General features: G+C 40.9%; 2 protein-coding genes across 2 annotated transcripts; both read left to right on the top strand.

The window, feature by feature from the left end:
- Window positions 1-7,974: 7,974 nt before the first annotated feature.
- Window positions 7,975-96,066, top strand: LOC110077906 (uncharacterized; the record flags this gene model as incomplete). Its single annotated transcript, XM_020791487.3, has 3 exons — window positions 7,975-8,488; window positions 18,829-19,014; window positions 91,550-96,066. Coding segments are annotated over 2 exons (624 nt in total), but the record flags the coding sequence as incomplete, so codon positions are not given.
- On the top strand, window positions 91,684-95,916 carry LOC110077907 (melatonin receptor type 1A). Its single transcript, XM_073001351.2, has one exon. It carries the CDS (start codon window positions 91,684-91,686, stop codon window positions 92,416-92,418), a length of 735 nt encoding a protein of 244 aa, XP_072857452.1. The 3' UTR covers window positions 92,419-95,916.
- Window positions 96,067-126,014: the final 29,948 nt, after the last annotated feature.

Raw genomic sequence — 126,014 nt, 5'->3', positions numbered from 1 at the left:
CTGAAGACAAATACAATCTGTCCCCTGTCCAGCTCCCTGATTTTGCTGGTTTCGGGACTGCCTCTTTGCCTCGGCCTGCTGGACAAGAGTCTCTTCAAATTGGAAGAGGCCATGATGCACCGCCTGCCTCCAGGCTGAACGCTCAGATGTCAAGGTTTCCCATCTTTTGAGGTCCATTCCTAAGTCCTTCAGATCCCACTTGAGGAAATCCTTGTATTGCAGCTGTGGTCTCCTTCTGGGGCAATTTCCCTGCACTAATTCTCCATACAAGAGATGTTTTGGAATCTGACCATCAGCCATTCTCAAGACATGCCCAAGCCAACATAGTCATCACTGTTTCAGTAACATATACATGCTAAAAATTCCAGCTTGTTCTAGGACTACTTTATTTGGAACTTTGTCCTGCCAGGTGATACCAAAAATGTGTCGGAGACAACGCATATGGAACGTGTTCAGCTTCTTCTCCTGCCGTGCACAAAGGGTCCAGGACTCACTGCAGTACAGGAGTGTGCTCAGGACACTGGCTCTATGGACCTGGATCTTGGTACATACCACCAGCTTCTTATTAAGCCATACTCTCTTTTTGAGTCTAGAGAACATGGTAGCTGCTTTGCCAATGCATTTATCCAGCTCGACATCTAGGGAGAGAGTGTCAGAGATTGTTGAGCCAAGGTAAACAAAGTCATGAAGAACCTCTAATTCTTGCGTGAAGATGATAATAGAGGGAGGTGAGTCCACGCCCTGGCCTATGACTTGTGTTTTCTTCAGGCTGATTGTTAATCCAAAGTCTTGGTAGGCTTTGCTAAAACGATTAATGTGTTGTTGGAGGTCTTGAGCAGAGTGGGCAACAATGGCTGCATCATCGGCGAAGAGGAAGTCCCACATGCATTTCAGCTGGACTTTGGTCCTTGCTGTCAATCTAGAGAGATTAAAAAGCTTTCCATTTGATCTAGTCCAGAGATAGACACTTTCTGTTGCAATTTCAAAGGTGTGCTTCAGCATGACAGCAAAAATAAATAAATAAATAAATAAAATTAAAAAAAATCCCAAAAAGGGTCAGCGCGATGACACAGCCCTGTTTCACTCCGCTTCAAATGTCAAAGGGATCTGATGTTGAGCCATCAAAAACTACAGTGCCCTTCATTTTGGGAAGGATTTTAAAAAGGCCATCCCTGCTAAGAAAATCAAAGGCCTTTGTGAGATCCATGAAGGCCACAAAGAGTGGCTGTTGTTATTCCCTACATTTCTCCTGCAACTGTCTGAGGGAGAATACCATGTCAGTGGTGGATCTATTAGCTCGAAATCCACACTGCAATTCCGGATAGACTCTGTCTGCAAATACTGTACCTGGAGTCTCTTCAGCACAACACGGGCAAGAAGCTTCCCTACAACGGTGAAAAGAGAGATGCAACAGTAGTTATTGGAGTCGCCCCTGTCTGCTTTCTTCTTATACAATGTGATGATGTTTGCATACTTCATGTCCTGTTGTACTCCACCTTCCCTCCAGCAAAGACAAAAGACTTAATACAGCTTGGTGGTGATGATCTCTTTACAGCACTTCAACAGGGATGTTATCCTTCCCAGGTGCCTTGCCGGAGGAGAGGGAATCCAAGGCCACTTTTATTTCTGCTAAAGTTGGTTCGCTGTCCAACTTTTCTAAGACAGGCAGGCACTCAATGTTATTTAATGACTCTTTGATTACTACATTCTCTCTGGAATACAGCTCAGAGTAGTGCTGCACCCAGTGTTCCATCTGCTGTGCTCGGTCCTGGATGATCATGCCTGTAGCAGACTTCAAGGGAGCAGATTTCTTCTGTATTGGACCTAAAGTCTGTTTTGACAGGAGTTCGGTTATTATGGGCACAAGTTTGGAAAAATGAAAATCCGCCAAATGATGATATAATTTAAAAAATATTAGAAAGAGCAGAAATGGATAGATTAACTAAGAGGCTAAAGGGACAAGAAGAATCATATTTTTATTTAAGCTGGAATTTATTTTATAATTGGTGGAAAGTAAAATCCCGCAGTAAAGGAACAGAAAATGAATAAAAAGTGGGATGTCATGAATAGGATCTCATCAGAATAATTATTCCAATATACAAGATTTCTTCTATGTTAACCCTTAGGCTTTCCCCCCTCTTTTGTGCATTTAGATTATCTTTGTTTATTGTTCAACCATTAGAGATTCTTACACTTTATGTTTACTGTTTAAATGTGCATTGTGCTCTATATCTATGTTTTTAAATCTGTTGGAAAATTTAAAAAAATAAACAAAGAACATGAAAAAATTACTCCCATGCCCACTAGAGGGAACAAGGAGACATTTTGATCCTCCCTCGATAAAAAGAAAAAAAACCCCTCATTTCTAAAAAAATTGATTGAGTTTTATGGAGTCAAACGGCTGTTGGGAGGCTTTTTTTGTCCCTGGGGGAACATGTGACCCTGAGACTGCACATTACTCATCTCCATTTTCCTATTCTATTTCATGTGTTATTGTGGGACAAAGGATATATACATGAAGAGAACTGCAGTCCTTGACTTCCAGTCTTATTCCCCCCCCCTCCTTTTGCTCCCAATATTCTCTACAAAGTAAGATTACATTATATCAGTGATGGGAAGTTTGAACTAAACTACAACACCCAGATTCCCTACCTACTACGTTGGCTGGAGCATAGGGAACACAGGAAGTTGCTGCATACTACCCCATCTGGTTCAGTATTTGCCATTGGCCTAGCTTAGTCTTCTCAACAGTGGCTGAAATCCTATTGGGGTACCTTTATGCCGTGCAAATAGAATGACATCCTCAGCCTGCCATTGGATTGAATACTTTCCCCTTCAGGGTTCTGGGGCTCCCTTGTGTCCTGGGGAAGCCTCTGGGAGCTTTGGGATGTTGAGGAGGGGGAAAGGAAGCTTTTAATATGACGCACTTACCTGTCTTCACTTGGAGAGATCAGTGACTGAACCTGGGACTTCTGCCAACAAAGTGGATGCTGCATCACTGAGCTAAAGTTCTTCTCAATTTTAGAATATTTTGGCAGCAGCAATTTTTCTTTAAAAAAAAAACTTTTCCTGTCTCTGTATTAGATATGGTTAATTTGGAGAAAATAAAGGAAAAGTTTTACTAGCCAGATTGTGTTGTCGTTATTTGCAAGTCTTCTCCTGCAGGTTAGATATGGCAGGAGGGCACAAGTTAAAAGTTCTACTGGCATTTGCTGTGGGTTGCATAATTTGCCACAGCTAATTGTAGCTAATAGACACGGTGCCAGGTACATTTCTGGTAAACAACCAATTGACGTGCAATTGAGAAGTGCCTTGGCATCACAGCAATTTGCTGCAATTAGCCATAGCAAGTTACATAAGCCTTATGTGAACAGGAAGATTCTGGGCACAGAACACAAAATGATCTTCCTAGAACATGGCAAACTGTTTTCATCTCTAGTTGTTTAGGATCTAGTTCTGTCATTCTGAAAGAGACGTGCCATTCAGATAATTGCTTCTAATAGTAAACACACGCAGCTTTGCCACAGCAAAGAAGTGACCAGTGCCTCTCCCTGAATCCACACAGTGGCAGTTTTGGTAGGTAGAAGTAGGGGACCCATTCTCGGAACAGGGGGTATAGTCCCTGTTACAAACAGCTATGATGTCACCTGTCCTTCAAGGTTTAGGCTGGAGTGTTAACATCCAATGGTGGTCGGAAGGCGGGACATCAGGGGGAGGAGCTGGGATATATAGGGGTGTGAATGTGTGTGAGGGGCAGATCAGGATCTGTGAGTGTTGAGATGAGATAATGATCAGATTGTGTGGAGATATGAGTCTGTGTGAGCTAGAGCCTTTCTTTATGTGATTACCTGATTTATTTGTTATACCAATCTTAATGTACCAATCAATAAACTTTAGTTATTTTGTTTGAAATCCATTCCGGCCTGAAGATACTTATTGCAGGGGATGGATGGTGGCAGACTACCAGAAGAGTAACAGTGGAGTGACGTAGCAACCTTCCTTGGTGAGGTAGAAGGAGGCCGTTACAGTCCCTACTCCCAAACCATACCTGAAGCTGGGAACTCATCCTACTTCCCAGTACAACTGTTTCATCTTCCTCTATAGCATACAACAACATGAGTGCCTTCAACTTATGAAAAACACAGAGGCAAACACGCTGACTAATAAATAAAGCCCTGAGTCCATTTTCCATGACACAGTAATACCTTTAGTAGGCTAGCCCACACATAAAAACAATGTTATTTAAGATGGCAAGGGGCAGGGCAGAAAGGGAAAGAGACTGCCAACATACTCAATCTTAAAGTTATTAGTGTTTTTATTTAAATGCCGTTCTTTTCTTTAAAGATACCCAAAGGACTCCAAAGACACCGCAACTCAGGTAGAATGGTAACATCAGTCCTGAAATCTAGTCTTTCTAATATCCCTGCTTGAAGAAGTTACCTTTTTGGACCACCATTTTGGTTGTGGGATTCTAACAATTAAAGCTCAAATAACATTAACATTTCCACTCTTCCCTTCCCTCATAATATTTTTGCCCCATTATGAATAGCTAACCCCTTTACTATTTCTATTGTGCCACCTTGCTGGGTAGGTGGGGCTCATCAGCCTTGGAAGGCAGCCCATCTAGGAGAAGGAAAACTCAGATTTCAAACCTTCACTGCCTTGTGGCTATATCCACTGATAGAAAAGGCTTCAGAAGTTAACCTCGAGGCAAAATCCAGAGCCGGAGTCCCAGAGGCAGTTTGTGTCATTCTGGCAACTCCTGCAACATCGCTGGAACCAGTTGTATTGACTTTTGCCTTTCCATTGGATTACTTCAGTGACGTGGAGGGGCAATTTGCTCTGTGGGTAACAGCCTATCCTCCATATTATTTTACCCAGGCTTCGTGCTCTGGAGAGGACACTCCAGCTTCGCATACAGCATTGAAACAACACGGGAAGTAGCAATTACCATTTCAGTGTAGAAGGGATTGTCACTCTCAAATTGGCCTTCTCAGCCACACTAGATGCTGTTCCGCTTCCTCCATACAAAGCATGTTACCAGTCTCTCAAGACTAAAGGATGCCTACAATGAATTATGAATGTGCCACTTTTGACAGCTGATGTGCATCTTGAATGACCCCCAATTTCTATGGATTGCACTGCTCCCCCTCCATGCTGGGGAGGTGGTGGTACTATGCTAGATGGCTGCACCCTCCAATAATTAATTAAAAAGAGAGTATAGTGACACCCTAAAAACTAACAAGTTTTATTTGACATAGGTTTTTATGGACTTTTTACCACCCCATCAGATGTACCTAATGAAACCCATTAGCTTTTATGGCACCACATGGCTATTGGTTTTGCTCATACATACTAATACAGCTATCCGCTCCTTCAGGACTATTTTCCTTGAATGCTGAGCCAGAGGAAGGAGTTCTGTGTAAATCAAAAGCTCTTCTACTGTCTTTGGAATATTAGATTCAACCTAACTTCATGGATTAGGTTGGTTTTGCTCACTGTAGCCAATACTGCTATTTTGTAGCATTTCTAATAGTGGTGCACATGTCTATTAATCTCCCCCTAGTGGTCACATCTCAATGGAGGGGCTTCAGTTAGAGACCTTGCATAGCAATCATTTGTTCTGAGGTCTAGAGACACGTTTTTCATGTAGCATATGATGTGGTTCTTGAGAATATCATAATTTTGAAGGGGAAAAAAAGCTTTCAGCCCTGGATCAATCCAAATAAATAGGCACATGACTGAAAGTTTCTTTCTCTGTTTTAATTGTGAAAAGGTTGTTTTAAAATAGCTGTCCTTTATCAAAGTGATGTACTCATCTCACAGATAATTCCATCTCAGTGCAGTGATACACTAGAAACCCTTCAATTTCTTTCTGGTCCTACATTCCTATGAATCTGTGATGAATACAAATAATAGAAAACTTTCCTTCTAGCATAGGGCACGTGTTGGAACACTGGATGCTATTTTTAGCCCAGCTCTGTCTCTCTTTTTTTGAAGGAATGGTGTGCCAATGCTATAACAAATACGAAGCTTCTGCATCTTCTTAGACCTTTCTTCTTTTAATGTCAATCACCTCCTGGGTTTTCTGTTTGTTTGCTCTGCAGCTTGTTAAATCTATCTTCAGTTCATAATTATCTAATTTCCTTCCCTCTTTTATAATAAAAATGATAGTTTTAATTCTTTAGGCTCAAGAGCTTCAAAATGATATAATCACAAAAGTGGCAGGGACCTCACTGCTCAATCCAGAGCATTTTATATCATTTGAAAAATAGCAGAGTTTTTTTTTCCTAAATTGGTTTAAATGAACAAATATTCTCCTCTTTCAACTACTGTTGTACAACTTGGGAGGTTTAAGACCCGTTTTTATATTTTTCTAAGACAAATCTCAAATGGGGTGTGTGTATGTGTGTTTGTGTGTGTGTGTGTGAGAGAGAGAGAGAGAAACTAACTTCACTGCCTATTACATATCAGCTGTTTGAACAAAGAGTATTTGAACAAGGTAAATAGGTTTTCCATGTGAAATGTTGCAACATTTAACAACACACACTTTTGAAGAATCACAGCTGGCATTCCCCTTCAGCAGGGGAAAATGTTTCTCTCTATGCTGTTCTAATGTTGATAGCCCCTATGCCAATCATTATAGGAAGCCAAAGAAAAGTATCAACTAACTGAGAGCAAGCCAATCCCATGCACAAGATCACCCCTGCTCCATCTCCGACAGGTCTTCTGTGCGGGACCCCTCCTCAGTTCCCCCGTCTCCAGCAGCTGCTTTATGTGTTTACCAGACAGACCCTCTGCCACCAGGTTGGATCAAAGAGATGTCCTTCCCTGGTGGGAGATGCGAATTTGCAGAACAGAGATGGAACAACCCAAGTGTGTTCTAATAACGATTTCATCACCATTAGGGAAAATAACCGGGGACGGGGAGACTCTGAGTTTACTTTTTTTTCCCCATGCCAAAAATAACGTTTGCAAAAACTAGACAGTCTTTTCGTGGCATCTTTCTTGCTGTCCTCCTCTCTCTCTCTCCCCCTCCTGCCCCTCCCCTCGTCTGTGAGGCAGCTGCACGTGCCGCACTGGGGGAATTCGGGTCCTGAGGTGCCTTAGCCCCCCCCCCCAACGCTGAGCAAATAAGTATGCGAGAATCTTTTTATAGCCCACTTTCTGATCAGAAGCAAGATGAGATCCTTCTTGCTCTGATTCCAACCAGCCCTTGTTCCAATCAAAGCTCCGTCTAGAGTTTACAGTATTTAGAAGTCATCCTCTTGTTAAGCATGATTAAAAGCAAACAGACCGGCTCTCTTCTCTCTTCCCCTTTCGTTTGCTTGCGTTCTCTTCTTTTCCCGGTTCCGCATAACGCTAACGAACAGATCGGAATGGGAAGTTACTTTTCATTTTAAAAAAAAAGAAAAGTAAAGAAATAATAACTATCGCCGCTTCCACCAGGCAAGTAATGGGGAAAGGGCTAGAATACGGTTGCTCGACAACCTGCCGTCGCCAAATCCGTGAATGAACCTGGCCGCCTTTTTCGCTTTTTTTTTTTCAATGAACGAAAGAATGAATGAACGGCCAAGTGAATGGGGAGAAAAAGCGTGGAAAAAAAATGAATGGGGCTCGCGCGAGAGGCAGACACGCGCTCACGCTTACAACTCCGGGGGTGAATGGAGGCTCTGGTTCCGGCCAAGGCCTGGTGGCGGCGCTGTTGCTATGCCGGCCGTCACGGCGGCAGCTGGAATCCCCTCGCCGCGCACGTGTCCGGGGAGGGGGAGGCCAGGCGCCGACGCTAGATGTCACCTGGAGGCAACAGTGGCGGCTGTGGGGAGGGGAGGGGGTGGAAGGGGGGTGCTGCTGTTTGGGGAGTGGGGTGGCTTTATGTGAATGGCGGCGGCAGCTGTAGCAGCGGGGCGGGCGGGCGGCGAGGAGAGCAAAGGAGGAGGAAGAGGCGGAGGGGGGGGCATGCTATAAAAGTAACTCGCCCTGGCACATGCACACTTAGGCGAAAACTTCCCGGTCCGGGCAAGGGGGGGACGGAGAGCGCTCGTCGATAGCCGAGGGTGCACGGAGGGGACCGGCGTCAGCAGTCACAGGAGCAGTCAGTCCGTGGGCATCGCTGCCGAGCCCGGGGCGCGCGGGCAAAGCTTCCCCGGCAGTCCGGACTCCGCCGCCGCGCTCGTTTTTTGCGCGCGAAGTCGACGCTCCGGGCGGCTTGGCCGCTGGCACACTCCCTCACCCAACTTTGCCCCGGGATGGCAGCAAAGTAAGCGCTCCTCCGGCGGCGGCGGCACCAGCACCACCCCCACCATGCGGGCCAACGGGAGTGGGCCGCGCAACGGCTCGGAGCCGCAGGACCAGCTCACCTTGGACCGCCCCGCTTGGGTGGCCACCACCTTGGCCGCCGTGCTCATCTTCACCATCGTGGTAGATATCCTGGGCAACTTGCTGGTCATCCTGTCCGTGTACAGGAACAAGAAGCTGAGGAACGCTGGTGAGAATCGGCAGGCGGAGGAAGGAGCGGCGGAACGGGTGGGGGACAAAGCCACAATGTAAAGCCTCCCTCCTCCCCGGAAAAAAAAATTAATAATAAGCCTCACCTGACACGGACCTGGGAAGGGGGCTCGGGGGAAGCTGAGAGGGAGAACGGGGTTGTGGGGACGCCGGAGGAACGGTATTTGCACGAGATGACAACCCCCCCCCCCTTTCCCGCCTCTCAGGCGCCGCACTGGAGGCGAGATTCTCCCTCCCCTTGGACGGATGGACGTGTGCCCCACCCCCACCCCGGTCCCTTCCCGCGTCTTCGCCCCGGGCGGCTCGCGCGCCGCAGTCGGGGTAAGGGTGACTTGGCCGCGGCCAGCCCCCGAGGTGCGGCGCGCGCCTTCGTGGTTTTTTCCCAGGCTCAAGTCGAATTGTGCGGGGCAAGGGGCGAGTAGGATTCTGGGAAAGCCGAGCAGGTGAACAAGCGCGAGCGGGGCGGGGGGAGAGGCAAGGGAGAGAGAGAGAGAGAGAGAGAGCGCGCGCGCAAGGGAGCCGCGTTGGCACTGGAGACGGAGCGGGGGCTGAAGCGCTCCTGGCGCGCGAAGAGCGGACGCGCCAAGCCTTCCGAGCCCTTGCCTTCCCGCGCTTCCTCCTCGCCTTGCGTGAGCCTTAGAACTTTGAATGGCGCCCCAGTCATTAAGGGTCGCTCTCTCTCGCGCGCGCGCGCGCGCTCTCGCTCTCTGTGCCCGGGGCTCATCGCGAGGCACCAACTCCAGGTTGTGACAGACGCCAAGAGCTGCACTGGTTTCACCTCAGATCAGTGATCACAAACCGACGTGTATATTTTTAGCAACTGCTGTTTAAACCTCCGGCTCGGGAGTCGAAATGGGTTCTGGCGCAAGACATGCAAAGCAGGGATGATGATGGCGGCGGTGGTTTTTCAAGGAAGTCCAGGGAGAGGCGGGGGTGGTGGTGGTGGTGGTCGAGGGGTTAGGATGGTGCCACTCGGGACCTGTGCGAAGTCTCTGGTCGCCTGACGGGGACGCGCTCGAAAACCAGCCTGTGATTTGGTTTGTGTCATGAGATGATATTGAATGATCAATACAGTGTGTGAAGATCGGTGTAATTAAAGGATGGGTATGATATGACTGTGTCAACTCCAGGAGTTTTACGGTGTTTGTGGAAAGAAGGTTTGAGTGCCTTGAAGAATTCAATACAGACAGCTTTCGTCCCTATCTTCGGTGATTCCTACAGTAGTTGTAGTAAAGATTGCGACCCTCTGAGAGCTAAATAAATTTCAGGCATTGTGGGGTTATTTGGGGTATGTTTGTGTTTTGGATAGGATAAGCTCAGTGCTGGTCTATTGAGGAAATCTGCTTTAGTTTATGTATTATTGATTTGACAGGCAGGGAACCTCTTCTTCCGAGTCATTCTGCTTTTATCATGTCAGACCAGCTGGTGCGCACGTGTACTAAATCTATGCACTCAACCTCCCCCCCCTTTTAAACTTTCATTGAAAAAAATCAACCAGCACCAGCGCCAGACACACACACACACACACACTCACACACAGAGCAAACACGTGCAAGGGAATTACGTCAGCAAAGCAGACACAAATTTGCTTCCACGTTTTCCCACCCCCTTCCAGTGCTGGGAAGCTCTGGTTCGTGCGCTTAATGAAACGGCTTGCAGGATTTTCTTGCAACCAGATCATGGGATGTTACTTTCATTATGCTTGTGCTGTTTGCAAAAAATCTGGTAAGGAAAGAGATCCTGAGGAATATGCATAGAGGGCTTGTATTTGCATGCCATTGCAGTGGTGGCCATGGGCTAGGGTAGGATGTAGTAATGGTTTGAGAATCTGTAGTCTAATAATAATCATGAAATTTTGTCTTTTTATTTATTTATTGGATTTCTATCCCACCCATCTAGACCAAAGGTCTACTCTGGGCGGTTTTAATAAAAGAAGTGTCCTTGTATTATTTAAAGTGCCTCTATACTGCAGTATGTTGTAGTTGGGTTTTTTTCAGTTGGGACAATGTATTTGAAGGCAGATATGTGCAAAGGTACAAGTCTAATTAACAATATCGTGGGACAAACACCAATGGAGGATTTGGTTACCTAAACAAATCAAATACGTAATTCATTTTAAAAGCTAGGGATGCTATGTGCATCATCCGAAATCCTGTTGCTTAACACAGGAAGTCATGACTAGAGTAGGCCTATTGAACAGTAGAATTTGCAGAGAGGTGACTCACCAAACTCCTGCTGCTTCGGTGTGGGAAGCCACACTATTCTAGTTACTGTGGTGAGCAACAGGATTTCAGCCATTGGCTTTAATTCATAGAAGGGAATTTTGCACTTTTCTCCTCCCTAGTGAAGCCTGTTGTACACCACAGAAGACGGGGTTGCTGGCAAGTGTAGCAGGGAATCTATTCCACTGGTGAATGCCATTCTAGTAGTGGATGCATGTCATGAATACAGCTTGCTGTTTTCTTCCCTGTTTCAGATAACATCACACTAATTGTATGTGGATTGGCATGTGTGGGACAATGTTTGGTGTTTCGTGGCACCTGTGTACACAGAGAAACTGGTTGGTTACAGCTTCCTGGGATATATAAGCCCCATAAAATGCAGCAACGTCTCGTACCTGTGGGATCATTATCATGATTTCCTCTATGGAAATGCTTTCTTTCTAGGATGACTCTAAGATATGAAATTGCCTTGTGTGTGAAATGGATGCACAAAAATTGTAGTGCTGTATTTACTTGTATTCCTGAGGACAGAGATAATTGTTTACTGCTTTTAATGGACCACTGCATTTTTCTGGACACACCAAATCCAGCTTCCCCCATGCTGGAGGGTGGGTGCTTTGCAAGTAGAATATGCCAGTTTCCATGTCTAGGAATTTCAGCTGAAGTGCTGGAGGTCGTAGTTTTGGTGGAGTCACTGTCAGTCTGGGGGAATGTCTGGCAACAGTGTTAATACATTGATGAGCCACTACTCCCAGTATACAGTACTTCACCACTGGTTATTTTGGCAAAGGCTCATGGGAATTGGAATCCAATAACATTTGAATGTGTACAGGGCCTTCAAGCCTAGAGTAAAGAGTAGTGGGCTAGATGTACTCATGGTGTGACGGGTTACCCACCCAGCTCCGACAGAGTGCAAATTACTCGATACATCTTTATCTAATCTGTTTCAGTTCTGGGAAGAAAAATGCAAGGGGTCCTGGGTTGAGATCCTGTTGAACAATGGCAGAATAAAAAGCTACTCCAGCATAGTCATAAAAGATCCAAGGAAGATAGAGGAGGGCACAAGTTATGAGAGGTAGCCGAAGCAGGAAGAGGTTGTTACAACATTTCAGAGCCAGCTGGGAGTTTCCATCACACTCCCAGGCCAATCAGAGATCATCTCAGTTTGCAGGGTGGAATTATGCTTCACCCTCAGGCAAGCAAAAGAGAACCTCTTGTGCAAGGATTCACTGTATGCCTCCTTGCGCAAACTTCAGAAAAGCACAACTACTTTTGCAACCAACGTTGCATGAAGATACTGGGCCCTGGCCATGGTGTATGGCAGGGGTGAGCAATTAATTTCTATAGGGGGGCACATGAAAAATCTGAACTGTGTTCGGGGGCCGAACCAACTTTACTTAAAAATAAAATGAAACAGTGATGTTATGGTTGTTTTTAATTTAAACTTGTTAATCCTCACAAATACTAAAGAGGTTTTTTGCAGTATGTTAAAGATAAGCAACTGATCAACTTTAGACAAAAAGCTATACATGGTTTTGATGTTCAACTTGTTCAGTGAAAGAAATCCAGTCTGTCTTGGGCTTGAACAAGTGCTTGAACACTGGACTGGAGCGACAACCGGCGGGCTGGACAGGAATGGCTCACGGGCCGTATGTGGCCCTCGGGCCGCACTTTGCCCAGGTCTGGTGTATGGGCAGAATGAGTGTGAGTGAATGATTCTTTGAACTTGCTTTTCTAGAATGAACCAGGCTCATCTGAATGTGGTAAGGAAGTTGTCCTGACTTGGAGGGCAGTGAAATTGGACAAAGGCCGGGAAATTAAATTCTCCTACCTGTTGTAATGCATATGGGGTGCAGGGTACTGCCAGAGAAGAACAGTACAGTCACGTTTTCTCCCACATAAGAGACATCAAAAACACTGTGTACTGTATGTGTAAAGGCATGTGTATTGCTTGGGTCTGCTGACTGGGAAGCTGGGATTAACTGCAGCTCTCGGCTCTCAGTACATATTTACTCTATGTACTGAATGCACTGATTTCCTTTTGTGACACATAGATCATGTATTTCCAGTGTCTTTCTGATTAGGAGCCTTAACTGAGATGTGTGAGAGAAAAAGGGGCATGCCATAGCCGTGGGAGATGACCAGCCTAGTGTTGAAAAAAAAAGCCTGCCCATCCCCACTTTTAGAACTACAGTATGACTTTATCTAGGCTATTCTTACCAGACTTTATGGACATTCTCTCCTGGTTCTTGCCTTTTCACTGTAGCAACCTAGGAAGCAGATAAACTGTATTAAGAGAATCATCATATATAATTAGGAAAGACAGAATTATGATTTTGAAAAATAGCTTTGTAGACTGTGAAAACGTTACTACTATAATTAGAAAACAGCACCATTGTATGAATGTCTGCTCAGAAGTGACATCTGTAAGATTTAGCACTCCCAGGTAAAGGCATAGATTGAACTGAAGACTAGGTGAGCAGAAAAGGTCTGGTTCCCATATCTGTCTTTCTCTCAATCAGGCAGTCAGTCTGAAATAATTGCCTCTTTAGGTAAGTATATTCTAGCAACATGACAAAAATTCCTAGGTTAATTAAGTTTTCTAAAATAATAAAACTGTGTTCTTTTATTAAAACACTATTACTTTGTAGCTTATTGAAGAAATGGGAAACATTTAAAATACAGATCCCCTTTGTTCTAATGAATGTGAGATTTGCTTCTTATTGAAGTGTCGAAGTAGGCTATAACTCTCATAAACTCTGGTTTCACAGGCTCAATATTGATGCATATGTGAAACTAATTGTAGAAGCTGTCATGATGATGTGATGTGACACCAGTTGCACACAACCAGCACCATGTTAAATCACCACAACAACATCCACGGTCAGGATTCCATGCATTTGAATATTGAACAGTATATTGGCTAAGCTCTTCAGTTATATTTATATATATCATGCCTTTGTTCCTGAGAAAATATCGCTCAAGAAGGCAACAATAGAATTGCCAGTAAAATTGTGTGACGTAGAAAGATACATAGGATTCAATAGTAGCATCTTGTATGTGTGAAAGAAAGGGTGAGAGTGAGCACAAGGAGTTTCATATGGATTTGTTGCTTCTTATGCCTTTACATATCATAATTGTGTATATTACATATATATCCTTTTTATTTGTAATATGTTAATTATAAAGGCAATATGACTATTTGCAGAGTCAAAATGGAATCTTGCATATTAACGTGGTCATATGCTGGCATTTCGATTGTGAAAATCTTGGGCACCGACTGGAAGTCCCACCTGGATAAGGTCAGGGAGGAACCGAAGAGACCTTCTGATGACAATGTTTTCTCCAGGAAGATCACTTTTGCTTCTCTACAAAGAAAACAGTTAAAGGCAACTTGGATGTGGTGGTGGTTTGGGGATTCTTTTGGTGTCTTCCTGTTCTGTCTGTCTCATTACAAAATGGTTGAAGAAAATCTCACAGTGACGATCTGGACTTACTGTATAAAGAGAAAGAGAAAGATGAATGGTAGGAAAGGCCATAAAAGGACCTTGACAAGAACTGATCTCTCCTGCCAGTCAGGACATTAGGAAGAGCCCATTTGCTCAAAAGAGGAGTCAGTGTCCCAAAGGAATTTTGTCCAAGCAAGCAAGCAAACAAGCAAGCAAGCAAGGCGTGTTTGATATAAAGGGCTCCTTCCTAGTCACAGACATGGCTTCAGTAGATGTTCTTCTAGACACAGAAGCTGATGATGCAACTGGTAGGACCCTCTTTTATTTAATATACTTGACTGTAATAAGTTTCATCTGATCTATTTTAGGACTTAATGGACTTCTGGTGAAAAGTTGAGTCTCTGGTGTCAGCAACTGTGACTCAAATTATACTTGTTTACGCCAGCACCCTGAACTTTATGCATATAGAATGCACTGATGGGCTGCCCCATGCCTTTGCATGCCTTTAAGCAGATTTACACATACTAGAGAAACACACACATGGACACAGCGATCTGCTGTGTTGGTTTTGTGTGTGTGTGTGTGTGTGTTTTAGGGGATGGGGCAGCTCTCAGTGGCAGGAAATGTTGGGTACAATTGAAAATGTGCATTTCGAAAAGAAAGATTGATCAGGGTGAATGACTCTAACTTTGTCCTATTTGCCTGTTAGGTTAACTTTTCTACAAGTTGCAGAGGATACATAGAAGGCATAAGGATTTTGATGCATTAATAATTCAGGACATTAAAAAAAACCACTTGATTCACCAGCATTGATCATTGGGTTAGAGCAGAGGCAGGCACAGTATAGCCCTTTAGATGTTATTAAACCACACCTCCAATCAGTGCTAGCCAGCACGTGAAAGCTGGTATTTGCAATCCAGTGATATCAGTATTGGCCATCCCCAAATTAGAGATATCATGAATTTCACCCAGGATGATTCAGTATTACAGAACATTGTAAGTCAATACGCCATAATTATTTCTTATGGCAGAAAACTTTCCTTTGGTTGAAGCAGGGGATTTTTGTTTCCAGTCATTGCCCTTTTTAAATGCTTTTAATTATTATTGTTATAACTGTTCTTGTTTGGGAAAATCTGCCTATAGAAAGGAAGGAAGGCCAAAGCTTTCATCCTTGGCTGTCTGGAAGTATATCACCTCTCCTGATATTATGTCCCTTTGGACCCACCAACACGAATAGATGCTACTGTTAACCATAGCTGGAAACAGATACGATCAAGTGATGATCATCCCTTGAAGCACTCATCAAGTAGTTTTGGATATGTAGGGATATGATGACCACACAAAAGGGAACATGTGTCTCTTTTCTTACACACACCACAAAATACTTCCAAGTGGAAAATTATGTGTGCTCAATATATATGTGTTAAAGTATGACTGATTAACATATGCCTGTTTCTCTGAGCAGATATTTTTCTGCCAGACATGGTGAAATAGACATTTGCACATTTGTTGCATATTACAGAGTGCATGTGCTTGTAACTCGGAAATGAAATTGGGAGTGGTAGGATATTGCCTTGTGTGGTAACCTTGCATACCTTTATGTGCTATTTGTGGTACAGGAATAAGTCTGAAGTTGAGGCCAAGATATTACACCTCTCTTGTAGGTTGTGTTGGTGAGCAGTTTGGTTGGTTGGGTCCAGGTCAGGGAGAGGCTAAAGGAAAGAAGAAAGAAGAGTGTCTGTGTGATAGGGAACTTTGCTTCTTCACCACCAGAGGAAAAAACACTGTTCTTCCAAAATGTCTGTCATTCAAGGGGGTACAGGCAAACACCCATAATTCAGTATGTTCTAATTTGACTTGTTTTGTTGTTTTTCTGTTTCAAGTTTAGAACTTTTTTCTTCTTTTTTGGAGACTGCTGTTCAGAGAACAGGCCTTTTCTGGACTTTCCAGAAACAAAACCTCAGATTGAAGAATGATGATGCTTTGGAAAAGTTATGTTTTTGGAGTACAGTTCTTCAGCATTCCCAGCCAGTGTGGGCACTGGGGAATTCTGGGGGTTGTAGTCTAAAAAAGTTAACTTCTCTAAGCTTTTAAAAGATGTTAGAGAAGATAGCGCACAGGGCCCATCAAATTGAACAGGTGGATAATTATGCCTTATGGCCTGTCAGGGGCTTGTTGGATTTGCTATCCTGGTTTCCTGAGACTGCAAAATTGGGGATGTGGTCAAGAACCTCGAAGACCACGAGTGCTCAAGGACTTGGCAGACTTCACTTGTGGGATTGTGTTCATCTTGGTGGGTCACAAACTCCCCATCGCTTTATTAGGAATATCCCACGTGTATTATTCTTGGAAATTAAGCATTAGGGGTTTGTGAAAATGAAAAAAGTGGCCATGGATGATAGTATAAATATACTGTCTTACTACTTTTTTGATTACTAATTCATCCTTATGCCTTCATTGTTATTCATGCAAAGAAAGGGATGCATCAAGAACAAAGGAATGGAGCAGTTGTAAATTCCATTATATGGATGAGTTATTCAATTACAAGCTTAGAACACCCACACATATGTATCTGTCCCACTAGTTACCAGATGTGCACTCTGCACATCCAAAAATTTCTGGTTTGGGTGGACATGAGTTAATTATTTAGAATTTTATTGCAGTGGATGTGATTGGTGCTTTCAGTCATCATTTCTCTCTTGCTACTCTCTTTTTTCTTTCTGTGTGTCCTGTTTCACAGAGATTGTGAATGGTTACCAGGCAAGGTTGACTTGTGGTTCAGGGAGAGGATCTCTCCCCAGAATTTTGGAAGGAGGCATCTCCTTTCTCAATTCATGACTTACCTGTTCTGTCATGACTTCTTCAGTTGTCTACTGCATCATCTGCAGAACACACCAATCTGGGCAAATCCTTTCTTTTATGTACCTAGATTCCACTCCCCCATCATGCTTTCCATAGTTCAAGTATGTATTTTGAAATTTACAGAGAAATTGGATCAATGTACAACAAACTCAACTACTGTATATATAAAATGAAAAACTATTTTTTTTAAAAAAATTATTTCAACTAAAGTTTTATTTTTTAAAAAAATAGTTTATATGGCCTCACAAATTACAGTATAATTCTTGTTGTCGGGTTGGAACCACAGAAAACCACAACAACTAATAATATAGAGCTATTTCAGTACGAGTTCCCAGTGCATTGTAGTGGATAGAGTGATAGACTGGGACCCTGGTGAACAGGGTTTGAATCCCCACTTAACCATAGAAACAGACTGGGAGAATGGAACTGGTAAAACCACTCAAATATCTCACTTACCTTGAAAACCCCGTTAGGATCACTATAAATTGGTTTCAACTTGACAGCACATAACAACAATATTTCAGTATTATTTTATCCAGTGTTGTCAGCATGATCAGAGTGGAGTGCATAGACCCACTACTGCCATTATTTTGTTCATATGAGCAATGATGAGTTTGAAGAAGAGAGGTTTCTGCTTCATGCAGAGCTTACACAGACACAAGAACATTTCCTCAGGATTTCAGCCATTCTTCATGTGGGAGCAAAGAGATGATGGAGTGAGTAGGGCTAGGAACTTCAGTGTTTTTTTTATGAAGTTGAGTGAAACTGAAGAGGTCTAGTGTTATGTAACTTCTTCATTTCAGTTCCCTTAGAATTTTTTAAACTAAATAAATATATTGGACCTTGGGATACATAATCCATTTTTCACAACAACTGACCAGAATTGCTTTTAAAAACCCCAATAAAAACAGGAGCTTCCAAAGTACAGAATTAAATCTGTGCCCTGGTTCATGTACATCAGACATAATACTAAGCATATTGAAATCTGATTAAGTTGAGATAAAGCTGATCAAGACTGATTCTTTATCCAGAGGCCAGTCCTCGAATTGCAAACCATGGTTTACTTCACTCCAAAGAAACCAGAGTTTTGTGTGCATCCAGTCTTTACAAGCAACAGATACAGCACTCTAAAGCAAAATTTACCTAAGCAACGTGATCAGTAAGATCATATATTACAGGTTTTCTGGATGGAATCATTTCAGAGTGAAGTGGCAGGCCTCTTATTTGAATGGCCTCATATTTAATATGTTTTATCTCCTTGATAAGAAGTTTTAGGTGGTAGGGCATTCAGCTTTTCAGTCTGCCAGTTAAAATCTATACCATGTTGGTCCAGCAACAGTTGATAGTGAAGCTTGGCTTTCACTTAATTCTAATGAACTGGCAGACTCATTAAATAAATACGTAAAAATCTATATATGTTTCCAAATTAAATGTTATAGTCAAGCAGTTAAAATACTCTTGATCCTCTGGCCTTGCAGAATTGGACCTTCTTTTCTTCAAATACAAGTATGGTGTTTTGGGTAGCCACATATGTCTCCTGGTTGATAAGTAGTTTCCCTCACCCCTTTGTACTGCTATTTGTTCATAGACAAATACCAGATGCAGGGGATGAACTCTCTTGAGATAATCAAACTGCCACTCACCCTTGTTGTTCTTGATGTTCTATTTTTAAAATTGAATTACATTTCCCATAGAGTACTTTGGCTAATTTTTATGATATAATTTTTATATATTTTTTTCTTGTTGTCTTGAATTTTGGAGTAAGAAGGTCCTTGTCCTTATTCCAGATGTCTTTAGAACTACTTCTGGCTATTGTGGGGAAAATGGAGTTCTGAAGAATTATCCGGATCATTACAAGCAGGATTCTTCCTGTAGAAGACCACCTACTAACACGTGAACTCAAGATGAGAATGGAAGCGGATGACAATGAACATTTGTATTTCAGGCTTGTCTAACATCTGGTAGCTTAACTGGTAAGCGTATTGTGTGTGTTGTGGGGGCCCTTTATCTGAGACTGCAATCCTATACCTGTTTTCTTGGGAATAAGCCCCAGTGAATTCAGTGGGAATTATTTCTTAGCAGACTTGTATAGGATTGTGATGTGAGTTGTTAAATTTTCTCTGAGGATGGATAAAACAGAATAAAAATGTATTTTCTAAAATGTATCTGCTGTTCATTCCAAAATATGAAATTTCTTGGTAGTTCATTGTAAGTAATATGTTATCACAAAAAGAATTAAATTTGTAGCTATCATTTTCAAAATTGGAATAAGGGTGCATCCCTTGCTTCTCTCATTGCCTTGGATTTTGAACTGATAGCTGGATGAAGTACCGTACTTGCCATCTGTTGGTTTCTCCCTGCTTCTCTCCCATTGCCATTATTCCCTTTTTATGAGGTCCACTTCTGTAATCTTTTAACGCCTTGCCATGTTCTCTTTCTGAATTTTTGTGACATTGAGCAATGACAACCATGGAACTTTCTTTTGCTTTTCTTCTCATGAGCGCAACTATATCAATAGTATATTACAGTGGTGCCTTGCTTAACGAGCGCACCGTACAACGAAGAATCCGTATAGTGATCCCTTTTTGGGGATCGCTATACGGAGCTGCCCCAATCGCCGCACTCGCTTTGCGATGATTGGGGCGTCCGGCGGCCATTTTGGAGCCGTCAATCAGCTGATCGGCGGCTCCAAAATGGCTGCCGGATGACCCGAAATGGCCCCCGTCAGTGTTTTCGCGCCCTCCCCTTGCTTACCGAGGTCGCGAAAATGCTGCGGGGGGCCATTTCGGGTCATCCGGCGGCCATTTTGGAGCCGCCGATCAGCTGATTGGCGGCTCCAAAATGGCCGCCGGACCGCGAAAACATCGCTGGAGGGGTAAGTTTGGGCGCCTATTGGAACGCATTAAACTAAGTTTAATGCGTTCCAATAGGCTTTTCCTGCCCCGTACAGCGATGTTTTCGCATAGCGAAGGTTAATCCGGAACGGATTAACCTCGCTATATGGGGCACCACTTTACTAGAATTAAATTTTCCAGTTGGGAGAAGGAAGATCAATAGACACTTCTTTTGGCAGTATCTATCGGCAGTACCTTTTGGCAACTACTGTTTTTTGTTGACCTAGTTTTCCCCTTTATATTATTGATTTATTGTCAATGCTAATCAAAGCATTAAATTTAATATTCCACTCTGAAGTAATGTGTGCTAGCATGTTTTCAGGAAAAGGGAATTGATTCAGTTTTCAATCATTAGACAGTGATATATTTATATGATTTTTAAAAAACACAGTACATAAACACATGGTGCGACATGGTCCTACATAGCAAAACTTGGAAGTAAGTCCAGCTTAGTTCAGTGGGGCTTGCTCCTCAATATGTATAGGACTGCAGTCTCAGGCTGAAGTTCTGTACCCACGTACCCTGGGAATACACCCTATTGAATTCAGAATAATTTATTTCAGAGCTGATGGATGTAGAACTGTGCTTTTGGTCCATATATGCTATGTTGAAATTAAGAACTCCTTTTATAATGCTTTAGACTTTTGTAAAATAGAGACAGCTTACTCATTACCAAAAGGGGAGGTGTAACATCCCCTGCAAAAAGGGCAGAAGAGGATGCATGTTAACAAAAAATATATTTTAATTTGAATCAAGCAAATTGTAAAAGAAATTCTTGTTCTCCCTTGTGCTTCTTTGGCTTTAAAATGGCATTCAGATGGAATACTTACAGTGGAAGTTTGTGGACCAGCACAGGGTCTATGGACACCTTTCCTGCCTCAGTCACAAGTAATCCTGGCTACCACATAAAAGCACCTTGAAACAAATTGCAGTCTTCTAATAGACCAGTGGTTCCCAACCTTGGGTAACTTAGGTGTTCTTGGAGTGCAATTCCCAGAACCTTTCACCACGAGCTGTACTGGCCAGGATTTCTGGGAATTACAGTCCAAGAACACCTGCCTTACCCAAGGCTGGGAACCACTGTTATAGATCTTTAAATAGAATATTGTCTTCTGTAAAAAAGAACATAAGGCCATTCTGTGTGAAAGACAACTGTAGAAGGAAGTTGGCAAAGCAACTTTGATGAATATTGCACTGATGGGTTCAGTGTGAAATGCCTGATACATCAGTCCCTTGGACTTTATAGAGCAGAGGGTGTTCTCTGTCTTTGGTGATTAGACTGGGACCTGCCAGAGACAATACCTTTTCCATTTTGGCATCCAAATCCCTTGTGCCTTCCCCCCCCCCCATATATATAACATATGCACTGTTTTTCTGTATCTGTAATATCCTTTAACACTATTTGAGTCCTCTTTATATGTTTTTGCTGGTATTTTATTCTTTTCTTTCATCTGGACTTTTAATGCACCTGCCCTTTTTACAATGTTTTACCATATTGATTTGTAGTTCTATATTCTCGTTTTGTTTTGTTTTGTAAGTTTAATTTTAAGTCACCTTGAGGGTGACTTGGTAATAACATTGGATGCAAATAACACAAACAAATAAGTAAGCAAATCATATGGGTTCAGGAAGAAAAATGGTCATTTTGTAATTTAATGTAATTCTGCATGTTTGTGCAAAACATATGGCATTCTGTGTAGCATGTTTTGATTCAAGAGTTCACACTTTGCACAGGTGGTTGCAATTCAGTAAAATGTAGCCACAATTCAGTCCTCCTGAAAGGAGGGAGAGTTGTTAGAATTATATCCCAATCTTTTTGTCTCACTGAGAGTTCATAGTTAATCTGTCATGCCCATGTTTTCCTCCTGCTTTGTTCCTTTCCTCTTCTTTTATGATGTCCTCATACAAGTTCTCTCTTATTTCCTTCTTCCCATGTCTGGCTGCATCATTCCTCTCCTAATGTGTCCTTTGAAATTCTTCTGTGGTAGAACCTAATAAGAGAACCATCCAGCAAGGGCAAGGCAGGAGGAACCCCATGGGGGAGGCACAACCAGCTCCACTGGGTTCAGATCAGCGAGGCAGAAGATGGCTTGGTAACGATGACAGCTCCAGAGCTGACATAATTCCTCTGCACACTTGGGGTGTGTCGGGGAATGGGAGGGTGTGAGAGTCAGTCCATCCAATACTTTCTTCAACATGTCCTGGCACATTCCCTTTCTTCAGTTATCACTGTAAGAGCATTGACAGAAGGAAGGTAAAGATTTCCATTAGGGAATATTCTTCTTTTTTCGTTTTTGGACTCCAACTTCTGGAATTCTCCAAGAATTCCCCAGGCAGAATTCTGGATGTTTCAGTCCACAGACTCACACCTACAGACATTTACATTTTGCTCTTTTAGACTAAGGCCCACCTCATAGGCTGTGTGTGGGTATTGTAGAAAAAAAAGGGAAGCTGCTGTGATGCTTCCTGGGAGTTGTTGTGCTTTGGAAGATGCCATTTTAGAGCCTGAAAGGAAACACCACAGCAGTAAGTTGGGCCCTGGTCCAAGTGAGGGACATGTAGGTATTTGTAGGTGTCTGTAAGTATGGGTCTGTTCCAAGAATTCTGTCTGGGGAAATCCTGGTGATTTTTGGGAGCTGAAGTCCACCCGCTTGCCCCCAAAAACAAGGAAAAATCTAAAGAAAAAACAAATGGCCCATTATATATTAGTGATAAAAGAGTCCTGGACATGATTTGCGTAGCTACCACAACCATGCTCAACAGTGGTCATATTGGCTGGGGATTTTGTAATTCAGAAAAGTACTGTAACTTTCTCCATCAGGCTTGGCTTATGAAGTTCAATTTGAAAGTTTACACAGTTAAGTACACGCTCTTTCACATTCTCAAGCATAACAGAACTTCTTTCATCTGAAAATCATAGCTGTGAATCCTATATCACTGCAACCTTATGTAAAGAGCATTGAAGCTCATGTAAACTTCTGATTATAGAAATGTTTTATATATCCCAAGGCCCTGGATGATATTTGAATAAATAAGAGGTTTTCAGTATTTAATTAGCAAAATTCTTTTAGCCAGTTTTGTAACAGTCTGAGAATTTGTTGTCGTTTCCCTTATTCCAGAACAATGCATGCTTTACTTAATTTGCTTTTCACAACTGAGAGTGTGAAATAAAGTTTTTGGTTTATTTTTGGCATAACAACTTGCTTGGAACATTTCTGAATATGAATACTAAGTGTATTACTGATGCTCCTTTCAGATATTAAAGATAATCATCACAAAGGTAGAAAAACATTCATGCTGACTCTATTTCTCTGGACCCGTCCTGGTTGGATTATATGCAGAGTTACTGGAAAACTATGAAAATTGGTATTACAGCCCTGTAGCTTCAGTTATGTGGTGAATCTAAATTAGGAAAACAACTAAGAGTGATCTCATGAAGATGACCCAACTAACTTAGGATGGGATAGTTTGGTCTTTCATATCATTCTGTTAAGTGGTAAGAAAGATTTTGCCATGTCATGTGCAGCTCTGTGGTTGCATGTGTGATAATACCCACTCTTCTTTTCATCTATTTATGTCCACTTTTGTCTCAAGTATAATTGAGGGTCAGTTTAAAGAAGAAATTAATGTATCATAGGAATTAGGGTGTTAAAACAGGAGCTGAGAGCTCCAGGTTCGTCTCCAAATAACCATGAACCTCATCGGGTGATTTTAGGCTAGTTGCTTTCTCTTAGTCTAGCCTACTTTACAAACACCATCCTGAGGTGTTAGGAAAAGACCTGAGATACAAATGTAACTGGGAGACACATGCATATAGATAATAATAATTTCTATAACCAGATCATATGGCCACAGCCCTAATGGATGTATGATGTTGTCATGGGAATGCCTATTTGATCTAGGTAGCCTATGGATATTACTGAAGACATATAGGAGTCTGATTGTACAGTGGTTAAAACCATGCTCACAACCTGGGGTTCAATCCCAGGTAGCCGGCTCAAGACTGATTCAGCCTTCTATCCTTCCGAGGTCAGTAAAATGAATACCCAGCTCACTGGGGTCAATGTGTAGCCTGCATAATCAACTTGTGAACTGCCCAAGAGTGCTTTAAGCGCTATGTGGTGGTATGTAAGCAGCACACTTTGCTTTTTTGCTTTAGAAGTGATTAAATTGTTTTTATTTGGTGCAAGACAAACCATGAAGATATGTGAAAATTTATTCTGAAACAATGTCCTTGCTTAGCAGATCAAACAATAAAGAAGGATTGTCTGAGATTGCAGTATTATATAAAGTTTACCAGCATGACACTCTGCAGCGCCCATGATTTGCTGTGAACAATGGCTTTTCTGGTCTAACATGCTGGAAGGCACCAAGTTGTGGAAGGCTACTTCAAAGGAAGCAGCCAACTTAGGTGGCCCTTGTCTATTGGCCCTTGCCTTTTCCCCATCTCTTGGTAAGAGAGGATTGTTTTAAGCTCAGTTTTCATATGCCTTTATGCTGTGAATTTAGATGATGGGAATTGTGGTCAGACACATCTAGGTGAAACCAGCTTTGTGTATTTGTGTTTGAAAGGATGCTTATTTAAGATACATAGTGGAATTGGGGAGCTCCTAGAGAGGCATATAAAAACATGTCTGTCAACATAATGTAATTAATTCACAATGCAGTGGCCATGCAGATGACACAGGCATTCAATCATATTGTAGTGATGGAGAGAGGGGGCTAGTTAATAGTGTACTTATAGGGACAGACGATGTCAGACAGGGCTTCACCCTTTCCCTAGTTCTTATGAGTCCTTTCTTAAGCAGAAAGAACCACTTAGATAGAGTGATTGTGCTGAGAACTATCTGTCTTGAGTTTTTGAAACATTGGTATGGCTGGCTGGGTACCTCATGCTAACAAGCAGAGAACTTTAATTTTGTTTTTTTTAGGTATTGTAGCCAAGTATCTTACTCACTATCACTTCAGTTTCTTGCAGGCCCAGTAGTCTTTTTAATTTTCTGATTAAGAACTGCCAAACAGATATGCTCTCCACATGTCTTAGCAAAGAGATCAATTTTTTCCCTTGCTGAGAGATGTTCAGCGTAGCTAATCAATACCATCACTTTTGTTAGTAAAAAATGTCAACTGCATTGGGATGTTAGATTAGCAAGATTAAAACCTCATTATAGAAAATTGTGTGAAAAGACCAGGGAATATATTGATATGCAAAGTTAACATAGGATGACATGACTATCATTCCCCCCACCTCGTTATAATGTGCTTATCTCAAGAAGGCAATGATGAATTATTTTATTTATTTATTTTGCTCAGCATTCCCCAGTTTTTGCAATCAGTTGAAGACTTTTATTTCCCATTTTTGTGTAACATCTGAGTCAGTAAAATCAAGGGGCATTATTTTCTTCAAGCTGACAGACAGCGTCCTAAAGTTCATGTGCTACCTGCTGTAATTCTCTACCTTATCAGTCCTTTTGATATTTATTCTCACTTTTGCAAATTAAGTTGAATGTGTCAAGCAATTCAGAATGTCCTTGCATGTCCAAAGAAGATGATGAGATCAATCCTAATATCAACTGGAACAATGCTTGATTAAGTCAACAAAAAACTACTTATCTCTAGAAATAGAACTGGAATACTTTTCATCATTTGCAGTATTTCTACTGTTTTGATAAAGGGACGCTGATTTCTTCCACCAACCAGCACAATTTCTTACTAGTCGTTTAGTCATGTCCGACTCTTCATGACCCCATGGACTAGAGCACACCAGGCCTTCCTGTCTTCCACTGCCTCCCAGAGCTGGGTCAAATTCATTGTGGTAGCTTCAATGACACAGTCGAACCATCTCATCCTCTGTTGTCCCATTCTCTTCCTGCCTTCACACTTTCCCAACATCAGGGGCTTTTCCAGAGAGTCTTCTCATGAGATGGCCAAAGTATTGGAGCCTCAGCTTCAGGATCTGTCCTTCCAGTGAGCACTCAGGGTTGATTTCCTTTAGAATTGGATAGGCTTGTTCTCCTTGCAGTCCAGGGGACTCTCAAGAACCTCCTCCAGCACTACAATTCAAAAGCATCAGTTCTTTGGCAGTCAGCTTTCTTTATGGTCCAGCTCTCACTTCCATACATTACTACAGGAAAAACCATAGCTTTGACTATTCGTACTTTTGTTGGCAAGGTGATGTCTCTGCTTTTTAAGATGCTGTCGAGGTTTGTCATCGCTTTCCTCCCAAGAAGCAGGCATCTTTTAATTTTGTGGCTGCTGTCCCCATCTGCACATATAAATAGACTACAAGTAGAGAACACATGAAGCCAATGTGATCTAGTAAATAGAGTAATGGGCTCAGGAGACCTGGGTTCATTCCTTTAGAACATACCAAAGCGCCCAAAAAACCCACAACAACCACTCCATAAATACCTCACTTACTTTGAAAACCTTTTTAGGGTTGCTGTAAATCCATTCTCACTTGATGGCAGGTAACATTAACAGAGAATTAATAAACAAAATATACAGACCTATTTTCCTGAGTAGATTATTTAGCCCTTAACACTGCTAAATAGTTACTCGGAAAACAGGAATACTTCCCTACTCTCAGTACATATTTATTGGTAGGTAGTCTTTACGATTGGGTGAACCAGAGGCAGGTCTTCCTGATTAACTGACATGTGCACAAATGTGCACTATTAGAAAAGACTCACACAGCTTTGTTTTCTTTCCTTCACCACAGTGTTTATTTCAGCTTGCAACACACAATTTTAAGCAACATCTTTCAGAAAAAGTCATTTTTAGAAAGAAGTCACTTTAGTGGGCAGAAAGGCCAGGATCTTCAGTCAAATTGCTTGTGCAATGGACTCTATCAGAAGTATCTTGACATTTTCACTACTTGTGCAAGGAAGTATCCATTACTGCCTTGCAGAAGGCAAAATGTACTTAAATTGATGATCTTTGCATATGCAGCAGTAAGCAGAAAGATCTTGTGTTACATTTCATCAGGGCTTTCCACTCTGCCAGTGCTGGAATAGGATTCCACACACAGTTTTCAGCATCTTCAGCTTGGTGAGCCAGTGTTTTTTTTCCTCACTGGTTCTATAGCTGTCCCCTACATCAGCTTTCTTCAGGCTGTTGCCTTCCCTTCACCTCCCATAATCCACAGTTAGACAGGTGTTGGTGCCTCTGCAGGTACCCGGTTTATAATACTTAAGGCTGCTGTAGAAAAAGCTCAGATGTGTGTTAAACATTTTCAGATTTCTAGTGTGAATAACCCACCTTATTTTTTTTATGTTGAATGCATCTTCTGGTAAGAGGGCCTAGCTGAATATTCTCTCTGCATAGTTGAGCCCAGGGTCAATCTAACCACAAGTTCACTGCTAGAAAAATCATAAGACTGTAACATTCATCAAAATACTCAGTGAGATCAAAGGTACAGCCAAGTGTCTGAATCGTGTGCATGAGCCACATAGATAGTCTCAGTAATTGCAAAGATCAAATGTTTTAATTCAGACAAGAAATCAAGCTGTTGTTTCATGGACTGTGTTTCTATTTCTGTTTATTTCTGTGATCGTACATTTTGTTCTGGTTTCTGGTTTACTTGGAATATTAACACAGACAATATCTTTTGAGTATTTTCATGTGTCCCCCCTGCATACTTAATAGAATTGTGTTTGTGACACTAGTAGAGTTTTATAAATCTGTTAACCTGACTTGAAGGTTCATTCAATGCAGCTGTATTATTCAGTACAATGATGTTGATAATTTCAGGAATGCTGTGGTTAACAATGAGGGATTTAGATGATTCTAGTTCATGATGTGATTACATTTGCAAATTGTTTTACTGATTAATACATTTAAAGAACACATGGTAATGATTTTGTAACAGCAACTACCCCAGAAATCCTAAATATAGCTTCTTTTTTTGTTATTGCTGTCCAAATGTTTACCCCTCCCCCTGGAACGGTATTAAATAAAACTATTGTACGTGTATTCTACTTTAGAGTGTGAGATATTCTTTAATCTGCCTCTGTAAGTACCAATGGCTATGGATGATTTTTGAGATGATCAAATTTGCATATTTTGACTATGAGCAATATGAGTCTTAAAACAGCTTGGCATAGACCAGAGGAAAACCCCTGCATTTTTTTAAAGCTTATGCTTCAAAGAAAGGTACTGGAGGTTTCTTAATGTGCTCTCCATCACAGAATGTGGTCTGGGGGCTTAGACCAGCGGTTCTGCCCTGCCTGTGAAACATGCTACTCTGGGTCTTTAATAATTCTTCTGTCAATGGGAGTACTGACAGAAATTTCCACCAAATCAGTTTTTTGCAAGTGGAACTGGGCCATGGACATGCTGCAGTGGCTTCTTTGGCTAATGGATATGGCCAGATTGGTCTTCTCCATGGCTTTCAGTTGTTACTGAAACGTAGGAAAGGAACCTCCTAATGTCCCTTGGTTTTTGGACTTAATGGCAGAAGCCAGAATATATTGGCCTTTTTTGTTTCTAGTCCTAGGGCAACTACACATAATTTTGGGCAAGGTAGATTTTATTTAAATCAATTTGATTTTTGGACATGTCAGTGCAGACAACATTCAGTGGAGCATGTCAGAATCTAAGAATAACAGCCGTTGAGCCAAACATTCTGTACCAAGTTTTTAAATCAAGGGTAATCATTCTGCATCAGTCACTTCTGAAATGATATGCCATGTAAACCAGTGAGAGATGGTAATGCAAAACTATAATTATGAACTGCCAAGTTTCTATGATTTTTTTTTTTTTTTTTTTTTTTGGCGCTGGTGAGTGATGTCCAGCTGTAGGAAACAATATTGAGGCTTGAATATTGAGATTTTCTCAAACTCACATTCTGATATTTTGCAGAGCTGTTGCTACCAGAATGTTTTCTGAGACTGGGAGAACCCCTATTTTTTTGGTATCAAGAGAACTTCATAATCTGCCAGTGAAGCCGTGATTTGATTTGCTATACATACACAAACACACACACACACATACCATGATCTGTGTTGGACAGTTGTGAGAAAGTGGGAGGTCGAGGTTAAAGTTCCCCATTAATTACAGACATGCTAGTGGCTGAATCATCTCAAGGGTTTCTCAGGCTCATCTGTATAATCTGCAATAATCAAATGTTATCTAAATGAACATGCTGCAGTTCTCCAATAATCTTTTTTTCTGGCTAAGGCTGGTCTCATTATTACGTACACAGTGTCAGCAGATGCTTTGGGGACAGCAATGGCAGTCTGCTGACATTTCCTCCTAAATGCCCTGGTTTTTCCCTCTGTTGAGGACAGTGCAATAATATGTCATATTTGACACAATTTTGACAACCAGCCCTGTGTTCCTTGTGCAAGCCTGCTGTGATAATACTGGTCCTGCAGTTGGATTCAAAACAAATCCAGCTGCTGTGTTCTGTACATGGAAGGGAAATGAGTGCCATCTTGCCCTTCATGAAAATGTACTTGAGTGGTCCTGGTGGTTCAAAAGTGCATTGGAACAAAGGCTTGTCCAAATGTCTGATCATGCTCTGAACAGAATTGTATGTGAGACGTTGTCATTGTCGACCATTTGTCATCACAAATTGCAATTTAGCATGCCGTTTCACAGTCCACTGCAGAACGTTTTCTGGTGGCATGGCTTCAATGATCCTGATAAAAAAAGAGAGAAAAAGAATAATTTGAGTCCAGTGGTTCAATTTCCATTTACTATGTGTCACCATCATTCCCAGTACTAGGCAATGCTTGTTGGGATACAGTAGGTGGGTTCCTTTTAGATCAGTGGAGAGGAAGAAAAGCAAGGATTAGTTCTCAATGCAACATGATCTTTTTATTTGAAGTGAAACACAATGATTATGCCATTGAGTGGTTACATATGGAGTGTAACTTGAATATAAACCTGTATGAAACAAGCATAAAAAATAATCCAACGTGTCCCCTGAAAACAGCCATGAACTTAACATACATCTTTCTCTAGTAACCTGATTTCTGCCTTGGGTAAAGAAAGGAGGAGTGTTTAACATTTGCGTGTTTCTATAGGCCTCAGATACTGAAAAAGAATTGATCTTGTTGGAGAGTGAGCACACGGTGGTACAGGAATAATATTAATTTTTAGATTCAGTCCTTTGAAACTTGGAATGATTACCTGATCATATTACTACTTTTTTCTAAATGTTTCATGTCTATACGTCTAAGAAAATAAGAAGCCTTGCGTTTATTACAGAAGTACATTTGTGATTTAAAAAAGTGAAAGAAGTTCTGCTTCTAGCCATGCCTTCCCCTTTCATCGCTAGAGAACAAAGGCAAGATGTCTCCTCCTTGGAGAGAAGAGAGGGGCATGAGAAGGAAGGGAGTAATGTCAGCAATCCTAAAGATTAGCAATCTAAGACTGAAGAACCAAAGCATGTAAAGAATATTCTAGGAAACCTGAGGAAATCTTCCCTTCACTCTTCCCGATGCAAAGACAGGCATCTTTTCTAGTGTATGCAGAGCAGCATCCAATTATTTCCAATAAACCTGAACGGATTATGAGGGGGGAATATCCCAGCCCTGCCACTGTCTGTGGGGAGAGCAGTAATCAGGAGAGTCTCGTTTACTGATTGGAGACCCTGGATTCTAACTTGAGCAGAGCACCTCCAAATGCACAGGAATTCCTCCTCTTTGGACAGTCACCCTCCACATATGGAGAATGTCAGTAGTGGGAGTGGGGAGGTACAGACTTAGAGCTTTTTGCCGTCTCACACATTTAGATTACCCTTCCCCCTTTTTTTCGAATGCCAGAATAGGTAATATACATCTTAATCTTGGCATTATAGCCCGGTTAACTTAAAGAGCTGCAGAAAGCAAGACTGCCCTTTTCCCAAGACTGTGAGGCAGGGCATGGTGTGGTATAAGACTGAGCCATTTAAGGGAGTTGCAGTAATGCAGTGAGGATAGGAAGGACGGATGTGAAAGAGTAACAAGTGAAAGAAGGACAATGATGGAAAAAGGAGAGTGAAGACTTGGAAACACAAGAGCATAGCAGGCAGTGGCGGACTGTAATTAGCACTGATCTTGGTTGCCTGAGTAAAGTTTCAAGGGGACACCAAACCATGGTTTCTATGAGTCTGTGTTCCAGGCTATCAGGTCTGTGAACCAATAAAGAACCAGAGATACATTGCAACATTTCTTTGTAGGTGCCAGTTTTAAAATATCTATTTTATTACAGCTTTAATTAAAGCCAACTGTTCTCTCATATAGCTCATGCACTTTCAGTGTTGCCCCAGTTCTCCTTGACAGGAGAAATGGATGTCTAAAACCCCACTCTTTTATAAAACTTTAAGCAGGCTAATTGCATGAATAGTGTCATGTTTTGTTTGGCTCTTTTTTCCCATTAGCTCCCACTCTCTGCTTCTTCACCGCATAAAGTGTACCACGGCATAGGAATAATATTAGATAGGAGATCAGTAGAGCACTTTGTGAAAGGGCCATCTCTTTGACACAGACAACACATAAAAATGGCAGTATGAGCAACAATTCAGTTTCCCTGCATTGCTGCTAATAGATTTATAAAAAGAACACCTGCATGTTCAAAATTATGTTGCTCAATATTCCGAGGAGGGAGGAAAGAACAGTGCTAGAGAGGTTAGGAAACTAAAAAGACTTTGGGCCAACTACATGACCCAAGTGCCATATTCTCATGGTTGGAATAGAGGTCTGACCCATTCATTTACAATATGTGGACAAAATGTGATTCAAAGGGCGAAATGTGACATGAGAGAGTAAACATTCCCCTTCCTCTGACACACTTAGCTGCACTTTAGACCCAAGAATTTATTATTGTACCTGAAGAGTGATTGAAAGAAAAAATACCTAATCATCACATTGCAATAAGAAGAGTTAAAATCTTTTGCAGCCTAGGTAAAGGTAAAGGTTCCCCTTGACAATTTTTGTCCAGTTGTGTTCGACTCAGGAGCGGTGCTCATCCCCGTTTCCAAGCCATAGACCCAACGTTTTGTCCGAAGACAATCTTCCGTGGTCACATGGCCAGTGCAACTTAGACATGGAACGCTGTTACCTTCCCACCACCTACTGGCTGATTAAATTGGCCCTTTGGCCCTATTTTGTTTGTAAAAGGAGCAGAGCCAATGTTCTAAAGCACTGATCTGTTGCTGTACCTGTGTTTTGGGCATGTGTATCACTTGTGAATGAACCCAAAGAGTAAACTGTATTGAACCCCATAGGTGCCAATGTGAATCGTCATCCCCTGTGTCATATATTGTTCATGAACTATAAGAAAAGTGCCTCTGTCTATTAATCCATAATGTGCATCTGTAGTTTTATACTAAATTGAACCATTTGGAAAGATTGTTTGTATTCTGTGAGAAAGGAAGCCCAGATTATTATAAATATGACTTCTATATTGTGCTTAGGTGTCAGGGCAGAAAAATAACCAAATTCATTGTCCTTTTCTCCCTTTGTGTTCCTCAGGCAATTACTTCTCCATATACAGTAGTGCAGTGTACTACACATACTGTACTGTATAATAATGTGTGACTGCAGTGAGAAAAAGGAAAGACCTTCAAAATGAGAATGGAGAGTTTCACGCATATTCACCTCAGTTGACTCTTAAATCAAATTGCTTTGAAGTGTAGGCCATCCAGTCCTCCCCTTCCTCACCAGGGATAATTAGTCATTTGCTTTCTTCTCTTCATTTCTAATAAGTGTTACACTTAAGAATTACAGTAATGACTGCAAAGGAATTAGAGGAAGGATTGTATTTTCTTTGGACAAAAGGCTAGATGAGGGAAAATATTATGGTCATAAACTGACAAACCAGTTTGAGTTTCTATTCAATATGGTGAATGAGGGGGTAGGAAATGAGGGGGTGCTTTGCTTCTTGCTTTCTTTTAGCTTATGGATTCAGGCTTCAAGGAAAAATATACTAATATAGCTAAATTGTTTTACTGTCGTTACTATTACAAATGTGCTATTTGTTGCTCAGAGAATTTCATTTACCAACTAAGATATCCTGGAATACTTGTTTCAGACTCCAACTTTCATCCACCAGCCACCATTCCCATTCCTCAACAGCTTGCAACTGTAGCCTAAAGAATTACCGTTAAGAAGAATGAATGCAATTGCATGGTGAAGCCATAACTAAGCAGTGGTAGGATGATGTTCTGAGAACCTGAACATCATCCTGCCTCTGCTCAGTTATACAAAACCTCAGAATGGTGTTGGGTTCTGTTTCCTTCAAAGTAACTTTCTAGCTCTGTCAGCTAGAGTTTTTCTCTCCTTTTTAGATCTGGAAGCCTGGTTGAATGTTGTTTCATTGTTCGCTTCGGCAGTTTGTTTCACATCACCTACCATAGCATGAGCTCCATTTTTCAGTATCAAGCTCTGCTCAAATTACTATCAATATAAGTACAAAATGAGAAGAAATATGCTTTCTTACGGCTAATTCCAATTGTTATTCTCAGCTACATTAAACCCATAAAATCAGTGGGTATTTGTTGGGATAACTAACTGGATTTAGCCCACATTTCTTTCACTATAATTTCTTCTCTCAGGTGGTGATAACATTGTTAAATAAGACAGAAGATGCTCCTGGATTGGGACAGTCAGATTCTCGCTGTTTTCCATTGGCAATACAATATACAAGTCAATGCAAATTAATGGGGGGTCCTCTCCCCACCATCCAAATTTAACTCCTCCACCATTAGGGCTTCTACTTATTTTAGTGAATCCATTTATGTTGGTTCAGGCAGTGTAATAACTTGAGCCAATGTGGAGAGGTTTGTACAGTGGGGTCTTGACTTAAGAACGGCTTGAGTTAAGAACATTTTGACTTAAGAACCACTCTCATAGGAAAATATTGACTTGACTTAAGTACTTAGATTTGAGTTAAGAACTGAAAAAAGCCCACGTGGAAGGCGGGGAAAGTGCAAAAAGTGAACTTTCAGTTAACTGTTGGCCAGTGAAAAGGGTGCCTGTCTGCTTCCTCACTCCTCCCAGCGTTTAGAGAGTGGATTGGGAGACAGTCTTCGGACTGCCTGGTACTGTACTGCCTGGACTGTATTTTCCCTGCCTTCCCTGAACCTTTCTTGACCCAAGAAAAAAAGAAACAAAATATCCACCTCTAGTGGTTGAAGGCAGAATAGCAGCTTCCCATTAGTTTCTATGGACGGAAAAGAGCAGATACAGATTAAATGGTTTTCAATGCATTCCTATGGGAAATGCAGATTTGACTTGAGAACTTTTTGACTTGAGAACCGCCTTCCAATACGGATTAAGTTCTCAAGTCAAGACCCCACTGTAGCAGTTCTGTTGCAAGTCATTCCACATGGCTACAGCAGCAGTGAAAGAAGCAGGGCAGTGAGAAAACTGGCTATCATTTGAATCCTCTCCCCCTCCCCTCCTTCCTTCCTTGGTGCCAATGCACTAGAGCACTAAGATGTTAGCAGGAGAAAAAGAGCAAGGTATCAGCAGAAAAAGAGGAGGAAATTCTCAATTAGCCTCTTTTGCAGCTTGTAAGCTAGCTCTGCTGTAGCCATGCCTAACACAAATCTGGTCAGCTAAAGTGAATTAATCTAGGGAAAACACACCTTCCTGTATGCTATTTCGCAGCAGATCTATTTGCATATTTCACACTGTGTAGTTACATTATAACAACTTATTAATTAATCCTCCTTTCCTTCCAGTCCAAAGTAACAATATTAGATAGAAGCATTGATTCCTAAGTAGTGGCAAATATTTTATCAAATTTTCTAGAATTGTGCATTCTCCAGGCGAGATGCTACTGCTGGATAATTAGATTGATTATATTCATATCTACCATTTGAGCATAGTTACTGATCAAAATAGGAATGGCTATATGTACACTTCTCTACGTTCACTAAAAAAAGTTCAAGATTATATCTTTCTGTGTCCTGTGTTCATGAAGAGATAGAAAAGAAATGGCCAAAGCTACTGGGCAACATTTTATTATTCTATAATTGGTTAGAACAAATAAGCATTTGGGTAATTTGCCTGCTTAATAAAGCAGAGCTAGGTTTAACTAATATTTCTTACAGCTGTCATTCAGTAAAACAAACACAGCAGCCTATCTTGACTAAATGGAGTGTGTGTGTGTGTGTGTGTGTGTGTGTGTCTTTCATAATTTAATAACCTGCTTTTCAGCCTGAATGCTCCCAAGATATGTGATTTCAGAATAGCACATATATAATAATATACAATTCACATAAAGTCTATTCAGGTTCTACCTATTAGGATAGATTAATTGTGATAGAGGGCAGCTGACCCTTTGGGGGTAGTGCAAATGTCTAGAGTAAACTATCACATCAATTCAGATGAATTTCCCACTTTCAGTAGCTCTATTACATTGAGATCAAGCCTTTTTATAAATACTTAACCCATCCATTATTAAATGTTACCTGAATGAGATGAATGGAAGGAGTAGAATATGATGGCATCAACACGTTAATGGTCCAAAATTGATAGATACCCAGAATCGGCTACATTATGTAGATGCTTAACCAGAGAGGGGACAAAATAAGGGTCCTGCAGTATAGTGTAACCTAATTGCTATGGAGCAGAGTAATAGTTCTTCGGCGCTATGTTCTGGAAATATTCATTCAAGAAGGATTGGAACCACCAGGCCACAGTATATCAAGACTCCATCCTGGATATTCGGTCCGGAAGTGTAGCATGAGTGATGGCATTGAAAATTATGGAGAGGTCTAGAAGAGTTATATGGTTCACATTCGCTCTACTTTTTGTCGCCGGAGTCATCCAGTAGGACACCCAAGGCCATTCCTGTACCAAATGCAGATAAGAAACCATAAGTATAAATGGTTATCCTAATACAGAAGGAAGCTGTCTTTTAGGTCAACTGGCAAGGACTGGTCTCTTGGCTGCCCCTCCTTTTTTGACAATCCATTCAATCCATCCTAATTCTTAGGGATAAAGATACTGTAACCTGAGCACTGGCTCCCATCTAGTGCTGCTTTAAATAAAATCCACATTGAAATGATACATAAAAAAACCCTTGATTTCTAAAATGACAGAGTAGATTTAATTTTCTGAAGAATTCATTTACTTCTTGTTTTTTAGCTGTTGTAAATTTTAATCCTTGATTTCCCATCTAAATCTATTTAGAACCATAGATTTTGATGGCCTCACTGTCTTCAGATGACAATAATTAAAAACTTCTCAAAATGCAGATACATTAAATAAAATTCCCTTGTGCATTTGAAATGTGAAGGGGGGAGGGGCTAAAGTACAAAGGAGACTGAAATCTAAGGAATATAGAAAATGCATTCTTTAGAACCTTTTCTACTAGACAACAGCATGATTATAATTCTGTGTTGTTGCATTCAAGATAAAGAAAAAGAAGTTAACATATTGCTGCTCAAATATCGTGTAAGATGGCTTTGGTAAATCAGGAATTTTGTGCTGCCAAATACACTTCCCCAAGGTCGCCTTTTTATTTTTGTCAAGAGAGATTCTCTCTAAATATATTTCTGAAGATGGAGTGTCATTTTTTATACCGTCCTTTAACTACTAGTCAGAATCCATATTTTCTCCACTGTCAAGGGAAATAGTACTCAATATTTAGGAAAAAAACATGAATACAACAAGGTCAGTGCCATGTTAGCTATTTACATTTGAACAAGGGAAATAACACAGCACTGTTCATTTGCAACAATATCAGTGGAATTAAAAGAAAAACCAAAGAGCGAGTAGAAAATGACACTCAGAAAGTAAATTAATCAAACAAATGTGATCTACAATAGTCACTAAATGGATATTTTTAGCATTTTCATTGATATTGATAATTGTCTTTAAATCATAGTTGCAATGTATTTTGTACAGCTGTTCAGTTATGCAAAAAAACTCATATATTCTCCTTACTCATATACATCTGTATATAGATTTTTTTTAATGATGTGTGTGTTTCGACATAACAATGCTTAAATGAATGACATCCCTAGATTACTATGGAAATAATATAGTTTTAGCTGGCAGGGATGAATTAGCCCATATCTGTTATGTGAAATCTTGCTGATAGAAGGTGAACTTGCGCGACAGATTCTGGACATGTTCTGATGTTGACATTGTAAAATAATAGCCTAAATCCTGTGTCATAGTGTAGTAGATTACACTAGAGGGGGCCCACTGAATCACTGGGAATTTGGAGGGCTAATTGCTAAAGAAGTTCCATTGATTCAATTTGGCCTGCTGTAACTGCATCTTACTATGCTAAAGTAAGCACAGTAAGTTACCAAAAACCCTTTGATTCAGTGGACCTGCTCTAATGTGATATACTATACTGGTGGTTCCCTAATGTGGTTCCCCCAGATGTTCTTGGATTACAACTTCCAGAAATCCTGGCTAGCACAGCTAATGTTGAAGGCTTCTGGGAGTTCTAGTCCAAGAATATCTGGGGAGCCAATGTTGGAAACCATTGTACTATACTACGCAACAGGTTTTTGGCCAGTGCTATTTTAATTCTTGTTTTTTCAGACATTCAGAATATAAGCAAACCAGTGATGACCATGTCAGTATGGCATTCCTTTAAGGAAGTCTGAAGTATAGCTTGGCAGCACAATCCTATACATATCTATTCAGATTCAGTGGAAATGTCTCTTAGGAAAGTGTGTCTAGAACTGCAATCTCTGTGGAACATCTAGTACTCTTTTGAGAAGGCACTGACCAGGTCTGTGGTCACTTACCTACTGTTGCTGATTATTATTATCAATGCCATAATGATTGCCTAATTTTGATTACTGTAATATGGCCTTAATTGCTATAATGTATTTGTAAGGTTCCCCTTGACATTTAGTCCAGTCGTGTCCAACTCCAGGGCATGGTTCTCATCCCCGTTTCCAAGCCATAGAGCGAGCATTTTGTCCGAAGACAGTTTCCATGATCATGTGGCCAGTGCGACTAGACACGGAACGCCGTTACTTTCCCACCATGGTGGTACCTATTTATCTGCTTGCATTTACATGCTTTCGAATTGCTAGGTTGGCAGGAGGTGGGACAAAGCAAAGCAAAAGCAAAGTGTGCTGCTTATATACCGCCTCATAGTGCTTCAAGCACTCTCTGGGTGGTTTACAAGTTAATTATGCAGGCTACACATTGCCCCCCCCAGCGAGCTGGGTACTCATTTTACTGACCTTGGAAGGATAGAAGGGTGAGTTAAGCTTGAGCCGGCTACCTGGCATTGAACCCCAGGTCGTGAGCACAGTTTTAGTTGCAGTACAGCAGTTTAACCACTGTGCCACGAGTCTCTTCTCGTGGCACAGTGGTTAAACTGCTGTACTGGTGTACTGACAAGCGATGGGAGCTCACTCCGTCACGTGGATTATGACTGCCGGTCTTCTGATCTTTCAGCACAGAGGCTTCTGAGGTTTAATCTGCAGCACCACCACGTCCCTTTAATGTATTTGTAGTGTCCTTGAAAACTGTCGAGCCCACCTAGCTGGTTCACAATGAAGCAGGCTAAAAACCCATCTGGGCTGTTTGAAAGGAATATATCGTACAAGCTTCCCGAGTACCTTATTTCTGATCCACATATTCAGTAAATTAAGTGATGGAATCTTGTGTGATGGTAGTATAGATTCCATTCCTATGATTGATGGGTGTTGTTAGCTGGTCTTTTGTGTGTAGTGATCATTGGTCCTTGTGGCTGGGTAGAGTTCGTTGACCTTTTGCACTCCGTATTTTTCAGTGCTGGGAGCCAAGTTTTGTTGAATTTCAAACTTTCTTCTTTTTTGTTGAAGTTCTGCTGGTGTTTGTGGATTTCAATGGCTTCCCTGTGCAGGGAAAACACTGGTAGACTGGGCAAATCAGAACTGTGAAGCTCAGTTTCTAAGCACTGAACTTAACCATCTGAATTGGGCCCTACAGGCAAATGGCTATTTCAAGAATGAAATCACAAGAGCCATTAAACCATGAAAACAACACCAAACTGAGGAAGAAAAACAGCCACCCACAAATAAAGTATTTCTGCCATACATCAAAGGGGCCACGGACTGCATGGAGAAACTTTTGAAAAAACACAGCCTACAAACAGTATACAAGCCCACCACAAAAATACAAATGTTATGGTCAGCAAAGGACAGAAGGGAACCCCTCACTGCTGCAGGAGTATACTGGATACCTTGCAGGTACATATTGGCCAGGTATATATTGGAACCACAAAACGAAGCATCCACACCAGAATCAAAGAACATGAGAGACACTACAGACTAAAGCAACCAGAAAAATCAGCGGTAGCTGAACATGCCCTAAAACAAGCTGGACATGAAATTCTATTTTAGAATACTGAAATACTGGACAACACCGGCAATCATTACGTCAGACTGCACAGGGAAGCCATTAAAATTCACAAACATCAGCAGAACTTCAACAAAAAAGAAGAAAGTTTGAAACTCAACAAAACTTGGCTCCCAGCTCTGAAAAATACAGTGTGCAAAAGGTCAACGAACTCTACCCAGCCACAAGGACCAGTGATCACTGCACACAAAAGACCAGCTAACAACACCCATCAATCACAGTGACAGATCATCTCTCCCCCTTATCACAACAATACACCCATAACAAAAACACACTGATCACCATAATCACCTAATCTCCTGAAAAGGACAAAAGCTGATCCCACAGCTATAAATACTCAACTATCCAGCAAACTGCAACAGAGCACAGAGTTCTGACTCCTGTCCCTTGTAGATGCCGGCCACAGAGACTGGTGAAACATTAGGAAGAACCTTCAGAACATGGCCAAAGAGCCTGAAAAACCCACAACAACCTTTAATTAGTACTGTTTGTACTTTTCTTTGTAACACTTGATTTTGCTATGTGGATAGGATAGATCTTGGCTAACAAAACTTCTAGATGAATCTACTTTCATCTTCGGTCATCTGGTTTGTCCCTGAGGTTGTCTTTGGCAGCTGAACTCTGAGCAATGGCTGTGATACATGGCTTTGTAGTGGTATTAGGAAGAGGAAGAACAGGAGGAGTCTTCTTAAATAACCTTTTTCCGTGTGATCACTATCTTTGGCGGACCTGATACTATAACTACTTTTCAAAATGAAAATCAGTAATCTTACATTATTAATCTATTATTAGTTATTAGCAATATCTGTTCTACCATTCCTCCAGTGAGCTCAAGGCAGTCAACATGGTTTCCTTTACCACCATTTTATCCTTTCAGCAATGCTGTGATGTATGTCAAGCTCAGCAAAAGTGATTGGCCCAATTCACCAAGACAGGTTCATGGTTCACTGGGCACTAGAACCTCTGTCTCCTGAGTCTCAGTCCATTTCTTTAACCAGTACACTGAGCTTATCAAGGCAATTAGAATCATGGGAGACAAGGAAGATGTGCTTGGTTCCTCCGCTCCTGAGGTCAGCATCCTCATCACCTTCCAGATGTTGGAAGGTGACCATCTCCTCTGGGGTATCTATGCTACTTGTGCAGACTCTCCACATAACTGAGAAACCCAGAAGCCCATGGAGGGCAACAAGGACAGTGATGCAGGGAAGTAGTGTCCTTTTCCGCTCATCATGTGGGGAATTTTGAATGGCTAAATTGGGCTATCATGCTTTGCTCAAGATACTGCCTCTGGTAATGTCATAGCACACTGTGCTATGCATCACTGCAATGACTTCCTTTCCTTAGGCCTAGTCTTGTAATTTGATCTTAACATTAAATGGCAGTTGGATATGTTTATAAAGAAATATGTTGCAAAGTTAATTCTCTTCACCATCATTAGTGGTAGACAGATAACAACCAATTTCATTATGTTATTATTTATTTATTGTTTTATTTATTTACTGTGTTATTATTTATTGTGTTATCACAATAGCAAGATTTTATTGTGTTGAGCAATATGACAGATATCCAGTGGTGACTCAGAAATTGGATTATGAATTTTGTGTTTGTCTGCCTGAGTTGGGAGTACCAGAAAGTTTACTCTGTTCAGTATTGCATAGGACATACTCTTAGGTTTCTTGTATGCTGAGATGCCTATTTGTAAAAGAATCAGGATCTAAAGAACACTCAACATCATATCATTGTGTATCTGCCCACCTGTGATATCAGGGGAGGTGATTCTACATTTACTTTGGGTACACTCTGTATTATTAAGGAGGAGAGCCTTCTTGTTAAGCTTTCTCATCTGTTTCACTTCAACTGTGGAATAACCCTCCCCACAGATGTACAGCTGGTGTCAATATGACAATTTTTAGTGCCAGCTCAAACAAGGCATTTTAGTTGCTCCGTTCAATCTATTTTGTTTCATCTGTTTTCTGTTCTGACAACATGTTTTAGAGTTTCTGATGTAATGATCTTATACTGTTTTAATACTTTCACTCTGCCCTGGTGTAAGGGTGAAGGGTAGTTTCAAAATACTTCAATGTATAAATAAGGAATAGTTATAGTATTTTTTTTGTTTGTTCAGTCGTTTAGTCGTGTCCGACTCTTCGTGACCCCATGGACCAGAGCACGCCAGGCCCTCCTATCTTCCACCGCCTCCCGGAGTTGTGTCAAATTCATGTTGGTTGCTTCGATGACACTGTCCAACCGTCTCATCCTCTGTTGCCCCCTTCTCCTCTTGCCTTCACACTTTCCCAGCATCAAAGTCTTTTCCAAGGAGTCTTCTCTTCTCATGAGATGGCCAAAGTACTGGAGCCTCAGCTTCAGAATCTGTCCTTCCAATGAGCACTCAGGGTTGATTTCCTTTAGAATTGATAGGTTTGTTCTCTTTGCAGTCCAGGGAACTCTCAAGTTATAGTATAGTATAGTATAAAGTACAGACAGATACTGGCTCATTCAAATATTTTAATCTTTTACAAGTGGATGAAGTTTTCTTCAGTCCCTGGATGATTGTCAAACTTTGTTTTAACAAGTTAGTTAATTTATATGGAGTTGTGCAAAGTATGAGGAAATATACAATTTGGCTTGAGGCACTAATTAAGACCAAGTGTCGGAAAAAGGATTTCTGCCTGTATCTATATCAAGTTAGTTTTTGCTAACATCCAGCTTATATTGTTGAGTTCAGTGGGAGACATTTGAATACTGTAATAGATGAAACCGAGGGCAGGCGTCTTGTATCTGTAATAGTGGCTTAGAAGAAGAACTTTCAGCAACTGCAGCCTTTAATACAAACTTCCACATAGTTTTTAAAGGTACATGAACACTGTCTTATTTTTTCATCTTTAAGCACCATTTTGTTCTATACAGCCCATGATGGCAGGACTAGGTCTAATAGGTTTATGCTATGGGAGGACAGATTTTAGTTGAACATTAGAAGGACGTCTTATTGGTAAAAACAGATAAACAGTGGAATCAGTTACCTGTCCTCTGAAGATGCGAGCCACAGAGACTGGTGAAACGTTAGGAAGAACAACTTTCAGAACACAGCCAAAGAGCCCGAAAAACCCACAACAACCATTAGATCCCGGCCGTGAAAGCCTTTGCGAATACAGTTACATGTAGGTTAGGGAGTGAGCTGGAAACCTTGAAGCAGTTTAATAAACCCCTATTGGAGGTCCTCCAGTTTAGTTTGGAGATGCTCTTGTTCTATATCTTTGATCATGTGGGTACTGGGCTATAAGAACGCTTCCTTCTCTATGATTCTAAGTATGTAATTGCAACTTCCCTGTTAAAATCAATATGAATTTCATTTCATTTTGGCCAGCTTGTGGCCACTCTTCTTTCTTCAAAGGGTTAAACACTGCATTTCTGCTGAAGAGATTTAATAGTCTAAGAACAAAAGAACTTTATTGGCAAAAATCCTATTAAGGTTTTACACCAGCATGGCACAATTGTTGTAAATCCTGTTGACAAACTGCTGCAAGTTAGCGTAGACACTTGCTGTTGCGCACTGCGTTACATGACACTGTGTGCAACAGCAAACCTAAGCTAACGTCTTTACTTGCAGCAATTCACCCATGAGATTTAAAGCAATTATGTTATGCCAACAGGAGTAAGGAATACAATTTTGGCCATTGTTTTTTAAGACTTCACCTCAGACACTCTTCTGCTTTGCTTGTTTGAGTGGTGTAGCAACAGTTCATTGCTTTGTGATCTTTTAATATTGCTATTGTACGTAAAATATGCAACATGTTGACATAAAACACCAGATTCAGATATAAATTCAGATATAATCACACTCAAATGCTGGGCCTATAGGTCACAAGAATCAAAATGGTTAGCAATATCTGCACCCAGCAATCTTGGTATGCACATTGATATAATGTTATCGTTCTGTTTTGAGTACTGTTAAGTATGTTCATCAAATTGCCTGCATACAGACTTTTTCATTGTTTAGAGAATCTGGTCTTTTGACTGACATCTGCACCAAAACTACCGAAAGGTTTCCTTTTTACAAAGCAATACAGCAGGTGATGAATATTCATTTAACTTTTTTTTAAAAAAAGGCAGGCAGCCCACCTGAAGGATGATGAGGAAGAAGCCAGATGGCCAAGTCAGTGTTTTGATTCACTCTACTGTGTTTGTATAATTCATCTTGCAAACTGGAGTCAGGATGAATTCTCACACCTCAGCTTGAGAATGTGGTGTGGTTGTCTGCTTTGTACCCTGTTTCCCCAAAAATAAGACAGGGTCTTATATCATTTTTTGCTCCAAAAACGCATTAGGGCTTATTTTCAGAGGATGTGTTTTTTTTTCATATATAACAATGTATATTTATTCAGTCATGTCATCTTCTGGTTGCTGCACAATGGTGGAGGACGGGGCTTCACTTAAATGGAGCTTATTTTTCGGGTGGGGCTTATATTACGAGCATCCTGAAAAACCATACTAGGGCTTATTTTCAGGTTAGGTCTTATTTTAGGGGAAACAGGGTATGTCTTCATATTTTTTTTGCCAATTTAGAGACAAAGAGGGTCTAAATCTCTTGGTATTCAAGGTGGGATTATACTGACAGCATCATGGTACAGTTCAATATTACACTTTCCATTTTGTAGAAGTTCCTTGCATTAAATCTAGAGTAAATTTTTCTCTTGTATCTATAATAATATTGCTACTTTTTTCCTTTCATTTTCTAGATTTACAAATAAATGGCACCAGAACATCATATTTCATTAATTTACACTGGTTTACATTAAATGTGTACTCTTCAGTGAAAAGTGCATCCCAATGAGAGACAGTTAATTCACCAAGGTATGGGAGGAGTGCCTCATCCTAAAATTTGGGGGGGATTTTTCCCATTCCTTGGCCACAAGCTGTCTATGATATCAACATGTCAGAAAAGACAACAGCATTTTAAAAAAATGTTTGATAAGCAAGATATTCATAATATTGAAAGGTAACTGCGAGATCTGTATTTTTGAAGGACTGGAGGCATGCCATCACAGCTGAACATTATTTCAGAATATTCACCTCCCTTGTCCTACTAACATGGATAACACATTTTTCATTAACAGATTCATCAGCTGACAGTATGTTTATCTGTGATTGTTCTGCCATTTTTCTTCCACTGGTCACTTCACTAGCCACTTTTATCAGCAACTTGTATTGTCAAATTTATACTTGGGGAAAAACAGGATAATTTTTTACTTTACAACGGAAGTTGATTTGAGTGGTGTTCAAATTTTCTGTTCTTGGCTTAGATATCCATCTGTGTATCCTAGCTATACATTGGATTTTAGTTATGTTTGGAATAGACTGTGGAATTCTATAGCAGTAGGGCTCTTACTTTATTTTAATTTTTTGAAGATATGTCTATATCATTATTAAATCAAACATTCAGAACAGGCATGTGATATTTAATTAACACATCCTCATTTTAATTATGGATTTTTGCAACAAACACCCGCACAATATGTGCAGCCCTGCTGGTATATTTATCTTCAGACCGGATTTTGAAGGGATTCCCACTGAGTGTCTCAATCTGTTCTTTCTCTTTGGTGTACTTTTTCACCCTATATGACTGAAATTAACAACAGCCTGCCAAACTCTTCCTGAGCGTTTCCAAATTTTCTTTATTTAAATGATGGATTTGTCTTATTTAACAGTTGTAATAATAGGGTTTCAAGTAATAATGGCACAGATACCTGGAGTTTCAGTTTCCACTGTTGAATGCTTCATCATTCTCTTTGTTCAGATCTAAGCTTTAGAATGAGGTGTCTTTGGGGAAATAGCATGGCTTTGTGTTCTGATGAAGATTTGCATTCCCTGCAAAATGGCAGAATTTCTACTGCCACGCACGTTGTGGCAGTACCTTCTCACCTCCTACTCCCCTCCAGCTGCAGTGGTAGTGCTGTCCCATCATTACCAAAGGCTGGGAGGGTTGTGTGTACTACTGTCAAATGGGGTCCTCATGAGCAAAACACTGTGAGCCAAATGATCTGGAAAATGGCCTGTGTTTTGGCACAGTTGATCCCCTAGGTCAGCCTGCATGCAGGGCCCAGTTTTGAGGAAGTAGCTAGTTCTGGAGAGGTACACCGAGCAACAGTGGCTCTTCAAAATGTCACAGCCCTTCCAGGATGTGAGGAGTGGCACATTTGCCATTCCTGGCAATCCACCACCTGAGGCAACAGCCTAATTCTGTGTAGTGGAATGACTGGGATAGTAGAACTGATGGTGTGGCATTCGCCCTCGTGCAATTTGCCTGTCCCTCCAAACACAGAGCACACAAAGGCAAACTACTATTCCTTTTTACCGCTGCTGCCACCAGTTGATCACTAAATCAACATTAGAATGAGGTGTCTTTGGGGAAATATCATGGCTTTGTGTTCTGATGAAGATTTGCATTCCCTGCAAAATGGCAGAATTTCTACTGCCACGCACGTTGTGGCAGTACCTTCTCACCTCCTACTCCCCTCCAGCTGCAGTGGTAGTGCTGTCCCATCATTACCAAAGGCTGGGAGGGTTGTGTGTACTACTGTCAAATGGGGTCCTCATGAGCAAAACACTGTGAGCCAAATGATCTGGAAAATGGCCTGTGTTTTGGCACAGTTGATCCCCTAGGTCAGCCTGCATGCAGGGCCCAGTTTTGAGGAAGTAGCTAGTTCTGGAGAGGTACACCGAGCAACAGTGGCTCTTCAAAATGTCACAGCCCTTCCAGGATGTGAGGAGTGGCACATTTGCCATTCCTGGCAATCCACCACCTGAGGCAACAGCCTAATTCTGTGTAGTGGAATGACTGGGATAGTAGAACTGATGGTGTGGCATTCGCCCTCGTGCAATTTGCCTGTCCCTCCAAACACAGAGCACACAAAGGCAAACTACTATTCCTTTTTACCGCTGCTGCCACCAGTTGATCACTAAATCAACATTAATTATGGAAGGATGAAGATGCAGGTCCAAACTTCATTGTCTTTTTAAATACAGTGGTGCCTCGCTTGACGACGTTAATTTGTTCCAGTGAAATCGCCATAGAGCAAAAACATCGTCAAACGAAATTTAAAAAACCCATTGAAATGCATTGAAAATTATTCAATGCATTCCAATGGGCTGAATACCTGTTTGTCCAGCGAAGATCCTCCATACGGCAGCCATTTTTTGGTGCCTGTAAAGCGAGGAATCCATCCTAGAAAACAGCGGGGGGGGGGGCATTTTCTTCAACCGGTGGCCATTTTGAAACCCGACAATCAGCTGTTTGCTGATCGTCGTAAAGTGAAAATCAGTTCCCGAAGCAGGGAACTGATCATCGCACAGCGAAAAAAACCCATTTAAACATTGTTTTGCGATTGCAAAAGCAGTCGCAAAAATGTCAACGTAAAGCAGATTCGTCGTAGAGCGGGGTAATTGTCCAGCGGAGCACAACTGTAAAACGTTTTAATTGATTACAGATATTATTATTAATCATAAGTAACTTCTATTATCCTCAATCACAACCTTCTATTTGTTATTACAGTTCTTATTCTCTTTTCACTCTAATCACCTCAGATCTCCCAAAATTCCACACTCTTGTCTCCTTCTCCACTCTCTCCCTCTCTCTCCCTCTTACTGACCCTCACTATATGACTCCGCCTCTTTATTACATATCTCTTGGCTCAGCAACATTAGCCTGAAACATGAATATTCATAACTACTTAACATAATAGGGGTGAATGCTACAGATGGCTTTTGGATGTATCCTGAGGATGGTAAGGGAAGGCGGGGAGTAAAAGTTCAGTGCCTGCCATTGAGAGGGAAAAACTACAGGCGAGTTAGCAATGCTGGGAAAGATTTCTCACTGAAATCTCGGACAGTTGGAGGCAATCAATGTCAACAAAACATTTTTCTGACATGATATAATGTCAGTCAAATGAATGCCTAAGTTCAAAGTGACTTTGGTTTACCTGCTAAAATGTATGCTTTATTACTTTAGATGTTAACAGGACTGGTTGTTTGGCAAAGCCAGAAGGTTAAAAGCAACAGTAGCAATATGGCTAAAAAGTGGCAAGATAAGTGAGATTTTTTACTTTGACAATAGAGACAGCCAAAGTGCATTGCAGATATGGCAGTCAGCTTTAATCCTCCAGCGCAGGAACTCTGATGTAGCACATGACTGTGGCTATAATGAAAGCAGGATTGATGCTTAACAACTAGTGCATGGTTGTACTTCTGCACTTGCAGTTTTGTGGATTGGGATACATTAATATATATCTGTATGTAGCCACACACACACACACACACACAAATGTCCACCTTATCCAGCTTCTATTTTACAGTCACTGAACAGCTGACACTATTATTTTTGCACCATTCAACCTGTCAGATTGCATTAACTTACTGTCTATTAAGAACTCCCTCTACAACCTATTGCTTGTTAATTCATCTACAGAAAACTCTATGGAACTTCCCTTTAAACAAATAAACACTCACTGACTCATTCACTTTAGGCAAAGTACTTGATTTATACTTCCTTTGGCATCACTTTGCCAAAGTTCAGCCAACATCAGATGTTTGTAGTTGTTCACAAGATTGTTCTAAGATTATTCTCAAAATATTAACTGGAAAGGAAAAAAAAAGCCCTGTTCATTATGGTTTGGAGCAGAGATTACACATATGTTGGACTCTGTGCTGGTGAATTTATGTGGAATAATATTTAGGACTCCAGATTTTTAATTGCTACAGATGCATAGTTCTTTCAATAATATGTAGATTATGGATGGAAAACAACTTGGCCAGTGGGTAGGATGTAAATTTTCTCGGGTTTCTTTCCTGTGGTAAATAATATGACAAGTTTTTTGGGGGGAGGAAGGGACAATGATATTTTTGTGTTTTTTTTTTCATTAATGAGATATCATGCATTTTTATGTAAACCTTTGCGCATTTCCATTAAAAAACACAATGTTAAAATATGATAAAGTTTCCTGTATTAATGTATTCGCGAAGGCTTTCACGGCCAGGATCTAATGGTTGTCGTGGGTTTTTCAGGCTCTTTGGCCGTGTTCTGAAGGTTGTTCTTCCTAACGTTTCGCCAGTCTCTGTGGCCGGCATCTTCAGAGGACAGCACTCTGTGCTCTGGTGTAGTTTGCGTGGGAGTGGAGTATTTATGGCTGTGAGATCAGCTTTTGTCCTTTTCAGGAGATGGGTGATTAGTGTGTCTTGTTGTGTGTGTATTGTTGTGATAAGGATGAGAGCTTATCTGTCACTGTGATTGATGGGTGTCATTAGCTGGTCTTTTGTGTGTAGTGATCCCTGGTCCTTGTGGCTGGGTAGAGTTTGTTGACCTTTTGCACGCTGTATTTTTCAGAGCTGGGAGCCAAGTTTTGTTGAGTTCAAAACTTTCTTCTTTTGTGTTGAAGTTCTGCTGGTGCTTGTGGATTTCAATGGCTTCCCTGTGCAGTCTGATGTAACTACACCAGAGCATAGAGTACTGTCCTCTGACGATGCCGGCCACAGAGACTGGCAAAATGTTAGGAAGAACAACCTTCAGAACACAGCCAAAGAGCCCAAAAAACCCACAACAACCATTTCCTGTATTACATGGTCTAGTAAAAGTGCGGGCACAGAGTTCAGACCCTTTTGATCAATTAGTTTGTGTTTTTTTTTTTGTGCTTAGCTTCACACAGGAAAAGCTGCTAGTTTTGTTCAGCGATATTTATGTACAAACTGCAGAAAACATGAAAGAAAAATGCAATTGATCTTTTTAGTATTGCATCGATGGCAAGCTGGGGATGAGAATCTCATATGAGAGCTGGAGAGCTTTTGATATCTGTCTGTCTGTGTCTGTCTGTCTGTCTGTCTGTCTGTCTGTCTGTCTGTCTGTCTTTATTTATTTATTTATTTATTTATTTATTTATTTATTTATTTATTTATTTATTTATTTATTTATTTATTTATTTAACTTATATGCCGCCCACACTACACAAAGGTCTCTGGGTGGCTTACAACATTTAAAATACAATAAAAAGACAAAATAATTATAATGCAATTAAAATATATACTCTAAAAATTGTCATCGGACCCACAGCTGATACTATTTTAATTAAAAGCCTTCTGGAACAGGAAGGTTTTGACCTGGTGCCGAAATGTTGTGTCGGTGCCAGATGAATCTCAGTCGGGAGGGCATTCCATAGTCTGGGAGCAGCTGCCATCTTCAAAGGCAGCCCCATGTAGAGCGCATGGCAATAAGTTATACGAGATGTTACCAGTGTGTGTGTAACTGTCACGAGACTTCACTCGTCCAGGTAGGGCCGTAGCTGGTATAATTTCCGCAGCTGAAGGAAGGTGCCTCTGGCCACCAAGTCCACCTGGGCTTCCAGTGTTAGACTGGGGTCCAGGAGCACCCCCAAGCTGCGGACCCTGTCCCTTAGGGGGAGTGTAACTCCATTCAGGGCAGGGAAATGGCCCTCCAGCCTCTCCAGTGAAGCACCCACTAACAGCACTTCCATCTTGTCTGGATTGAGTTTCAATGTATTAACCCTCATCCAGTCCATTATCAGGTCCAGACACGAGTTCAGCACAGAAACTGCCTCACCTGGATTGGTGGAAAGTGAGAGGTAGAGCTGAGTATCATCAGCATATTGCTGACTCCTCAGCCCAAACCTCCTGATGACCTCTCCCAGCAGTTTCATGTTGATGTTAAACAGCATGGGTGACGGTATTGAGCCCTGAGGAACCCCATGTCATAAACGCCGCGGGTCAGAGCAATTGTCTCCCAGCACCACCCTCTGGAAATGGTCAGCCGGGAAGGAGCAGAACCACCATAAAGCGGTGCCCCCAACTCCCAACCCAGCCAGCCTATCCAGAAGGACACCATGGTCGATGGTGTAAAAAGCCACTGAGATGTCCAGGAGTATCAACAGGGTCCCATTCCCCCTGTCTCTCTCCTGGCAAAGGTCATAGTATAGGGCGACCAAGGCAGTCTCCGTACCAAAACCCAGCCTGAAACCCAATTGAAATGGATCCAGAAAATCCGTTTCATCCAGCAGCGCCTGGAGTTGCCTGGCCACAACCCACTCCGACACTTTGCCCAAATAAGGGAGGTTCGCCACTGGTCGGTAGTTAGCCACCAGCCTTGGGTCCAGGTTAGGCTTTTTAAGGAGTGGATGAATTACCACTTTCAAGGTGGTAGGGACCACTCCCTCTCTCAAAGAGGCATTCACGGCCTCCTGGACCCAGGTGTGAACCCCCTTGGCAGATCTTCCAATTAGTCAAGATGGGCAAGGGTCGAGCGGAGTGGTGGCAGAATGGACAGATCCAAGCACCCTGTCCACATCGTCAGGTCTCAACAATTGAAACTCATCCATTAATACTTGACCTAAGCACCGCACACTGGACACATCCTCTGATTCTGCGGTAACAGTGGAGTCCAACCCACTGCGAATCTGAGTGATTTTTCCCTCAAAATGGATGGCAAACTCATCACAGCAAGCTGATGAGCACTCTGGGACCTCCACCGGATTTCCCAGTTGAAGAAGATCCCGGACCACCCGAAACGGCTCTGCTGGATGACATTCTGAGGAAGCAATATGGCTGGAGAAATACTGCCAATTCACCAGCTGTATTGCCACGAAATAGGCCTGATAATGGGCTCTAAATTGTATTCGATTGGACTCCCAGTGGGATTTCCTCCACCTGCGCTCCAGCCGTCTCCCCTCTCGCTTCATCGCCTGCAGTTCAGAAGTATACCAAGGAGCTGTCTGGGCTCTGCGTGCAGGGAGAAGGCGCTTAGGCGCAATCGTGTCAACTGCCCGGGTCATCTCCCTATTCCATAGAGTGACCTGAGCTTTGACAGGAGCACCGACCATATCAGACAGATAACCCCCCAAAGCATTCAGGAAACCATCTGGATCCATTCGTCTCCGAGGGCGGATCATCTTAATAGATCCCCCACCCTTGCAGAGGGGAGGAGAAGCTAATAGACTAAACTTGACCAGAAAGTAGTCTGACCATTACAATGGGGTTACAACCAGCCCCTCCACATCCAAACCACCATTTTTACTTCATGCTAGAATCTTGGAATACATTACCCACACTGGATAGAGGTGGGGAGGGATAAAGAGAGAGAGAGAGACATGATACATTTTCCAAAGGCAAAGCAGATGCTTTGCCTCATATTTAGATACTTTATTTATTTGCATCTAAAACAAAGGAAGTCAGGCAGGTGACTACCACTGCAGAGCTAGCATCATCTTCACTGCTCCTTTCTGACACAGAGCTATTTACCACTGCCCACTCTATAAAAAAGATCGTAATCAGTTAGTATCTCTGTATTTATATGTCTCTTTTATTTATGATTATTCATTATAATCATAAGCTGCCTTGGGAGATTTGTAACTTGAAAAGTAGAATATCAAGAATTGTAACGAATAATAAGTATAACAGCTATTGCTGCTGGCCTGCAGCCAAAGTAATTCTGGCCTGATTCCAATTGGTAGTCTAAATGGAAGGAAACCTGTTGATTCATTGGGATTTCTGTAAGTGTTAACTCAGTGTTTGGCTTCCAGCCTTCTGTCTGGTGAGTTTAGGGTGGTTCAACTCACATTGCAAGAGGTGGAATTTAAAACTAGCACTCCTGACTTGATTTTGCGGCTCTCATTTTGGAACTGACATAGACATCTCACCATGATTTTTACAACTCTTCTATTTTTTTTTCTGTGCCATGCACAGATAAAAGGGGCTCTGCCTGATGAAGACCCACATGGGCTGAAAGCTAGCATTTATTTGTGATTTTTAGTGATCTAACAGAGGTATCTTTCCCTTTGGGTGTGTGTATTTGTATGCCTGTGATACTCTGTAAAAAGGTATCCAAAAAACAAAATGAAACAAAAAAAGGCAGAAGCAAAACACAGTTTTCAATCATACACCTTCTCAATAGGGAACTGAGAACATTGAAATATTGGTCATCTATTGTAACTGTATCAGTCTGGGTTTGCATGTGACATCTTCAATAAAAATCCAAGCTCTATGGTCATTTTTCCTCCTCACATTAATAGTGAACCTCTAACATATGTAGACAATGTGCTGCTCTGGTGTTCTCTTCCTCTCAGTCTATTACTTTGGTGGTATACTCCAAAAGTATATTTTCATGCAAGCATTTTCCTCTTTGGGGGCTAGAATTAAATAAGGATATTTCATAAGAATCCAAATATCCGCAGAGTATTTCTTTTTTCTAATCTAGGAGATAACAGAATCACATTTGTGGTGCTGGATATCAATAGCATCAAGTGTCATCTTAGGCCTGATCGTTATTTTATGGCATTTTTCTTGGGAAACAGGAATTGCATCCAGAGAATAATACATCGAACTGCACTTATACAATAGACATTCCTGGCTTCCTCGATCTACTCATGTGGGTCAAGGCACAATCTAAAGTAGTGTGGAATAGAAGGCAGGTGGAAGAGAAGTAAAGGGCATCAGAGTGGTAACTACCATACTGCCCAATCCTGACTGCACTGATCCTGTTGATGTTTGGAAGATGAGCAGAGTCATGCCTGGTTAATGCATGAATGAGAGAGAACTAGGAAAGGGGGATTCAGATTTCTTGGACTAAAAATCTCATAATTCTCTATTCTGACTTCCATGTGGCAGACACCTAATGTGGCTCACCTGGGAGGAGAATCCCAACTGGAAAGCTTTGAGCTAGGTCTAGCTCCACCCAAGCTTCCTGTTCGTGTCCTAATGCCAGCTGGGGCATTTATTTTTGAACAGGAAGCTAGATGTAGCTAGACCAAATGAAGCCTCAGAGCGTTCCAGTTGACGCCTATCTCCAAGGTGAGGCATATTCAGGTGTGTGTAAAGTGTCTGTCTCTCATTTAGAACTCTCAGAATGGACAATTATGGAATTTGTAGTCCAAGAAATCTTAAAATCCTATCCATAGAGACCACCGGAGAAGACAGAGGAGGGGTCATCTCTCAGTGCTTCAGCATGCTTCCAGGTTCAATCCTCAGAATTGAACTAGATGAACTAATAGTCTGACTAAGGTAAAGGCAGTTTCATGTGCACCTCTGCAACATGGCAGCAGTACCTTTGTACAAAAGAGAAGCTAAACAGTGCTTCCATGCACAAATGGACACATCTTTCCACTTGCATGAGACACTTATGTGTTGAAGCCATTTATTAGATTCAGATTTATCTTAACAAAGGAATTATTGTAGTCTTCATTAGTAGCATTTTCTTCCTGTATCTCAGACTGCTTTTTGCAATGTTGTTGTGTGGGCAATGAAGTATTCATTCCGCCATAATTGAACTGAAGTCCATCATCTTGTTCTCTCTTTTGAGCTATTGTGCATGAATGGTTATTGACGGGAAAACAAGAAGAAGCTTAATGTGATTTCTGCTATATCTCGAGGCTTGCCTTTTCTTAGAGATGACACAATCATATTTGTGGGATGGCAAGCATCCAAGACAGAATCATGTCTTCCATTGTTTAAGACAAGAGACCTTAAGAGTATAAATATAATGTGGTTGGTCTGAAGCAGCATGGCTCCAGAATTAAACTGGAACACGCTGAATTTAAGGACACATTCTAGTTGCATAAAGAATCTTAGGAAATGTATTCATAATGGCTAGGAAATCAATCTGGCAAAATCATAATCATAGTCTTAATTAGTGTAATACGGTTTAACAGAATTAGCTGCAGAATCAGGATAGAATCTCACAATCGAAGTACTGAAATGTATAATGTCAAGATATTGGAAGGAACGAATAGGACATTTTTATTACAGGGAGGGGGTAATCTTTAGAGGTCCAGGGGCCACACATGCCCATTGCCAGACCAAGGAGGGTGATAACCCCCATTCACTGAATTTTTCTTTAAAAATGTTTGTGTGTGTGTGTGTGTATTTTACTGAACTCCATTATACCCTCTAAAAATAAAAAAAGTACATGCCATCAAATCAATTCTGACTTATGGCAATACTTTCCAGGGCTTCCTTAGTATGGCGTCCCTAAAAGTGTGCAGCTTGTATAAGGCTACACAAGCTGGCTCTTCTCCCAGGAGGGACAGTGAGATTTTTTTTAAAATGAGCATAGCAAAATTGTCACCCATATCCTACAGAAGGCACAAGAGGACTTTCAGAGTTTTTAAAAACAAATGTTTTGGTGGCTGGAAGAGTGTGGACTCCCAGGGCTTCTGGGGTCTGCAAGCACACCAACTGGCTATATGTTGCCTTCCCCCCGCCACCTGCTGCATTAAAGCAACACATGTTGACCACCCTCCTCATGAAGTTACTACAATAGTGCAAGGGGATCTACTGTAGGCTCTATTATCTTTCCTGCACCTCATTCAGAAAACTTTATGTACAAAGTTTTTGTGTTTATATTGCCCACATCTGTCTTCTTCCCAGTCAAGAACGAGGTGTGAGACTCAGGTGCCACAATGCTTCATGATCATTGGTCAGAAAAAAAGAGAGGGAGATTTATAAGGCTTTGTAGCTTGGACTGAAGTTGACCATGTACTAGCTTCTGGGATGTATCTCCTTATCTGATGAACACTTTATTGCTAAGTTTTCTAGAGGTATTTCACACCATGCTGTTCTCCCCTTACTTATCTAAGCAGCCCCCATCATCCATCAAACCATATATGAGAGGTCAGTCCCAACACTGACACAGCATGTGACAATCTGAATGATTGCAGGGGATGAAAAAAGGAGCACTATCACAGGGGGCTACTGCTGACAATAATCTGCAATGCCATAGAGACTGAAATGCTACACAATGGGAATTACGTCACTGGCAGTCGCACAGTACTGGCTTTTTTTTGTGATTTTGGAATCCACTTGGCTTGTATACAGTGTGACAAAGTTGCATGCCTTTAAAATTGCAAAAGGAGACCTTGAATCAGTGGGTAATCTGCCACTGCAAATGGTTTCATTCCAATTGTGAAAGTGGACACTATCCAGGAGGATTTCAGCCTGAATCACACAATAAAAGAGCCGGAAAGAACCCCAGGGTCCCAACCCTTGATGAAATCCACAGTTACACATTGCTGACAGATGGCCATCCAATCTGTTTAATACCTTGACAGTGAAAGAGAATTTGCTACCTTCCGAGGTACCCTGCTCCACTGCCTAACAGCTTTTATAATCAAGAAGTACTTTCTAATATTCAGTTGAAGTTTCCTTTCTTGTAATTTGAATCCTGTGGTGCTGTTTTGATGACTTGCAATGTCAACACAAAGCGAATCATGTCTGTCTCTAGTCAGTAATGCATTTTCAGTGTGATCTACCTCATAAGGTTGTTGTGAAGTTAAAGTGGGGAAGATGAGAGCTATGGGTGCTGTCTTGAGTGGAAGAAAAGTGTAATATATGTAGCTATAACTCATAAATAATTGAGTCCATATTAGAGAGGTAATCGTAGAGGAGTTCATTGGTGTATTGGCCTCAGTGCAGAATGATGGTCACCTCAGGCTCCTTGTGGCTATACTGCAAATTAGTGCCTGTGAATTTCTGCCTCAGGTTTTCCACACTCTAGGTTTTCACCCTCATAGTTTGGCCTAATTGAATGTGAAGCATGAAAAAGCTTCAGAGGCAGACATTTAGAGAGGCTAATTTGCAACAAAAGAACAAAAACTAAACAATATGAAAAGCCTAAAATTCTCCCCCAGAGAAGTAAACAAAGCCCTAAAATTATGTTCAAAGGTGAACCGATCATTGTGGTATGTCATGTCATGTGTTATGAGAATTTCAGAATATTTTTTTCTAGAAATAGAGGGTTGGGAAGATTTCATTGTAGTAATGGCCAGAATCTTGCAGATGTTTGCAGAAGGTCTCCATAACTAACACAGCTAATCGAGGCTAAGTGACAAAGTTCTGGGGCACATTTGCCCAACTGTCCAATTGAAATCTGCTCTGGCACCTCATCAACTAGCTGTAATTAGCAGTGACAAGTAAAAATACTGATAAGATTCCAGTCATCATGTAGTAGTTCTTCACGCGAGCCATTTTATTTCAGTGACAAGATATGGATAAAATGCTAGTGAATGCTTGAGCTTGATATAGATTTTATAGAATGCTTGATATAGTTTAGGTGTGACTAATCATACCAGTTTCCTGTGTTCCATGGCTTATTTAACGACAGAAGATGCTATGGGCAAGATCTGTTGCATAACTTTTAACTGTTACAGGGCATCTGAAGTAATTAAAAACTTCCTATCCCCCCCCTTCCTTTTAGGTTCTCAGGCTCCCTGGAGACGTCTTTCTGCCCCAGGGAACCCTTTGGGAGCCTTGAGATATGGCAGGAACCTATAATAATAAAAACTCACCACCAGATTGCCCTTGCTAAGAGAGGGTGAAAGATAGCACCAGCCTTGGTTTCACAAAAAATAGAAGCTTTAGTATCAAATTCCAACAAAACATTTAATAACAAATTCCATGATCATGGCTGGAATGGGCTATGTCTGAGGTATGAAATATCAACCTCTTACGGGTCCCTGAAGATATACTAGATATATCATCCTGGTGTAGGAAGTTTTGGCATGTCAGCTTTTGTTTCTATTGAAAAACAGTTTTTGTTTGAAAAATCTCTTTATTACGTTTCAGGAGAAATATAAGGTGAAAGTCATTTGTAATAATTTGTTTACTACTCTGATGTTGCTGTTGCATTAATTCTCCAGCCCTCCCTTGGTTTCCTGTTGAGTATTCAGTAGAAAAGGAAGTGGTTCTGTTCAAATACAGATTCCAGCCACTCAAAACCCACCTATAGTGGTGAATAGTTTTATTTGCGTTTTTTGTTGTTTGTTTTTTTAGTGTGTGGGGGAATGTACCAAAGACCCATCAGGAGATTTTGATGACTCCATTCAGCACTAGGTCTTCAATTACAGGGAGTTATTTCCATGTAATCTGTAAGAAATTAGGAACATGCATTTTGTTAATCTAGTAATAAAGATTAAGGGCAATTTAAGACGGATAAACCTACATCCCTCCAAATTGAACTCTTCAGTACATGCTGTCAAGCTCACAGTTTCATACTAGTGAAAGTAATCCCCAGTCAGCAAAAATGTCATAAAAACTACTGGAGAATCTGCTGTTTATTTTATTTTAATTTTTAAACAAAAATGAAACACTGTTAGCAACAAATTGCACTGTTGTCCTGGTCTGCATCAGTTCAGACAGGATTAGTTAGCTCTGTTTTCTTTTGGCCCTGTGGGCTTCTGTACAGCAAAGGTACCTACACTCCAAAGATCTCTTCTACTCAGATATTGCAGAAATCACATTTTGGGCTACAGCTCCTGGAACCTCATAATATTCTCAGCTTAGATTTTAGAAGTTGCTGCTTGAAAAATATAAAAGTTTCTCATTTTCATCTGAACAATTTACCAAGTTAAAATTTAGACATAATCCTAGTCAAAGCTCTGGGTTCTTTTTCAGCACCTCCACATCCGGTAATACAGTGATCTGCAGGTACCAATAGAGATCCATGGCTGGCATTTCCCATCTTGACAGGAAAGTAGCTTGAGGCATAGCTTGAGTAGCATAGAGCAAACTGAATGCCTAGACAGTGGATTGCTTGTCCTCCTTGACTGGAGAAGAATATGTATCTTTAAATGTGAGTCAAACTTGGAAGGAAAAATAGTGTGATGCGTTTCATTGTACAAGTCCTACAAGAAAAGTGTGGTGTAATTTGGTGCATGCATACTTGACTTACTGGGTTCAGTGCAATCCCAGGCCAGTGTCCATAGGACAAAATTTTCCAGTTTCTTAGTTACTAATTCAGGTACTACTCCTGGGCCTCCTTACCTGACACTGGACTCTTCTGAAGGTAGTGAGATCAACTTCAAAGTAAAAGCGCATGGGATTGCTTTTTAACATTTCACTGTAATAAATGGGAGAGCTACCATCGGAATGCAGGGGGTGAAGTGGGGACCAGGAAGTGTTTAGGGAGTCTAAAAGTTTTTACCTGGGAAAATGGTTCCTCACAAGACTGTCAATTTATCTTAAGAATCACACACAAATAGTACAGCTTTCCCCTACACTAAGGATTCAACAGTACATTTGTGACACAAGGAGCCTCATCCAGCCTCATCTATTACATGTTTTCACATCTAGAAACAAACACATCTTATTATCAGACAAATACTAACCTATTTCGTACATTACAAGAAGGCAACCTTTGTTCTTCACTCACACATATAAAAAAAATACCACCCATCCTTTATGTTAAAGCACCTCCTCTGTGATTGTCAGATTAGCCTTGCAAGAGATGGTGGCTGGTTAAGGCATTTATTGCTCATATAACCTGTAATTTTCTTATGATGGAGTCTATCATGGTAAAATCACAGAATAATGGAGTTGGAAGGGGCCACTGAGTCTAATTCCCTGCAGGAGGCAGGAATCAAAATCAGAATATATCTGGCAAACAGTTGCCTAATTTTCTCTTGAATGCCTCCAATATTGGAGCACTCACCAATTCCCAAGGTAATTTTTAGTACTGCTCTAACAGTTTGGATGTTTTTCCTGATATTCAACCTAATTCTGGCTTCCTATAACTTGAAGCTTCTCATTACATGTGCTGCACTCTAGGAAAATTAAAAACATATCCTGCTCCTCTTTTATGACGACCTTTCAAGTATTAGAAGAGTGCTGTCATATCTCCCCTCAGTCTTCCTGGGCTAAACATGCTCAGATCTTTCAACCCCATTGGGCTTGTTTTCTAGTCCCCTGATCATCTTTCTTACTCTCCTCTTAACTTGTTCCATTTGTTTAGCATTGTTCTTAAAGTGGGCACAGTACTCATGATGAGGTGTTGCCAGTGCCACTATCAAGGAGGAACTAGTAATTCATGAGATTTGGAGACTGTATTTCTGATAATGCAGCCTAAATAGCATTTGTCTTTTTTTGAGCTGCATTCACATGATTGCCTTATATTTGACTTATGATCTATAACTCCAAGATCCTTCTTTTTGTAGTATTACAGAGCCAAGTATCCCCCCATCTTCCAGCTGTGTATTTAGTTTTTTCTCTATAGGTATAGAACTTTGCACTTCTCTCTGTTCAATTTAATTTTCTTGTTTTCAGCCCAGTGCTCAAGTCTATCAAGATATTTTGGAATTTTGTTTCTGCTAGCAATTCCACCAAATTTTGTGTCATCTGCAAATTAGATAAGCATTCCCTGCGCCCCTTCATCCAACTCATTAATAAAAATGCACCAAGCCCAGGACTGACCCTTGTGGTGCCCAACATGTTACCTCTTCCCAGTTTGAGAAGGAGCCATTGATAAGCACTCTCTGAATATGATTCTGTAACCATGTATCCACCTGACACTTGTTCTATCTATCCCACACCTAGATAAAATATCAAAGGCTTTGCCGAAGTCAAGATATATTGCATCTACGGCATTTCCACTGTGTACCAGGGAGGTTGCCTGATCAAAAAATGAGGTAAGATTAGTCTGGCAGGATTTGTTCTTGAAAAATTCATGTTAGCTTCTAGTTGCTACTGCATTGTTTTCATAGTGCTTGCAGAGAACCACTTTATAAGCTTCTCCAGAGTTTTCCATGGGATCGATGTCAAGCTGACTAGACTATAGTTCCACGTTTCTTCCTTTTTGCCCTTTTTGAAAGGCACAATATTAGTCCTCCAGTCATCTGACACTTCACCCATCCTCCATTATTTTAAGAAAATAATAGACAGTGCTTCTGAGATATCTTTAACCAGTTCCTTCAATACTCTTGGATGCGGTTCATTGGGCCCTGGAGAGTTGAACTTGTTCAAAGTAATATGTTTTTTCTTGACTGTTTATCAATCTCAAGATGCAATTGTGGATTTGGGACATTAATAACAGCATGTAATTTGGAACTAGCACAAGAATTTGATGCACAGACTTGAAGAAGATGTTTTATCATCAAAAGGTGGTTTTTTTTGTTTTCTAGGTTTTTTTTTTAATATTCTTAATGGTCAATTAAAAGCATCACCTGTTCCTTTTCCTCTTAGGATCTCCTGCCATAGTACTTTACTTCTCATTGTTCTGAGTTTACTAAAACTGACTTTTGTAACATATGGCTATACTCTGCTTTTGCTTCTTTTGAAATCAAGAATTCAATTAGAATATGGTTGCTTTCCCCTAGTGTTCCCCTTACGGCCACTTCTTCCACCAAGTCATCTACAGTGTTGGTTAGAATCATATCAAGGGTAATAATAATAAAAATAATATCTCAAAACTGCAGAGCTGGAAGGGACCCTTTGGATCATCAAGTCCAGCTCCTATGAAGGAGACACAGCGGGGAATTGAACTCCCAACCTCTGGTTCCACAGCCAGATGACTAAACCACTGAGCTATCCTGCAGCTCTTAGCTACTCCTTTATTTCGTTCTCCACTTTTTGAAGAACAGTATCAAAAAATTCAGTATTAAACTTCTGATTTTGAAACGTCTTTTCACTTTCTAGTTATTTATTTTATTCAAATGTACATACAATATCTAGCCTTTCCATTGGGTAGTTAGTATTATCATCTGTGATTAGCAAAAAGAAGAGTGAAAGAAAAAGATTCATCCACAACAAGTGAAAGCATTAAAACAGCAATTTTCTCAAGATAAGTCTTCTTTGTCTTGTTCTAAATCATACTTACCATTACCATCATGGCTATACTGGCTTTGGTTGCAGCAGCACTGAGCCATGGTGTTGTGTTGCTTCCAAAGCAGTCTGCCAATAAGTTTTTCTCCCTTTTGAATTTCCCAGTATTTTTTTTTACCTCAAGGGAAATATCAACTATGTAAAGTAGTTGGAATTCACCCAAACAGTAATTTACATCCATCTTGGTCTTTATTTTTTAAAGAAGCTAAGAAAAAAAAATAAGCTGTGGAGTTGACTGGTGAACCTTATTAGGGGTGGCATTCCACAATTTTGGTGGCACAGTTGAGAAAGTCCTGTGCATTGTCCTCATTCCTTCAGAGTATTGGGGTGGGGAGTGACAAGCAGCAGACTTCTAAGCAGGTTCACATGGAAGGAGGTATTCCTTGGGGAAAAAAACATTTATGCCATTTATGACCTTCAAAGTCAAAGCCGGTATTTTGAATTGGTCCCATAAGCAATTTGTCAACCAATGAAGGTTGAAATAATGTGATCCACCACACAACAGCTTTCTCAACTAGCTCAATTTCCATTTTTTTCAAGTACAAATCTATGTAGTCTGTTACAATAATCTGAAGTAGAAGTGACAGGGGTCCAAATCCAATTAGTAGTCCTAACTAGGGCAGATCCACTGAATCAATTACCCAATGGGTAATCAAAATACGTAAGTAAAATAGGTTTACTCTAGTTTGGACTACTAACTGAACTCAAAGCAAGGATAAAAATGATTGTGCTTTCTTCAACATGTAGTATCTATGAGCAATACAGGAACATGTTTGAGAGATTATGAAGACATTTAGACCATCAGAGAGGAACTGTGGTGTAGTGGGTGGAATATTAGACAAGGACTGGGGAGACTCAGCTTCAAATATCCAGTCAGCTCTGAAGCTTACTGGTGACCTTGAGCCAGGCACTATCTCTCAACTAATCATTTTCACAGGGTTCTCCTGAGGATAACATGGGAGAGTGGGGAGAATCATGTGTCACCTTGAGTTCCTCAGAGGAAGTGTGAATTTTAATGCATGAAATAATCTATCAAATATTTACAAAGCAATGACCAGAGTCCTATTGGTGTTCATGTAAGGTTTTCATAACTTGCTGGCTTTAATTGATGTTGTGCTGGGTATATTTTAGTCACTGGTCTAGTTATGCCTAATTGTGCAGCTAAAGTGCACCCCAGCACCTTGTTATTGGCTGCAGTTAGCTGTGGCACCCCAGCACATTTTCAGTTAGTCACGATTAGCTTAATCTGCCATCAATATTTGTTTGCATATACAGTATCTTTATCTGGTTAGTTATTATATTTATATCATGCCTTTCCTCCAAAGAGAACAATGTCTCTCCTGCCCGCCTAACCCCAATTTTATTCTCACAACAGCCCTATGGAGCAAGTCAGGTTGACTAGCATAGCTCACCTAATGGGTTTCAAGAGTGCGTGAGAATTTGAACCTGGATCAGACACACCCAAGCCACTTTTGTACATTTTTATTGGGACAATACAGGAGTTTTTACACAATTCAGCCACATAACATCTCTTGAAAAAATGTCAGACTGCCATGCTTTGGACTGTTACAGGATCAAACACTAACTGTATTTGAAGCTAAAGCTACTGAACTCTGCTGAACACTCCTGAAAGACTCAGTAAAGCCATTTAAGTTCAGTTCTAAACAGACCAGCCTAGCTGTAAATCCTATTGACATCATTGGGGTTTGATTTGAGTTGGTTTGGCCCTCAGTAAAACTTGCAGTAATCCTGAACATACTTTATAGACAAGACGTCCCACTGAATTCAGAAGGACTTAACGGGGAAAAAAACTGCAGTTGGAATTCACCCAAACAGCAGTTTACAAAACTTTAAGCTGGCAAGAAAAACATGTTTATCTCTCAGAGAGTATGTTCTCTCCTCCCCACCCTACATACCTGTGGGAGATCTCTGACAGCCTAATTTAGCCTCATTATTGCTTGAAGCAATTAAAAAATGTATGTGCCCAAATTATGTGGTTCTTTTTTTAAATCATGCCCTAGCTAGCGTGAGTGTACCAGCTTTGAAATGACTGTGTTCAAACTCCTCTCCTGCTGTGCCGTCTTTAATTTGTTCCTATGGCTAAGATGATTATGTTTTATTTACATATACTACAACTGGAAACGTGTGCCTGTAATTAGGTGGTGATATGCTCATCAACTTCACTTGAGGCTAATTTCTTCAAAGCATCCTCACTTCTTGCACAGAACTTAGACATCTCTTTTAAAAACATCTATTGCCAGTGTATAAAGCCCCCATCCCAGCTTTTTTAAAAAAAAAAAAATTGTGGTGGTTTCATGTGTTAAGAAGACTGTCATGCATGTTGTGCCAAAAGTAGCTGTACAAAACCCAGATTCATTTTATTGCTCAATCCGTCAGTCGTGTCCAGATACTTTACATGTTTAAATAAAGCAGATATGAATGTGTTAATAGCTTAATGGAGAAAAATGGGTTCGGTTCAAATTTAAGCTTGTGCAACTTTTATCCTACTGGAAGCTGGAAGTTATCATGGCTATGTTGACTTTGAACATGATAGCTTAAATAATAGTGCTGTGTTGCATTGAAATCAGTTGCCCAGGTTCTTCAGCCAATAGGACCTTCTGCTTCCTGTACCTATTTATATTACTTTGAATGATCAGTAGTAACAATCTTTACTGTTCATTTTTCATTTCATGTCCAAAATATTATAGCTTTCTGCGTTTTATGTGTTTTATGATTTCTTGGTGTTTAGTAATTCACCTTAGTGTCTCTTTCTTGGTGATCCTCTTGATCCAAGAAATGGTAAGTATCCTGCAATAAATCTATATTTCACATGCTTCTATATTTTCTAGTTTCCTATTTTAAAGTTCATGATTCTGTGCTGTACAACACAATAGAGAATATGTAGCACTGCACAATGCCCACTCTCTAAACCAGTTTTAAGGTTTCGGTCTATACTGTGTTTTGTACCATAAGGAAGCTGCTCTGGGCCATTTACATTCTGTCATCTTCTTCTGAATGGCTACTCCATTATGAAATGTAACTGCTGTTTATTAGTAACAACCTTGAGTTCTTCGGAGCATTTTTCTATGCTTTCTTCATCATTACCAGCAGTTGAGACATGCAATTGTATGAGGCTGATGTGTCTGCAGTTTGCTTTAGATATATAACTGTAACACGTGTACTAACATTCTTCCTCCCTACATCAGCCCTAAAACATGTATGGGGAGGATATAGGAATATGACTGAATGAGGTGGGCTGTGGTGCGTTTGCATCAGAAGAAGATACAGCAAAATCAGGCAGAGCCATCTCCAAGGAGAGCGCAGAAAGTCTCCACAGACTCTGCACCCACAAGGATCCCCTTAAAAATGAGGCATTTGGGCCTAAATAGGACCCTGAAGAGCCACCTTCATTTGCCTGAGGCATCCTCAGAAAGAGACAGAAGTCGCTAAGCAGCAATAGTGGACCGAGTGGGCTCATGGTCACACCTGGGAGATAATGGCCATGATTGTGGGCCAGTGCCGCAGGCAGCATCTCCTTCTCAGGAGGCCTGTATGGCCTTCTCGTGGTGGATTCTGGCATAATTCCAGAAAGGATGACATGGCACACAAAGTGCGACACAAGGCGAATGAGCTGCTAGCTTCATCTTCTGCTTTGGGTCCACCCACCATGATTTAAATTTGAAATGGTTCTTGTTTTTGTTTCCTTGGAGCTCCATGGCTGCTCTTGGGAAAAAGAGGCACATGTCCTTCCTACCTTGCATGGAGAGAAGGCAATTCTGCTTGCCTGGTGACATATTTGGATCCATACCTGAGCTACTGAATATTGTAAGTGACACAAAGAAATTTTTAAGAGTCGTTTTGCCCGTCTGTCTCTGAAAATTTCCTCCCTGATTTTATTGACACCCGTATTATATTCAGCTGAAGAGCTTAATGGTTGCCTTGTCAATAGTCCCATACAGGAGATGTATTCAATAACAGGAAGTTAAAGCAGATGAAATAATTTTGGGTCACTTGACTGTTCAGTGGCAAAACTGGCTTTTATTTCTATTTGTGGAATAAACATGTCTAAATGGAGGGATATACTTAATAAGAGTTTTGGCGGGATGACTCCTGAATTCTTGATCACACAACTCTTTTCCAAATCAGCAGGGAGGCTTCTTTCTTTCTTTGGACTTGACCTTTTTCTTTTTTTGTTAACTAGATCCTGAGAACATGCCAGCTATTAGTTTCACCTCAAAAGAACATGTCTTGGCAGCCCTCTAATTATTGCAATCTAATTTATTGCAAGAAGAAACAAGCGCCTGAAAGAAGGGTCTGCCTTGGCTTTCAAACCATGAGTCAAAAGTTGTTCAGAATAAATTATATGAATGAAATCTTCATGAAGCAGCAGGGATCTCTTTAAAGGAAAGCTATTCATTCAGTGTTGAAGTTACTTCTACCTTGCCCATCTAGAGGCAAGTCACTACTTTGAGCAACTTGCAACTAAAAAATACATAAAATAAAATATCCTACCCCACATATATAATGAGAATACAGAACTGACTAGAAAAGAAAATATTGTTGGGGAAGGTGGTGTGAGGGGAGCAGTGGGGAAAGGAGAAGACCTAACATGAAATGGGTTGACTCAGTAAAGGAATCTGGAGCTTCTAGTTTGCAAGAGTTGAGCAAAACTTACTGGAACCTTACTTTTAAAAAATCATAACTCAAAAACACTTTGCCACAAACATCACTAATTTGGACACAGAGCAAGAGCAGACTATCTGCTACAACTTTGCCAAATGTGGCACTGATCCACTTCAAAATTATACTTTTTTGTTTGGGCTGCCCCCATTTTTATAATTGCCTTGTAAAATGTTGATTTGCTCTGCTGCACAAGACATTTAATTGCTTAAACTTGCCTGGTTTAGTGAAAACATGGGAGAGGGGCTTCTTAGTGACTGCTCCAGGCTTTGGAATGCACTGACCAGAGGACCAAGATTGCTCCCTTCCTCTTGTCCTTCCATTGTCAGGCAAAGACCTACCTTTTCAGGCAGGCTTTTAAGCAAAGATGAGAATTTTAGGAAGGCATCGTTTTAATGATGTTTCAAGTATATATATGCATGTCTATTTGTTTATTAATGTGTTACCTATAGTATTTCTATTAATGATTACAGTGATTTTTACTTGACCATAAGCCACCTTGAGTCCCCTATGGGGAGAAATGTGGCATATAAATAAAACAAATAAATATATATTGGTATATTTTATAGTTTCAGTTCAGCTCAGGAAAAGTACGTTGATACAAAGAAACTGAGTGCATATATTCTAGAAGGTTACATTTGACTGTTTATAATCCTATTCATCCTTCCTAACCAGTAATGGAAAGTGAATATGCATAAATGTAAGGGTTATTCATATTCTATCCTGCATAACATCAGTGCATTTGACTCTTTTGTCAGCTTTAAGTCACTCTCTACCTCCTCCCAATTATCTTGTGTCAATGTCAATATTCCATCACTATACAAGAACTGACACATACGGGAACACTAGCATAAAAGAGGATGAAATTCATTTGGGCAGTGTGTCAAAGCACAAAAGATGAATCATCTACCTGGTTTGTTGTAAGGATTAATGTACTGAATGCTCTAAAAAAAATTCTATAGTTATCCGTTATTTGTTTATGAGAAAGGTTATGTGTACATGATGTACAGTCATTTGTGAGAGTCCCTGTTTGTATTAATTGGATTAGGTTAATTAGGGTTAGATTTATAATGCATGTTGCACAATGTGTCAGAATAACCTTAATAACACATTCACCACCAAATGTAAAACAATATATTTTGGGAGGAATAATTTTAAGAAGTAGAGCAAATGAAATTGAACTGTGATATCCCTTTGCTGTTAGAATACTGAGGAAAAATGAAATTTAAAAAGTAGATATTATATTTTGGGGTGGGGAGGCAGTTCTGTCTAAAGATTTTCCTCAACTCACATCATTTTCATTGTGACTCGAGAGGATGGGAGTTATAATCCCAAACATCTTGGCAACACCAAGTTGAGGAATGCTGATGTAGCACAACTTGAATTTTGTCCTGAGAGCACTATGGTAGGTATTGTTCTGCTAGCAACATGGAAGCTAGTAGGAATCCTCAGGGTCAGACTTCTCACTGGTTTCACATCCAGTGCTGCAAGGGAAGTGCCTCCCCTCTCCTGAAGCATATAATGAGACTGTGCAGAACATAAACCCGGGCATTTTCATAAAAGGTTTCACTTTGTTGTTGTTTAGTCATTTAGTCGTGTCGGACTCTTCCTGACCTCATGGACCAGAGCACGCCAGGCCCTCCTGTCTTCCACTGCCTGCCGGAGTTGGGTCAAATTCATGTTGGTTGCTTCGATGACACTGTCCAACCATCTCATCCTCTATCATCCCCTTCTCCTCCTGCCTTCACACTTTCCCAACATCAGGGGCTTTTCCATGGATTCTTCTCTTCTCATGAGATGGCCAAAGTATTGAAGCCTCAGCTTCAGGATCTGTCCTTCCAGTGAGCACTCAGGGTTGATTTCCTTTAGAATGGATAGGTTTGTTCTCCTTGCAGTCCAGGGGACTCTCAAGAGTTTCTTCAGCATCACAATTCAAAAGCATCAATTCTGTGGCGGTCAGCCTTCTTTATGGTCCATCTCTCACTTCCATACATCGCTACTGGAAAAATCATGGCTTTGACTATGCGGACCTTTGTTGGCAAGGTGAGGAGTCTGCTTTTTAAGATGCTGTCAAGGTTTGTCATCGCTTTCCTCCCAAGAAGCAGTCATCTTTTAATTTTGTGGCTGCTGTCACCATCTGCAGTGATCATGGAGCCCAAGAAAGTAAACTCTGTCACTGCCTCCATATCTTCCCCTTATATTTGCCTGGAGTTGATGAGACCATGGCCAGGATCTTAGTTTTTTTTTATCTTGAGCTTCAGACCATTTTTTACACTCTCCTCTTTCACCCTCATTAAGAGGTTCTATATGTCCACCTCACTTTCTGCCATCAGAGTGGTATCATCTGCATATCTGAGGTGGTTGATATTTCTTCCCGCAATCTTAATTTCGTCTTGGGATTCATCCAGTCTGGCCTTTCACACGATGTATTCTGCATATAAGTTAAATAAGCCAGGAGGCAATATATAGCCTTGTTGTACTCCTTTCCCAATTTTGAACCAATCAGTTGTTCAATATCCATTTCTAACTGTTGCTTCCTGTCCCAAGTATTGGTTTCTCAGGAGATAGATAAGGTAGAAACCTTCATAAAAATGGGAATCAGCCTAACTCTTATTCATTTTTTGGTTGATCTTATAGATTGCTGCAGAAATTCATGATGATGCTGGAACTGTGCAACCAATTGTATTTTATATCTGGGGTCAGGGGAGCTCATTCTGAGTTAACTTGGTCCCCAAGTGTTTTAAATTAACAGACAGAAAAATAACCCAGAGGTATTGTCCATAAAGACATTTCAAATAGCCTTCAAGTAGATGAATAGTATAGTGGAAATGTAACATTTTAATTCCATAGCTTCCAGGCATGCTATTTTAATGACAGAGCACCAAAGTTCATCCTCACTTCTTCAGTATTAAAATGGAACAGATTAAAAGGGGAAGCAGGAAAATACACATTAGAAGTTTGCTGATCTGTTGCTGGAGGAAGGAATAGACAATTTGATGATGTAAGAAAAGACTGGGGCAAGAGAAGTGCATTAGCATAAGGTATAAGACATTTCAGTATAGTTCTGGGAAGCAGTCCCACTAAGCGGGGACCCACTTTTCCATTTGGGAAGAATGGGAATCCAGCTGTACTACTGATGAAGACCAATACACAGTGGTGCTGATGGAGCCAGATTTTTCAGGGAAAGGTCCTCCAGATAAAGCACTCCATCACTGGCAGCCAATGTACAGTAATACCTTTAATTTTTCTTTTCATAGGGTGGGCATATTACTAGGGTGATCAGGTTACATTTCAGGGAAGACAGTGTACCATTAAGAAGCGAGATCATTGACCTTGAAAAAGTGAGGGAGGGATGTGGCAATGTTCAGCTTGTGAGATTCTCTTTCTGGTTTTCTGTTTGTGTATATCCCAGGGCTTTGAAAGGGTTTGGGCCCTGCCCTGCCCCTACATTATACAATAACATCATTGCTCCTAGAAGCTTGTCATATTTCATCCATCTTTTTCTTTCTTCTGGGAACATGACATCTCAGGCAGCCAGAAGCCACAAAAATGGCCTTGGGGACATATTTGGACCACCCTTGAAGTAAGGGAAATCTTGCTTTGAGACACAGTGATGATTAGTGATGGAGTATAGTTTCGGTCTTAATAGAAATGGTCTCTTTGTGTATTTCATTGTTTGGACAATGGGAAAAATACCACTATCATCAGCAAACAATTAGGTGCATGCAGGAGAACAAAAGTTCCATCTGGATGAGCTGTACGTATGTATTCCTAGTGATAACATTTTGGTGTGGAGTGTGCAGTACACTGTATATTGTTATTACAGTAGCAATAGGACAGTTAAATGAAAATAAATAGACAACTCTTGTGCAGGTATCCTGCCTCTGAGTGCTTTCACAGTGTATTGAAGAGCAAACTTCCCTTTAAATGAGAATATCTGGCACAACCCAATTGGATCAAACACTGTTTTTATTCCTTTCTCTCATTGCCAATGGAGCAATTGCAGTTATACACATACAGTAGGGAACCCAATCCCGAGTGTCAAAGACTATTAAGCATAATCAGTATAAGGCTGGAGACAAACAGGGAGACACAAAAGTAAAGTGCCTGACATTCCTCCCCACCATCCTCTGTTCTGTGGAAATCAATGGAAAGGGGAAGTTGTAACACAATAAATGTGCCAGGAAGGCTAGGGAACAGAGCAGAGAGACATAGCTGAGGAACTAGCAAGGCCACCCAAACTTGATTTATTACTCCAGCTTTTTGCGCCCTTTCTCTTTTGTATAACTACTGGTGTTTTTCACGAATGCGAATAAGGCCACCGGTACTATTAGAAAGCATGAGATGGTTGCCTCAAGTGACAGGTGGTGGGAGGTGGAAGCAAAGTGTTGGTGGAGGGAGCCATGTGGCACATTGCTGCTAGCTACGGTATTCACCGAGCCATCCTACTGCCTCCAGGGGCAGTGGAGGAGATTTCTTTTGGTGGCTTTTGAAGAAAAAGTCAACTTTTCCAGTCCAGTGGGTGTTTGTGTGGGGACTGGGATAGGGAAGACCTTTTCTTTTGTCTGAAGAAATACCTTGGGCTGGGTCCAGAAAAAGTATCATCATTTCCAAGCGAACATTTGCATATCACCTGGGACAAAATTTCATGTAGCCTTTTCATTCAGTGTTTCAATCAGTGTTTCTATGATAAATACCACCAGATGCTTCAACCTTTCATACGCTTGCATGTTCAAGGTGTGAGTCAGTGTTTCACTGAAATAAAAACAGCTTAGGTCATGATGCACCTCTCAGTCATGTTGGAACAGCTGACCAGCACTATCTTCACCTGTGCTAGGCAGATGCTTTATTCTGTAAAGAAGCACCTGTGGATGACCCATAAAGGTTTGTGTCAATTGTATTGCCATCCATTGTAGGATAAGAATCTGAATCATTGCCGGGGAGATATCTATGTTAGTCCAATGCAGGAAAAAAAAACCTGGCAGAGCCTTATGACGCTATCGAGTCTTCAAGGCTAACACGGTTTATTTAACATAAGCTTTCATGGATTGCAACTCACTAGACTGGCAGATCTCCCAGTGAAATGTAACATTATTGCCCCAGATGGGCAGCTTGAAGGTGAGTGCCCGGGTTTGTGTATGTGACAAACCCAGACCTACTGGGATCTATCACACAGTTACTAAGCTGCCACCAACCATTCCCTATAATAAGTCACACAGACCAGGGATGGATTTTTAAACAATAAAAGAATAAGGTTTATTTTAAATACAAACAGGGTAAATAAAACAATCAGGTGAATAAAATAAAGTAACGTGGCTTATTCTCACACACACAAGCATACAGTTTGGTTCACCTAGAACCTTTAACTTAAAGCACAGACCCTGAACCCATCAGTTCTGGCTAACCAACAGACCCCTGAACCTTTCAGGCTGGTACTCTGACACACAGTAGTACCCTGTCAGACACCCAGACTCCCACAACAGCTTCTTCTTCCCCAGCTGCTGCTTCGTCCCAACCCAGTGTCTCACAGTCTGTCTCAGCATCTCCCTTCACCACACAGGCATCACATATTTATACAGTACAGCCCCTCCTCCTGATGTCCCGCCTTCCACTCCCCATAGGATGGAACTTTCCCTCCAAACCCATGACAGACAGGTAACATCAGTGCTGTTATGTAACACCTCCCCTCTTTATAAGTTGTTTTGTAGGGGGAAAGCTAAGGTGCTTTTTCCCAAAAAAACAACCTGTATAAAACACACAACACCAATTATACCTACCATATTATACTTACTTACATTCTAAGTTAAACATTTCAAATAGGCATTTAAACATTTACCATATACATTACATCAATTTACCTTTATTAATACAAACCAATTTAAAACCAGGTACATTTTAACTTTTTGTTTTCATTATATACATATAGTCCATGTTCTTTCGCCGTCTTCAGTCTTCAGGTCTTCTTGATAAGGCGTCAGCAACACAGTTCACTGACCCTCTGACCACCTTCACTTCAAAGTCATAGTCCTTTTTGAAGTTTCCTACTCAGGTAGGACACTGGATGCTGGTCACCATTCTCATCCTCCTGGCACAGAACTGCTCCTACCCCGCTGTTAGACGCATCGGTGTAGATGATGAACTCCCGGTCAAAGTCTGGAGCACGCAGGACTGGATAGTTGATTAGCGCCTCCTTCAACCTCTGGAACGCCGCCTCACAGTCGCTGGTCCACGGGATGCGGTCATCAGCCTTCTTCCTCGTCAGATCGGTCAGCGGAGCCGCAATCTCGCCAAACCTCGGGATGAACTTTCTGTAGTAGCCCACCAACCCAAGAAATGATTTGACTTTTTTCTTGGTGTTGGGTCTGGGCCAATCACGAACAGCTTCTATTTTGGCCTCCAGGGGTTTTATCACTCCTCCCCCTACCTTGTGACCCAAGTATTTTCTTTCTGGGATACCCAGCTGCAGTTTGCTCTCTCTGCAGAGCCTAGGCCAAAGCACTTCCTCCCCTGGGTTAAAGCGCCTCTCCCTGCCTTCCTGGTCATCCCAAGCTTTCTTTCTGACCTTTTGAGCTGGCAGGGTCTCTGCTGCTAGCTCTAGGTTTCTCCTTAGGTCATTCATCAAGGTGTCTATGTAAATCACAACGTCTTGTGGGTCACCCTGGGCGATCTGCCCCCAACCCTGCTCGATCAAATCAAGGGGCCCCTTCACCCCTTTCCCAAATAAAAGTTCAAATGGACTGAACCCGGTACTGGCTTGTGGCACTGATCGATAAGCAACCAAAAGGGATTGCAGCTTCTGGTCCCAATTGTTTGGATTCTCTGCCAAGAAAGCCCTAATCATGCGCATTAGAGTCCCATTGAACTTCTCAGTTACCCCATCACTTTCAGGATGATAGGCAGTGGCTTCCCTGAGCTTAATTCCACAGATTTGCCATAAGCGTTTCATGAGCTTTGACGTGAACGATGCCCCCAAATCTGTGATTATCTCTGAGGCAAATCCCATCCTGGACATGTACCCCACCAAAGCATCTGCCACTGTGTTAGTTTCAATATTAGTCAAGGGTATGGCTTCAGGATACCTTGTGGCATGGTCCACAATTGTTAGGATGAACCTGTTCCCCCTCTTTGTGGCCTTGGGCAAAGGTCCCACAATATCCACCCCTATGCATTTGAACGGAGTGTCAATCACAGGCAAAGGGCACAGCTTTGCTTTGGTCCTGTCGCGGTTATTCCCCTGCCTTTGACACACATCGCATTGTTTACAGAACTCCCTGATCTGCTTCCCTATGTCAGGCCAGTAGAAATTCTGTGTGATTCTCTGCTGTGTCTTGTTCACTCCTAAGTGCGCAGCAAACATGTCAGAGTGACCCCTTTGTAAGATCATAGGGCGATACTTTTCAGGTACCACCAGCTGACTTCTGATCCCATCTCCCCCTTTTGAGATATTCCTCAGGGTTTCTCTATATAAAACTCCCTTTTTCTCCAGAAATCTCACTGGGGTTTCAGGTGTTAGCTGGGCGTCAGTCACCTGTTCAAAACACTTTTGGAGAGTGGCGTCTGCCTTTTGCTCCTGTCCAAATCTGCTGTCTGTGGTTAAAGTTTCCACCACAGCTTCTGAACTCCCCTCTGCTTCCGTCTCTGGCTCATCATTACCCCCCTGAACTGTCCCTGTGGTGGCTTGTGAGCGTGTAATCACTAGCACCCGTTTCACATGTTCAGCCAGGTCATTTCCCACGAGCACGGCTGCTGGCAGAGTAGATGAAATCGCTAGCCGCCAAACGCCCCTCCAGCCTTGAAAGTTGACAGGTACCTCTGCTACTGGCAGAGAGATTATCTGCCCCTCAATCCCTGCCACCTTCATGCTCTCATTTGGGATTATAAACTCCCTAGGGATGATATCTGGATGGCACAGGGTTACCTGGGAACAAGTGTCCCGCAGCCCCCTATACTGACGGTCAAGTATTCCTACGTCCACCCCTGCTGTCTCAAACAACTGAGAATCCGTTTTTACCAGCAAGCAGCGCTTTACCTCCATAAGAGGACCATTTTCCTCAGCCTGATCAGCAGCGGTAGCTGTTCCAGACTGAGCAGCCATGGCAACAGGCTCCCTCAGTGAGACTGAGCTTTGCTCTTTCTGGACACAGAACACAGCTTTTGGCTTGGTTCCACTCGACTCCTGAGGCACCATTCCTTTTAGCTGCTTTAATTTCTCACAATCTGAGATTAGATGGCCCTTTCCCTGACAGAAATAACATTTTCTGGTGTATTTTGAGTCTTTCTCATCCTGTTTTGGTTTTCCCTCCAAAATCTGAGGTCTTAGTTTCATGTCTGAGGGCTTCCCTTCACCATGGGCCCCTCCCCCTTGCTGGCTTTTCCCTGTTATTCTCAAATCCAGCTCCTTTTGCTTGGCCTCAAACTCAGCCCTGATCTGTAAAATTTCTTCCTCAGCCCTAGCTTTTATCTCTTTTACTTTTTCTTCAGTCTTATCTCTGATTTCTTTTAATTTAATGTCTTTTTGCTGAGTATATTTTTCAAGATCTTGCTCACTTTGTCTGACCTGAGCCTCATACTTTTCCTTCTTTGACATTTCTTCCCCTGATAAATTGTTAATAAACTTATTTAGGAACTTCAATTCCAATTGTACCAGTCTAATTTGGTGTTTCAGTTCCATCTCTTTTATCCTCATGGCCATTCCCCTTTTCTTGGCATCTGCCTCTGCCTGACAGATTTCAGCTCTTTCTTTTCTTCTGATTTCCATTTCCCTCACCCTCAGTTCATGCTGTTGGGCTAGGAGTATTTTTCTGAGTTCTGGGTTCTGCTCTCCTGTGCTATCACCTTGCACTGAGCCAAATTCATCCTCAGAACCTTGGTCAATCTGGGGGTCTTTCACTTCACCCATGTCTGTTACTTGACTTCGAGTCAAGGGCATAATCCCCCCTCAGAACAGGCTGCTTTAAAAAGTCAAGCCTCAAAATAAAACGACCACTTTTTTCCTTCTTGCCTCAGAACCAGCTCTCCTAGAGATTGCTGCTGTTCTTCAGCACTAAATTTGCAACAGTATCGAGTCAGAGCCTACCCCCCTCTGCTGGGCCTCTCAGCTGGCAAGCTAGCTCACTGTTGCTACGCAGTTTTGCCTCAGCGTTTTCCCGCCAAAATCAGGCTGCCTCAGAGCACCTTAATCTAAGTCTCCCCAGTTGGCACGTTCTTCTACTAGCGCACCTCCCCGTGAGGTACACCTAGAAGATTACCTACGCGCCTCAGACTGTCCCTGACTAGACCCCCCTTGCTCTGGGCACACTTGCCAAGGCTTTGCTGGACCGCTGGACAACTGGACCAGTCGTATCCCACACGCTGGACACCAATCAATGTGACAAACCCAGACCTACTGGGATCTATCACACAGTTACTAAGCTGCCACCAACCATTCCCTATAATAAGTCACACAGACCAGGGATGGATTTTTAAACAATAAAAGAATAAGGTTTATTTTAAATACAAACAGGGTAAATAAAACAATCAGGTGAATAAAATAAAGTAACGTGGCTTATTCTCACACACACAAGCATACAGTTTGGTTCACCTAGAACCTTTAACTTAAAGCACAGACCCTGAACCCATCAGTTCTGGCTAACCAACAGACCCCTGAACCTTTCAGGCTGGTACTCTGACACACAGTAGTACCCTGTCAGACACCCAGACTCCCACAACAGCTTCTTCTTCCCCAGCTGCTGCTTCGTCCCAACCCAGTGTCTCACAGTCTGTCTCAGCATCTCCCTTCACCACACAGGCATCACATATTTATACAGTACAGCCCCTCCTCCTGATGTCCCGCCTTCCACTCCCCATAGGATGGAACTTTCCCTCCAAACCCATGACAGACAGGTAACATCAGTGCTGTTATGTAACAGTGTAATGCTTCTATGTGATTTCATGGCCTTGGGAGAAAATGTCAGGGTTGCATCCACACAACCCATCACTGCAGAGAAAATTATACACTCATGAGATATAATAATGAAATCTATCAGTGCTGCATCACCTGAGTGATGAGATGTCCAAATTATGACAGCCACATCTATAATAATCAAAGGTACAGGATGATGGGTAAACCAAGAATATGATGAGTCACATCCGTGATGTGGGAGATATTGAAGAAAGGTGCAAAAAGTAGAGTTAAGGAGAATCATTTCTGCCAGTGATTTCTCTTCTGTTGGGAGATGGATGACTTTGGATACAACTTCATGAGAAAATCAACACTAAATATATGCTACCTAGGTTGTTTTGGTACTGTATGATAGGAAAACCTTCTGCAGAAGGACTTCAGGGATTACGTGTATCTACATTACATAATCACAGCAATTTTTAATTTGGTACACTGTCATGGCTCCATCCTAACAGAATTGTAGGCTTTATAATCTAGTGCTTTCATCCATTTGGTTTGGAGGCTGATTGGGGCATTGGAATGTATCCTGATTCAGTCTGGAGTCATTTATGCCCCATCTGCTTTCATTTGTATCCCAGATCCAAATGAAATTATATATTTGTAAAGTCAATAGCTGGTTGGATAGCTCAGTGTTTTAGGAATCTAACTGAGGAGCCAGAGGTTCGGAGTGTGATTTCCCACTATGCCTCCTGCGAGTTGATCCAGCCTATGTGGTCTTGAGCAAGATGCATAGTTCCAAGATGCTCCCAGAAAAAGGAATTGTAAAACCACTTCTGAATACTCCCTACCTAAAATCCCTTTTAAAGGGTCACCATAAGTGAAAATTGACTTGCGAACACATGACTATTATTATTAAAGTCAAAATACTGGAAAACCAAAATAATTGTAACTGTTTTGGTTTTGCACTGAGGTTCATGAAATATGGAAACATTCTAGATTCTAAGGAGGTGAATAAGTCTCCCAAATTTCAGACATATTTTCAGGGATTTGCATGCTGGGTGCACTTTTAAACTTTTTTTTCAAAAACCTTGGGGGCTAAAGTGATTTGTGTGCATCTGATTTTAATTATGCCTCTTATCCAAACTGATTTATAAATTCACCTTGCTTTACCCTGGAACTGAGTCTGGTCATACCGTTATAATCTGGTCATACAAACCAGTCTTATCTGAGATTGAATTTGGAATTTATCTGAGTCCAGTGGAGAGCACGCTACCTAGAAATCTCAGCTAAAGAGCTTTAGCACACTTCACTGAACTACCGCAAAGAATTCTAAAACTCCAGGAAGTTACAAATCCAAGGATTCTGTAGGATGGAACAATGGCAGTTAAAGTGCTGTGAAAGTGCTATAACTGTGTAGTGTAGATCCATTCAAAACACTCAATTTAGAAAGGCAGATAGTAAGTTACAATAGGGCTTGGCAATGTTCTTAATGAATACTGCCTACAGACGTATCTCTCAATGTTGTTTTCACTTGCATTAGGATTTTTCCCTGTGTGGTGTAGTGCATAGAGTGATGGAGAACAGGGTTTGAATCCCTAATCAGCCATGGAAACTTACTGGAGGAGTCAACCTGGAAAAAACACTCCTTAAATATCTTGTTTACCTTGAAAACCCTGTTAGAGTTGCTATAAGTTGGTTCCAACTTGACAGCATGTAACAACATAATTTTTTCAAAGCTTACGTTCTTCCCATCTTGGAGATTTAGAATTTTATCAATTGATGTTTCTTACAAGGATAAGAAGAAGAAGGGGAGGAAAATTCTCAGTGATCTGTACTGACCTAGTTCGGTTGGTTGAACATTTCCAGCATAGAGAGGACTATATTCTATCTGTAGTGCAAAAGGAAATGGATCATCCTAATCAATTCAAGAATATATTGCTATTTCATTGCCCCTTAACACCGGCTCTGCTGTAACATTATATCAGAGTAACTCTCTATAATGCAGTGTTTATTTTCCTTTTAAAACAAACCTGTCATATTGCTTTGAAACGTTTTTGTAATTATTCTTGTACAGTAATTGCTTCATGTTGAGGAGAAGATTCTAGAAGTTGATTAACATACCGATAATTTCTGTGAAACAAACTTGCAGAATATATTTTGGCATGTGGGAACTGGAAACCAAGAGTGTTGTACCTTTATTTCCCTTGTAATCCTGGGTGGCAGGTTTTTAGAAGTTATTCTATGAATCTCCAACATTATTTTAAACTTATGGAATCTTGTTGATATCGGGGTTGATTTTCACCAACTATTTTTAAGAATCCTTCATACATGGGCTGTTTAAAAGAAAAGTGAGAAATATTTGGCTTTTGAATCATGTTACACCAATTTTCTGGAGCCCTTGCCAACATAGTCAATGATATTAGGAATCTGGCAAGATATGGAGGACTGCATTTTATCCAACCCGGTTTATATGAAAGTTGCTCTAAGTATACTATATAGCATTATCATTATTCATTTCCATTAAATGTACTAATCCATGCTGATCTAGAAAACCACTCTAGATGCATTTCTCATTTTGTTCCAAAATTAAGGCGTTCCAAATCAAAATTAAGCGCCCCTAAATCTTTCTATGGAAATAATCGCATTGTCCCAATGTAGTTATAAAGATACTTAAATATGAAATATGCTTGCAGCCCTGAGGCAATTACTGTGGAAGAGTCAAACAGTGTTTGTTGAACTGAAGAAAAATAAAAGTACCTTGGAGACTAGCTGTCTCATCATTTCCCAGATGCCACCCTATCATCTGCCAAGAAGAAATACATTTATCAAATAAAATATGATGCCATATTATTATGATGTGTCCTCGGGCTCCTACTAGCACATTTGAAGTGTCTAAATGTCATAATAATGCACTTCCCTGAGGTGACATTCATTACAGTTGTAGTCAGCCTTATCCTATGCAGTAGTTTTCAGCAAGTTGCCTTATGATCTGTGTTTGAGGAGCAGTTGGTGGAATTCCCAAGAGGAAAACCTCCAACCACTTGTTCTGTACTATGGCATGCTGCAGAAGATAGCATCCAAAAACTCCAGTGCCTGCCACAGAAGGAGCCCAGAGAAAACTATGACAGAAATAAGCTATAACTAACCTTGCATTATCCAACTTAACTACAGAAAAGACAGAGAGTGATTGCTGGTCAAAAGATGCTTGCATTGGCAAAGTAATAACAGCAATTGTCCTATTAGGGCTTTATTTTTATTTTTAAAATAATAATCTTGGATCTCAAAAGTCATCTAAACCACTGGTTCTTAACCTTGGGTTACTCAGGAGTTTTGGACTGCAACTCCCAGAAGCCTTCACCACCAACTGTGCTGGCTGGGGTTTCTGGGAGTTGCAGTTCAAAAACATCTGAGTAACAAAGGTTAAGAACCACTGATCTAAACTAACCCTCTGCCAGTTTAGGAAATTCAATACTACAGGCCCTCAGATAAGTTGTCCACCAGGCTCTCCTTAAAAGCTTCTAACAACAAAGAGTCCAATACCTTACAAAGTGGTCTGCTTCACTTTCAAAGACCCCATCCAAACTCGAAGTTCTTCTTCCTGTTTAGTGAATATGCTTTTCCTTATAATTCAAACCAGTCCTCATCTCTGTATTTGATCTATCAGGCATATAACAGCCTTTCAATTTAATTTGTGCATGTGTTTGATAAATGACCCACATACAACACTGAAACAACATCAAATCAAATAAATTTATTGTCATTGTAAGTATATACATAGTATACCCATACAACGAAATTCACACAGACACCCAGAGACCAGACCCCCATGCACACACATAAAAAATCCCCAAACACTCCCCACCCACTAGAAATCCTCCACTAATACACCAAAAATCCCCCACTAAGAACATGCTCATTGCATAGAAATACACAGGCTGAATAAACTTCTGGAGGTGAATTGCTTCAAGATATGAAATCTCCATAGACATTATCTGTTGCATGCCGAGTGTGCAACAAGTGATGACTATGGATTTTTTTTTTTACTTGAGACAATTTGTCTCCAGAAGTTATGTCTTTTGTATAGCAGCACAATGAGATTTCAGTCAAAGGATCATATCTTAGATGAAATGTACTAAAAGGCAATCTTGGACTGGGCAGTGATGGTGGTTAGGTAATGTAGAGGTCTGAATGGGCTAAATCCAAATTTAGTCATAATTAAACTAGACCCACACAGTTAGGGCATGAGGGACTACCTCCTCTCACTTTTTGATCTGGCAGTGCAAACACCAGCCATGCATGCTGTGATTCTGGCCACAATGTTAAGGTCTACCATGTCCTCAAAATGGACCCTCCCAGGCAACAGCTGTTTGAGTTTCTCCCTGATTCATAGTGATGTTTGTTAGCAGAAGATGGGAAATGGGCAAATAATGTCATGGCCTTCAGATGGAGCGTGTCAAAATGTCTTCTGAAGAGCACAAGGTGGGGTGATCTCAATCTGGGGAGCCTTTTGCACATGCCTACTTTAAAGGTACTGTGCCTTACGTAATAATTATGTAGATAATTCAATGCTGAGAATAGTCAGCCCTGGGTTGTCTTAACTTATATGTAGTTACTATCCCAGACTTTTCTTTCTATTTTTAGCTCCCTAAATGGAGAATTTCCATGTTGTTTTTCTGCTTTGTTAGATTTTCTTAAATAATGGAGCAGGTCTGTAGGCTCTAGATGCATAGCTAAAAAAAGGATGGTGAACCTAAAATCAAGGTTCAGAGGGAGACCAGCTGAGTTCTTGCTTAATATTTAAAATGAAACTATTTTTAGCTGTTTATATATAGCCCTCTGACTTATTTAAGGCACCCCTCCTTTTTTCTCCTTGTATTTATTTTTGGAGACATGGTGGCTGTTTATATCTATGCTAAGGCAATGCCTATCTTGTGGTGCATGAGAGTCAAGTGTTTAGAATGGAGTAGGGAACCTTTTGTTTTGGCTGACAACTCCCATAAACCTTTGTGTGTTCGGTCATCTCAGTTGGAGTTTCTGGGAGATGAAATTAAAAATGTCTGGAGGGCCAAAGATTCTGCATCCCAGCCTCATGTATGATCAACATCAGCACAGTGCAAATTGTTAGCATTTCTTAACGGTTTAGCAGAGTAATTCGCAGTCCAGAAATAACTCACGCACAGTCCAGCAGCATTTCCTTCAGCAACGTGTATTTACAGCAGTATTTACAGCATTCTGGCAGCATAACGTGTAGAAGTTATCTTCAAGCAGGAAGATACAACTGAATGTACAATTCGCACTTATATACACATACAGAACCAATCAGATTACTGGTTGCATCATCCCTGAGTTGCATCAGCACTGCTGAGTCATCCTGACTCAGTTTTAACACACCTGATCATTATGGCTTCTCATTAATACACTCCATTCTGCTCAGGCCTGTAGTTTTCCTTGACACAAACCAAAGTAGATTGTTTGGCTTCCATGGGCCATTGTTAAGGAACTCCAGAAATCCTTGTCTTCCACACTGCACCAGCTGTCTCTTGCCATATCCACTTCTTAGCACTTCTTAGCGCTGTTCTAAGACCACAGATGCCTACAATCTAGTCTCAGGTGCCACTAGGTTCATGTTGTAGCAGTAAGGTCAACAGGAGGGCAAAATATAGTACTAGATACTTAAGTAAAAGCAGAAAAGTGCAAACTTCTGATGAGTGGCTGGCTTCTGATCACAGTGGGAGAATGTCACCCCAAAAGTTCCCAGCAATGTCCTTTGGCCAGAAGCTTTCAGGGCTCTGATCTGTTAACTAGTTCGCTGAGCATGGATTTTACAGGTAAGATTGAAAAATGTATGTGTTACATGGCATTTTCCAGATAAATATATTTTATTTTCTTAATTTTTTTAAGCAAATAAAGTAAGATTAATATGGACATTTCTGAAATGGTGAAGTGGAGAATGGTGTGAATCAGTGGACAACCAAAAAGATATAATCATTGTATTCAGGGCCAAGTGACACATTGACTGTAATCTGGTTGCGCAGTTACACATGTGTAATGCAAAGCTGTGGAAACGAACAGTAGAAAAACATCGCAGAAGGGTGGAAGTAATCTCAACAAGCACTTCTGCAAGTGTGTTGTGCAACACTACCAAAGTAAACTGCATGTCCATTGTGCAACCTTGATTACATGATTGTGAACCACAGGATCCATTGTGCAACTGTGATGTGAACTACAAAAAAACATGATGTGAACCATGCAATCAATTGTGCATTACTGTTTGCCCAGGCATAAGGCCTGATACACCTCCAGCAAGCATACCTTTATATTAAGCTGAGGTGAACAGGACTGCAGTCATTCTGTCCAGTGAGTAAAACTTCCCCTTGACTTTTGCCATACTCACTAGTACGTAAATGTGCCAGACCCCTAAATTGACTAGCAGTAGTGAATTACAGACCTTAAAGGCTTCTGCTTAGTCCCAAAGATAGGGGGAACAATAGGAAACTTTAATCATTACAGATTAGAGGCTGTGGCTGATGATGTTATCAGCCTTACACATATGGAGCTATGTCAACAGTATTCTGACTATTATCTAACCTGGCAATATGTGTTGGTGGGGGTAGACATAAAGATGTAAGGATAACTGTCAGCATTGACACTTTTTATTAGCAGATATAATCTACATTTGCTAAAGTGCTAGCATATTCATTTTAATGCATTATGAAGTATTTGAGATTATCTCAAGGGCAAAAAAGTCTGTCTCCGCACCTTTCTTTTTAACACTGCTAAATGCATAAGTGAAGCTATGTATTATTTAGTTAATGACTCAAAAAAATCTCTGAATTGGACACTCTAGAGCGATGTGGTAGAAGATATTAAAAAAGGAGAACACATTTCTTCTAACATTAATTACTTAGATGCAATGTGAATAATGCAGTCATATTTATTGAAAGTTAAGCACAATCTGCTAATCTCTGATGGCACTTCTCCTTTTATCTTATAGGTGCTATTAAAAGAATCAGTCGATCAATTGATTGATCAATAAATAAGACAATCAACTTGATTTCTTAATATCCCACCTTTCTCCCACTGCAGAAACCAAGGCAATTAGCTCACAGCAGGAATTAAAAGTGATAAGAGCCAGAACCAGATGGCCAGAATCCAAGCATGCCAGTGTAAGCCATAGTGGCATAAAATTCAGAAGCGAATTTCTGTTAGTTTTGTAGTCAACAGGGCATTTGATGGTGTTTGTCATATCACAACATGCATGGCAGCAAATGCCTATGCTGACTTTTATACTAGCAGCAATTCACTGCTGAGATTTATGTCAGTGAATTATTCTCATGGGCATAAATAGCAGGATTCCGGCTACCAAGTTATAAAGCAAAGCAACGTGTGCTGCTTATATAACCAGCCCAAAGAGTGCTTAAAGCCCTCTTTGGGCAGTTTACAATTTTTGTTATGCCCCGTCCCCAGCAAGTTGGGTACTCAATTAATCAACCTTAGAAGGATGGAAAGTTACATCCACCTCGAGCCACCAACCTTAGCCTAGGATTGAACTCAGGCCATGAGCAGAGTCTTCACTGCAGTATTGTAGTTTAACCACTCTGCCACAAGTATTGTTTAATACTTAAAGGAAGCATCACTACCTGCAGCTGCCACCAGTTTTAGGCTTCTTGTTCTTTATAGGAACTAACTTCTCTCTTAGACATAAAAACTTTATATTTATTCCTTGCTGCAAAATTGCTGACTGTAACAGAAAACTGGTAAATGCTGTGCACTATCACAATGATTGCCTAAGATTTGGCAGCAGGCAAACTGATTGCCAGGTTAAAGCTCTAAAAAACAGTAATTCTATAAACACTTTCTCTCAAACTTGGTCTTCATTCCTAGAATACGTCAATAATAATATACTAATGCAATGGTTCCCAACCTTTTTCAATCCGTGAACTGGTTCAGCGGGGGACGGCATCCATGTGTGCGTGGGCAGGGCATGTCTTCTTCCATGCATAGGTGGGGCATCTGTGTGTCCATGGGTGTGGTGCGTGTACATCGGTGTGTGCATGGGGGCATACATGTGTGCATGGAGGGAGGTGCAGGGGAGCGGGAGAACTGTCTCCGCAGCCCAGTCCTGCCAACGCCACAGCCTGGTACCGGGTTGCAGATGGGGGTTGGGGACACCATGCAGATTCTTGGAAGCATGTTTTTATTAGAGGTGAGCTTGTTTGACCACAGTTAGCACAGGCTTGGATCAAGAGGTTTAAGATGTTTTATTTTTGTCCAATTTGTTTTATTTTTGTTACATGTTTATTTAATTTTTTTTTAAAAAAAGCAAAACCCATCTAATAGCATAACAGGTAAGGAAAAAAAAATACAGCAGACCCCCTAGCCTGGGAGCAGCTACTGAAAAGGCTCTTGTATCCTCACTGAACAAGCCTATGAGGTATGATAGCACGAGTAGTTTGTAAACTGGAACAGGGTAGTACCTTGTGGCAAAATTTCAGGGGTCATTTATTGGGTGGAGGGATGGAGAGAAAGGACTCTCTCAAAGACCTTAAAACCAGGTACAAGATACAATCCCCTATATGTCATGCTTGAGCAGCAAGGTTTTTAAAAGTTGCCTAAGGAGCAAGATTTTTCACTAGGAGACTCCATGGAGTTACTGAACAGCAGCCTTCCAACATTTGTCTGGAGTTTGTTGCAGTGGTGTGGACTGGGGTTCAAAGGATGTTCCTGAAGTGAGAGTACCCTACCACTCCATACGAGTAGAAGGGAATGGAAAAACCCAGCATGGTTTTATTATTGTCAGGAATTTACCTGATTCTAACAGAACAGTTAAAGTATTGGTGCTGTCCAAAGGGAGCAGTTAGAGCTACAAAATTGCCTTCAGAACTACATGTGGTGGATGACATATGTGCTACACACCCTGCGCTGGTCTGCAAGCTGTGATAACCACAAGTTCTCTCTTTTGGGCTCAGTAGGAAAGTTAATATTCTTGTTGCCAAGTAACACAACATATTTTTCTCACGTTATAGAAATGAGTACAACAGGACACAGATGTAGGTGTAAGAGCGAGGCAGAACTGCTCTTACACTTTTAGAAGCTGATAGGAACCCCTTTTCAGGGCCAGAATCATGCAGTAAAAAGCCAGCATTGTTGCTAGTATTGTGATTTCAATCTTAGTCATTCCAATACAGTACTATTTCCAGGAACCTCTAGATATTTTGTTTTATTTTGTTTTTCTGTGAGGCATGTCAGTAATTGTTTAGGAAAGTTATATCTTGGATTATTTCTAGACTGGAGGTGTTATGGGCGGGGTGTAAGCATAAATAAATAAATAAATAAATAAATAAATAAATAAATAAATAAATAAATAAATAAATAAATAAATAAATAAAGTGATGTTGACAATGGAATATTTTTGCATTTTATTGAACAGTGCTTTGAATGCTAGATTTGTAAACTGAGTCATTAGAAATTGGATAATTAACTTGTTGCTATTAATGTTTAAAGTTGAAAATATTTAATTCACCAAATTCGTGCTTTCAATCTGTAAATTATATTTGTTTCCCGACTGGAAATATTTGGGCTTATAGGGTTCTTTTATCATTGACTTTGAATGGCACATTTGTCATGGAGCCCTTCAAATGTGCTGTTCTTGATGTTTGAAAATCACCTTCCCATATGTTGCACTTTTAAAATACGTTGTTAGGTGTCATCAAATAGGCTCCGACTTACTGTAATCCTATTAATGAGTGATCCCCAACCTGACCTCAACAGCCCTGCTCAGCTCTTGTAAACTCAAGCCTATGGGTTCCTTTAGGGAGACGATCCATTTTATATTTGGTCTTCCTCTTTTCCTGCTGTCTTCCACCAGCTTTCACACCTGTACATGGTGTTCAGAAATACAAGAGTATGGATAGATTATCTTGGTCTCCAGTGACACTCTCTTACACGTTTCTAATTCCTTCATTGCTACTCTTCCGAGTCTCAGTCTTTTGATTTCTTGGCTGCAGTCCCATTTGGATTGATAATTGAAGGTATATAAAGCCTCTCACTATTTGAATTTCTTCATTGTCAACATTAAAGTTGTGTAGTTCTTCTGTAGTCATGATTTTTGTCTTCTTAACATTCAACTTCAACATTCAAGTGCCTGTTTGGCACTTGTTTCTTTCACTTTTACTTAGAGTCATTTTAAGTCATTACTCGTTTCTGACAATAGGATGGTGTTATTTGCATATCTTAAATTATGGATGTTTGTTCTACCTATTTTCACTCCTCTTTCATCTGAATCTAGTTAGGCTCTCTGTAAAATATGTTCTGCATACAGATTGAACAGATAAGGGAATAAAATGCAGCCTTGGCTGACACTTTTGCCTATAGGAAACCATTCTGTCTCTCCATATTGTGTTCTAGTGGTAACCTCTTATCCGTGTGTACAGGTTACACATCAGGACAATCAAGTGCCAAGACACACCTACTCCATTACTCTTATTAGTCCATTACTCTATCTACCACACTACACTGGATCCCCCCTTCAAAATATATGGATCCCAAATCCTATATAGCAGTTATTCATTATAGTTATCAGGATACGACAGAGGTGAAAAATATAAGATTGTAGAAAATTATTCGATCTAAAATAGGGGATCTCATTTCCTTACCCATGAATCACTAACTACACTATACAGACACTAATTTTATACCATTTGTGAATACACTTCATTAGCATAATCCTATAAGGAGCTTTGACAGTGTATATAGATCTAATACAAACCTTCTCTCCCCTCCCCAGTCTTCCCCTTCTGTACACATATTCAGGTCACAGCAACCAGTTCCAATTTCATTCATCAGTACTTCAATGGGATATCCACACAAGAGAAGATAATGCTGGCTTCAATGTCCCATAGATAATTTTTGAAAAATGCTTCCTGAATTTGCATTTGGAGCAAAACCAGCAGCCTCTGTGGAAGATGAAGCTGTGATTATTTGTATGGTCCCTCCTTAAAGGTCTTGGAGACAGCTGGAGATAGGAGAAAACTGTTCTATTCGCCTTGTTGCAGCAGGAAGAAATTGGAAAAATAAATTTGCAGTTATACAGCTACGTTTATAGTTTCATGACCTTGTTCTTGTCTTTAAACTGCCAAAGGTTTCTTTAGTTCTGAGCACCATCCGTCTTGGTATTTGGTGGGATTTCACACACATACTAACATACACATCCAGAACTCTTCTATGCAAAGATGAAACCTGGACCCATCAAGTGCTCCCTCACATAGAGCAGTTGCATTGTGAATGCACGGGAAAATCACCTTCAGAAATGTTCCAAATGTATGGAGTGAAGATGTGGCAACCAGTCATGACTGGTGCACGGTAACAGCTTCTGCTTTTCCCACTGCAATGCTTTTGGTGATTGATGGGCACCACCCAGATATTTTAGAGCAATCATGCATCTTTGCATCCCTTAAATTTGCATCCAAATCAGCCTAAACACAATGGGTTGTATCCAGACTTTATAATGCTCAGAGTCAACTCATTTAAATTCACTGACATTTTTATTTTATTGAGCCTGTCCATAAAGCATAGTTAAATCTGGATCCAACCCAGAAGTCCGTTAGTCATATTAGATTTTGGCCCATGGGTGACAAAAATGAAAATCATTACTGATGTTAAGAGTCTGCACGTTTCAAAAAGTGAATAGCTTAGATAAATGAAGAAAAACAAGCTAATCATTTTCACTATCATAACAAATGAGGTTTACACAGCACACAGTACTTCAAATATCTATCAGACAGCATTTAAACTGTGTTGTTTATTAGTGATTATTACAGATACTGAAGTGAGCAGTAACATACTGCCTGCAGTTGCTGAAATCCAAAGCTTTCAAAAAGGCTTTAAGAATTCAGATGCATTTCAGCACATAGTTTCTTCAAAAACAGGTTCAAAACCTAGTGATCTGGACCTGATAAAAAGGTATTATTATTATTATTATTATTATTATTATTATTATTATTATTATTATTATTATTATTATTATTATTATTATTATTATTATTATTATTATTATTATTATTATTATTATTATTATTATTATTATTATTATTATTATTATTATCATCATCATCATCATCATCATCAATATTAATATTAATATTAATATTAATATTAATATTAATATTAATATTACGACTACGGCGACTACTACTACTATTACTACTACTATCAAATGTTGTTCTTTTGTGGAAAAGGTGAAAGTTAGCCAAATTGCCACTACTTATCGGGTCTTTGCAACAAAAAGAGAAAATAATGTATTTTATGTTTTCCCTTATGCTATAAGAAAATTTCCCATAACTTCTGTCATCAACTTCCTTTGCTTTTGCATATTTATTCCTGTCATTGCACTAGATCAAACTTTAGCAAGGTTCCCTAAAACCAAACATCTGCCTGATTGTAGAGTATCTGTCCTTTTTTACTTGAGAGAACATCTGCCATATTTCATCTCTGCTGAAGATCTCCCTCTTTCTTAAAAAACCAAGTGTCATCTGTTGATTCATTCTGCATGTAATGTTCACCAACTGCCACTTGTTCAGGCAGTTCAGGAATCTGTTTGAAAGCCTGATTAGAAAAAAAAATAAGATAGACCATTAAAAAAAACACTAGCGTATTTATGAAATTCAATAATTTATTTAAAGGGAATATTGTCAATGACTGTTACTTACTTACATGCCATCAAGTTGGATGGTGACCCTTACCAGGGTTTCCTAGGTATATTCTGAAGTAGTTTACCATTTCCTTCTTCTGTGGGTGACCTGGGGCTCTGCTGTTTGCCCAAAGCAACACAGGTTAGCGCTTGTCCCCAGAATCACAGCAGGAAATCAAACTCCCAAAATCATGGATTTAGTTCCCATAGAGCCAAAGGTTTTTGGTTTCACTACTGATTTACCTCAATGTTAAGAGTAAACATGGGTAAAGCATAATTTGCACAGGATAATTCTGAAAATATTTGCAGCAAATAGACCATTTAATCCGTAGCGCAGCATGTCCTCCATCAGGTCAAAATGCTTTTTGCATTCCCTACAGTTGTTTGGTTTGGTTTGGTTTTGTTGATCATGTCACAGACTCTGGACAGAGCCTGCTGAAATGTACCTTAAATGGCATTGAGTGGGTCAGTCTCAATCTGTACGAGCAGTGTTTGGGTATGGAATGAGTACTCCATACGTTGTCTAGTCCAAACACCACATAAGAATCATTCTGAAAGTGGATCTCTTCCCACCAGATGGAGGGGGCTTTCCTGGCTTAATGGCCCAGCTTTGAGAGCCAGCTATAACTTTACAGCCTTGAAGGTGGGTTTTGGGAGATATTACCTTAGTCTCTATTCCATCTGGGTCACATTGAGCTTTTATAGCATGGCCCATTAGTAGCGGCTCCACGCAGTCACTTGGCTAAGTCTGTGGACTAACGTGACAGCTTCTACCACAGAGTAGAGCTCTCCTGCCTGCGTTACAAAAATAGAGCCTTGTAAAAATTGCTAAATAATGTAGAGAGTGAGACCTATTTTTAGATGAGAGGAGATGTTGCAGCACACGTGCGTGCTCCTGAAATGTACACTTTGGTTTGAAGCCATTCACATTCTCTTGCATGACCACCTGCAGTACCAGATGTAATTTGCTAATCAGGAGTAAATCCCATAGGCCCTTGTCACATAATTAAAATTTAATATGCAGATGAATTTTCTTTCTTTCTCTTTGCAACTTCACATCAGGTTTATATATAGAACCTGGATTCTAAAATAGAGATTTCACATCAGAAGGAGATCGTATCAAGCGTGAAAAGAATAAAGTTCGCTAAGAGTCATCGGAGTTCATGCAGTGTTCTGGTCTTCTGTCCATGGTTGTTTGCTGTGCCAGTTCAGAGGCTAAGCTAAAGGCAGGTACCTTGATCAAGCTTTAGTCATGCAGAGTTAAAGCATGACTAGCTGAGCCAGGTGGTGCAGGTGACTGTGTATACCTACTGGTTTTGCAGCTGCTGCTGTCTTAGCTGTATTGCATTGATTTTAGATGAATGAGCATCTGAATGTGCAAAGCAGATTACACACAGACTATGTGCAACTAGACCCATAGCTGGGAACGTATTTTGCTGTATTACAGTGTGGGGTGGGTCAAAAATGGGGATAAAAAGTACTAGCAACACTTAGCTTAAAAGCTGTGGTTGTCAGTCAGCTGACTCTTGGGAGAAGTATTTTGGCCTCTTAAGCTGGGAGGAAAAGTGACTGGGAGAAGTACATGAAAACTAGAGAAAACACCGAACAGTGGCATTGTGAGGAAGAGGAGACTGGTGTTTGGAGACCTTCAGAGGACTGGATTCAGATTCTATGTTGGAAATTGAGCACTAAGATATCTATCATGTGATCTACACATGTGAGGTGGTGGGAAACACAGATTGTTAGATGGGCTGAAATGCGTATTCCCTGATTATTACTACTATCGAGTGCCGTCAAGTCAATTCAGATTTATGGTGACCCTTTTCAGGGTTTTCTAGGTAGGGAGCACAAATAAGCGGTTTTCTATTCCCTACTTCTGGGGGTATCCTGGGGCTGTCCTGCTTACCCAAGGCCACACAGGCTGGCTCTTCAGGGATATAGAATGAGCATTTGAACTTTCAACCTCTGGCTCCATAGCCAGATACCAAACTCACTGAACTATCCGGCCAGCTGCCCCTTCTAGTCTTGTGTAAATTTATGTTTAGGTCGCTACTCTTCGGTGTCTTTTCCCCCCCACCCCTTCCTGTCAAGTAGCGTTCTATTTTTTTTTGCATTTAGAGAGAGGCAGACATAGGTTTGTTCATGATGGCTTTAGGAAGCCTTGCACGCACAGAAGCCAGCATGAGGGGTTCTGCAAAAAAGTTTAGGGACCATGAATAATGCTTTAAAACAATTGAGCATCTAGAATTTTGGTGGTAAATGAAAAATGAATTTCACATGAAAAAAGTTTGTCTCATCAACATAATATGACATATTACTATAGATGTAATATGTATACACAGATCTTGAAGTGTACCAATAATCCTGCTTGTTTTCATATTTCAAGAGAAGCCACAGAGGAAATAAAACTGGCTGTGAATGTACTAATATTAATGTTTGGTGTTTTTTTGTTTTTTGGAGAAATGTTCAGTTGGATTATTAAGGCAACTTAATAGGAGGCAGGTTTATTATTATTAAGGCACTCTTGGGTGGAAGAGTGGGATACTAATTTTAAAAATAAATACAATAAATATATGGTCATTTATATAGAGAGGGGGGGAGAGGGAGAGGGAGGGAGAGAGAGAGATGGGCACAAATCGCCAAACCAGCAGTTTATGCTAGTTCAGTCAAAGAGGTGTTCAGAACTTCCCAGCCCCGCCTCATCCAGCAGGTGCTCACTCAGAGGAAGCGCCCAGAGGAGGTGGGGCAGGGAAGCCAGGGTGCTACCTCTGAGTGGGTGCTAACCAGAGGAGGCAGGGCTGGGATGCAATGAACACCTGTTCCGCTGAAGGACGAACCAGCACAAATCACTGGTTTTGCAGTTTGTGCCCATCTCTACTTACAAATAAATTAATAAGAGTGGTATTTTAAGGATTTTCTGGCTCTTTGTTGCCTTTGTGAAATGAGAATTAACTGGATGTCCTACAAGGTCTTCCCGCTCATATGAAAATCTATATTTTTTAGGAGGTGGGCATATATGACTGGATCTGCAAAAGTAATGGATTGAAGTTGTAAAAAAGACTACCAGACTGTTATTGCTAGTGGTTTAGATTTTATTCTAAAAATGACCTCCTATGTAAATATGACCATCACCAAGCAAAAGAAGTCTACTGCAGACAGAAAATGAGCATATCAGGGAGAAAGCTAGTTATCTGTTTATAAGGCAGTATTACCACAATCCCCTCACATCCATAACATCACTCTTAAATAGTATAGACCACAGTATCATCTTGAAATCTTAACACCTCATTCTGTATTGACAGGATGCTATTTCTGCCATGTGCAAAAGCTGTGTGACAGATCAGTATGATTGATGTTCAGCTGGGATATAGCTTTAGTTAATTTATCAATCTCTCTATGTTTATTTTCCAGGAAATGTCTTTGTTGTCAGTCTAGCTGTTGCTGACCTGGTCGTGGCCATCTACCCGTATCCTCTGGTCCTGACATCTCTCTTTCACAATGGCTGGAACCTGGGCTATGTCCACTGTCAAATCAGTGGGTTTCTGATGGGCCTGAGTGTTATTGGGTCCATCTTCAACATTACGGGCATCGCTATTAACCGATACTGCTACATCTGCCACAGCCTCAAGTATGACAAGTTCTACAGTGATAAGAATGCGTTGTTCTACGTCGTCCTTATCTGGGTCTTGACATTTGTTGCCATTGTGCCAAATCTTTTCGTTGGATCCCTTCAGTATGATGCCAGGATCTACTCTTGTACCTTCTCCCAGTCTGTGAGCTCTGCCTATACAATTGCAGTTGTGTTTTTCCATTTCATGCTCCCTATCGCCATTGTTACATTTTGCTACTTGAGGATATGGATCCTTGTCATTCAGGTGCGGAGGAGGGTCAAACCTGACAACAAACCCAAACTAAAGCCGCACGACCTTAGGAACTTTATTACCATGTTTGTGGTCTTTGTACTCTTTGCCGTCTGCTGGGCACCTTTGAACTTGATAGGCCTTGCGGTGGCTGTTGACCCAGAAACAATAACACCCAGGATTCCTGAATGGCTGTTTGTTTTTAGCTACTACATGGCATACTTCAACAGTTGCCTTAACGCTATCATATATGGACTTCTGAACCAGAATTTCAGACGAGAATACAAACGAATTATTGTGACAATTTGTACAGCAAGAGTTTTCTTCCAGGACAGCTCTAATGATGCAGTCGACAGGATGAAAAGCAAACCCTCACCCTTGATCACAAACAACAATTTAGTGAAGGTTGACTCAGTGTAACAAGAAAGAAAGAAAGAAACCTTGTTGCTGACAATTGAAATGCACGCTGGTGTGTGACATTCAAAGGCTATGTCTGTTTTTTAGCCACATGGTTCATGTTCTACAGTGGAACACCGAGATCCTCAGATGTACAAAATGCACTCAGATGAGGTTATGTGCACAGTATTTTTGAGCCAAAGTAAAAGTTTTTACAGTAAGATCCTCCTATTGCACTACATATTTGGTTGCATACAGTGGGCATGATCCAACCAAAGTAAAATACCTATGTCCTATTGATGGCAGTAGAATAGTTGAGCATTGAGTCAAATCTCTCTCACAGAACTCAATGAGACTAAAATGCTTTTCTTTGGGTAACACCCAGTGACTCACTGGTAGAACTTCAAACTTACAATGCAATCCTAGTTCTACCTTCTCAGAAGTAAGGCTCACTAAAATCAGTGGGGCTTACTCCTAGATAAGTAGATAAAGGATTGCATTTATAGACTGTTATAGAATTACAGAACAAATAGTCGACAATGTTTCATTTAATTTAGAACAGTAATAGAAATGGGTTGAAGCTAGTTGAGACACGTTATATGGATTTAAATTTAAAATAAAATCACCAACCTGATCATCCCCAACTGTTATCTAATTTTGTAAAGCAAGATTCTGGTAGCAGCATACCCCACTAAAAGTGGCTTTTTCTAAAATGAACAAGTGGATCTCATACATATTTGTAACTATTAATTCAAGAAATAGGTATACCAATAAAACCAAGGGGATACCTGTAAATTTTCATATGATATATGCATCAATAAACTACAGAATGACAAACTAAAGAGCTTCAAATTATAGAGATACATACATCCTGAGGAGAGGTAAGTGATAACACACACACACACACACACACATACACACACATACATACACACACACACACATACTGTTTCAGGCATCTTCAGAGCTTGGATGTAGCTACTTGCAAATAATAAATTACAGTGGTGCCTCACTAGACAGTTACCCTGCATGACAGTTTTTTCGCTAGACATTGACTTTTTGCGATCGCTATAGCGATTTGCAAAACAGTGATTCCTATGGTGGAATTTCGCTGGACAATGTTTGGTCCCTGCTTCACAAACGGATTTTCACTAGACGACGATGTTGACAGCTTCCTCCGCGCTCGCAAAACAGTGGTTTTCGGGACCTAAGCTTCGCAAGACAGCAATTTAAACAGCTTATCGGCGGTTCGCAAAGCAGCTTTCCTATGGCTGATCTTCGCTAGACAACGACGATTCTTCCCCATTGGAACACATTAAACAGGTTTCAATGCATTCCAATGGGGAAATGCTTTTCGCTAGACAATGATTTCACTAAACAGTGATTTCAGTGGCACGGATTATCATCTAGCGAGGCACCACTGTATTTCCTTTTCCACCCCAAATAAAGGCATAACTTATAATATTGCAATTGCAATACAACAAAGGATGCCTTCACTTTTTAAAGGAGCAACTGTTAGTTTTATAGTTAAAAAGTTGTGTGACCTCACTAGATAGGTGTATTTTGTACCTCAGATAATCAGAACTGTCTTTTAAAAAATTAACAGTTAACTATACTGGCTACTTTGGAGTAATAACAAAGTAAAGAGTTACTTTTTAAAACCCATAGCAGAGTGACAAACTCCTCCGTGAGACTTGGAACTGTGATCTATTACATTTTTTAGAGCTCTGTCCATGTGTGAGGAAACAGGTGATTGACACTGAAATCACAAAGGATAAAAGGCCTTTTGTGCCCCGCTGGTGAGAAATGGTGAAGTCAATGGGTAATTGTATCTCTTTCCAGGAGCAGCCCTTCTGCACCCCCAACATCTACTTTTCAATATGCTGAAGAGCTACTACAGTTCTTGCTTGTTTTGAGATCTGGGGTATTCACACAACTTTCCCTCGTGCCCTCTTTGCTATGAATGCCCAGCAGATAGTGGAAATATTTGAATATCTTGCACCAATGAAGATGGCACTTCATGTTGGAGAAACACAGGAATTAGCAACTTCTAGTCATATCTCACAGATCATTGCCTTCTTACCAATGGCTATGCTCTTTTAGGTAGAGAGAGAAGCCATGTGGGGGGAATGCCAAAACGGCAATGTTTAATTCAGTTCAGTAGAAGAGTTAACCCCAAGGTGTCTCCAAGTCTCCCTTTCAAATTCTTCTGTTAGAGATCCTTCTTTGGTGAGAGATGTTCAGTGTGGAAATAAGCTGCTACATAAATTCGAAAGGAACACATTTCCCAGCTTGTGACTTTTTAGTGAGCCACTGTCGTAGTCCTTATAATCTCAAGCATGGTCAACAATGCCCTGTATAAGTTCTTTAAATCATCTCCGGGGTGGGAGGGGGATAGTTGAAACTTTTGTTGATGTAAGTTACAATTGTACAGTGTAGTGAAACACTTTAGATAACAATGCCTTCAGAAGTGCTGAGTATTTATCCTATTCTATAGACTAGGCAGAGTGTCCAAAATAGCTCTTATTTCCTGAGGGACAATATTCCTGTACAATTTTAATGTAGCTCATCAGGCAAATTAAAATACATTCATGTATACTTGAAACTTGGCATTCAGTCTGCTGAATTGGTGTTTTATCTTTAAAAAAAATAGTCTTGTTTGTTAGTAGCTCACTTTTATGTTTGTGGTGGTATTAAAAGCAGCAGCAACAAGCACCACCTCCTTATGTCTGAACAAGCCAGTGAATGAAGTTCTCAAGGCACTCAAGTCGTGTTTGTTTACACTCAAAACCATTCTTGCTACTCAAGCCACTGTGTAAAGTGATCAGTGTTCTTCTATTATGATATCATGTGGCATGAATGGCCAAATAAATTTTGTATCACAGCTTCCTTCACTGTGATTCCATCCTTCAAGGATGCTTAGTTGCATATTGGCATTGCTTTGTCAGGTAGTGATAATCCGAACAAACAAGGGTAGCCAGACGACCCAATTTTAATCGTACAGTATATGGATTTGCGCCAGTTACATTCTTACAAAAAGAAAACTTGCCTTACTTAAACAATATTATGACTAAGAATATAATTATATTTTATAATGCATCTGACAAGGTAGCATAAATGTAGTTTTAGTAGCTTGATCTGTATTTAGTATATTTTTAAGAGGTTTTACATTTCCCCTCTATAAACTGAAAGATCAAATTGACAGGTTTATGCTTTGCTCAGACTAGTATATATCAGCCAGAGTCAGTTCTTGGAGGAACTGTGTGATCAAGTATGTGTTTACTCATAAGTAAATCCACGGGCATTAAATGAGGCTCTCTTCCAGGGACGTGGGTATTGGGTTTCAGCCTGAAATCTTTAAAACTATAATTCTCTACCCATTTTCTTCAAAGTAAGCGCTGTGAAATGCAATGTGACTTGCCTATGAACAGACATGTATACCATTGTACTGTAAAATATACTTTGATTTCACTTGTGAAAATATCATTTGCTATATGCAATAAAAACATACATTATGCCAAAGGTCTATATTTTGGTTAAAAGGCCAGGTGTTAAAATGGGTAGCATTTTCAGATTTAGTATTTTAAAATATTTGTATTAAATATAAGGCCACAGAAAATATGCATGTTGGTGATGTTAACAAGCTGCTAAATATAGCAATAATTTGAATGACTTGTCTATTCTTTCTGAACTCTTTATTTGTGTAATTTTTTTAAAAGTCTCCAAATTATTGGATATGACCAACTGAATGAAATCTTTTTAAAAAGCTATTTTCCTGAATTATTCATACTACTTTATTGAAGGTGCTTGCAAAGCAGCAATGTATTAACCATTACCTGGCATTTAACTAGTCATTTGAAACATAGGTTTTGGCTTACATTTTTTTTCAGAAATCAGATTCATTTGATCCCTGAACCACCTCTTAAGAAATGATACATTATAAGTTTGTGCCATTTTTCCAACATGTTCTAAATTCAGTTTATAATATTGTGGGTTTTTAAAACTGTCAACACAAGTATGAGATTGAATCTAGCACATATTTTGCACATCTTTTTATAGGCAGCATATATCAGCCACAGCAGTCACCCCCCATTCCTATAGTTATCTTTAAAATTTGAGTGAGAATTCTGATGTGCATAGATTATTTTGTTTATTATAAGCAATTCCTGTGCATTGCCAAATCAGAAGGGCTGAGATCCTGTTGTTTACAAAGTAAGATGCAACTAGAGTAGGCCCATTGAATCAGGAGTTTGGTGAGTCAACTCAGTAAGTTCTATTGATTACTAAGCAATAGGATTTCAGTCAAGAGTTGGTAGCTTCAAGTATTTTTATTATGAAACAAGGTGAAAGGTTGGTGTTAACAAAAGGTTTATTAAAGCACAAGCAAAGTATGCTACTTATATACTGCCCCATAGTGCTTAAAGCACTCTCTGGGCAGTTTACAGCATAATTACTGTATGCAGGCTACATGTTGCCCCTTTCCCTCAGTGAGCTGGGTACTCAATTTACCAACCTTGGAAGGCTGGGTCAGCCTTGAGCTAGCTACGTAAATGCATTGGGATCGAACTCGGATCTTGAGCAGAGTCTTGGCTGCAGTACTGCAGTTTAGCCACTGCACCATGAGGCTCCTATTACTTCATTTCCTATACATAGAACAGGTGGCCAGCTCAACGGAACATTAACTGGCTTACTAACATAGAATGATCTGGTTCTTCAAGTAACCTCAAAACTAAATGGGTCCTAAAGGAGACTGGTTCAGTATCCATGGCACAAATAACCTTCAGGGACACCATCTTCAGAACGCCAATTCTCGCTTCAGACTTAACCATTTAGACCTTGCTGATTCTCCATGGTGTTTCCATGAGAAGGTGTGATGACTCTTTGAAATAAAGCCTTTTCATGAGCACCACTGAATTCAAATTCATTCAGAATGGCAGGAATCGGAGCCAAGAATTTGTTCTTTATGATCATCAAATGCCTGAAGCAACTGCTTCACTCTTTTTAGTGAGAGGGCAGCCCAGCAATTTTTTAAAAAACAAACATTAATTAATTTGTTTAATTTATGTACCCTATTGTGCCTTATGTGTGAACAGGTGAACCCCTTGGTAGGGTTTCTGGTCTCAAATGACAGCCATACTGTCAGCTTCTTCTGTTTAATGTGCAGAGTTCTCTGAAGAAACACACACACACACTCTTCTTCTACAAAAAGACACGTGTATTAACAATATATATATACATATATACACATATATACACATATACATACACATATATACACATATATACACATATATACACATATATACATATACATATATACATATACATATACATATATATATACATATACATATATATACATATACATATACATATACATATATATACATATACATATACATATACATATACATATACATATATATATATATATATATATATATATATATATATATATATATATATATATATATATATATATATATATATATATATATATATATATATATATATATATATATATATATATATATATATATACACACACACACACACACACACACACAAAGCAGCAGACCTTCCGTGTGGCAGCAAAAATAGAGGCAAAGTACATAGAGGATAGTAGCATAGAGGAAAGAAGGAGATACATTCATGTTCACAATGTTCCCTTATATACAGTTGAACTGATGTTTCTGTCCAATCACTTCAAGGGTTGCATCATCTTCCTTTACATGGGTGTTGCATCATCCCCAGATGTTGCTTCTTCTTCTTCTTAGTCACTGTGACTCAGCAGTTTACACAGGTGATCATTATGGCAGTTCATCAATACTACAGTCTGGACCTGTTCAGGCCTATAAAATTTACAATACTTTGACACATACCTTCAAGTCCACTTGAATGTCAAGCATCTTTGCCCTAGCATCCTTTGTAGGTGGATGTGAGCTTTAAAAGTTGATCTGGTTTACCACAGGTAACATATGGCATCAAAATTAAAAGAGGAGTGGCTCCATTCAGATCTCTTTTGATCAGAAAAGTTCAGCTACTCAGCTTTCAGTCCCAAAGATAACTATAGCATTCTGAACTACAGCCACTCTAATTCGCATGCCATTTCATCATCTTGCTCTCAGTATGCTCCTTTCTACTTTTCTCCATTAGTTTAGCACAGCAGGCATTTACACAGTGCTATCATTAAGGGCCCAAGAGCTCAGAGGGGGAAAAAGTTTATTTGCCTTTGGCATGAGATGGAGAATGGCGAAGTCACAGCTTGTTGATCTGAGTTGTTCAGCACCAGGGGACATCTAGCTGATGTGTTGAATGTTTGATATTGGCTAGTTCTAGGAGGCTACATTTTAAATAGAACAAGTTGTGAGAACATTTGAAGAGTTCATCATGAGATTCAGGCTGCATCAATATCATATATAATTTGTGAGTAGGAATCTAAACTTGTCCCATCCTGGTGTGCAAGGACAAGGAATGGCAACAGATTTCTCCCCAGCATGGGTAACAAGAAACTTCCTGTAGTTCACAAGACAGTTCCAGTAGAGGACAACATTTTGCACTATAATGCCAAACTGTTGCACAAAGTTGTGCAAAACTGTAATTTACACAATGGTGTGAGTTGTTTTTGACCAAACTCCAGGAGGTAGTGGAAGACAGGCCTGGCGTGCTCTGGTCCATGAGGGTCACAAAGAGACAGACACAACTTAATGACTAAACAACAACAATGAGTTGTTTTTGGTGGAATGGAACTTTTGAAGGGCCAACTGGGCCAAACCATAAAACTTTAAGGTACCAGACAGTTAACATGACTCCCATAGTCCTGGGGGTGGGGAGCTGAGTCCTTATAGAGTATCTTCGTCTGCCTCCTCTACCAATTCTAGGACATGAGACAGGTGTACAGTCGCGCAACAAGGATGCTGCAGGCTGGCCATCAGCTATTCTTGGCAGTGAGTGGCAAAAGTATGTTCCCTCAATACACCTCCCTACTCTCTGCTGCGACCTCATAGGTATGGTAGTTTTCTCAAAAGGTGCAGCCAAACTAGCCAGACGTCTGGGTTCTCCCCAGTAGCAAGGTGTGGAGCAGAGAGAAGCAGGATGCTGGTTGTCTGTGTACCCGTAGGTAGGTTGACTGGGAAAGGGTCTCCGATGGGACCATGTGACCCTGCCGCTCCTCTGCTGGCAGCATGCCTGATGCTGGTTCTAGAGCCTCTGAGCCTTGCGTGTCTTGGCTTGGTCGTGAGGTGATACCAGTAACTCAACCCAGTGTCCCATCATGGGATCACAATTACATATCTCCTATCCAGCAGTCAACCTTTCCAGCTGTGGTAGTACTTCCTGGGCTTCACACACTTTCCAGTCTACAAGGTTGGCCCAACAGTGCTCCTCCCCATGTCATGTCCCTCCTTAAATCCCAGTCCAGCCATGGCTACACTTCTGGCTTTGAGGGTGTCATTCATTCATTCTCTGCCTTTCTCCTTAAAAGGACCCAAGGCAGCTGTCTATGTCTCCACCACCAACACCTCAGTCCACAGGTGAACTGCAGGTTGGGAATTTCACCCTCAGGGAAGTGGAGTGCCCACTCTCACAAGCAGGGGTACCCTCACGGGTCTTACAGTTGCATAAATTGCTCTAAACTAGGAAGACTGCTGCTGTAACTAAGAATTTTGCTGTGTTACCTTAAAAGTTGAAGCTCTATGTGGCTCATTGGCATCTTTCTTAACAATCAGCCCATTCTTCTGCTCTGGCTGTGTAGGTGTTCTGCTTTTCAAAGAAAAGATATTAGGAGTCCCCTAGGAGTTTAAAATTCCTCTTTGAGGTTTCTATCATATCAAGGCAGCTTCAGTCAACAAAAACAAGGATTTTAGTATTTTTTTTTCCATCCCTGTTTGTGAGATTTATCCTAGCTAACCAAGTGGGTGATTTGGTAGAAAATGTGCAGAAATGCTTCTTATAAATCTCCAACTAATTTGGGGGTAGAGAAACTAAGGGGACCATTTTACTATATCCCTCAGGGAAATGATGCTGGTTCTAGAAAATTATGGAGAATTAGTGTGGGGAAATTGCCCCAGAGGGAGACCACAGCTGCAATACAAGGATATCTGCAAGCGGGATCTGAAGGGCTTAGGAATGGATCTCAACAGATGGGAAACCCTGACATCTGAATGTTCAACCTGGAGGTAGGCGGCGCATCAGAGCTTCTCCCAGTTTGAAGAGACCCTTGTCCAGCAGGCCAAGGCAAAGAGGCAGTCCCAAAAGCAGCAAAACCAGGGAGCTGGACAGGGGACAGATTGTATTTGCCTTCAGTGTGGAAGGGATTGTCACTCTCGAATTGGCCTTCTTGGCCACACTAGATGCTGTTCGAAGTCCTCCATGCAGAGCACGTTACCATAAGTCTCTCGAGACTGAAGGATGCCTACAGATCAGGGAAATGATGGATTCTCCAGCAATAAGGAGGCAGCTCACCATTCGTAGTGCATGTAGGACAGTTTATTTCCATTTGTGGTAAGATTTGGTTTATGGTTTGTTAGTTGTTTTGCTGCTGCTATTGTATTAGTAGCCTGACCGCCATATTGTATTTTCCACAGTGCCCCAGACCCAGAGTTGTTTGGAGGCACTGTGGCAGGAAAATGATGGCAATTAGGAGAGAACAAACAGAATCGCATTACCTCCATTTTTTCCCATTCAAGGGCAGAGAAAGCAGCTTCTTAGGGCTTATCTACATTTACATTTGACCCTCAATAAGCTTCATTCCAAATTTATTTATTTATTTATTTATTTATTTATTTATTTATTTATTTATTTATTTATTTATTTATTTATACCCCGCCCCTCTAGATCATGTCTACTCAGGGCGGCTTACAACATAAAATAGGACAATATAAAATATAAATAATCATAAAATACAATTAATATATTAATACAATTGAATTAAAAGTTAGCAAAATGGAATAAGAAGAGAGAAAGAAAAAAATAAAAGACTTAGCTGACTGGAGGGAAGGCCTGCTTAAATAGCCAAATTTTTAACTGTTTTTTAAAAACACCCAGCGAGGGTGCCAGCCGAATTTCTGCTGGAAGGGCATTCCACAGCCGAGGGGCCACCGCCGAGAAGGCCCGGTTTCTAGTTTTTTGCTTCCGAGCCTCCCTCGGCATCAGACCCCTCAGCCGTCCCTGCTGGCATTTTAAAATTACCTGACTATTTGAAATGTTGCTTGCATTCCCACTTGGGAGATGCCACAGCAGTTCTTGGGTGGGGTTGTGTGTTTGACTCTCTTCCCACTCACCCCCAAAAAGCATAGAGATGGGTGAGTAGTAAATAATAAACGTGGTATGTCACAGGGCACATTCTGGTTGGGGTGTGCTTCTCCCCACACCTTTTTCTCCCTCTAGACCTCCCCTTCATGCCCCTTCAGTCTCTCTCTCTCTCTCCCTCCCTCTCTCTCTCTCTCTCACACACACACACACACACACACTCTCCTGCCTGAGGAGCCTGGGGAAAGCAGTTGGCTTCCCTTTTTACCATCCTTTGCTCCAAGGGGTGGAGGATACCTGGCAGATAGAGCTTGCAAAAGGGATGAGATTTCATCCTCAGCTCCCATTCCATTATGCCTCCTTGGCTACCAACCACAAATGAAAAGCTGACACAAACATTTCCTGGGCCGAAATGCTCCAGGATGCAGTAGTCGGCCCATTGCCACTACCTGCTGATTGGAGTCTTTCTATTTGCCTCTTGGATACCAGCAGAAGTATTTTTAAAGGGACAGAAGCAGCCAAGTTTTTGAGAAGCAACTTTACAAGCACTTCTTACTCCCCTCCTTCCTGCCTGCCACCTGTCCCACCACCTCTGCTGGCACAGAGGCACAATTTGCAGCAACAGGAGTGTACGTATGCAGAAATGAATTAAATAAATCAAATTTCACATACATACTATTTTAAACAACTCTCTAGCAGAACAGTATTTTAGCTCATGTTACACCTATAAAACACACTTCCCAAGCAAAGTAATCAGGGCTTTCATTTGTATAATGGAGGCAGTCTTTTAAAAGTCCATTCATTTGAAGGCAAATGCAATTTAAAATAGGTTTCTTTCGTCTGTGTAATCAAGGCCTCTGTTGAAGATTTCTGTTTTGTAGCCAGATCTGAAACTGAGTTGATTCGAGTTGGCGATACTGAGATACAGTGGAGGAGGATCCCTTCGGACATAGGGGCACACTCTTCTTTCAATCTCAGGCTATGCTCAGTCAGTCCTCTCTTGCCTGCCTCCTTCACACAGTGTGGAGAATGAGGTCCTTGCCCATTTCTTCCTCCTGAACATCTAAGGATGTCTTTCTGTGCAGGCGTGTGATTGAGAGGAAAAGGGGGAAGAGGAAAGCTCAGCTTGATCCTTCCCATCCTTGGCTGCTGCATCTTCCATCCAACTGACCTGCATGGCCTTTAGCCATCACTGTTGGGCTATATGGATCAAGAGTCAGGTTAAACATTGCTATATTCCTTTCTTATTTTCTCTAACCTCACTCTATACTGCATTTTGCATCACATGTAGACCAGGCAGGACTTCATTACACTTGGACAAAGCACTGTCCATACTGTTTTCATTCAGGTGGTTCTATGGATAGAGCAGGCTGCCAGAAAGCCACATCTGCCACTTTTAACTTATTTGAGGAAAGGTGGATATAGATGTAACTAACAAATAAATATATTACACAGTGAACGGCAAGAAACGTCAGACCGAAGTTCCAGCGATACCTTAATTCCATAACTTCAGATTGGATAAGAAAATGACCAGCAGGAGATTCAGCAAGAAACCCATCATAAGTTACTAACATGAATGAGATCTGAAACTACTTTAGGCCTAAATATCAAAGAATCATCCACTGGTACTTTGAAGGAAGCTTATTCATGGACAATAGACATGGCTCACCAACATGGACATTGTATTATATACAAACTAGGGAGGGGTAAGAACTTTATTTCAGTTCATTTCTGATATAAATTTACCAACATTTGCTAATTTATTCATATTTGGAAGAGAAGGTGAAATTCTAAAGGATGCAAATATGAGGAAGATTGGTATCCTTTTTTCCCCCTCTTCAAGCCCAAAGTATTGAGTGCTTAACTCTTAAAAGTCTGTATTTTGCAGATCTGTGTACATGCAATTTTAATACTAAATTCAGATCACCACCTTGATTTCTCAAGATATTCCATCTCTTTAACACTTAGTGGGCAAGCAGGTACAGTACAACATGGTTACCCTCATGCTGGAAATAATTATACCTGCTGCATCTGGCCAGTGCGCTGGGAGGATAATTTCATCACACTTTGTTTTCTATTCAAATACGGGAAAGAGAAAAATGATATTCCTTATCTCCGTGGACTGTCCATTTGATTGTGTTGCCCAGTTCTGTTTCCTCATTTAGGAGGCTTCTGTTTTAAGATCAGTGCCAGGAAGTTGTATATACCTCTGCTAAATAAACATGTTGATTTCTTCTACCTTTGTGGAGTGCAACTGAGGCCCCCTCCTTTGCATCATTCTACTCCTAGAACCATGAGCCAAATCAAATTAAAGCAAGAAATGGGGAAGCTCCCTTTGATTTCTGTGAAATGGATTTAGATAAAAGTTAGGTTAGTAAAGAGCTCAGTTCACTGTTATCAGTGAATCAGTTTGGAAAGACTTTCAGAGCACCAACATTCCCTCTAATTTTCAGCCTTGTTGGGCGGGGGCCTGCCCCTCGTGCACATGACTTTGCCCCCGTGTACACATGATCGCCTTATTGGCATGACTTTGCCCCGTGTACACATGATTGCTCCCCACAGGATTACGTCACAACTAGAACCAAAGGGATTGAAAATGATCACTGTTGGTGCAGAGGAGGAGGAATACTGGGCAGACGGGGGCACGTACATACCTTAGAGAGAAATTTGCACAGCACCAAAAATAAATAAATAAAATTAAGACATGAAAAAGAAGCCACATAATATAAGGGTGTGATGTGAACATTCACAATCTGCCACAGTGCTTTATATAATAGGTCAGGTCAGTTCTGATTGCTTAGCAGAATATAGTTACAATAAATACACCCATTTTTGTTAATTCTAACTGGTGTTAGTTATTCAGAGACTTTCCCAGTCCTGGTTAGAGATCCCTGGTGTTCTTCAGCAGTTGCTCATCTAAGAACCAACCAGGCCCAGCCTTGCTGGATTTCCAAACCCTGATCCTTTTGTGTGGTGTGCTGCTAAGATTTACTTCACACTCAACCTCACCTTGAAAAATTAGAGATGTTGCATCTCCCAATAGATCTGATGAATCTGATTATTAGCTTTGATTATCCTGAGGAAATCAACCATCCACTATTATGTCGTGACTTTTGACAGAGCTGGATGGAATCTGAAGGCATGCTTGATGCTGCAGAATAGCTGAAGACAGATACATTTCAGATACACAGATGCAAAGGTTTTTCTGCAAGGGCAGCCTCTATAGTTTAGAGATGTTAGAGAGTTTTGATAAGAGGGCAACAAGAAATACCCCATGCCTTTTCTGTACCTTCCTGGAAAGCTTTCTCCATCCTCCCATATGACCATATTTAGTAGAAACAGAAAGGAAGATTTAACTACATTTCATACATTAAGCAAATGTGTAGTTTGCCATTAAGATGAGGTGCTGGGAGGGAAAAGAATGAAAAATACAAGCATTGTAATAATTTAGTACCATGACTTAATTTCACCCTAGAGTTCAACAACATTTACAAACTGGTGAAACAGTCCTTTTCTTTAAGCCAAAAGAATTGGATGGGGTAATTAGTCATCGGAGGAATGTAATGGGTCTGAATCAGATCATTAGCTTATTATGAGAGCTTTCCAATTTAGCTACACAGCACCACTGCGAAAGCAGGAATTCTGTAACAAGTTAAATATAGGCAAGGCAAAAGAGGCAGTAATCCTTAAAAACAAGAACATTGACAGGAGCATACACTGCAAGGAGGTCCACTCTCAGACAATCTCAGAATGTAGAGTAGTTTTTAACTTGAACGACATGATGTTCATCAATCATTTCTTCATTAATCATAACATCTGTGGCTTAGCATTTCAAACAATTTATTGTAGGTGCTGCCAATGTGAGCACATCCAAAATTAAATTGTCAGATAAATGAGTTTCCTGGTGTGCAAACTGCACTGAGTTACAAGAATTTACAAGCATTGTAAGTTACAAGTTACAAGCATTGCATTGGCTGCCCATCAGATTCCGCATCGACTTCAAAGTGTTGATGCTTACGTACAAAGCCCTAAACGGTTTAGGGCCTCGATACTTGGCGGAACGCCTTCTACCACCAAGAGCTACCCGTGTCACTCACGCGAGCCAGGAGGTGAGGCTGAGAAGCCTAACGCCGAAGGAGGCCCGGAAGGAAAAGACAAGAAACCGGGCCTTCTCGGCGGTGGCTCCTCACCTCTGGAACAACCTTCCCCCTGAAATTCGTGCGGCCCCCTCGCTGAGTATTTTCAAAAAGCAATTAAGAACATTGATGTTTCGGCAGGCCTTCCCTCCTAGTTAATTCCTGATCCCCTCCTCTTTTCTTTCCTAATGTTTTAACCCAATTGTCGAAAGTTTTCTTTTATGTAATTCTGTTGTTTTTATTGTTGTATCCCTTGTTGTAAGCCGCCTAGAGTGGTCTATCGACTAGACAGGCGGGATATAAATAAAATAAATAAAATAATAAATAAATAAATAAGAATGGAAGGGCTAAGTCAGGGGTGGGCAATTAATTTCTATTGGGGGGACAGACGAAAAATCTGAACTGTGTTCAGGGGCCAAAGCAACTGTACTTAAAAATAAAATGAAACAGTGATGTTATGATTATTTTTATTTTTATTTTAAACTTGTTAATCTTCAGAAATACTAAAGAAGTTTTTTGCTGTATGTTAAAGATAAGCACTGATCAACTTCAGACAAAAAGCTATAAATGGTTTTGATGTTCAAAAATGTCCGCGGGCCGGACAGGAGTGGCTTACGGGCCATATGTGACCCTCAGGCCGCACTTTGCCCAGATCTGACTATAACTATGAATACAATGGACAACATTCAGCTAGAGTAGAACCATCAGTGGGACTTATGTAAACACTGATTTAGCAAGTCCCATTACTTCAGTGAGGGATAAACAATACATTACAGATAGCAAATAAACAGAAGAGGGCATTCTTTGAGTGCTAAATACGTCTGATTGTGACAGCAGAAGCTTTTTCAAAAGCATTGCAAAACGCATCTCAGTAACAGAGAGGCAGCCATAGGGAGAGCATAAAAGGGGCCTAGTGAGGAGCAGCTGCTGTTTCCTCCTTGACTGCCCCAGCACTGTAATTTTTTGCAAGCTTTAATTATGGCACTGCTTTCATCCCCTGTTTCTTTGATCCCTACCTAACCACATAAATCTGAGACAGCTGATCAGGGAGACAGCCAATGAGAAGCAGGCATGCAAAAAAGATGGGAAAGACAGAGACCAGCAGCCAAAGAGAGTAGAATTTCTAGCCATCAATGAGGCTGTTTCCCAAGCCCCTTAATGCAGAATTCTTAGAGATACCTGCAGAGTGCACCATGCACATACATATGAACACATACACACACACCCTAACACTAATAATTTCATCCTTTGTTTTCAGAGATAACCACCTCCATCAGATTCACCATTTAAGAAAGAGAAGTGGGTGGTTTAAGGTTGAGCAGTGGCATGTTGATGAACATGCAGGTGCCTAACTAGCCTAATATGAGTTCAGAATATATAGGAGGAGTGGAGGCAGTTTAGCTGATTCTGTGCATGCTGGGTTGTTGAGAAGTTACATCCTTGCTTTCTTTCTTCTCTCTTCCTTTGTGCATCCTTAATCCTTTCTATTTCAAATTCTTTAAACCCCCCCCTCTGTGTGTGTGTGTGTGTGTGTGTGTGCGTGCGTGCGTGCGTGCGTGCGTGCGTGCGTGTGTGTCCACTGGCCAGTGCTGCCCATCTAACTCCCCCCCCCACAACACTTGCTTCCACCACTAAGGCAGAAGAAAAATGCTGCTTCCATTATTTGTGTCTACAGTATTTACTTTTACCTTCCCCTCAACCTCCAGCCAAGAACTTTACTCTCAAAAAAAAAAAAAAAAAAAAAAAAAAAAAAAAAAAAAAAAAACCCAAACCAAGACTAATGTCCTTGGTTTCTATTTTTATTCACTCTGTATAAGGCTTGGGAGGAAAAGGATGCAGAAGGGATGCTGATTTGGCCCTCAGAATCCATGGATAATAATTGTGAGGGTTACTATGTTAACAATGTCAGCAGGGCAAGCAGCACCAAACAGCAGTTAAGCTAATTTGTGGATTTAGCCCCTGAAGATCAGAATGGTTAGCAGGCCATCCTTTCATCTTTGAAAAGAAATTACATCCATGCTTCTTAGAATAGGAAATTAAGAAAGCTAGCATTTATTAGAGGAGAAATACATTGAGGCAAGAAAGATAATAGGAATTTTAATGCTAGCTGACTAAGGTGATGTGAGCCATGGCTGTTCCCTCACCTCTTGAAAACAAAAGCAATAGGATTCCCCCTGTTCCTGTCCCAGAGAGGGTCAAGAAAGAAATGTGAGAAGGAAAGGAAGTGCCATCATAAACCCAATGACATGTTTGTTGGAGATGTATTTGGTCCAGTTGGAACCAACTTACAAGCTAATCCTGCATTGTTTACTATAGCAAGCTGTATTAGCATCAGTCAATTGATTTGGTAAGTCAACTCCTGCATTAGTGCATTGCATTAGTCAAATGGGCCTACACTAACAGCAACTTAATATACCAAAATAAGTTACAACTAGAGTAGGCCTATTTGAATCTATGAAACTGATAAAGTTGTTACTACCTCCCCACTGATGCAGTTGGCCTATTCTAGTGTGATTCACTTTGCTAAGCAGCAGGATATCATCCACAGAGACCCCAGTAGGACATTCAAGCTAGGTGAGATATTTGAGGATTGGTATTATCAGTTCCATGCTCTCCCTCAGTGAATTTGCACGGACAAAGATTTTTGCCCAGGTCTCCAGAGTCCTAGTGTGTCATTCTTTCCACTGATAAGCCGGACTTTAGTTAAAGGGAATTGACCTGGAATCAGAATTGTGGGTGGGTGAAGAAACCATATCTATCTTATCTCTTGGGATGGAGAATTCTTCATATTTATACCTCCATAGATATAAATTTAAACTCCAGTAGACGTCCAAGTAAACAAGAACACAGCTGGTTGGATAGGTCAATGGTTTAGATATCTGGCTGTGGAGCTAGAGGTTGGGAGTTTGATTCCATACCTTGCTTCCTGCAAGTAGTACCAGCCTGTGTGGCCTTGGGCAAACTGCACAGTACCAGAATGCCCCCAGAAGAAGGGAACAGTAAACCATGTATGGGTACTCTCTAACTAGAAAACCTTGGAAAGGCTGGCATTAATCAGAATCAACTTGATAGTATGCAATTATTATTATTAAACAGGAACATTTATCTGAAACTAAAAGATCATATATTGCAAAAAACACATTCACAAATGCAAAATGCTCTCTTATTGCATGTGGAAGCTCTAAAACAGGCTTGTCCAACCTGCGGCCCGTGGGCCGCAAGCAGCCCAGGTCAGCTCATAATACAGCCCAGTGCAATTTTTTAAAAAAAGAAATTCCAAAGTTTCAAGTTACACTGCCGGCGCTTGTGGCTGGAATGTGGCCGGGGCACATCACAACGGTAGGGGAGGAGAGAGGGAAGGAAGGAAGGAGGGGGAGGGGAGGGAAGAGGGGGTTCTGTGACTGCATTGCGCTATCCCCGTCAATAGGTGGACCCCCTCCCGGCCCCATAAAGCCACTGGAGTCGAAGCTGGCAGCTTCTGCTGTCTGAGATTACAGCTGCCGGTAAGCGCGCTTGGAGCGGGACTGCAGAGGACGGCTAGGGTTGCCCCCCTCATGCAGCCCAAGCCAAATTTATGTGCGGCCCAAACCAAATTTTCATCTTCTAATGTGGCCCAAGGAAAGTGAAAGGTTGGACACCCCTGCTCTAAAGAGCCCTGAAAAAAAAACATGTCTTCAAACTTTCAAGATTCTAGTTCAACCTGGTAAACTGGAAGCTAAATTCAGTAAACAAAAGAAGGGGGGTATTAGAAACCAGACCCTTTCTGATGGACAGCAAGAGTTTTGTAACTTTCTGAGTCTTTGCCAGATGGGTTTTGCAGGGAGAAAAGAGTAGCTGTCTTAACTTCACTAAAGTCTTGCTTTTTTAAAAAAGCAAAAAATTGCTGACATTGTCAGTTTGACAACTAAGGGTTTATACATGCCACAGGATCTCAGAGACCTGAGATTAATATGGCCCCAGGAGTCCTTTGGAAAAAAAAAAAAGAAAAAAACCTTTGAATTTGCCCTTCTGGAACTGTTGTCTCAGCTCTAACTCTAAATGTAAGATGTTGCAAACAATGCAGCATTGTTGATGGGACTGTATACAGCTGCATGCAGGGCTCATCCCTATTATGTGGTCCCCAGTCGTCCCCTAAGAGACTCACTAGAATTTTCCTTCTAAATATCCTCTTTGTTTTTTCCAAGTCTTTCTCCCCAATGTTTATTGGAAGAATAAATCTAATTATCTCTGATTATATAGGTGTTTTCCCAGCACTTCCTTTAAGCCTTTAAAAAAAAAAAAATCTGAGTTCTTCTTTCAAAAACATACAGTGGTGCCTCGCTTAACAGGCGCTCCGTTTAGCGATGAAATTGCTTAGCGATGACTTTTTCAGAGCGTTTTTGTGCTTCGTTTAGCAATGGCCCCTATGGGCAATTTCCGCTTAGTGATGGTTGGGACCATGCTTTGCATAGCGATTAAATTCTGGGTTCCCTGTTTTGCTTAACAATGGTTTAAACAGCCTCATGTTTGCTGTTTTTTAAATGTTTTTCTTTTATTTATAAAGTTACAGTTTAATGTTTAAAATGTTTGAAATCATAAAGTGCACTTAATAAACCCTTTGTTAACCAAATTTGACTTTGTTCTGACTCTTTTTTAATTTGTTGTTGTATTTTCCCCCCATTGAGATGCATTGAATAGGTTTCAATGCATTTCAATTGGGGAACTGTGTTGCGCTTAGCGATGTTTCCTATGGCGATTTTCGCTTAAGGATGGCAATTTGTTCCTATTGGAACGGATTATCCGGTTTTCAATGCATTTCAATGGGAAACCACGTTTCACTTAGTGATGAAATCGCTTAGCAGCGATTTTTTCAGAACGAATTAACATCGCTAAGCGAGGCACCACTGTAATTGCAAACCTGTACTACTTAAAATATTGTTCAAGTATTTCTGAAAAAGCCCATAGTTACTTATTCTGTTGCTTCTGCCACTGTAACTTTGACAAGTTATTCAATGGTGATTTAAAATATTCTATAATATACTTGAAAGGCTGTTATATAGAGGAGGGGCAGGATCTGTTCTCAGTCATCACAGAGTGCAGGACACATGGCAATGAGCTCAAGATACAGTAAGCCAGATTTCAGTTGAATATCAGGAAAAAACTTCCTGTTAGAGCAGTATGGCAATGGAACCAATTATCTTGAGAGGTGTTGAGTGCTCTAACACTGGAGGCATTCAAGAGCAATTTAGACAACCACCTGGCAGATATCCTTTGATCTGTATTCCTGCATTGAGCAGAGGGTTGGACTCAATGGCCTTATATATTTATTTCTATTTATTTATTCAGTTTGTATCCCACTGCCATTAGAGCAAAGGCACAATGCTGGGCGATTACAACACATATAATAGAAAACAAAAATAAAGATAAGAACATTAAAAGCAACAAGAATAACCCTAAAAACAGATGGCACCAACTGATTGTATAAACCCAGAACAGATGGAGGAAAGGGCAAGAGGAGACGAAGGGGGAAAGGGGGGAAGGTGGTCAGCTAGGATCAATATGGAAAGCTTCCCTGAAAAGCAATGTCTTTAATTGCTTCCTAAATGTCAACAAGGAGGGGGCTAGACAGAGCTCCTCTGGAGGCAAGCTCCATAAATTTGGAGCCACCATGAAGAAGTCCCTACCTCTTGTAGAGGGTTTATGGGCCTCCTTGGTATGGCCATTCAAAGGAACCTCAACTGGAATAATCTTGTGAGTCAATCAGATGACATTAAGGAAAGACACTTGGACAAGTAGCATTAGCCAAAACCTTGGAGGGCTTTGTATGTGAGTATCAAAACCTTGAACCTGATCTGGGATGCAACAGGCAACCAGTGGAGGTGAGCCAGAATGATGGAGTGATGGGTCAAATTTACTAGTACCCATCACAAATCTGACTCCTGCATTCTCGACCTGCTGAAGTATCTGGAGCAGACTCAAAAGAACCCCTATGCAGAGAGTGTTGCAGTAGTCAATCCAGGAGATGGCCAGGGTCTGTACTAAAGTGCAGACAGAGTCCTCGTCTATGTAGTGGCAAAGTTAGGTGATTAGCCTAAGCTGGTTAAAGGCTGATCTGGACACAGCTACAATCTGGGACTCCCAAGAAAGAGCCAGGTCCAGAAGAATGGCTTAATTATGAACTTGGTCCCTAAACTGGAGAGGAATACCATCCAGCCTATGGACCATCCCTAAATACCTATCAGAGATTTCCCGCAGGAGCAAAATCTCTGTTTTGTCCAAGTTCAGTTTGAGCCTATTAGCCCTGGTCTATTCCAGTACTGAAACCAGGCAACGCTCAAGCGTCTGGACAGCATTTGCAGTCCTGCAGAAGTGGTAAGGGATAGAGTTGTGTGTCAGCAGTGTACTGAAGACACCTTACTCCAGATCTCCTGATGACCTCCCCCAATGGCTTAACATAGATGTTGAACAGCATTGTAAATAATGCTGATCCTTGAGAAACCCCATACTGAAGGGTCCAAGGTGCCAACACCTCTTCCCCTAGCTAAACTTTCTGGACACAGTCCTCTTGGAAGGAATCAGAGCCAGCTCAATGCTAAGCCCCCAATCCCAACCTCAGAGAGCCTGTCCAGGAGGATACCATGGTTGACAGTATCAAAAGCCTCTGAGAGATCTAGGAATATCAACAGAGTGCATCCGCCCCTGTCAGCCTCCTTAAAGGAAGTCATCCTGCGGGCCATCCTGCAGTTCAGCCAGTGTTGTCTCAGTACCCCCTCACGGCCTGAATCCAGACTGGAATGGGTCAAGGCAGTCCTGCTCTTCCAGGTATGACTGCAACTGATTTGCCTCTCTCAATAACCTTGCCCAGGAATTGCATATTAGTGTTTGATGGAAACTGCTAAGGTTGTCTGATGCTAACTGGGTGGCCCTTCCAACTTCATGATTCCAAAAGTAAAACTTTAATTCTGAAAGTGTTAAGAGGCTCAGTCTAAAATGTAAACAGACACACACACACATATGAGAAAAAGTCTTCTAAGTTCTTCCCCTTTGCCTCTTGAGCAGTTGCCCACAATGAAAAATGATCCCTTACCCCAGAGCCATTGCCAGGCTCTGCTTTAATAGGGCAGATTTACAGCTTAATCCAATTTTCCATGCACACTTTCTGCAGAACTGAAGGATACAGATTGAAAGTACAATACTATGAGCATGTACAGTCATGGCGAAAAATATTGGCACCCTTGCAATTCTCTGAGAAAATGCAACCTTTTCCTCAGAAAGTTGTTGCAGTTGCAAATGTTTTGGTACTCACATGTTCGTTTCTTTGGTTTGCATTGGAAGAACACACATGCACACACAGACACACAGACACAGACACACAGACACAGACACACACACACACACACACACACACACACACACACACAACAGAGAAGAAAAGTCAAATCTGATACAATCCCACACAGAGACCCAAAAATGTAGTGGCCAAAATTATTGGCACCCTTAACTTAATAGTTGGTCACACCCCAACTGAAAAAATAACTGGAAAAAATAACTGAAATCAATCGCTTCCTATAAGTAACCATGAATGAGCATCTTACACCTCTTTCCTGGTATTTTGGACCATCTTCTTTTGCAGACTGCTCCAGGGCCTTCAGATTTGAAGGATGCCTTCTCCAAACTGCTGTTTTGAAATCTCTCCACAGGTGTACCATGGGATTCAGATCTGGACTCGGTGCTGGCCATTTCAGAACTCTCCAGCACTTTGTAACCATTTCTGAGTGCTTTTTAAAGTGTGTTTCAGGTCACTGTCCTGCTGGAAGACCCATGACCTCTGGTGGAGATGCAGCTTTTTGACACTGGCCACTACGTTGCACCCCAGAAATCTTTGGTAATCATCAGATTTCATGATACCATTCACACGGTCAAGGCATCCAGTGTCACAAGCAGCAAAACAACCCCAAAACATCTTCAAACCTCCACCATGTTTGACTGTAGGGACTGTGTTCTTTTCTTTGAATGCCTCAATTCTTTTTCTGTAAACAGTGCCTTATGTCCTTTACCAAAAAGCTCTAATTTTGTTTCATTTGTCCACAGTATGCTCTCTCAGAAGGATTGTGATTTTGTCACATAGGTTTTGGCATACTCCAGTCTTGCTTTTTTATGCCTTTGTGTCAGCAGTGGTGTCTCCTTCCATTTCCTTTTCATTCAGATGGTGACAGACAGTGTGAGCTGACACTGTTGTACCCTGTGCCTGCAGGTCAGCTTGATTTTGTTGGGAAGTTAATCTGGGTTCTGTATCCACCACTTGAACAACCCTTCATTGTAATTTTTCAGTAATTTGGCTCTTTCATCCATGTCCAGGTAAGTTAGGTACAGTGCCATGGGCTGTAAACCTCTTGATGATATTGCACACAGTAGACACAGGAACATTAAGATCTCTGGAGATGGACTTATAGCCTTGAGATTGTTGATGTTTTCCCACAATTTTTTCTCTCAAATCCACAGACAACTCTTCACACTTCATTCTTTTATCCATGCTCAGTGTCACACACAACACAAAGGTTGAGTCAGCCTTTCTCCATCTTAACTGGTTGCAAGTGGGATTACTATATTGCCCACACCTCTTACTTGTGACAGGTGTGTCTAAATACAAATTAAAGGAGTATCACATGCTTGAAAAGCAATTATTTCTTATAATTTAGACAGCGTGCCAATAATTTTGGCCAGTGCATTTTTTTTTTTTTGTTTCTGTGGGATTTTATCAGATTTGACTTTTCTGTTGTTGTTGCTTTTTCTTCTTCTTTTGGTGTTGTTCCAATGCAAACCAAAGAAATGAACATGTGAGTACCAAAATATTTGCAACTGCAACAATTTTCTGAGAGAAGGGTTGAATTTTCTCACAGAATTGCAAGCGTGCCAATATTTTTGGCCATGACTGTAGTTCTGCTGACTCCAATGGGACTACTTCATGATCCCGGGGAAACTGACAGGAGCCTTAAGAAGACTTCTCATTTCTGGGATGAACCAGTAAAGTGTTGTGGACAGAGTATCAGACTAGAATTCAGCAGACCTGGACACAGATCCCTGAAATTCCCAGAAAGGTGGCAATGAGTAACCACTCCTTGAACATCTCACACACCTTGAAAACCCTATTAGGGTCACCATAACTGAGATGTGACTTAGCAGGACATAACAACAACAAAAACAAAAACAACTATAAAGAGAGATAAACCCAAAGTTCTCTGGGCCAGAATTAGTTTTTATCTCATTTATCAATGGCTGGCCTGTTTCTGCCCACAGTAATTGACAAATGAAGAAGGGTTGTGGTGTGATTTGTATATTTTCCTATTTTGCCATGCTGTGTCTCATCAGCAGATGTGATCAGGAAGCCCATGAAAGACAAAACACGGTTTTTTGGGGGGGAGGAATAATATTACTTTGTCTAGTGGAAATTGTCCTTGAAACACCCCTTTTAAAAATCTAGTGTTTTCTTGGGAGAATAATTGATTGTCCTTAAAAAGAATCATACCCCGTGCAAAACAAAGCAAAACAAAACACAAAACTAAATGAAAATGAAACAACTAAAGAGAAGAGATTTGAGGGTGGGAGCAGGACAACACAACATTATTTGAAATGTAATGGTTCCTTTGACTATGTATCCTCTTCTAAATAGTGTTATTGTACAGTAGGATTAAAAAGAGGTAAACTTGTATCTCTGAGTGATTGATAGTAGATGTGCAAAGATTACTCATTCCTAAAAATAATTCCATACACACCCGCAATTACACTGCTGTAGTAAAGAAAGCACACTACTTTCATTCAGCATTTGAAGGATCCAGGACTCAGCTGGCACCTAGAAATGTTATCTGAGCGTGAAATCAGATGGCTGCAAAGGTGCATGCCTGATCACACCAGAAAGGACCTCTTTAGTGGGAGTGATCTCCCTTAAATTGGTTCTTCTGTCTGCCAGGGAATTGCTTCAGCCTGCCCTCTAAAGGAAGAGGTTATGCAGCTGAAAAAGGTCCCACTTGGGCACGGATCAGGGTCAGGCTGGAGCACATTTCCCCAGGTGTTGTGGGGAAGAGATTGCAACAGTATGCTTAACAAGTGGTCCAAATGGTGATATATTTCATCATGGGATCGTATTCAGATTGTTTTGCTGCTCATTTCCCTTTCCCCATTGGGGAAGGAGGTGGAGAAAAGCCAGCCACTCTCAGCTGGTGTCTGCCGATTCCAGCTCGGTTTCAAGATGGGTGCTTAGCTGCTACCTGCATGCACTGGTGGAAAGTGTTTCCTCCTCCATCCTATGGGCAAGGAAGAGAGAGGAGGTGAAATGCTAGCTGCTCTCAGCACCAGCTGCTAGTGCCATGTAGAGTCCTAAGATGAGAACTCACCCAATACCTGCTAACATGAGCAAAGAATAGCTCCTTCTTCCAGACACTTCCTGATGCAGAAGATGGAGAAAGGACACTGGACTCTTGCCAACCATGCCAGATATAGATGCTCTGCCCAGAACATCAGCACGGGTTTCATAATGTCAGGAGACATGGCCCTACTACTTCGATGGATGTGGATCAAGATTAATTTCAAACTTCTGGCTGCCTTTGGACATATGGTAAAATGTCTACCAGGAAAAAACAAGAAACAGCAGTTATGTAATACTTTATGTAGCTTAAAGCACATCTCTTGTGTACTGTACTATGATTTGAAGGGGAAAGAGATAAGGTTAAATCAAAATACAGGAGCCAGACAGAACAGAAAGCAAAGAACCAATGATAAACTGAATAAAATGGCAAATTGGTTAGTTTGAGAGAACACTACTGGCCTCTGACATTTGTCTTTCAAGTTCACAACATATAGAGAATTCATTGTGGGCTCTCACCTGGCATCTGAAAGTAAATACAATGGACATTGCAAGTGATGTAGATGTGGAAAAAAAAGGAACTTGAATGACACCTACCTATCCACAAAGGAACAAACCTCAATTCATTAACAGCTTTGCTTACTAATTTTAATTTGTGTCTGCTAGCAATATCAATATAAGTAAGAAAACATTTGCATTGTTCACTCTTCTGGATTCCAAAGGTACCTCTTTAATACTTAATGCATGCTTTAAAAAGGCACTCTGATAATGGGAATTTGAAGGAAAGCTTATCAATGCCATGACAATGCTTTTAACTTATGTGTTGTTTTTTAATGCTTACATACATTATTTTACATATATTCCACTTTCAATGTGATTCCTACAATAGATTATTCTTTATTTTTCATGGATGTCTCACATCTCACTGTTGACATTTTTCTCCTTATCTACACCAATGTTTCTCTCCATTCGGTCCAAGCCAAATATCGAGAATCAGTGCTCCAAACCAGTGGTCCCCAACCTTGGGCCTCTAGATGTTCTTGGACTGCAACTCCCAGAAGCCTTCACCACTACCTCTTCTGGCCAGGATTACTGGGAGTTGAAGTCCAAGAACATCTGGAGGCCCAAGGTTGGGGACCACTGCTCTAAACCCTTGTGTTTCTATGCCTTCAAACTGTTTGAAGTGATTGAGTGTGACTCATCTTACACTCAAGAGGATGCATGTCTTTCCACAGGATAGAAAAAGGACTTCTCTAGGTTTCCTAGAATGCCCTTTACCTGTTTTGACTTGTGTTGACCTTACTTCAAACTTAGATTGCTATTCTTAGGATTTCTGATGTCACTTCCTTCCTTCTCACACCTTTTTCTTGTTCCTCCAAGAATCAAAAATGTTTCCTTTGCTCCCTAGACATTGAAAGAGGCAGCCATGGCTTGCGAGTTTGACATCTTCAGCTTATTTCAGTGTTCCTCAACCTTGGGCCTCCAGATGTTCTTGGACTACAACTCTCAGAAGCCTTCACCACCACCTCTGCTGGCTAGGATTTCTGGGAGTTGAAGTCCAAGAACATCTGGAGGCCCAAGGTTGAGGAGCACTGGCTTATTTAGCTTGAACTAAGATTCGTATCATCTTTCATATCCCAAGTTTACCTGTCTGATAACATAGTTCCCTCGCTGGAAATGGCCCAAACAGTCATATGCCATCTCCACAGAGAGGAAACATCATGCAATTAAGTAGCTTTATCACTGGCTCTTCTCTGATAACCTTCACGTTTCCATGTTACCAGCACAGCATGAAGGCAGTGGCCCAAAGACTTATTCAGGTTTTGGTCTGAGAGACAAACAAGAGTAGGTGATATGAAATTCATGATGCTAGTCATAACATCTTCTGCAGGATGTATGCTTCAGCCAAAATCAAAAGCATCCTGAATGACTTGCACTTACTGCTCAACAGGACAAAAAACAAAAAACAAAAACCCCAACAAAAAACCAGCACCCTTTCGTGTTTACAAATTAGTAATTCTGATTCTCCTAGGGAGCAATAATGAATTGCTCAGCTTCCTGGATGTCATCACTATAGCAACTGAAGCATATATCAAGCACGTCACCCAGTCAAAAGGATTCCATGCATGTGACTCCCTTCTCACATTCCCTCCTTTGCCTGGGTCTTACTCACAGCAACCAGTGTAACTCCTTCACTCCATCTTGGAGACTCGTTGTTCCTAAAAAATGGAAATTACTTTTTGACAAGAAGCCTGCAGCATAAGATTCGGCTGGTTCATTCAATCCAGTGTTTAATTCCCTCCCCCTTCCAATGTTGTCCTACTTCCTTAATCCTCACTCCACCTCCAGTTTCTTGGCAGCATCCCTAATACTTTTATCTCTGCCACCCCAATCCTCACACCATAGCATCTACTTCCTCTAAACCTAACGTATTGATATTTCTTCAAATCCTCTCACAAATATGGCTATTCTAGCCACCGTTGCTTGTCCTTTTTTGCCCTTGTTCTAAAGCCTTGTTTGCCACACCTACACATCCTTCAAGCTCAGTTCCAGAATTATGCTTACTCCATACCTTCGCTCTACCCATCTTACATCTGAATATTTGATCTCCCTGCCCATACACAAAGCACTGCTGGCTACTTCATTGTCCTGTATCTATCCCACTATCTATGTGCCTATCAAAGCTCCAGAAGCATAGGAAGTTGTTTTTCTTTCTTTACTGTTATGTGGTCACAGTCCTGAGTTAAAGAAAGTTATTCTTTAAAAGTAATAAGCTGTAGCTCCAAGCCTTAAATAATTCATTCTTGTTGCATTTCCAGTTTTTATGAAGAGACTGTTTACTTTCCTGTTTCCTACTAGTTACTTTTAAAAAAACACACACCTCGGAATGCTACAAGGTGCTGGTATGTTATACACAACACACGCCTCACCCATCCATATTTTCATCACTTCAACATTCAGACTAAAGCATGTTGCAGCATCATGAGGCAACACAGAATCTGTGAGGTATTCTTCTCTATCTTTTAGTGAAGTCACAATTCAGCAGCTACAGTAAGTAAAAAGTTTGCAAATATACCTCTTTAGATTATAGTCAGAAATGGAAAAATGTACAAGGAAAATGGTTGGCTCTTTAGTTAACTATTGGTGAGCTAAAAATTCAGTTTCAGTTGTGCTGGAGAGGCACATTCTATTTAAGTTAGGGTATGATCACACAGGAAAACAGATAACATTTTGGATGGCTTGTGGAGCAATTAAGTGTGATCTTTTTCCTGGCAATCACACAATGTACAGGGAATTGTGCTCCAGTCCAACTCTGTGCTCAAGCTGGACTTTTTTTTCTCCAGCTGTAGGGCTACTTCTTTTGGAGGGCAGCTTGGAGCAATTTCCTGGCAGACAAATGGGTCACTTTAAGGGAGATCACTCCCTGCAAACAGACCCTTTCTGACATTGTTGGATGTGCTCCTTTCCAACTATCTGATCACATCCCTAGAATACTCCGACTGTACCATAAACAAGTAGAAAAATCCATCCTGGAAATCAGGCTGGGCCTTAGTTGGAGAGGCTTCATGGGCACAGCAGCTTCTTCATTTTCATATTGTCATTTGTACATTTTGAAAGGGAGAGGTATGGAGCTAGTGCACACCCATCAGTGTGTATAGTTGCGGCACATTAAACTAAATAACTGAAAAGTGCACCCTTTAATGTGTGCCATCAAGTCAATTCTGCTGTATGGCAACCCTTTTCAGGATTTTTTTTAAAAAGACAGACAGTATTCAGAAATGGTGTACCTGTCTCTTCTTCTGTAGACATCCCGAGAGTGTGCAGCTTGCCCACAGCTACACAGGCTGGCTCTTCTGGGATGCACAGGAGGGAATCACACTCCCCACCCCTGGCTCTGCAGCTATCCAGCCAGACAGCTCTTTAGATACCATGGTGTATGTCTAGAATTGTGGTGAGCATTGTAATAGAACAGAATTTAGTTCGAATTAGCAGTATGCACTGTCTTCAGATAAATGCAAAAACTGGAACCAATCAAGGATGTTTTTGGGTTTCCAGGGTGATAATAGGATGAACCAAAGAGCCCATAAGCACTCACAGGGAAGAGCAGCAAACCGTATGGATATTCTACATTTCCACCTTGGCTATTGAGATGTCACAACTTTTTTTTGTGCTGGCAAAAAGGAAAAGAATAGCTTTCACTGCACTGGAGAGGATTTCAGGATGCTAATGAAATGTGTTCTACACTTGCACGTTAACACCACCATGACAAAAGGAAACAAAATAAGTTTTGCAATAGCCTCATTTAGTGCTAGGTTGGATGTAATGTATTTTTTTAAAAAAACAACAGCCAGACACATGCAGCAGATAAAGAAATACTGCATTGTTGTTGTGGGCTTTTTGGGCTCTTTGGCTGTGTTCCGAAGGTTTACTTCCTGATGTTTCACCAGTCTCTGTGGCCGGCATCTTCAGAGGACTGGAGTAGGAACTCTGTCCATGCTCTGTTGCTGTTTGTTGGATAGTGGGTATTTATAGCTGTGGGAACAGCTTTTGTGATAGCTATTCCCACAGCTATAAATACCCACTGTCCAACAAACACCAACAGAGCATGGACAGAGTTCCTACTCCTTTCCTCTGAAGATGCCGGCCACAGAGACTGGTGAAACGTCAGGAAAAACAAATTGAGAACATGGCCAAAGAGCCTGAAAAACCCACAACAACCATCAGATCCCGGCTGTGAAAGCCTTCAAGAATACATTAACTACTGCATTGATTGTTATTGTTTAGTTTTGGAACTGGACTGTAGAAATTAAATGTTTTCACAAGTTTGACCCCATAGAAAAAACTAGGTGTGTATGTGCTGAGAGGACAGTGGCAGGGTGGGAAAGAGAAAAGAAATGGACAGAAAACACAGCAGAAGAAAAGGGGGGCACTATGGGCCACTATGTAAACATGTTGCTATTTGCATCTACTGGGTGGACAAGGTATCATAGCATCCAGGAATTCTTCACCATGGACATATGGATATGCAGAGCAATCACTATCTGCACTAACCATGAGGATACTTAACCTTAGCAATTTAATTAGTGGAAAGGAATTGAATTATCTAGTCATTTGTTACTATTTTCCAGTTCTATGAAGGTCTGGTTCCCTGTGGGCTACCTGCTCCCTTACAAATAATCCATAACATAAAGCTAGGATGTACATTGTATAAAGAACTTATAAAGGAAACAAATGGCTAAGATTAAAATATATGGAGAATTAACTAATGAGGTAGAAATTAATAGAGGTGTCCATGAGGGATGTATCTTGTTGCCAAATTTGTTTCTACCGTGTTTCCCTGAAAATAAGGCAGGGTCTTATACTGATTTTTGCTCAAAAAAACGCATTAGGGCTTATTTTCAGGGGATTTTTTTTTTCATGTACAACCATCCATGTTTATTCAGAGATAGTCATGTCATCTTCTTCTGGTTGCTGCACAGTGGTGGAGGGTGGGGTTTCACAACTGGGGCTTATTTTTGGGGTAGGGCTTATATTATGAGCATCCTGAAAAATCATACTAGGGCTTATTTTCAGGTTAGGTTTTATTTTCAGGGAAACAGGGTATATATTCAGAGAAGGTTATGAAAAATGCTCCTCCATTTAATTTGAGGGCATTGAAGTAAATGTTGTACTCTTAAATAATATGAGACTGCAGAAGCCACAGACACAGACATGGGAGCTGGACGTAGAAGTGAAATTCAAATCCATCGCAGGTTACAAGCCATGATGGAAGGTACTGCCAAATACAGGGGAGGGGTATCAGGAGACAGGTATCTAGTTGTCTCATGTGCTCCCAGAGGCATCTGGTGGGGCCACTGTGAAATACAGGAAGCTGGACTAGATGGGCCCTTGGCCTGATCCAGCAGAGCTCTTCTAATGTTCTTAAATACTATTAGTTTGAGACACAGAAGGAAGTAACAACATGGGGCTCTAAATCAATACTAACCCCCCCCCAAAAAAAACCATATGTACACTAAGTGGACAAATATATGTACCTGGGATATTTAATTAGCAACCACATAGACTGCAATGTGGAGATAAAGCAAGGATTGGGATAGGTAGAACAACTTTTATGAAGTTGAAGAAAATGCTGTATAACAAACAGCTTAATATGTCTTTGAGACTGAGAATTCAAGTTTACATACTGTCAGCCCTTCTCTATATGTGAGTTTTGGGTCACTAAGAAGATGCTCCATAGAATAAATGTTTTTGAAATGTGGATGCACATCCCATGGTATGATACTGTAGAATAAAGCATAAAGATGTACATCATTGGATATGGAAACAAAAAAAAAATAAGAGTCTGCTATTAAGCAATGCAGGATCTCAGATCTTGGACACACAATTCATCATGAGAAATATAATATACTACAATACATCATAGAAGGGATGTATGTGTGAGAGAGGTAGAGATAGCCCATGATGGTACCAACCTCAGCAACTGAGACAGTAGGCAGAGGGAAGTCCAACACCTTCGTAGGAACCAGATTTGGGCTTCCTAGCAATACAGAACCTAGGCATGTACAAGTGCATAAGGATATCTTTCAGATATTCTGTTGAAACAAATAAAGGCTGTTCAAACGAGTGCTGCTACTGACATGTGAGGACAAAGTTGGCATAAAGGTGCTGTATCAACTGGCCTGCTTCTCGGACTTCATCACCAAAAGCTCAATACAATGTGTTAAGACCAGACGGAAGGCTCCTCCAGACACCACATTTTCTCTGAAGTATGCCTGATTAGTCACTCGCGTTATTGGTATTTTTTCAGACAAGGCAAGGCTCACCTTAGAACACGAAAGATCAGGGATAATTCCTCAGATTGGGATTTTTGGAATTCAAGAATACCCAGTGTCACAATTCAGTGGGACCTCCCCAGGCCAACGTCAGAGGAGTGACAGCCCCTTCACCTCCATGCCACTCCCGTGCAGCTTCTGTGGGAGTGATTAGGATTCCCTGTGTTACATACAGCTATGACATCACCTGCCCGTCACTGCTGAAGCTCTGTGTCATCTACCAATGGCGTGACGGTGGGACATAAGGGGTGGAGCTGTCGTATATAAGGGGAGTGAATGGTGTGAGGGTTTCAGATAGGGTCAGATAGGGCTTTGAGATAGGGTTGAGATAGGAAGTTAGGGACGGTTAGGGCTTGGAGATACTGAGAGATAAGAACTGTGCTACATAGTGAGGGTCTGTGACAGTGTGTGTGTGATTGTTATATTATTATAGTGATTAAAGTATTATTTATATTCAAGTGATTTACCATTCCTTTTGTATGTATACAATAAACCTAAGTTTTTATTTTGAAATCATACTTTGGCCTGAAGCTTTATTTGAGGGAATGGTTGGTGGCAGTGGAAATGAAGAGTGATTGAATGTGACGTAACGGCCCCTTTGTGAGGTATAAGGTGGCTGTTACACCCTGCAACTTGCAAAGGTGCCCCGGGGGAACATGTTCCAACCGAGGCTGCTTCCAGAGTAGATGGAGGCAGCTTCAAATCACTTTGTAAGCTTTCTCATTCCCTTCCAGAAGGTATGGCTTATTGGGTTCCAAGAAGAGGGAGTGGAGTTTATCACTACGGCAAGTGATTGCTGCTCCTACAGATCTTTACTCTGCCTTGCAAATTTTTAAGAGCATCGTTCCTTCTATTTGTTTCCCCACCTGTACCTGAAAGCCCAACCTGTCAGTTCACTCATCATTCACTACTTCTCGCCAGCTGTGTGGCAGGACTACAGATCTGGTAACAGAACACAGCAGCCAGCACAAGGGCCAGCTGAAGAAGCAGAAACTGCAGGCACTCCACCTGCTTTCAAATACTTTTAAAAAACCACCCTCATATATACTCTTCAATACACAGCTTCCTAACATTTCAGACTTTGTTCTTGTCTCTTGCTTGCTGTCTGAGGTTAGAAACCCAGCTGCTTTTTAAATAAGTGTCTTTAGGGAGAGGTTTGGATGGTGATCTGGTTATGCCCTATGATTGTTCACTTACCAAGCAAGTGAAAGGAGGAGAAAGGAGGTTTTCCTCCATCTGGAAGGTTGCTTTGTCATGGTTCTCATTAAAATCAGTCTCATTAAAATCAGTCAAATTAACTGATGGATTTAACTAATTAATTCAGGCATTATGTCTCCATCTAAATACGTGTGTGAGTGTGTGGCTATATATATTTAGGTACAGAGAGAGAGAGAGAGAGAGTCCTCCTATTATAGACGGTCCCTTCAGGATTGATTGATTGATTGATTTCTCTCTCTCTCTCTCCTTCAGGATTTCAAAGCTGTAAAAATGTATTTTAAAAATCAAGTGCAATTGGCAAGAGGTATATGTTGGAGATTTCTCATTCATAGGGTTGCCATAAGTCAAGGGTGACTTGATGGCAGATAACAACGATATATGTTTGAAATCAAACTCATTTTTCTGATCCCATATTTTTGTTCCAAGCCTTTGTTACACTTTACAGAAAATACCTAAGAGGATATCACTGTCACGTAACTCACATGCAATATTGTAAAGTGCATGTATTTTCATTTTATCTTCTACAATCCCCCCAGGATCCAAAACTATTTCAAAGAAGAGAAAATGCAGGTCTGTAAGTGCAGAGCTTTCCCACAGCTGACGTAGTACAATGGTCTCCAGTTGCTATAGTAACTGTCCATAGCTATGGTAACTACAGTATTTCAGAAAAAGTTGACATTTGATAGCTCTAGTCCGAAATACAGAATTTATTGAAAATAATTCCCTTTCAGATACAATTCTTTAGCCCTGGCTTACAGTGCATCGCACAAGGTGACTTGCCCTCTGAGTAAGTTTTTCATTATTGCCACATGAGAGTGCAGCAATGACCTTGTGCTGGTGGACCAAATCAACATTCTCTAAGGCAATTATAAAAATAGGGGCAGTCCAAATTAAACAAGACCAACATTTAAACAGGGCTGCAGGTCAGCACCAGATTTGGCACAGTTGTAGCAGACAAAAAGAAGAGGGGGAATACAATGAGGGAAGAAGTGTGGGTTGAAAAGAAAAACAGTGAAGGCACTAAGAGGTGGCTATCACAGTGAGTATCAAGTCCCATAAAGGTCCTGAGGTAACATTTCCTGAGGAAAGAATAGAAGATTACCAATCTGCATTTGTGGATGCCTAAGTGTTAGAACTGGAGAAGTACAGTGGAACCTCTACTTACAAACTTAATCCATCCCAGAAGATGTTCGTTAGTTGAAACGTTGGTAAGTAGAAGCAAAATTTCCCATAGGAATGCATTGAAAACCGATTAATCCATTCCTGCTGTTTTTGGTTCTTATCTAGAGGCTTTGCTATGGGAACTAATGCTTCAACATTAGTACATTGAAGCATTAGTTCCCATAGCAAAGCTGGTTAATCCGTCCTCTACCACTAGGGGGAGAATGTTTCTTCTTTTGATCTAAGATGAACTTAGGTCAAAAAAGGGCAGGAAAGGAGGGAGGAGGGAGGGAACGCCTTCTAAACACAACACCTTTAAAAACAAGCACCTTTTAGGTTAAAAAAAGGCAGGAGAACACCTTTTAAACAGAACACCTTTTAAAAAGCCACAGAATCCAGCAAGCATTATTCCAGCACAGAACCCCTCATCACAAAAAGAGTGTCTAAACTGCATTTTACAGTCTGCCTGCATCAACAGCCAGCACAGCCCCTCACAGAATATCTTCTGATTTTAAGGAAAAAAAGACTGTGGGGTCTAAACAAGAAGGGGAGGTAGGGACTTGTGTCTAAACTCCATTGTAAAGCCTGCCTACCTGGCTGCCTGCATCTACAACCACCACAGCCCTTCACAGAATATTTTCTGATTTTAAAACAGACTTTAGAGCCACATTTTAACCACACACA

Source organism: Pogona vitticeps, chromosome 5 (genome assembly GCF_051106095.1).
Source record: "Pogona vitticeps strain Pit_001003342236 chromosome 5, PviZW2.1, whole genome shotgun sequence".
Taxonomy (NCBI): Eukaryota; Metazoa; Chordata; class Lepidosauria; order Squamata; family Agamidae; genus Pogona; species Pogona vitticeps.
Note: the sequence above shows the minus strand (reverse complement) of the source record. Positions and strands in the feature narration are given on the sequence as shown.

Excerpts from the sequence above, each read along its gene's own strand:
- LOC110077907 (XM_073001351.2), top strand. The coding sequence starts at position 91,684 with ATGGGCCTGAGTGTTATTGGGTCCATCTTCAACATTACGGGCATCGCT.